This window comes from Melitaea cinxia, chromosome 21 (assembly GCF_905220565.1).
Source record: "Melitaea cinxia chromosome 21, ilMelCinx1.1, whole genome shotgun sequence".
NCBI classification, from domain to species: Eukaryota; Metazoa; Arthropoda; class Insecta; order Lepidoptera; family Nymphalidae; genus Melitaea; species Melitaea cinxia.
Genome location: NC_059414.1, coordinates 4,528,144 through 4,672,322, shown reverse-complemented (window position 1 = coordinate 4,672,322; position 144,179 = coordinate 4,528,144). Strand labels below are relative to the sequence as shown.

The 144,179-nt window shown below is 33.4% G+C and overlaps 4 protein-coding genes and 1 long non-coding RNA gene across 5 annotated transcripts in view; 2 read left to right on the top strand and 3 right to left on the bottom strand.

Moving 5' to 3' along the window:
* Positions 1-39,104: 39,104 nt before the first annotated feature.
* LOC123664243 (tight junction protein ZO-1-like) lies at positions 39,105-106,288 on the top strand. The gene is made up of 27 exons (XM_045598837.1): positions 39,105-39,764; positions 41,313-41,454; positions 84,758-84,933; positions 85,257-85,444; positions 85,538-85,807; positions 85,988-86,152; positions 86,675-86,741; positions 86,840-86,987; positions 87,291-87,423; positions 87,808-87,951; positions 88,188-88,360; positions 88,572-88,743; positions 89,008-89,224; positions 89,447-89,627; positions 92,075-92,362; positions 92,697-92,850; positions 94,020-94,126; positions 94,737-94,865; positions 95,046-95,167; positions 95,403-95,495; positions 96,715-97,113; positions 97,468-97,606; positions 98,361-98,450; positions 100,038-100,131; positions 100,762-100,837; positions 101,705-104,169; positions 105,269-106,288. Exons 1-27 carry the CDS (start codon positions 39,601-39,603, stop codon positions 105,490-105,492), a joined length of 6,720 nt encoding a protein of 2,239 aa, XP_045454793.1. The 5' UTR covers positions 39,105-39,600; the 3' UTR covers positions 105,493-106,288.
* LOC123663921 (thioredoxin domain-containing protein 12-like) lies at positions 43,658-44,861 on the bottom strand. The gene is made up of 2 exons (XM_045598564.1): positions 44,403-44,861; positions 43,658-43,879 (listed from the first exon to the last, which is right to left on the bottom strand). The coding sequence occupies exons 1-2, from the start codon at positions 44,732-44,734 to the stop codon at positions 43,723-43,725; spliced, it is 489 nt and encodes a 162-aa protein (XP_045454520.1). The 5' UTR covers positions 44,735-44,861; the 3' UTR covers positions 43,658-43,722.
* Positions 46,854-47,417, bottom strand: LOC123663922. Its single transcript, XR_006744722.1, has 2 exons — positions 47,239-47,417; positions 46,854-47,164 (listed from the first exon to the last, which is right to left on the bottom strand). It is a non-coding gene; the product is annotated as an uncharacterized LOC123663922 (long non-coding RNA).
* Positions 66,753-68,189, top strand: LOC123663920 (PIN2/TERF1-interacting telomerase inhibitor 1). The gene is made up of 2 exons (XM_045598563.1): positions 66,753-67,175; positions 67,417-68,189. Exons 1-2 carry the CDS (start codon positions 66,896-66,898, stop codon positions 68,175-68,177), a joined length of 1,041 nt encoding a protein of 346 aa, XP_045454519.1. The 5' UTR covers positions 66,753-66,895; the 3' UTR covers positions 68,178-68,189.
* Positions 106,289-143,739: 37,451 nt separating the features above from the next.
* LOC123664242 (leucine-rich repeat-containing protein 71-like) overlaps positions 143,740-144,179 on the bottom strand; it is a 1,319-nt gene continuing 879 nt past the window's right edge. The window contains exon 1 of the mRNA XM_045598835.1: positions 143,740-144,179. This exon is cut by the window's right edge and continues 879 nt beyond it. Coding sequence (XP_045454791.1) covers positions 143,793-144,179 — 387 coding nt within the window. The 3' untranslated portion in view covers positions 143,740-143,792.

The window sequence follows — 144,179 nt, the reverse complement described above, 5'->3', positions numbered from 1 at the left end:
TTCTAAATAGAAAGAAAGAAAGAAAGAAAGAAAGAAAAATATTTTATTGTTCACGATAAAAATATCCAAAAAAAAAAAATACAAATACAGTTTCATAGATATTACGAACAATACAGGCAGCCACTCAGCATTTGTCACACCATTGCAAACAATGGTGAGACGCTGATTTTCAGTGACTCCTTATTGTCACTCGCTTGGAGCGACATCACTGACAGCACTCAACCAATAACACACTCACACAATTATAGCTCACTTAAACCACCCACTTAACCGACACCAACATACACCACAAGTACACTGCACATATCAGAAACATATAAACATCCGCAACCGCCATACTCCACCTACACCCACAAAAAGAGAGCAGCACATCCACACTGACAATATATATACATAGCATACACATACACATATACACTTACATATACACACACACATACATATGCATATAGATACACTTAACGAATATTTTAACAGAATCTATTATATTATTACAGTATTTATCATATTATTATATTCCGCGGCGAGGATGAAGAAGAATAAACAAGACAAATTAACATTCAACTAAAACCAAAGATCTAAAGATCTAAGACTGGCTGCAAAACTCTGCTACTAACAGTAACTTATATTTCCTCTTAAAACTAGTGACCGTTAACGCTTCTAGTAATGGAGGAGGTAGGTTATTCCAGCACTTACTTGCGCTGTACTTGAAACTCCCCCTAAAAGCAGCGGTGTGAAATCTAGGCAGACAGAGCTTACGTAGGTGTGACCTGGTTCTATGTTGTGTGTTTCCCTCTCCCATCCACGATAGTTTGTTGAAGAGATATAACGGATACTTATACTTGATCACATCGAATAATAAGCAAGCAAGGTGCAGACGCCTACGATTTTCCATATTTAGTATGCGCTCCTTAACAAGATATGGTGTGATATGACTACGAGGTGGTACGTCCCAGCAATATCTAACACAGGCATTTTGTACTCGTTGAACAGCCAATTTGGAACGCTTTAACAACCTAGGGCCATAAACTACATCCACGTAATTTAATTTAGACAGGACCAATGATTCGCATAACCTAACACGCAACTGTGTACTAAGGTATGGACGGATACGATAGAGCAGCCTTAAACGGTAAAAGCAATTAGCGATAGTAGTGTTAACATGTTTTTCAAAACGAAGGCTTTCATCGAAAATGACCCCTAGATTACGTGCCTCTGTAACGCGTTCGATGGGTTTATCCTTTATACGTACTAAAGGAATATTATGTTCTATTCTTTTGACCTGACTAGTGGACCCAAGAATCATATACTTTGATTTGGAAGGATTCAAGACCAGTGTGTTCTTATCAGACCAAGAAGAAATGCATTCCAAGTCACTGTTAAGTTTCGCAATTGCTTGCTGTGTCTCAGAAGGACGAAAAGATATATAAACTTGAATATCATCAGCATATAGGTGATAATTGCTGTAATTAATGCAGTCAACGACATCGGCGCTATACAGGATAAAAAGTAAAGGTCCCAAAATAGAACCTTGAGGAACACCTCGGCCAACAGCTGAGCACTGAGAGAAACACTGAGAACCATCCTCTTTTGTAACTACTACTATTTGAGATCTATTTTTTAAGTAGCTGTCGAACCATGAAATTGTTGATCTACTAAAACCATAATAGGACAATTTTGAGAGCAATAGGGGGATATTGATGGAATCAAATGCACGTGAATAGTCGAGCAATGCAAGCACTGTACCCATCCCCCTATCCTGTGAAGTTATGATGTTGTCGACTACATCAATCAATCCACCAACAGTAGACCTGCGTCTTCTGAAACCCGATTGCATTTCAGGTAGAATCTTGTTAACCTCCAGATACTTTAATACTTGCATATGAACGATTTTTTCAAGGATTTTCGACATACTTGGAAGTATACTTATAGGCCGGAGATCCTTGACTTCTAGAGGATTCCCGTTTTTCGGGATAGGCTTTACCAAAGCCTGTTGCCAGATCACAGGATAAATAAATTATCATGTATCCCATTGAACCTGGAAATCATTTCAAAATAGGAAAACCTGTACATTCACAAATGAGGTAGTTAGTCTACAGCTGTAATTTCTTCATGCTTTTTACTGGGTGTACTATTTTGATTATTCTTTTTTTAATCGAAAATTGGTGCTTGTCATGTGGTTTCATTGCGATATAATTATTTTGAAGTTGATTTATAATATGTTTAGGTTTTAAAGTACTCATTTATGTGTAAAAATAACGCTGTTTTCGAGTAAATAATATAATAAGAGTACACAAACATTTCTGGAAACGGAAAGATTAATGAGACGCTCTGAACTGTGCGTTCAATTTAAAACCTAATTAAAACTTTAATCAGTTAAAGTTTCTTGTTATATGTCTCTATAATATAGTATATATAAGTCTCTGTAGACCTCACCTCATTTCCGCTTGTTGAGACATATTTGTATTATTATAATAAATACATATAATTATACCAGGTTTATATATTACTATGGGCAACACACATGAGTTTACGCCATTTTTGGCGCGAACTTGTAGAGGCCTATGTTCCACCAGTGGACTGCGGAAGGCCAAAGTGATGATGGTGATACAAGGATTCGTCTGATCGTTTGGTAATATCTGTCTCAAAATGTACGTTGTCAATTTTTAATCAAAAATTGTCTCTAATTAGATATACGTTTAAATTTTAAGGGCCTCATTTATCAGCAGCTAATAAAGTGTATCTCGAACATAATTTACTGATAGAAATTATCACCAGGTCAGGTTAGGAGGTTAAACAAACCTTAGGGCTATATGTCATAAGCTTTTACTACTTGGATACTGTTATACGTCAAATACTATTATTAGTAATCGGTAAAATAGACATTTATTAAACAGTTTTTCAAAGTAGTAGCTGACTTTGCCAAACAATACTTCATAATGCTGTTTGCATTACATATAATATTATAATATCAACTAAACAAAATAATACTCTGCTGAGAATAAAATAATAATAATAATAATAATACTCTTTATTGTACACCATTAAAAGAAACAACAGAGAAAAAAAAACATAAAACGAAAGATGTACAAAGGCGGTCTTATCGCTGAAAGAGCGATCTCTTCCAGACAACCTTTGGGTATAGGACACGAAATAGAAACTGCAGTTAGGAAGTAAACAAACGATTGGTGTGCAATTAGAATACTTGAACAAAGTACTAATAGACAATATATAATAATAATAAACATACATAACACTTACATATATAAAATATCAAATTAATATAGAATAATACCGACGCGAAAACCTTCATGACATTTATCAATCATTGTTATAGCCGAATAAAGCCCGTAAAAGCCATATTTAATGGTATTAAATTACGTAAGTATTTCACTCTACTACGATATGGAAGTGACCCTGCACTGCGGAGCAGCTGCTATCTATACAAATCCAGCGCTCTAACACCGCTTTTGATTGACTTATAATTTAGATGACTTTGATATTAAAAACTAAATTGTTTTGTAATTAATGTTTATTTTTTTTAATTTACAACAATATTTTTCAATCAGTAGTTTAATCGAAAAATGTACACATTGCTGGTTGCAAGGAAATATGCCATGAAATAAAAAAAATATTTGTGGAAAATATTTTTACTTTTGTTTCACTACTGTGCCTAGAGATAATATAATTGCTAGGCTATTATAGCTGGCAAACGAAAAAAACCGACTTCAATTACAACGACAAGTAATACAACGCAGATAGACGAAAAAATAGTCAAGTAAATACGCATTATAAAAGATTACTCCAAAACTAGTAATTAGATCTCGATGAAATTTAAATGTGATAAACATCGGCTTTCGATTAAATTAAAAAGCATCAAAATCGGTACACTCAGTAAAAAGTTATGCGGATTTTCGAGTTTCCCTCGATTAATCTGGGATCCCATCATCAGATCCTGGTTTCCTTATCATGGTACCACACTTAAGATATTTCCTTTCCAACAAAAAAAAAATAATTATCAAAATTGGTTCATAAAAATCGGAGTTATCCCCGAACATACATTAAAAAAATATATAAATACGGTCGAATTGAGTGACCTCCTACTTTTGTGAAGTCGGTTAAAAAGAGAGCTATTCTCACCAAGCACATTTTTTTAGGTTATAAAAGATAATACATAAGTGTAATATTTTCGAGCTCAATTATTTTTATATTATCTATCCTCCCTACATAATGATACCACTTTAAAACAAATTACTAAACCGGAACCTACCGGAACATGAATTCTTAACTTTGTCTAGTCGTTTGGTGTTTTAGTCAACTTTTTGGTAGTTCTTAATTACTTCTATTCCCATAACGTATCCTCCAGTTTTTAGATTTAAAACCGGCATTCGTTTGAAAACGTTGCAGTTTGAGGAGAAAAGGAATAATTTAACAAGCTATTATATATGTAATGAAACGCATTGTCTGTTCATAGTTATTAATAAGTAAACAGTGCTTAAAGCGCTAGAAAGGATTACTATCATCTCACTGCAGTCGCACGTGCCCTGATGTTGATAAAACAAATGCAATCAGATAACTTAAGAACTGATGAACAAGCGAAATTACCTCTTAAAGCATAATAATAATAAAGACGAAAATAGAATGTTATTATTTATCATTAAAGTTTACGGCACGAGTGCATGAAGCTTAGGTCATAATTATTTTTACTGTTATATTATGAGGTGATTTTCCATAACCTTTCTATTAAAAAAGTACATAAAAGATAACAGAAAACTCGTTTTAAGTCATAACAAAATAATGGAAAAAAAAAGGATATCAATACACCCCCGCTGGAGCGGTCAATTTTTGATATGATATTCAAAAATGTTTAGAATTCCTAATGTGGGTAACACAAAAAATAAAATCTTAGATATTAAAAATAGCACGGTGTCGTCTCCTGTCAAAGATTTTCATTGTAATATGAAACTTTGAATAGTTACGGGTTTCTGTAAAGAGCTCACTATAGACGGCGCCACGGTTCGCTTAAACCGAAATTAAAAATTATCATATCGAAAATTTCGCTCGAGCGGGTGCATCGTTCCATAGCTTAATTGGCTAGAGCGCCGACACGGTATGTCGGAGGCGCGGGTTCGAACCCCGCTGGAGCGGTCAATTTTTGATATGATATTCAAAAATGTTTAGATATCAATACACATTAATAATCGTAAACGAAAAAACGATGAAGAAAAGGAATTATTCAAAAAAGTCGTGTAGCAAATGCATAAACTGTTACTTTAACAAATCTGTTCAGTTTTAATTTACTGCAATTTTCTTTGATAATCTATCGAAGAAAAATACGATTTTATGGTGAAAAAAAATCTCATTTTTGCTGAAATCTTTACCGAAATTCCTAAAAATTAAAAATTAATACTTTATCAATATTGTATTATTAGGTTAGGTTAGGTTAGCGAATCTCAACTTAACGTTGCACTGGGGTTTGAAAATGATACACACATTTGGAGATATAGAGGAACTAATGTAACTACTTGACAATAGTTTAATAATATACATATAATAACACTTTCTTTAATATAAGTATAAAATAATAATACCTAAAACGGTACTATCAATTTTTTTTATTGTCCTATAAACGTCTCACCGCTCGGCGAAGTTCTCTCTATTTAATAATTGTGTTTGCTCGCAAACGAAAAAAAAACCGACTTCAATTACATCGACGAGTAATACAACGTAAATCGACGAAAAAAATAGTCAAGTAACTACGCGTTATCAAGGATTACTCAAAAAGTAGTTATCAGATCTCAATAAAATTTATATGTGACCAAATGACAAACATCAGCTTTCGATTAAATTAAAAATTATTAAAATCGGTACACCCAGTAAAAAGTTATTGCGGATTTTCAAGCGTTTCTCTCGATTTCTCTTGGATCCCATCATCAGATCCTGGTTTCCTTATCATGGTACTAAACTAGGGATATCTCCTTTCCAACAAAAAAAGAATTATCAAAATCGGTACACACAGTAGAAAGTTATGCGGTATAATACAACGTAGGTCGACGAAAAAAGCCTCAAGTAAAAACGCATTATTAGATATAGCTCGAAAAGTAGTTGTTAGATCACAAATAAATTTTAATGGGACCAATTGGCACACACCACCTTTCGATTAAAAGAAAATTTGTCGAAATCGCTCCACCCAGTTAAAAGTTCTGATGTAACATACATTAAAAAAAAATACAGTCGAATTGAGAACCTCCTCCTTTTTTGGAAGTCGGTTAAAAAAGGAGTGTGCTTTAGACTACACTATTTATCTTCACTAACTTATATCTCCGTCTCCACTTCCATTCGCCTCACCCGATCACACTTTTCGTAATGCTCTCGTCATGCATTCACCAGCTTACTCCCCAATCCAAGCGTGCATAAAGAAGTTTTACTTAAATAAAAGAAGAATTTAACTTTCAACTATCACGCCTTTGCACTTCGGACTGGCCAATAATTTCACGAACTTATTGTTAGTAACGATCGTTATCTAATAAGATCTTATCACGTGTATGATAACTAGTCAGTGGCTTCACGTGCTCGCCAATGTAATGAGAAAACATAAAGCGATTCTAAAACAGTCTTTATAAATTTAAATGCCTTCCGATCATATATAAACCAAACTTCAATTTTCATAGAACTTCGAACGCTTACTTTACGTTACTTATTATTGATTTCAATCACTAATATAATTCATTTAAGTAAATATGAAATCACTATTATTGATATTACGTGTCCTCATATCACACAGAAAAAGAGACAAATGTTGAAATTTAATACTTATGAAACACGAGGCACGTGTATCATAAGCTTACGAGTATTATAAATATACAACATTATATTGAAAGATCATCAACAAAATATTCTAAAGCAGGATATTAGATGAAGTGAACTTCCTTTATACCCGGAAAGCTAAACCCTTCAAGCTTTATAGGAGTGGAATAAAAGGGCGCTTTAGATTTCATCTCAATAACCCCTTAAGTAAATAATTGAGTTCAAGTACATTACATAAATACTAAATAAGTCAATTTAGTGTATCTTCACGTAATTTTGTATTATACTAGTTATTGCCACGGGCTTTAGGCGCGTAGAGATTTAATATTATATCCCAACCAATTAATTTAAAGTTAGAATTTTTGAAAAACGCTGGAAAACGAGTTAACTTAATTACAACGATAACCTTTTGTACTAAGTTTATTTTATTAAATAGAGAATCACACTTTTAGTTCAAACAATAGTAAATTACGTATACACAAACGTGTTTCAATAATTCGACTCCCTTAGGGACGAGGGATTTTATGGAGAGATCCAGAATGATAATACAGTAAGAGAAGTCACAACACGTAAGTCCAATGCTCGCAGAGATTGCCTTCCTATAATTATAAATCATACACTTGCCATGTTTACACACATGTGTGGCTTTCGATTTATTTATTTTCATTGTTGTATCTTTTGCGACGTAAAATTGCATTTATTTTAGGATAGGCCACAGCAGGAAATATCTTATTCAAAATCTGGAGACACAGAGTGAGCTGTGACTAAGATAATCACAACCATGGAGTACTGTTTAAAAGTGGTGATATGTTCTTGCATTATCTAAGGCAGCTAGAGCACTTGAGAAAGTGCTGTGTGGATAGTAGGGGGTAGAGTTGACAACGCGCTTGTGCCATCGAGAGGTTCAGACTATAACTGATCTTATCTGGAGTCTGGACCGAGCTTTAATGTCAGTGTTTAATATTTATCTCATGGTGAGCGCTGAAGGATAACATCTGATGTAATCTGCACGTATGACGCATACTTATGAGCCTATGAGAGAGCAAAGAGAAATAAGGTTCTCAACCTTCTACTTGATAAGAAAAGGGATCTATCTCGGGCATAGGAATGATTACAATGATTACATTTAGTATTTCATTATATAACAGGTTTTGTGATGCAGTTTTCAATATTATAATGCAACTTAATATTTCAGAAAGTTTTGGCACGCTATGTGATCATTAAATAAATTTCAAATTTTTTACTGTAGCTAAAGCTAAAATTAATTTACACGATGTTATAAATGAAATATTGTAACTTTTTTTGGGATTTTAACAAACAGTATTCTAGGTACGTATCTTTATACGGATCGAAGCGTTCATATGTAATATATACTATATAGGTACTCGTATATATCGACAGGTCAACCTAAATTACATTATTATACTTAATTAGGTTAACAGTTCAACTTGTGAAAAATAATTTCAAAGGTAACCTTCTAAAACATAGAGTACACTCATAACTAGGCAATAAATATAACTTTTCAGTCATGGATTCTTTGGCAGACGTCCGAAATGGCGCCCAGTCGACGCGAGCGTCGTGACGCGTCCATCCGCGCCGACTGACGCAGACGAGTTTAATAACATTTCGAAATGGATTATAATAGAATATTAAATTAATATTAAAATTAAAAATAAAATAGTTTAGTGAAGTGCTATTTAGTGGTGTGATTTATAAATTAACAAGTCATGTTTTAGTGAAAATTCTAAAGTAAACAGTTCTTTCGTTGTGTGTTATCGTGTTACTTTTTTTTTCATAAAATCATTAAAAAAATTATTTAACTGCTCAAAAACACGCTATGCGTGATTTTTAATACGCCTTAAAATAATTCTGAAATATGAAGTATTCCCAAAATGGTGCTTATGGCTATTTTTAGATAAATTCCATTGAACTCTGTGAAGGATGCAAAGTATTAAATTCGCAGACCTGTCTAATGAGAAATGCAAACTGTTTAATTGTTTGTTCCTGTTAATAAAGTTGCGAGAGTATCTAACTAGAGATAGCCGAATAGTCCTTTTTTCTAATAGAAACATCTAATAGTTTTTATATTATTTATACTTTTTTACCCGATTTCCAAAAAAGGAGGAGGTAGTCAGAACTCCTGAAAACATATTGTGTCAACAGCGGGGGAGGGCAGGCAATGTTTATGATGATGCTTCTAGCGTTACAGGCGTCTATTGACTATGGTCGCATAACGTTATACAGGAATATCGTATGCTTGTTTATAATAGTAGTTTAAAATAATAAATAAAATATTCATAATATATATTAATATTCCTTTAATTATAATTGTGATGAGTGTCATAATATCAGGTAACATAGTATTTACGTTCACAAGAATAATCTTTACAAAATTTCAAACATTGACAAGTTGTGAAGACTTCACATCTAGCTGCTTGATCATTGATTAGAGCGCCGATTCCATTAGAAGTAACTTTTTTGATTCTTTGAAACAGTGTAAAGTCAAATACTGTTCAACAACGTGTCAAGTATACTAGGTGTAGATGAAAGCTCAATAGGAGTTTCATTCATAAGACATGACATGAACTTTTTGTTACACGTTTCCTGAAAATGAATTCGAAAAATTAATGGTTAATTAAAGAACAAGGTTTTATGTGTAAGCAATTATTACAAGTGGGATTTACTAAGTACGAGTCCAAGTTACTACATCATAATAAAAATTATTATTTAAATTTTCTGAAATGGCACTACATTGAAGCTAAATATAATAATTACATAGATTGTGATTGATCTGACTGTTTGTTTCCCGTTTGTCGATTACTGCTAAAGTACTTAGTTATTTACTGATGCAAAATCATAGACTGGTCGGGTACAAACGATTGGCATTGCGGTAAACCACCACACAACCACACACAATACTTTATTCCAATTATAGTTATATATACAAAAAAGGAAAAAAAAAGGTAATATTTGAGACACAGAAAACTCTCTATTTGATTGATTTTCTTTATATAGCTTAAAATAATACGTGATTTAATTTGATACCGGTCGTTTTTATTCGTAATGAATATTAATTAATAAACTATTTTTCAAAAAGTAATTGTAATTTCAAGGGTTAGCACAAAAATACACTAGTAATGCCGCAGTATACAATATAAGTAGCTGGAACAAGTCAAAATAAACAAGATTCCCCTGCAACCCTATTCAATGCATACTGAAACACTGCAACATTTCTAAGAGTACATAAGCACTGCAAACTGTATGATAAACATTATACATTCATATCACTTGTATGCAGTGCTTGCAGTTTGAAAAAGAGCGCAGAACACTAAAATAGGTAATCTTTAAAATGAAAGAGTAAAAAAGTTACATTTAGTACATTTATGTTATGGTATGTACAGTCGCTCAAAACATTAATTTAAAATAAATTATATATTTCTTTAATTGTGCTAGTTCGAGGATATTGATTCTAGTAATCATTACATTGCAATTGTAATGCTTAATATTACTTAAAAATTTCGAAACACCGTCTTCTGAAAACTTTACAGTACTTATATGCACTCCAAGTGGGAATCGAATACGCGATCGTTAACATCAATGGAACTTTCGCACAAAAATACCAGCACTAGTCTATTTCACATACTCGAAAGAATTTAAATTAGGTTGAGTCTCGCTTTTCAAATGATCTATTACTAAATAATTAAGAATAGATGTGAATAACGATGATGATACCTTAACTTTCTCACTTTCTTGAATAAACGTGGAACCTTCAATATTGTATATTTATTTAAAAGTTCCTAATTGCGATAAGATTATTGCGTAGCTATGTAACATAATAAAACTTAATTACGTTTATGTTCAATTTGGAACAACAGAAGCTATAAAAACACAAACATTACAATTAAATTGCTTCAAATATCAATATGCAACAAAAATATTTTACATTCACATTTTCCATTCTTCGGTCTCATTACCGAAATCATTCAAAATCTAATTTGCCGAATGAATGTCACTGAACGAATGGCGCGAATATCATTCACTTTTTGGCTGGCTGCCAATCGCCTCATACACAATATTGTAGAAAATCCTTGAATACTAAATTGCGAAAAATATGGATCGTCTATATGTTATTTGGGACAAAGGAATGAAACGGAGTGAAAACTAAATTAGATCTAGTAAATAGATAATTTGGTTTTTTGTAAAAGAGCTTTCATAGCAATCTTATTTAGTAGCAAACAAAATTTCAATTACAATTCGTAGAGTAAACAATACAGAGAAAATAAAATATTTGAAATTGCAGTTTGTTGTTTTAATTTTCTCTATAAGCAAAAATTTAGACTTTAAAAGAAATCGCATCGCTGAAATATAGTATTAAGTAATAACGAAATATCCAGTTCTGGCTATAATAATTATCGAATACGAGTCTAGACTAGACTAAATAACACTTTTTAACGTGAGGATTAAGTGTAGTAACATTTTGTATCTAATATAAAAGCTCGCTCTTCCTAACATTTTTTTTAAATTTCTTTTTGTAACATAAAAAGTATTTTATATTCTGTGCCTGTCTTGACGTCAATGACACGTTGAAGACTTCAAACTACGGTCTTCAAACATGTAATGTTAGTGTTGTGCTCCTTATACACGTTACAAACTGTTTTCAAGTCAAGGCGTGTAAAAGTTTTTTTGTATTTTTTTATATCACTAGGGGTGGCAAAAAAACATATGGTCAACCTGATGGTAAGCGGTTACCATAGCCTAGTGAACGCTTGCAATACTAGGAGCATTATAAGCGCGTCGTTGACCCTATCCCCGCTTTTAACACAGTGGTTCTCCATTAACTCTCCTTAAAAATTTTAAGAAATAAGTTTTTATTCGCAATCGAAAAAATCCGACTTCAATTACGTCGACCAGTAATACAGCGTAGATAGACGAAAAAATAGTCAAGTAAATAAGCGTTGCTAGAGATAACTCAAAAAGTACTCGTCAAATCTCGACGAAATTTAAATAAGACCACATTGCAAGCATCAACTTTCGATTAAAAATAGAATCATCAAAATATGTACATGTAAAAAGTCATGAGGTATATACATTAAAAAATATAATTAAATTGCGAACCTCGTTTTTTGAAGTCGCTTCAGCCTGTAATATCCCACAACTGAGCATAGGCCTCTTTCCCCATGTAGGAGAAGGATCAGAGCTTAATCAACCACGCTGCTCCAATGCGGGTTAGCGGATATATTCCCTACTATGAGTAACGGTCGCTATCAGGTGTACACGATAACAACCGGGACCGACGGCTTAACGTGCTCTCCGAGGCACGGTGGGGAGACCCACAAGGACTGCACAAACACCCAGACCACGGCAAACACCTGTAACGGCCAATACAAATGTTTGTCATGTGTGGGGATCGAACCCGCAACCGCCAGCGCAACAGGTACAATCCAGGGCTGTAACCGTTGCGCCAACGCGGCGTCAAGTTTTTGAAGTCAATTAAAAACAATTTTGTCTGGAAAAAATTTATCGACTTTAGGCTTTGTCTTGTTGTAAATTTATCACATCACTATAAGATTGTATATTTATTTAATTCTTTACAAAATATAGGTACTTAGTAGTAGCAGTATGGACAATAGACTGAATTTGATTAATATTTGCATCATATACATATTTGTAAATCCTTCGGTTTACAAGCATTTAACGATATAAACATTTTAATATATATCCCCATTTTGTATTTGAAGTCCATATACAAATTACTGAAAGCGATGTAAATAAATAGGCAGTGGGAACAACAGTCGTAAATATTTCTGGAAGACACACTTGCTTAGGTATTACTCATTCAACTGTCACTAGTACATAGAAACTAATTAGGTACTGCCTACATGGAAGTAAGCATTAAAAATAGACTATAATAAAAATACAAAAAAGCCCTTGTTATGATTTTTGAAAGGTAATATTTATCCCTTACCTTACTAGCACACACCCGTTCCAATCATAATGTAAGCGACCATTAAAATAAAATAAAAAACACTAGTGGTTGTACTCCTCCGAAACGGCTCGACCGATTTTAATAATATTTTTTGAGTAAGTTTGAAATTTGGTAGGTATGAGAATAGGTCGTAAACTATATTTTATATAGTAATAGTAGCTAGGTTATTAGGATGTTCCTATTCAGAAAATGTTTTTATATTTAAACTATTCCGACAATTCACAAGACTGGGGGTCTGTCGGTTAAGCTACTAATAGTAGGTACAATAACAATATGAGTATTGAAGTAGTAGATTAAAATAGAAATCGTAAATTTAGTACAATTTTTTGTTACATTATTTTTGTCAAAAATGTTATTAATCACCATTAAAATATATTCCTTAACATCGTAACGCCTCTCAAAATAAATTAATCAGTGTTAACTGTCAAGAGGCGCTACTTTATCGCTTTCCCTTGGCGTCTCAAAACGGAGTTATTAATTTGTTAAAGTTGCAGCGTCTAGCGGAACAATAACAATAAATCTGTCAATAAAACAAAACTACTCGGCGAATCATGAATTAGAAGCCACTTGCTTTGTTGAATTCATAATGGAAAGTCGATTTATTTTCTTAAGTTCGTCCTATTTACGTTTGAATAATATTTATGTTATAAATAAATAATAAATAAATATGCTTAACATACACACTGGATCATCTGTTTTTGAGGTAGTCAATTTAATGTCTGTGTTTTAGGTAACAGGCGACTGATATACATTTTTAGTATAGTAAGTGTACAATGTACAAGTTAACAACACAATATGCAAATGAACAATCGCACCCACAACCCTTGAAGAAGGTATCAGAGTCACTATAAATCAATGGAGTCACTGTAATATTTTTTAAATTATTATTTTATCTTTAATAAAATAATAATAATTATAAGTGTTATATTATGTTACATTACATACATATGCTATATCAAATAGTTAACTATGTTGGCAGTAATTTATAAATAAAAAATATAAATAATAATATAACAGCCACAACTATAAACTTATTATTGTTTTCTCATTCATTACAGTTTGAAAGGCTCTCTAAACTGATTGATACTGATTCTCGTTATATGATTTCCTATTGTTTGACGGAAACTAGAAGACCTTTCAAATTTGAAATCCTTTGTCAACGTATTATTGTATTTATTATACCCAGATTCTATTATATTATTCTGTACAGAACAGTAACATGTTCTTGTTATTATATTATTTAACAAATACTTAGATCTGGATATACAACGAGGCATTTTATTAAGGTGAAGAATAGACACGTAATCAATTATGTAAAATTAAATTTATTTTCATAACCCGAGATTTAAAGACTTTTAAAAGAAAACATTTATTTCGCCATAAGTTAATTATAAATGTAACAAACTCCCAATTCTACATTTTTAAATAGCTAAAATAAGTCTGCCATGACTCAAAATCATCATACATTTTAAAAATTGCTACATTTTTACATTAGCTTGGGTAATGTACTTAAAATTTGGTAATGTACTCAAAATGATATCTATGTAAATGATAAGCATCCCGACCCCGCTTCGCAAGGGTATTTAACAAAATTTTCAAAATAATTTTTTTCCTTAGTTTTTTGAAAATATAATATAGACTATATCACCCGCGGATAGAGTAGCCTCCCAACAGTGAAAGAATTTTTCAAATCGGTTAGTAGTTCCGGAGCCTATTCAATGCAAACAAACGAAGAATCAAATCTTTCCTCTTTATAATACTTATATAAGTGATAGACATTAATCGTAATAGCATTATTAAATCTTATAATAAAAATCAAGTCCATTGGTCTGCCGAAACGAAAAGATACCGTTAATTTTTAGTTTTCACGACACGCACACAAACGTATAGAGGTCATTTATTCGATCAAATGACTGAAATACGCAACTGTAGCCGGCACACATGTAACCCGTCAACACGCTTATAGATCAGACTGTGTCTGCTTCAATAGACAGCGTATGATGAAACGTAGCAAAATGTATCAAGGTACAGACGTAAATATGGATCTGTACCACAAGGTACGACACTCAAACGAGAGATATTGTATTAGTTTTAAACTATATTCAATTCGATTATATGACCATTATTGCACAAAATATAGCATTATACAAAACTTTGTGTAGCTAAATATTTGTTTAAGTACACCTAGAGTAGGTACAGCATAGAAAGACAATTTCATGATGAGTCGTGAAATAACTATTTACATCGGTATCAATTGATTGATTGGTTTATTATCGGTATTAAGGAATTACCATAATATAATGCCAAAATGAATTATTTTTAATAAATAAATGAGACATTTATATAAAATTAACAAGTTTATTATATAATTTATTCACTTAAATAGACAGTGACTTTTTAGTGTAAATAAATCGATGAAACGTCTATTAAAAGTCCTTATTAAGCGTTTTTATTTTACGCACTTCTAATAACTGTCTAAGCGTAATTTGTAAGCAATTCTAAAGATTATTTACACAAATCATCTGATGTCATTCTTTACACACGGTTTTGCACGAATCAGCAATAACATATTTTACTAAACTACTCTGTTACCTACTACCTCTATTTTATCCTACAAGTAGTTACCTATTTAGTCTAAAACTCAGCGTACGCTCAACATTGTAGATCAGACTGTCTACTTCACTAATAGATTTGTTTGTGTTTCGCGGTGTCTCGAGTATTTATATTGGGTTTCATTTTATCTTAGATGAAAGCGTGGGAGTACTTTTAACCTTAAATATTTATATATTACGCAATATTTAGGGCACCATTCAAGACCTAGAAGCCCTATTATTATGCTCAAAATACTAACTATCGAACTATTGCTATATAAACTAGCTGAACTCTTTTGTCTCCAAATATGTTCGATTATTTTTCTTTTATACAAATCTTGTCCTAACATTAACGAACACAAATAAAAGAATTATTCAATTTGGTGAAGTCTATCAAAATTTATGCGTCGCACATACATTCTAGCGATTTTTATGCATTCAGGTGTAAAAACGTGACAGATACATAGAAAATAGATCGTTTAATATTAAATTGGTTTTGAAATAAATAAAAAAATATTTAAATAAAATATTACTAATAACACTGTGTACGCAACCCTGTTGCGTATCCAGATGGTGTAAACAAAATCCTGTTACCTTAAGATTATACTGTCCGTCCATTCCTACATCGGTCAAACATCTTTGTAGTAGACACGGTTTTTTATATCACTTATTCAGTTACGATAATTTAAAGCATTCAAAAATTAAATAAATTTTTACTTAAAATTAAAGTCCATAACAAAAAAATCTCATTTCTTAAATTACAAAGTTTCGTAAACTTTAAACATATGCTCAAAACATTAATATAAGTTTGTACCTATTTTGTTAAGATTAGTATCGCATGCCATAATGCTGTCACAAACTCCCCTACTACACATAAAGATGGTAGATCCTAGCGCCCCATTAGTGTCTGTCTGCAGGCGATTAACGCTGGTTGACGCTGAGATAAAGATAAAGATGTCACGGTAAATGTAAAGAGAAAACACAAGTTTTAACAATAACCAAAAAGTAAAATAATACAACAGTCTACGAGACGGGATTTCGGCGTCGTTGGTGATTAAAAAAACTTATAGACTTATAAAAGAATACAAATTTACTCGTATCTTCTTCATTTTGAATGCAAATCATTCTTTTTCAAATTTATCCCAGAAAAAGCAGAAGAGTCAATGTTTGTTTATTTGAGAACATTTGTTTAAGAGTCGGGAAAAATCGAACACATAAAGTTTCATTGCAATGTAGAAATTGTTGCGCAAAAAAGTACTTTCTTATTCACTGTTAAAACTCTCTGTGACAGAAGGGGTATAGGTACATGATTCAATGATTGAATACATTTTTTGTATTCTTAAGAAAGACAAAGTATGTGACATATATGTGATGACACCATAATATTCAATTGACAAACATTTATTATTTTAAGTTTAATAGATATTCAACTACAAAAGAACACTATTAACGAAACAATATACCTACATAAAAACATTCAATACTTTTGCTCCTCATTAGTCAAGTTATTTGAATAGTTTGAAATCTTTGTGCACTATACAGATACTATCATTAATCTGCATTAAAGTAAAGAAAAGGATTAAGATCTGAATGCTCTCTTTTAAGACTCACAGTTGGGTAATTTTAGTAAATCATTGGTATCTTATGAGTTGGATCAGCATACTGGACAGCGCCGTGATCTTAAACCAATGTCTTTAGTATTGTTTAATTGACTAACCAGTTATACAGGTGGAATGGATTAATTGTTAACTATTTTTTGTGTTGAACTGTTGCTATAGTAAACAATTTCACTCATTCATTACAATTAACCTTACCTACTAGTGCCAAAATAGTGCAGATGATTTTGCTAAAGTCACGTAGAAATAGAAAAGACAAATCGAATTTGCAACTAAATCGTTAATTGCTATCAATATACATATTATAGGTAAGTTTCAAAATTAAGAAAACAAACTTTACTAGTAGGTAGATTTACAAAAATAAATTTTACACTTGACAGCTAAGAAATGACGCAGTACGATATAGACACATTTTAACGACAGCTTGTCAGTTACGTCAGTCTACCCCTAGAATGCTCGCTCATATTACGCATTACCCCTAAATATTTTCCCTTATATGTACCTATGTCACTGCATTATAGCCGAAGTAATTAAAAAAGTGCATTAAGTAGATTACAGTTCGTTAATGCACACATTTTGTGTACCGTATCATGTGTACCCAGTAATCGTGAGAACATCACTGATGTTCCGAGGGCAAACACGGGGCGAATGTGCTAAGTGACTTCAAATATGCCGGGAATATATTCACGTTTATTATTCATAACTTAGCGACCAGCCCCGGTTTCAGAGGTACGATGTAACGATGTGGGATAATAACTAAATAAATAACGTTTTCGGAGATACAAAAATATTTTATAGCAAACTGACCTGGTATGTGTATGCTTTGAAAAAATAATGACGAGAATGTCAATAGGAATGTTTCAACATCACGTTTAAAAATATAAAGGACATTTTTGACAATTTCTAATATAATATTACACTTAGTATTTTCTACTTAATTTAAATTTCATTGAATATAATTTCAAGAATAGCAGATTGGGTCAATGACCACAAACACCCACTACAGCAATAGTATGTTAGCTAAGTTGCGTTACCAAAAACGAATAACTTTTTAACACGCTTTAAAAGGATACGCTACGCTGTAGAAGATCTATTGAGCTTAGCCGTTCCTACAGCGAGCCCAGCAAATCAAGGGAAAGATTACTTTCTTGATTTGTGGACGTTAAATGAGGCTTATAAAATCAAAGGCAGCTAAGCGCCATACATTCGTAAAATGAGTTAGCTATGGCGCCATCTGCTTTAGTTAGTTACGCACGTTTTGATATCTTCATTTTAATAATAAATGCAGCTAAACTCCCTATAAATTCAATTCGATAACTTATGTTGGCATCAAAAACAGCTACGTTTTAACCAAAAAGGATCAAATATAGCTAGGAGTCACGCCGGCCAATCAGAGCACAGGATTTATAAGATTCATCATTACCGCCGCCATACATTTCGTGTGCACGTTAAGTCCAGTTTTTGGCTAATATCTTGTGGATTTATTTAAATAGCGTGATTAATTCTGTATTAAAACACGAGTTTTGATACCCATGGAGGTCCTAGTAACACCAGCAAGTGCGGGCAAGGCTCGTAAAAGGACAAAAAACCCCGAGAAATGGAAGGCTAACATAGCTAAGAAAATGAGGTTAGTGATGTGACTGATTCGATACATACTATTCCGATATTATAATATTAAATTTACTAAAAGTTGCAAAGACAAAGTATTTTCTTGGATTCTTACAACCTATTAGAAAACATAAACACTATTTTATTATTAAACAGGATAAAGTCGTGTATGTAAAGGTAGACGTATACTTTTCCGCGCTTTTAAAATAGTGCATGATGCTCAAGCTCTCTAGTACTACTACAGCCATAGAATTTTTGTTTTACAGGTACATGCCAAAGGAAGCACTAGAACGAATAATTTGTACACATAAAAGTACAAAACTAAAATGTCCTACTTTGACAATGTCTGACATTATAAAGTTCCATCGCTCTTTTTATTTCACAAGTGAAAAGAGCGTACAAGATGCATTGATACTGAAGTGTTGTAAAGCCAAGAAGATAAAAAGAAGGCGTCCTACCAAAAATGAAAGATATGGTAGAGACTTTAATATCAAGTATCATATTATAAGAGAACGCCATTAGTTTGTTCCTGTTTGCCAGAAAGCATTTTTGAAAATACTTGGCATTACGAAATATCGTGTAGAGTATGTTTTGAAACATTTATTTTATACAGGAGAGATTGCCAAGGAACGACGGGGCGGTAACCACAAGATAAATAAATATAAAGATCAGAAGAAATCAGTTTGTGAATATATTATGAAACTAAAATGCATAGAGTCGCATTATTGTCGCTCGGCTACTCAAGAACGCAAATATTTATCTAGTGACTTGAATATTAACAAGCTGTACAACATGTTTAAAGATGAAAATCCTCAGTCTCCTGTAAAAAAATCATACTTTCGCCATATTTTTAATAGAGAGTTTAATTTGGGTTTCGGTAACCCTAAGACTGACGTCTGCTCAACTTGTATAGCATTAAACGAGAAAATTGAAGCAGAAAACGATCCAGCCAAGAAAAATGAACTCATGACGTCACTGAGAGTGCATAAACTACGAGCAAAGGCGTTCTTCAAAATGATGCAGGAAAAAAAAGACGACATGATAACATTTTCCTTTGACTGTCAGAAAAACAGTCCACTACCTCGAATTCCTGACCAGAGCGCTTATTATAGTCGACAATTTTACCTATATAATTTTACCATTGTACAAGGAACCTCTAAAGACAAACTTAACAAGGATACAACCTTCGCCTACATCTGGACTGAAAACGAATTTGGTAAAACAGCTAATCAGATATCATCAGCCGTTTATGATCGATTAAACAAAACTAATTTAGAAGGTATCACCGTCATACGCTTATTTGCCGACGGATGTGGTGGCCAAAACAAAAATAGCATAATGCTAGGTATGCTATCTAAATGGCTATTGGACCATACGACCGTCAAAAGTATTGAAATAATATTTCCCATAACCGGACATAGTTTTATGCCTCCAGACAGAGTCTTCGGTAACATAGAAAAGGTCATAAAGAAACAAGAAGTAATCATACAACCAGAAGAATATTGCAACGTTATTTCCAGTTATGCGACGGTCACGAATCTAAGAGATATTGAAATATTCGACTTCAAAAGCGCCACTCAAAAGGTTTTTAAACCGACAGCAAAATGGCCATTCAAAATAACGCAATGCAAGAGATTTGTTATAAAAAGATCAAAGACGCCGAGAAACACACTTATCCGCGGCGAGCTGTTTTATTTAAGTAATTTAAGTAAATCTTTAAATGTGTGTAAAACCGGTCAAAACACAAGCATGCTTCGACCTACCACAATTTCATTGGGAGCACCTGTGACGCGTGCGAAAATAACCGACGTTGACAAATTGTTACAAAAGCATTTTGGATTGGACTGGAAAGAAAGAGACGATTTAAAATTTTATTTAGGTATTATTAGAGGGCCAACTTCGGAAGGAAATAATGATTTAGAGGAAAGTTTTTGCGAAGCAATGGCAGAAGAGTCACCAGATTTGAGAGTATAGTAGTAACTTATTAGTAATCTGTGGTATAATGAAAATAATAGTTCCTAGATATGTAGGTAGTTATGTTGATTATTTTAAAAATTTATTAAAATGTGTCAAAATATTGTTGTGTTTACTTTATCGAATTGAAATGAACATCACTAATCGAAGCACACAAAAATGGCGGCTGTCGTTATCAAACTCAGCTATATCCAGTAACTCTTAATCAAATACAGCTAAGTCCATTAGTGAGGATCAAATACAGCTAAGTGCGATTTTATTTTCACTCTAGACTCAAATATAGAATGAGTTTTATTATTTTTAATTCATATTATGAATAATGTTCTATATCTTTATAAATCCGATTTTAAAATATTGAATTCGTCGTTAACTTGACAATATTAACGGTTTTTTTTTGGTTCCTGAGAATTTGACCGACTTGGACTTAGCTGCCTTTGATTTCATAAGCCTCAAATGACGTATCAACAGTAATTTTCAGCTTAGGGTCAAACTGCAACTGCTACTGGTCAATGTGCCATAGCTATCGAAGGTTATTGAAATTGTCATAGTTTAAAATGTACCTAACAAAGTTTTAATTGAGTTTGAGTTCTCGACCGCACCGAACAATCTCGACTGTGTCTTTTCTACCTTAAATAACTTGTCTAAGTAATTTGTGTCCAATTGACACAGCTAAAAGACATGTAACGGATAATTGAATTATATCGAAGGTATATTCTAACTAACGTAACCTAAAATATTCAATTTACTCACACTGCACGTCATATATTACACGCGAGTGAATGTTCCACGATAAGACAATGTAACTGATAATTATTTTACGTAATGTAAATATAAAAGGTTGCACTTTTTCGCTTTCGCTATAGGACTATGCAACTTTTGTGGGAGAAAAGAAGGGCTATGTCGTTTTCGGGGTCCTAGTTAACGTACCTGCCACTTAATGGAACAATATTATATTTCTTTAAATAAAGGTTAAGATCTTAATAAGATATTGTCATCCTTTTTATAGGGAACATTATGAGCCAAGAAAAGTTAGTTACAAAAACAAACAAAAAAAGTCATTAACAAAGCACCTATTATTACCCTTTTAAATCATAGACTTCCTTTTAAAGGTAACTTAGTGTATTGATTTAACCTAATACTGTCTTTCACTACCTAAATGGTAGATAGTAATTTCGAATGGGAGCAAGTTAAAACAACTTGATAGTATAAAGGCCAAACTAGTGCTTAGACATTAGATTGTATTGATCGTGTTTACGGAAGGGTGATTTAGCTCACGAACTAGTTTGAACGAAGTATTATAATACTATCTAGACATTGTGAGACTTTTCGTAACTCTATTTGTATTTAATATTTATTAATCTTTTTTCAAATACTTTAAAAGAATAACGACGATAATATTACAATAATCTGCAAAAATATTTTTTATACGTTTTAAACATATTTCGTTTTGTCTTATTTAGTGCAAATTATAGAAGACATCCATCAAAAAGAGTATCATCAAGTCATCGACGTTATTCTATATTAAACGTCCGAACAGATTTCATCTTAAATGAATTTATGATATATGATTGAGACATCGTGCGACCTATTTTCAGACTTCACTTATTACAAGCTGTCGGTCTCCTCAGAAGGTTAATATCTTCACGAAATCATTTCTAGCTAGTCATGATCCGTAATAATATTATGAAGCGTAAGATTTTATGTTTTGTTGACCGAATTTAAGACTGTTTTATTAGAGGCCTGTTTCTTGAGAAAAATAGGTAAACATATAATAAGGTAAAATGGCGGTAGTCGTCCAATGATTTAGTAATTCGTAAGTGCTGTTAAAAATGTGAATTATTAATTCATTTTTAAAATTATTTTAATATTTGAACTAAAAGATGTTCATTATTTTATAGTAATAATTTTACAATAGACAAATAAAATAACATCAGCAATTGATATCAATTGTTGAAATATTGAAATTTATAGACGTACAATTGGATGCGGGCGCACAAATACCAAATAACAATGAGTGAGTAACAAACACTATAAAAGAATATTTTATATATATTTATAGTTTAAATAATTAGGATTGATTTAAAAACATTTTGTAAAGTTGAGTCGAAGTGTTAGTTTTATTTTATAGTACAAGTAATAATTGCGCTATATATTTTTGAGGATAATAAGTTTATGAAATCTAAAACATAACAATACTTTTTTTGGATTTTCCGAGTAAATTGAGTAATAACTACACAAAGAGAATATTAAACGTCATGTTTAGCCACTTAACTAATCAAATTATGGCGTTTTGTTGATGGCATTATTTAATTAAAGAGCTAGCCGTCATATTGAACGGCTATATCCTACAATTGCCTTTACTATCAGCACCCTTTAAACCCTCTTCATGTTCATATTTTTGTGTTTCATATTACTTGCTTTAATTCAAATCTTGCTATAGAATCGTATCTGAAAGCAAATGACAGTTGCAGCAGCAGTGTAACCAGACAATACAAATTAAAGTAATTAGCAGAGTAACGTTATACTCGGAAAAAACTGCAAAATAGTATATGTCCATTTGTAAAGATGTGTCAAATACACGACAAATTGTATTTGTATATAAACAGGTACTGGTATTTTATATTTGTTATGTTATAGTTGTTAAAATTACCATAGTAATACTATGGCAATCACAAACAGCAACCCTGACTACACCAGTTTGGTAAAAATTCTGTAGTTTAAAATAAATTTAAAATATTCACCTGAAAAGACTGTTATGGACACTTGTCACATTCTACAGTAGGTAGAACACTCACATTCAGGCGCCAAAAATGGACATACGAAACTAAAATAAAAACAATTTAGCTATTAGCTAATTAGCTGCCAGAAAGCAGTGGAAAGAAGTACAAGAAAGACGTGAAAGATTCAAAAGATAAGAAGCGATAGAAAGAAAAGGAAAAAGAACAAATTCAATTACTCGGATATTGGCAAATCCTAGAGGAAGGTAGAACTTAAAAGAAGAAGAAAATGAAAAAGTTAATATATGTTCTTAAGTACCATTTAACATAGAAGTGGCGTTGGGCAGGCCGCTTAGAGAGATACACAAACAAAAGATGGACAGTAGAAGCAACAACATGGGGTGGACTAATGAGCAAAAGAAGAAGAGGCCGTCCAAGCAACAGATGGATCGACGTAATAATTACAACAGCAGGATAATAATGGAGAAGTAAAGCAAAGAATAGGGAAATATAGAGAAAGCTGGAAGAGGCCTATACCTAGTGCGGGGTCCTAATATAGGGATAAAATATATTTATATATTTTAAGATGAAAACATGTTTGCAAGATTGTTGGAAATAAAAGGTTATTATTGTTATTTATGTTATAATAGATACTCGTACCTTTTTACTCTATAGAAGTTAGGGGACATTTAATATAATTATGTACATTTAAGGAATCGTGTATAATCTCAACAAAAATAAAAGGAACGTCGCATTTAACCCCTAATGCAGGCCGGATATTTGTCAATTAGGTTAGCACCCTTGCTCTTGCGCTTTGCCCACGGGTACCATGTACTAAACATGTATGCGTGTTTGAAGCACACACCTACACAAAGTGACATTCTTGTACTAAAGAATGAGCGTATAGAAAAACTCTGTCTGCACATGAACTTAGGAGAAACACTTTTATATATTCGTTTATGTAACTATATAATAAAAATAAAGTTTATAATCTTTATTATACATAGATTTACATAACATTGAAATAAAAATATTAATAAAAATATACATCCATCAATATAAAAATACACAAAATTGAGGAACATTCGTTTTAAATAGTCGACGAATTATACCTATAAAATATACGTTATACGTTATTTGTAATATATGTTAAAATGTGTGACCTGTAATGATAGTTGTAAGTTGTGATTGAAATAAATAAATAAATACTTTTGGCTGCAAATTTTTTTGGCTTAATTTGTAAACGTAATGAAAAACGATCTAGAATTAATGAAAGGACAATCTTTCGAAGTGACACGAAGGTTATCTAAAAATACAAATGGTGATATCATTAGAGATTTCGGTGAAGTTGACGCCGTTGAGAAATAGTTTCCTGAAATATGTTAATGTGTATTCAAATTGCTTTTCTTGTTATTTTACGATTTATTGTACTGAATTATGAAGTTAAAATCTTTGTTTAAACGTCGTATTTCTTACGTTCTGGAAGACAAAACAATCGTTATGTAAAATTTATCTTCAGGTTTTATGTTTATAATTCTTATTTGCATTTTTTATGTTATACAAAAATATTGTGATTAAACCGACATTATTACAAAAATTCTGAACAATAATTTAGTAAAATGTTGAGGAATAAAGAAAAGACGAATTATAAGCAAGTATAATGCCTAAATAAAAATGGGACCAAACTCTCCTACCAAGGGGCTGAAACCAACTGCTCAAACCCGTATTTTATACAAACATTACTTATTATGTCTTAAATTACAATACGAACGAAATCATTGAAATAGTATTGCACTAAGTAACGCAAAGCAAAAGCGGTTTTTATTTTATTTTTTACTTAAAACAAAATTACTGAAAGAGAAACTTATTATTGGTCAAACTAACTGGATCAAAATTGTTTTTCGAATCATGTCAATTTATATAACTATAATATTAAGAAATTGCTCCGCAGTGAGTAGCGTTGTGGCTTAACAGTAGAATGTTAAAGGCTGGATTGTGAAGCATAAAAAATATTTTTATTCTGTGCTTCATACATTTTTTAAAAATAGCACACACAGTTTGACCGAGACATTTGAATAGATTTATGTGTCAATTGCCGTCTGCGCTTGCGACGCTCGAGTCAATGGACGATGACTCATCTTCAACACTTTGATTTGCACCTGACAGGCCATGTGGATTTACCTTTAGTCCAATTCAATTTAGACCGTATTTTCTACGTCATAAGTTCCAGGCAATTGCAAAATTTATCACTATTTATAAGATGACAAGGAGACTGGTAACAAAAATAGATTTTAAAAATGATTATTTATTGTTAGAGTTAAGAAAACTATATGTCTTAGTACATATGTGAATAGGATATACAGTGACTTGTACCTACTTTTGATTGATTGATTGATGCAGCTTTTAACATCCCACAGTTAGACATAAGGCTCTTTCACCATGTAGAAGAAGGATATATATATACCGATCATAATGTTTGTACAATTTGTAAATTATTTATGTGGCTTATCTTATGCGGCGTCAGCTTCGGTAGTGCGGACACGTGTCGCGTATGGCGGAGCAAAGAGTCGCTAAGCGCATCTTCTAATCGGAACTTGAGGAAGGCAGGCGTAAGCATGGCGGTCAACTTCTCAGGTACAAAGATGTGCTCAAGCGACACATGAAAAGTTGCAGTATCGACCCGCTGCAATGGGAGCAGCAGGCAGCCGGACGGCCAGAGTGGAGGGCGCTAGTTAAAGCTAGCGTCCAGAACTTTGAGGATAGGCGGCTCTATGAGCTGGACGCCAAGCGTGATGAACTAAAGGTTCGACCACCAGCGACCTTTAGCTATAATTATGTTAACGGTGTGCTATCGTGCCCGCAGTGTGCGAGGACTTTTACACAAAAAATTGGCTACATAAGCCACGCGCGAACACACCAAAGACAAAAACGGAGTTGAATGCGGTCGCCGTGGCCGTAATCGGCCGGGAGGAGGAGAGAGAGAGAGAGAGAGAGAGAGAGAGAGAGAGAGAGAGAAATTATTTATGTTATAAATGCGTTTATTGTAATGTTTTTTTTTTGTTTATTTGAGTTATAAATATAGTATTTTAAAAACTATATAAATGAAATTCTGAGTATGGAATATTAAACTCATATGTACTAAAATCGTCCATTATAACATCTACCTAAAATGTATGCAGACAGCCAAATCTTAATGTTGTCGACTTCAAGATTGAAAAGCTCAGGTATTTTAATAGTCTGCCTGCGTTTCATCCCCCTTTTTCAAAGCTCTATCCCGGTATTTGACCAGAGTCTGCTAGTCTAATCCATATTTAATGGGTTACTGGTTTTATATGGAACATTCGCTTTGCGATTGTGACACTAAAGTGCCGTGAAATATAAGCGTGTTCTATATGTGATATATGTATACAGAACCGTCGTATTTCGTGTTGTACACGCCTTTATTTTGATGAGTTTGTAACATGATGTAATATGGCGTATAGAAATCACAAATATTTATTTACTATCACTTGCATTTTATTGTACACCACAAATACAATTATAATAATAACAATAAAATAGTAAATATAAATACGTTTATATTAATTTATATATTTTATATTATATTATTTATAAACATAGCTTTAAGATGTTACAGATTGTGTAGCACAACGAGTAATCCTATGGCTATTACTGTACAAAAATGAAATAACCAAACTTTTCTATCTAACATAAAAGTTAATAAAAATCTTATATAGTAGAGCGTTCAATAAACAGTTCAGATTTATTTTATTTAGTTGTTATTACAAAATCAGTTAACGCTTCGCGGAATATAACAATTATAATCAACAATAATAGGCCTTATAAAAACTGCAGAGAAAGTACAAAACATTGTTTTATTTTTATTATAGTAGATTCAAATTTGCCTGAAAGTAAAATGAAATTTGTAATAGAATTATTTTCAATTGACAATTTCTTTATTGATTCGTCATATTGAGACGTGATTTTTTTTTTGTTTCTTTTATTTGCATTATTATTATTCTGAATCTAAAATAATAGATAATAGATATACCAGTCGGCTGTTACCTATAACACAAGCATTAAGTTGCTTACTTTAGAAACAGATGGCGTGTGTTTATTGTAAATACTTATTAAAAAAAAGATATTATATTTTAGATTCGGATATATTCTTTTTTCTGACTGTACTGTTTCCGAATCGTCGATAAAAGTACACGAAAAAGGACTTCGAAAATGGAAATAACTTTTTTTTAAAATCTATCATCAATTAGTTCTTGATATAATTTAAGCTAAAATAAATTATTTTTTTAAACTAAAATAAATTTTAAATGAATAGAGTAGGTCTCGAAATAATATATATAACTATAACTTTACCTTTATAACCTAAAAATATTGAATTTGAAAACGATTTGACCATTAATCCAATCGATATTCCTTAATATCTTTTGTTTCTACGTTACTATTGTTGCTATACCACATAATTATATCATTATTTGTAACATTACTAAGTATAATTGTAGTAACCTAAATTATGTTTGTATATAAAATAAACATTGAGAATACTATCTGGTCACGATTTCTTATAATGGACTATATCTATAGTAATTATCGATCATAGAATTAAGAAATATTCATAGATATTATCATTATATCATACTATATGTAAAGAACTATTATATTCTCTTTAATAACAAGCCTTTTCTTATTTAAAAAAGTTTCAATTCAACATCAAAAATATATTTTGTAAAATGTACACATAAATATTGTACATTCAACCTAGGTAAGGTTTGTGTATGTTGAAACCTCAAACTATACAACAATAAATGTAACAGATATACTGTATATGATATACAATGCAATATAATTAATCTTTATTGCAAACTTAGCTCTGATCCTTATTCTACATGGGAAAGTTCCCCAGCAGTGGTATTTCACAGGCGGAATCAAGTCAAGTGAATACCTATTCATATACAAATATTAATATTTTGTCTACTCGGAGGTACAATAGCATGGCGGCGCTAAAATAATGATATTTTTTGGGCAACTTTAAGCAGTAGCTAGGTGCTTTTAAAATAACGTCTCTTTTTCTTTATATTAAAACAAGAATTGCACAATGGGTCTTAAGGGTCGTCGTCTTGCTGTTTTTAACTTTTTTATTCTAATTTTAACCTTTGAACAAAGACAAGGGTTGTCCGTTGATGCATTTCTAAATGTTTGTATAGGACCTTTTTTCTGACCACACGTGACAAGACAAAAAACTTGCTTTTTTCTCTACATTTTGTTGACTTACTAAATTTATTTTTCTGGTAATATATATCGAATTGAAAATATTTTCTACCATCTTTATAATTGTTTCGACACGAGGACACATATACACATGGGATAAATTCATTGCAAAAGCAATCATTAACATACCTATCATAATTGTAATTTACTTTGTATAAACTGAATGAAATATAAATAAAGCACATTAGTAATTGAATAATAGTACTACTAGTATTAATTAAAACGCTAAATGTGTGCGTTGTACTAAATATTCTTGACGAACCGTACCACGGAACTATACCTTTTGAATACGAAGAGTAATATATAACAGATTTAAATAAACTCTGTTATATATTAGTCTGTAAGTCTGTTTACTTGTTTCTATTCAAAATAATAATTATAATAAATAAAGGTAATCCCAATACAACTCATTTTAAATGAGTTCCAGTAAATAATATTCCGTTCGGATGTCGCCTTTAATATGTTTTAGCCTGTAATATCCTACTGCTGGGTATAGGCCTCTTTCCCCATGTAGGAGAAGGATCAGAGCTTAATCCACTACTCTGCTACAATGCGGGTTGGCGGATATATTCCCTACTAGGAGTAACGATCGCTTTCAAGGAGGTGTACATGATAACAACTGAGACCGACAGCTTACTGTGCTCTCTGAGGCACGGTTGGGAGACCCACAAAGACTGCATAAACATCCAGAACACGGCAAACATCTGTATGGCCAATAGAAATGTCTGTCATGTGCAAGGATCGAAGCCGAAACCGCTAGTGCAACAGCCATAAACCAGTGATGTGACCATTGCGCCAACGCCTCTTTAATAGTTAGTCTACATATACTAAAATAAAAGAAGAACCATTTAGTTCTCAGGAAGTTCTGAATCTGTTTTGTTAGCACAAGTAATTATCTAGAAGTAACATGCGATTCAGTAGCAAGAAAATGTTTACAAATGTTATTATAAGTAAAACCGTATAAACAGCAACACACTACTTTACAGTAACAGTACAGTGACAACGTCCTTTATTATTCTCAAAATGTCTTAATCTTTACAGTATATCTTACTGTTTTCATAATCTATTCATCTTTATAATTTTAAAAGCATATCATCATTTACGCATCTGTAGGCTTTTTGAGTTCTGATAAAACAGATACGCACCCACAGGCCGAAGACAATCTCAAACAATTTTTTAAACGTAAAGAAGAAAAATAACTGACACCAAATAGTGTACGTACTTGAGTTTAACGTCTATTCTAAACAGGCCTCTTTTAATTATTTATTCAGTACGAGAACTTTATTTGAGTAATGTTTTACAAATTCTTGCGTACTTTAGTGTATTTATTTTCTATGTTAAAAGGTTTACTTCGGGTCTGGTTTTGGTGTGTTATCATTTAGAGTTCTGTAACCAAAAATTGTCAAGAGCGCCATATTTCTTACATGCATGCGTTAGTCTGTTGGCTCAGTAGATTCTCACATGTACTAATATGGAGACTAAATCACTTTTAGGTTATAAAGTGAATGCCTCCATACAAGGAGCTTTTTCATTGTTTCAGCCTTAAAAATATGTCTGTCTGTTCTTGGTACTTATTATTATTTTTATTGCTTAGCCTAAGGGACAACCGCTCTGGTGTAGTGGTGCGATTAGTCGCCTAAAACATTAACGATTTACGGGTTCGATTCCCGCTCAGGGTGGATATTTGTATCTGTACAAATATTCCTTTCCGGTTTGGTGTCTCGGAGAGCACGTTAAGGCGTCAGTCCCGGTTGTTATCACAAATCCCTGATAGCGATCATTGTTCATAATAAGAAACATATCCGCTAACCCGAAGTGGAGCAGCGTGATAAATTAAGCTCCAATCCTTCTCCTACATAGATAACGAGGCCTAACCTAACAGTGGGATGTTACAGGCTGAATGTATAGCCCAAGGATTTTTTTTTATAGAAAGGTGTAGTTTGGCACGTGATAGATAGTACTTAATTATCAATATGCTGGTAGTATTAAAATGAACTCCTAAAAATGATCTTCACGTAATCCATTTATAACACTAAAATGAAGACGATTTTTTCTTTCTTTTCGTTTCGTTCTTGGTATATAATCTTCTTGGACAGGCTATTTAAAATGAAAAATAAAACAAACAGTTTTTAAAATAACATCACAAACTATGTTGGCAATGTAAATAAAAAAGTAAAGTTGTATGTAAAAGTATAGGTTTATCTTTCTCTATAGATCTGTTTTTTTTTTAATAATATATTCTAAAAACTATTCAATGCATACCCAAATATTCAAATGTCTTAAATTACTCACACTGTATTATTTTAAAAGTCAAGAACCTATATGATAATTATTATTTAACGCGTTATTGTAATAACTAATAGCGGGATCTAAAATTATTCATTTTAAATTTACAATTATTATAATAAATATCTGCTTCGCCTCGCACCACGTCAGCCGGTTCGCTTTTAGTTCTGCTGCCACTGAAAGTCTCCAGTGTGCTTTGCACGGCCATGATTCATTTTCCCTTGTGGTGGCTATTCCGGAGCGGTGTCTTATTTGGAGACCGACCAACGTCTCGGAACAGAGATCCTACACTTCTTCATTGGAGATATTTTTGGGTCACTAGATACCAAAGATCGACTTAAGGACTCGGCCAACGAATATGATCATTATGGAATTTAATGCGTTTACCTAAACTTGTGTAAATGAACATATATTTAAAATTATCTCCAATTTTTTCATAAAGAAGCGAATAATAAAAAAGCGAAGATGGCGTATAGTTTTCAATAGAAAAAATGACATCCCTAATAATATTAAAGCGGCATTGTGAGTCACAGAGCGGATAAAAACGTTTCCTACACGTTGGAATGTGCGTTCCTTCACGTTCCCGTCACACGATAACTACGGCGATTTAGCCTTTTATTATAAAAATACTAGCTACGCTACACGGGTCCACCCATGTAATTACTGATTCCGTAGGAATTTCGGTATAAAAAGTAGTCTAAGTGTATGTTACACCTGACTTGCTGCTGCTGATTATGATTGATAAAAGATATAAAAATAAAAGTTAAAATATAAATATATTTGCTAATAATTAATTGCTATTATGAGCTCACGAACGCGCTGTACGATGATGATATGTGAACGTGAACTGATGTATTTAGCTAATGAATCGTGCAACTAACGTAAACTGCTGATCGGGCGATAAGTATGTACGGCTGAACCGTACATGCTCCCGGGCGAGAAGATGAGTGAGGTATGGATGATGTGAGCTAAACTAAAACAAGGATGAAACCGACATAAAATCTTAACGGCTAATTTACAAAATGGACCCGACAATTTTTAGTTAGCGAGTACGTCTAAAATTACATTTTAATAAAACAGGCGAAGTGTTTTTATGAACCGATCGATTAGTCTGATTTGAAATGTCTTGACCGAGAACACTGACACTGTAATCACTTTGCTCTGCTTTTTCACTCACACTTGTACACTTATAATTTTTCGAACACACACAATGTACTGTAGTGTCCTGTTGACCACTGCTCGGAGGCGGGCGCGCGGCTCGTGCGCGTCTGCAGGTCGCGCGCACCCACGCGCCGCCCGCAACCGCCAGCCCTGCAGCCGCCAGGCAGTAGATGGCGACGTAGTGATGGACGTCATGATAGCTCAGGCTATTAGATTCATTTTCTAGGCTGTCCGAAGCCGACTTTAGCCGCTTTATATTGTTTTCGATGTTATCAATATCTCGTCCGAAACCGTCCGATATATTCATTGTGTGGATAGGGATGGATATATTGATGATGCTATTGACGGGTGCGATCTCTGGTGCAAAGATTACCGGCTCGATATTTAACTCATTAGTCAATAATTTATGAGGCGTTATCACTAGCGTATTTCCCCGAATGATGCAGTCGGTACCGAGAATTATAATATTAGTTCCCGTCACCTGTTCGACGGTAACCCGATCTCGACATATGAAACGAAAGGTACATTGCCCGCAACAATTAATTAGATATGTGTCTAACTTAGTAAGCTTTTTCCATGTAGTTTGACACGCGCTAGTTATGATTTCACAGCTGTTCGTTTGTTTACTTTTTATACAAAGGTTCTCGTCCGTCTGTCTCTCGTAGACGGGCGTTTGAATTTGGCAAAGATAATTTGATAAAATATTATCGTTGTATTTTATACAGTTCTTAAAGTCATTCTCAGTTACCGGTATGAAGGTATCTTTCTTTAAATTTATTGCTATGTGATCAGATATTGGAAGAAGATTAACCATAGTACGTGATGAGTTAGCTATTTGGTGATAGAGAGGTATGGCATTGTAAATTTCGTAATCGTCTCTACTTGTAAGAGGTATTTGGATCTCAAAAATGAAATATTGTTTCGTCATTCTAGCTTTGACCTTTAAAATCCTGTATAGGTTGGATAAATTATTTCGGAGGTTATCTAACGGTAACGACAAATCCTTTGTTATCTGGCTGGATATGATACTTAGCTCGTTTTCCATCTGAATAGGTGACAAAAGATGCACATTAAAATGTTGAAGGTTAGTAATGGTATCCAGAAGAGTATCTTGAATATTACGCAAATTTGCCAGGACATTGTTAGCTATGATGCTGGACATGATGAAGTCATTAGTATTTTCTATGTCCGACATTTTAATCTTAATATCATATGACTCCTTTTCTAAGTTGTTAAGGTGTTGATTAAAAGTCTTGTACTGTCTTTCCACTGTGGATTCTATCCTTTTTAAAACGTTATTTTCCGCTTCTATAATCGATGTTTGATTTTTAAAGAGCTGTGCTAGATGGTTTTGATTGACTCGAATTAAATTAATGTCTTTTTCGTACTGAGCCGCAAAACGCTCGTCTAAGACGCCGAACAATGTATTCGCGATGTAACCGACACCATTGACAAGGCCTCGGCGCTTGCGCTTACGATTATCAAAATGCTGATTTAGTAATATGCGGTCGTTGTACTCGAGCTCGTTGATTTCGTGGATCAGCTGTTGTAATATTATGTTACAATGTATACTTTTAGTCGAGTTTTTACATAAACTTTGCAAGTGATTAATATAATTGTTAAGTATCCTTGTGCCGTACAAATAAGGTTCCATATCGTAGTATGCCACTAACTTCCATTGATCTTGTATTACGCGCATATTTCCGATTTTTTCAAAATAAATATATTTGCTATCGCTCAATCTCGTGATGTTGTAGTTGGCTTGCACTGTTGAAGACATAAATAACATAAAGATCATCAGAATCGATAAAAAATGGCTATAGAAGGATTTCTTTGATGTTTTTTGTTTGTTGTTACGTGATGATATTTCGTTTGTAGTTACGATTATTTCGCTGCTTTTATTTGACGGTTCGATGTTGACGGGTAGAGTCAGCTTAATGACGGGCCTTTTGATGACCGAGCCATTTCTTGTTTTGACGGAGACTACTCGCACCAAGTTGTCGGTACCAGGATGTAATTGGATCACTCGGCCTAGAGCCCACTTACCAGGCGGTAAATTAGCGTCATGTATCAATACTATGTCGTCGATTTTAATGTTTTCTCGCGACTCACGCCATTTGCTTCGAGCTGCTAGTTGAACTAAATATTCAGTACGCCACCTTTTCCAAATATCGCCGAATATTTTTTGCGTAAGTTGCCATCTTGTTCTGCCGTCTGTTTCAGTCTCTATAACTGAAAGAATGGGTCCACTGGACAAGAAGTGAGCTGGTGTTAAATAATCAATGTCATTTGGGTCTTCTGACATCGCACACAGCGGTCTAGAGTTGAGACAGGCTTCGAGCTGCGCTAACAACGTAGAGAATTCCTCATAAGTGAGCTTTTGGTCACCAACCACTCTACGAAGGTGATGCTTTAAGCTTTTCACTGCTGCTTCCCACAGTCCGCCGGCACTAGGCCACGAGGGGGCATTAAAATGCCAGTCGATTTTCATTTCGCTGATCTCTGTGAAAAACTCATTTGATAGGGTCGATTTCAAGTCGAAGTGTTTTTTGGCTAAGACCTTATTAGCTCCGATGAAATTGGTCCCATTATCGCTGTATAAATGACGCGGGGTACCTTTTCTTGCTGCTAATCGACGTAGAGCTGCTAAAAACGCCGATGATGATAAATCGGAGACCAATTCAAGGTGTACAGCTTTTGTGACCATACAGATGAACACGGCAACGTATCCTTTAGTGGTTTTAATACCTCTTCCCCTATTCGCCTTAATATCTACGAATCCCGTATAGTCAACCCCGGTATGAAAAAATGGACGCGTCGAATTTGTCCTTGCTTCAGGCAGGTCACCCATTAGCTGTTTGTTTTTATCTGGATTGTGACGCTTGCATATAACACAAAGACGTAAACGATTCCTCACTGCTTTGTTTCCGCTTATGATCCAATACTGCTGTCTAAGCCACGACTGAGTAAGGCGGGCACCTCCGTGAAAAGTAGATTTGTGAGCTAGATCGATCAGGAGATTAGTAAGATGACTTCTATGTGGAATGATGTAGGGATGCTTCATATCGTAAGGGATGTTGCTATTTTTGAGTCTGCCTCCAACGCGCAGTAATCCGTTTTGATCTAAATATGGATTTAGGCAGAGAAGCTTACTCTTAGAATTAATTTTTCGTTGTTTAGAAAGATCATTCATTTCTTGCTCAAATTCAGATTTTTGAACGTACATTATAATTTTCTGTTTTGCGTTGCTTAATTCGGTCGATGTTAAATATTGTAATTTAATGCTTTTGTTTGAAAACGCTCGCAATATCCATGCAAGTACGCGCGTCGCTCGCGTAAAACTGCTTTGCTTGTGAATTATTAAATTAATAATATCAATTTCGTTATTGTTACTGCTGTTTGTTTGTAAAGTATTAATTAATTTTACTTTAGTTTCTAAGTCGGTTTGATAAGTTATTTTATTTTCATGGGGATCAGAAAATGATGACAACCACGTAGGTCCGTTCCACCATAAATTGTGCTGCTGTAATTGCTCGACTTTCATGCCACGGCTAGCACAGTCAGCTGGGTTCTCTGTGCTTTTTACATATCGCCAGCATACGGGGGGCATGACGTCAGTGATTTTCTTAACTCTGTTGGCAACGAAAGGCTTCCACCGGTTGGACCATAATGTTGTGGCTGAGATGACGTCATAACTACCACATAAAGCGTCATCCATGTAAAAATGCTGTTCTAACGCTTTTGCTGCTGTAGGAAAACGATGACGCTCATCAATAGCTAGCTGCTTAAGCGTCATCATTGCTAAAAATGGGGCTGATTTAGTGCCATATGTCACTGTGTTAAGCTGATATCTGTTTAAAGGTTGATTTGAATTATCTCGCCAAACTATGCATTGATAACGTTGGTCATCGGGATGCAAAATAATTTGTCTGAACATTTTTTCTAGGTCAGCTGTAAAGGCGTATTTATATTGTCTCCATTTCAAAACCAAATTCAAAAGTTCTTGTTGTAAATTTGGGCCTCTGTATAAGACATCGTTCAGACTTACACCCGATGTCGTTTTACCCGATGCATTAAATACAACTCTAAGCGAAGTAGTAATAGAGTCGGGTCTTTCAATAGCGTGGTGCGGCATATAATATAATGGTGTCATATTCGCCTTTGTTATTAAGTGCATGTGACCTAAATTGATATACTCATTAATAAACTGCTTATAATTATAAGCTAAATTTTTATTTTTGTCGAATTTACGCTCAAGCTGATAAAATTGTGCGCAGGCGGTGGGTTCAGATAATCCTAACTTCTCACCAGCGTCAGAGTGAAGTGGAAGGCGTACCACGTACTTTCCATCGGATTGGCGAGAAGTAGTTTCCTTGTATTTTTGTAGACATTGATAATCTTCGAACGACATTTCCTCATTTTCGTTAATATCTTCAATGGACCAAAATTTGTGAATGCTATCTAAGTCCACCATGATGACATTACAGTTGTAGGATTTTACACTTCCGCACAAAATCCAGCCTAGCCGCGTCTGTTGCGCAATAGGCATGTTGTCATTTTCTTTGATGATTCCTCCCATAATTATAGAAGAATAAACATCAGCGCCCAGTAATAAATCTATTGTTCTGCTACGATAAAATTCAGGGTCTGCAAGTTGTATGTTTTTAATATATTCCCATGATGGTTTTGAGAATGATTTGTTAGGGAGATTGTTTACAGCGTGGCGCATGATAAATACATCTAGATTAAGCTGGTACGAGTCATGACAAGATGATAGGGTGATGTTCATAGTACCTTTGCAATTATTTTCTTTCGCTCCTACTCCTAAGATAACTCCCTTGCAGTGCTTACGAGGTAGTCCCAACCGTTGAGCGCCATTCTCGGTGATAATCGACGTTTGAGATCCCTGGTCGATAAGCGCTCGCATGGTATGAAGAGAGCCATCAACAGCTTGGACGTTGATCAGAGCGGTTGCTAATAAAATCTCCTGAGTGTCATCTAGTGACGCAATAGAGTTAGAAACGGTGCTGTTGGACTTTGTATTCGACGTTGCAGTGTTTGCTGATGCGGCAAAGGCTTCATGAACCAAAGTATGATGATTTAATTGGCACTTATGACATCTTTTTCTTGAAAAACATTCATTACCGTTATGATTATAAAGGCAATTTTGGCATAACGATAGCTTTTGAATTGTTTGTCGCTTGATATTTGGTTGATACGCTAAAAACGTTTCGCAATATGGAATGGCGTGATCTTTATTGCAAACGGGGCATTTTGTCTTCGCTGTTGACGTTAACCTACTTTTGCTATTAAAATTATTTGATTTAAATAATTGATTTTCATTGCTTACATATGATTTAAATGTATATGGTTTTTTAAAATTTGAGGGCTGAAAGATATGTTGCGGATGCGGGATAGATTTTGAGGGATCTTGTTTTCGTTTAGAGGACTCTAGAGCGGTAAATTTGGCTTCTAAAAATTGTAATAAATCTTTTAAAACTGGTAAATCTCTCGGATGCTTGAGTGACTCGATGTAGTCGTTGTGAGTGTCCGCATCTAATTTCTGCGTGAGTATGTATACAATGATAGGGTCCCAATTCTCTATGCTGACTCCCAAGTTTTTGATAGCATTAAGGCATTCGTTGGTGGTGTCGTGAATCCTTTTTATTGAAATTGCGGACTGTTGCTGCATAATAGGCTGGTTGAGTAGGACACTCATGTGAGAATTAAAAATTAGTTTTGTGTTGCTGTATCGGTTGTTTAACAAATCCCAACATACTTGATAGTTATCTGTGGTAATGTGTAGATGTTGCACTAGCTTTTCTGCTTCGCCCTTTAATTTACTTTTTAAAAACTGCATTTTTTGACTATTTGATAAGGCTCGATTCGTGTGGATGGTTTCGACAAACAAGTCTTTAAAGGATAACCACTGGTGGTAGCTCCCACTAAACACAGGGATATCCATTTTCGGGGTGGTTTTCTCCCGATACAGATCAGACCACATCTTGCTGTTGATACTTTTTTTAATTTCGTTAAATTTGGATTCATAGCTGCTAAACATCTCTTCATATTCTTGATCGTCTTCGTATAATTCGCTGTCTATCTCCCAGTGCAACGCGTCAATGATGGTCCAGCGTGATTGTACCGACTTCAAAATATCTTCGTATTCCCATTTTTCTGAGACAATGTCGAGATCGATGCTGCTAATTGTACGCTGAAATGCTTTAAAATTGCTTCTTTGCCGTCTCAACATTTCCTCTAATTTGCTGCTATTACCTTGGGTTCGCGAAGTTTCTTTATCGGATGATGTCACCGGACGTGACACGCTGCCAGACGACGGTATAGCTGTAAAGCCTGGCATTCGCAACGGGGTGGCTGGCTTTAGTACGCTTTTTTCCTTAGACTCACTGGGTAAAAAGGTGAGTAAATAGCTGCGCGTGTCATTGTAAAAATCGGATGTTTTCTTATAATAATTGTTAGTGAAATATTCGTTTGATTTGTCACCAGAATCGCAAAGCCTCAAATGATTATTTTGAAACTCCTGCCAATAACTTTCTAAAGTGCTGAGACGCTTTTTAATATGAGCCGGTGTCTTGCGTTCGGCACCGTCTTTCTTAAAATTAGTTAAAAATTGATTCATAGCCTCCATGATCTGGGTTTGGCTAGCTAGAAGATCTTCCATTTTTATAAAATGATATAAATACTGATACTGCTGATAAAAGAGAGCTGTAGACTCACCAAAGCTGCTGCTGGTTAACTTACGTGGCGGCCCTTACTGCGCTCGTAAAAAAGTCACTCGCGATATAAGTCCCGCTCACGATAAGCTCGAAGGACCAAAAAGATGTATGTTACACCTGACTTGCTGCTGCTGATTATGATTGATAAAAGATATAAAAATAAAAGTTAAAATATAAATATATTTGCTAATAATTAATTGCTATTATGAGCTCACGAACGCGCTGTACGATGATGATATGTGAACGTGAACTGATGTATTTAGCTAATGAATCGTGCAACTAACGTAAACTGCTGATCGGGTGATAAGTATGTACGGCTGAACCGTACACTAAGTATGTTGGTAGATATGATATTTAAAGCAAAATAATGATGTGATACAGACCATCCTTAAGTTTTGTTGATATACTTTTACATTGGAACTATGTGGAAGTACTACATATCTGTTCTGTAATGGAAACTACGAGTACATATTTAATTTCATAAAGCAAATTTTATTAATTTTTTTTGTGTCAACGAAAACTTATCTTATCTGTACGGACGTATCATTTGTATCTAATTGCCGGTATACGCACCCGAATCCTAAATACTATATTTATTATCTACGCTTTATTTACACTATCAAAATTTCAAATAGGTTAAATACCACAGAAACGGTAATATCACGCTCGCTTCAAGACGTTCCTACAAATAAAACAATATGCTGTTGTAGTAACAAATGAAAAAGAAAAAAAAGTACACAGCCAGTGTCAAAACAAATAAAAAAGTGGAAAGCCAGCCAGTATCTAGTCAAATATACCGGAAAATTAAAAAGTTAAAAATATTTTTAATCCGCGATGCCGTCAGCGCTTGACATCGATCCGTTCAGCCAGCCGGAATGGAGCGACTCCAGTGATTCCTCGGATCCCGCGCCGCTACCCCAGCTGGGATACTTTGTACCCGTCAGATCTAGGTGTAGATGCGACAGATCGACGCGCCATGTGTGTCGGAGAAGTAAAAGGTAATTTTTATTGGCAATTTATCATATATGCCTATCGTTTTGTATTAAACGTAGGAAATTAGAAAAAAAAAATATGTGGTGTCATGGGACACCAGGTAGGAACGAAGTTCCTTCGGATAGTATAGAAGCAACGCAATTTGAAAAAAAAATTGCATTTTATATATAATTATATTTTCTAGTTCTTGATTTTTTTTTTTTTAGTTTGTTGATTGTTAGTTGATTGATTTTTAATTAAGTACATAAAAATATTTAGAAAATTTAGTATTTTATAAAATAACAAATACTGTAAAATAATAATAATAATAATAATTCAAACTATTATGTGAAATAAAAAACATATGTCTATTTATTTTTGTCGACAGTATAAAATTACATAAATAATTTAAAAACAATTTACTAGTAATAGTTTAGTTTTACAAACGTCATATTATACAGTCGTGTGACAGATATTACGTCACTTCCGTTATATATTTTTCTTACGGTTTTAGTATCACATTTTTTTCAGTTCGGTCGCCCAGCCAAATGTCAAGCTTGCCGTAAGGAACTTCGTTCCAAAAAATTTAAACTAAAGGCAGGAAGAGTAAAAATGAATACTACTATGTATGAACACATGAATTTGTGAACTAGACTACATAATTATATACACATATGCTGCTTAATATTTTTAATTAGTTTGCATACATATTACTTAACAATTGTTCTGAGGCGCGATTCTGCTGTTTTAGCAATGTTATCTTGTGTTAGTTTAACTGGTATGCTATCGGAAAATCGTTGTTATTTTTGTGATGTATTCATGTAATACGCTTAACACTTTAAAACAACGAAATAATTAAAAAAATATATTTATATGCACACATCCACATACATGGATCTTCATTGCCCCAGAAATGCTTTAAAGTTATTGACCCCACTTGCTGTAACTAATCTTTAATAATTTTATCAAAGATTATTTTTTACTTTTTATACTTGATAATTCAACCCTTCGCTACTAGGTTTTTTGGTTTATATTGTTAGTCACTGTTCATAAATAATTATATGTTCGGTATATAATTAATCAATTCTACTTAATAATCAAACAAAATTTATCGCTAAGATCTTAATTTTTTTTATTAAAACAATTTTATGACAATAGTCCGCAAAAGTGCAGCGGTTTATAAGTTTAGTAATCACAACCACAAAAATAATAGGTAACTAAGGATAAAAGAGAATGCCTAGGGAGAATCGGTTTCCGACTTTACCCGTATTAACAGACTATGCAAATATTGTAGCTATGTCATACCGATTTTCTTTGACATTGCCCTCTTGGCTCATGCCCTCGATTTCCGAATTCTCTAATAAAGATCTCTAAGCCAGTTTTACCTCCTGCTGATAAAGATCACAACACACATAAAAGTATCCAATTTACCGCAGTGTTTTGAAGCTATGTGCGTATATACATATATGTATGTAGCTTCGATACTTTATTTTTATATATGTAGGTGTGTACCTACATATATCTATGTAGATATAGGTGTATTATATACCTATAGATATCATTCTTGTCTGCAGAGAATCTCCCCGCTCGCGTCGGTCGGTCTCGCAATGCTCCTGCAACAGCATCTCGCGGAGGTCCTCTGCCGCAGCGTCACCGATGCCGCTGCCCCCCCTCAACAACACCGTGGAGATGTACGTCGAACCCGTCGTTGAAGATGTAAGTACTCGTTGCTTTTCGTTAACATAACATGGTTACGCATGTATTCAGCTATTCAACGCTGAATAAAATCAAGATAAAAGTTTGTATAGGCCATACAAATGTTTACCGTGGTCTAGGCGTTTGTGCTTGTGTATTGTGTAAAGATTTAATTTTATATTATTATTTAGGTAATATAGGTACCTAAATACTTTAAAAAAAAACATTCCATCCGGGGTGGATTTTTGTTGTAATTCGAATTAAATATTTTAATACAAAGATTAAATAGGTTCTCTCCGACGCCACTCTTATAATAAAACTAGCGACCCGCCCGGGGTTCGCACGGTTGCAAAAACTACCAGTATTCCTCTACTATATTATGCATGTATTATACATATAAACCTTCCTCTTCAATCACTCTATCTATTAAAAAAAAACCGCATCAAAATCCGTTGCGTAGTTTTAAAGATTTAAAGATACATAGGGACAGAAAAAGCGACTTTGTTTTATACTATGTAGTGATTTGGTCAACGTCGATACGTTCTGACGGTTTTGAAAGTTTGTAATAGAAAATGTTAATAAATGGATTGTAGACTAAAATGCACGCGGTATTGATTATTCACATTAGAATTTTTGAAGAAGCCTAGAATGCCTATTTCGACACCAGCAATTTATACTAAGCTAACTCATAAAAGTGAACTTTACACTAAAGGCTTATAAAAGGGACAAACTAAATACCTTTTATATTAATTAACAAACTTATTTGAAATTTGGTATCTTTAATAGTTAATTTATTCATTGCAATTTCACAATTTTTTTATTACATATAAAAACACATTTTATCAAATTCGCATTAAAAAACAAATTCTTCGAAAATTCGAGTTAGCGTAGTATATATTGTTGATGTCGATTTATTATCTATTTTATGTAGGTATACACTTTTTTACTTAACACAAAATTTTTGAAGTTATACTTCTTTTGGGAAAAATGATGAGAGTAAATTTTTACGATGCGCGCGCGCACACCGTCACAAAAAAACCCACATCCAGTTAGCTAGTCAACAAAGAAGAAATTGGCAACGTGAAGTTAGCTAGCCAATGAAGTATAACTTCTTACGTGCGTACATACTTATGTACACACACACTTTAATAATGTATTACAAGTATCAGACTTAGAGTTTAAAGTGACAGATTACATTAAAAGTGACAGATTTACGTGATTGTGTTTTATAGTACTTATAATAGGTATAATGCTTTTTTAATGACGTGTATTTTAAATATAAGTAATTGTCTATATTTTACCTTAGCGAAGCATGTTAATACATTATTTTAATTCGCACTATATCATTTATTTAAAAATATCTAATTTAATTTGTTAGATACTTTCTTTAAAAAAATAATTATTAAAAACAACTTTAATTGCCACTTTACGAGAGTCAATGGGCTTTACCATATTAAAAAAAGATCTTTAGAGGTATATATATGTTTTAAATTTGAAAATGAAAGTATTTTTATTTTTTCATTTTTTTTATTAAAGTAACATAAATCAATAAAATGAATGTCCTATAGACTGTAACGATTACAAACGGTAGCTTGGGTTTAGTTGATAATAAAGCGGTACCATCGTAAATTCTTTTTTCACTTCTGTAAAAAAACAGATTTTACTAAAATGTACATAATTATACAAGAGGAATCTGCAAATGCTTAAATCCAACAATACATATAAGACCTTAGTTCCTATTCCGGAGGTGAAAAACATCGCAAAACGATGTCCAACCTCAAAATAATCATCAAAAAATATAGTAAACTAGCTGACACCGCAAACGTTGTTTTGCTATATATGTTATTAACCCCTTAATCCCACTCCCTTATAACTTAGTTGTATGAAAATAGATGTTGGCCGATTCTCAGACCAGCCGTTTCGGAGGAGTGTGGTAACTAACATTGTGACACGAAAATTTTATATATAAGAAGAAGATAACCCATTTCACGACTTATAAAATAATTGTAATTATTTGTAAGATTAGGTTTCATATCTACGCATCGTGCCGTATAACGTTAACATTTCTTTTTACCATAAGACAAATGGGGTATCTATTTATGTAAAATTAAGATTTAAAAAAATCGTGTTTTGAAATTAAATAATTATTTTTGAACTCAAAAAAAATAGAACTTCAATTTAAGTCGATAAGTAGACAATTAACCATTATTAGGTATCACTCAAAAAAGATAAACGCAAAATTTTATTAAAGTCTCGTTATAAAAACTTACTAATTTCTATAGGGAGATATCATACATCAAACTGTTCGTATTTATACTTCTCGAGCACTCGTCTCATCGACTTCGCTATTTGTTCCGGTCGGCTGTAAAAGTATTTGTGCTGGCTGCTCCCATCCTCATTGTATATGTCGTGGTCGACTGAACCCTTCGGTGATATGAAGAGTATCCTAAAACGGTAAAATTAGTTCCAAGCATTCATTACTAAGTACTACTTATGTAAATCGTTTGTATGGGTGTTTTTTGTTAAATAGTATTTTGGTAAATAGTATTTTGGTAAAACCATCCTCCACACCTAAGACGGCTGGCAGAGCCTGAAACTAATAAGCCTTTTGCTCTCGTTTTTTATTTATTACCCAATTATTCCCTTTACTTAAAGTAACCTTGACTTTTCTTGCTCCTGTGGGTGCGGCATATGCTCACCGATAAAATATTTAAAAAATAATCTAGACAGTAGCAATAGCCAACCAGTAACACAAGTAGAAGTAGACTTTTACTACTTTGATTAGTGGAGAGTAGAGTACTTAAAAGTAATAACTAACTTATGTGACTCGTGTGACTCAGTGAGCTTGCATAAGCTTAATTACCTCTATAGCATATCACCACATTTAGATATAATAAATATTACATAATAGGTTTCCTATACACCAACATTATCTCAACCTATACCTAAGTTTGACTGAACTTACGTACCGAGGTATATATGTTCCATCGGGTGAAAATTTATTATTCTTTGGTTCTTCGTCGTCCACAAGGTTCACCATCACGAAGTGTTTGCTCAGAGATTGGATCTCGGCCGAGTTTGCGAATTTCGGTTTCAAGTTCTTGCAAGCCGAACACCAAGATTTGTGAATTATTACCATCACTGGTTTCTTGTGGTGTGTCGCGATTTGTATACCGGACTCTAGAGATCCTGCCCACACGTAACCGTTTCCAAAACCATTGTCCCTCCCATCCTGAGCTAAACAATGAACCTTATTGAAAATTGCAGACAATAAAGTTTTTGTAAAAGTGCCAGCAACCATTTTTTTTAAGTAATCTGATTAAAAATAATTTATTGAATTAAGGTATAAAGACAGATATTGAGACGATTTACAAGCATTGTTGCTGTTTATTTTAAATATGTTTATCAATCAGCCATTTTTAATAAAAAAGAAACAATCTATAAATGAAGTCATAGTGACATAGATCGCGATTAAAAACTTTTACATGACGACCAACGACATCTATGGACAAACGCTAGCAAGCACTTCGGACTATCTGTCGCTGGTCATGACTTTGTAAATGGTTAAGGACTGTATTTATAGATGGCGTTATGATAGCCTTTGTTATTTTATTTTATTAATTCTTACTTTCATGTAACAGAACCACATTATTGAAAATTTTAACATTATATTTTATTTAAGATCGAGCGATCTAATTTGCTTGCAATTCTTGCGATTTAACTGATAATCAATTTGTTTTAGGCTTTGTGAAACCGCTACAGATACAGAAGAAGGGTTAACATAAGCTAACGGTGATGTTATGGTACCCGGTTGCGGGTTTGATTCCCGCACTTGACAATGTTTGTATAGCCTAGAAACCATAAAATACTAAATTTATCCCCTAAAGTTGATCTCTCTTGATTCTCATACTACTGGGTGTCGTTGAGTGCGAGAGGTTTATACAAATTGGTCCCGTGACTTTATTTCATCACATCACATCAGCCTTCGCAATCCACTACTGGACATAGGCCTCCACAAGTTCGAGCCAAAAATGGCGTGAACTCATGTGTTTTGCCCATAATCCACCAACATCGGTACACACAGTAAAATGTTATAAGGTACCACACAGTCGATTTGAAAAACTCATTTTTATAAATCGGCTAAAAATTAAAAAGTTACAACGTCGGCTTCATACATATTGCATTGCAGAAAAAAAAAATATATTTTCATATACAAAATTGTACTTGTTACAGTTTTAAATATAAATATTAAAATATATAATTATTGAAATCCTCACAATCTTCTATAAAATCTGGATGGGAAGCTAGTTGACAATCCTACTGATATTAATAACTTTAAAAATTTGTGAGGATTCATGAATATTTGTTGCTCTTTCACGCAAATCTGTTGAACTGATTGTAAGGAAACTTGATACGTAGATAGTTGGATATCCAGACATGACACGCATAAAATACTTTTGTCTCGGTTTTTGGGAACGTCCCTCAGGATCGTATATTACACAGTTGAAACGGCGAGCTGCAGCTTGTTGTGGTTATAATTATAGAACCACTTTTGTTATTATATCGATAGGATTTTAACAATGGCTACTGCGGTGCACACAAGATAATGTATAATGCAACGATGACAAATTTTTTGAACTTATTCATGTGTATCGGCGCATGTCAGTGCGTGTGTATGTTTTTCACTTACCTCACATCGCCATCCCTCCTTGCTTTGCATGAATTAAATTGATGATATAGGTATGATAGTTTATCTAGTTTTTTTTTAATATTAAGGTAAATGGTTTGTTTTTAATACATTTGACTAAATATAGTTTTATTAGCTAATAATGTATATCTATCAGGAAAATAGTAACTCTTAGCCACACCCCTTGACTGATTCAATTGCAGTAAATTAGAACGCATGTCTGAATACCTAGTAGGGCTTATTTTAACTGATCAATATCGAATAAATATGGAGAGCATGCGATTTTACGAGATCTTAGACGTTTTACACTTACAAATTTCTGATCAAGATTCGGTAGATGGTCCTGCAATTAGGTTCTACTACCTTTGTCTTTTACTTTTGTCATTATATTAAAATGTTAGGCTTGTTACAAAATTTGAGTATTCGACTATTTTTTTTGTATTTTTTTTTTTTTTGTTACATATTTAGCATCAATCTGACAGACAAGGGGAATGAATTTATCGGTACAGACGCGTCTCGCTTGACGTGCTTTATTGGAAAAGGCAGATAAAGTATGATAATTACATGCAATGTGTACAGAACCATCTGAATCCATGCCAGCGCATTTCAAACGGTGACCACTCAACGCTCGCACGCCTACTTTTTGTAAACAACGGGTTGCTAATGATTCAAAATATTTGACAAATATTTATCACTTAGAAACCAAGATTTATCTAAATAAATAAAAAAACAGTTTCCGGTAGCTTATTTTTTTATTTTTAAAAATAAGTTCTACTTACAATAATTCAATTAACTTCGCGCGTGACAGATAATCTGTGCAAATATTCGCAACTTTTTCAAGTGAAACTTTTTTTTGTGAATGTGCGTTTGACTGCTTGAGTGAAATGATAAATTTATATGGAAGCAGCCGTCATAACAGGAGTTTGTATGGGACCGTGCGATCTCTAGTACCTAGGGCGACACCTATAGTGGGTATTGAGGATATGATGTATACGCCTTATTTCTATCACGTGCCGCCCCCGCCACAACAGATAAATACGTTTCCTGGGAGAAAGAGACGTAAACGGGTAAGAAAAACTGATCGTATTGCAAAAAAATGCTAAAAAATATTTACGTACTGTAAACTGTACTAAATATATAAACATTTTTATTAAATTTCTTGCTGTAAAAAGGGATGCTATTCTCACAAAAGAAAATATAAAACTAGGTAGGAAAACGTGTCAAACATACATTGTTCTTCTAGTTCAGTGATGTACTGGAATACCAATTCTTGTTACTAAAAAAAAAGAAATTAATGTAGAAAAATGTGATATACTTTACTTTCTTAATAATTTATATTTATAATAATATTAAATTAATTATATCGTTTGTTATTAGATACTAAAAAAGAAAAAAAAATAAGCAGAACAAATCTGTACCTCATAGGTACCGGTCTACAAATTTTTAGTAATACATGTACCTACATACTTATTTCTAAAAAAAAAAAAGAAATTAGAAAAGTGTACGTGTATTAGGTACCAAGTTAGTCATTACATATTCAGCGAACATGCTATTTAGTAGAGCTTGTGTCGATGCGTTTCACTCGATATCTCTCAATAAATAACGACATCAGTTTGTAAGAAACGTAGAACGATGTCGAAAAAACGATCAGATCGAATAATAATTTCCTTCCGTTCATTACAATTTATTTTTAAATTCAGTTACTTATAAAATTAATTGTTATATCATTTTTCCGCCTCCTTGAACTGTGGTATTATTAAATGTCAAATAGTTGATGCATCGACGAAAGAGTTTTTGTATCGTGTAAGATAATAAAAATAAATTGACTCAACTAAAACCTCATGCAAAAACTCGTAATATGTATGGAAAATGTTATTTTTGTAGTTGAGTATGAATGGTTATTGGTATAAATTAATTACTTGAATCTACGTGCAACTAAAAAACTTTATATGAAGAATAATTTAATAAGTTTAATTTAGGATAACTTTTTAAACTGCTATGGTCACTAGTAGAGGCGACGTGTTGGCGCAACGGTTACAGCACTGGTTTGTGGCTGTTGCGCTGGCGGATTCGGGTTCGATCCCCGCACATGACAAACATTTGTATTGGCCATACAGGTGTTTGCCGTGGTCTGGGTGTTTGTGCAGTCCTAATGGGTCTCAGTTGTTATCATGTACACCTGATAGCGATCCTTACTCATAGTAGGGAATATATCTGCCAACCCGCATTGGTGCAGCGTGGTGGATTAAGCTCTGATTCTTCTCCTACATGGGGAAAGATGCCTATGCCCATCAGTGGGATATTACAGACTGAAGCGTAAGCATATGGTTACTAATTTTGTTCTATCGCCATTTTTTCGGTGATCATTTTGACACTAATGTGTGCATACACATGCGTGTGCACATTCATGCCATGGTATGAACTCAAAATGTCTAATGACAAACATGGTAAATATCTAATGTGTTATCTTCATAATAGTGTTAAGTGTAAATAATACTAAAATACCGGAATGCAAAATTTAATCAAAAGGCGCAAAATGAGAATCAATGTTTTAATATCATAAATATTAATCGCATATTTTTCATCATTCCACACTGTTTAGATATAAAGTGGTGTATAGTAAATAGTAGTATAGTATTTGTGATTTTAAAACTGGCAAACTAGAGATACTTCTTCTAGAAAGAAATCTGCTTCTGATAGTCTTCTAATCATTTCAGCGTAATGATTTAAACCCTGAAGCCTGTCTCAATAAAAACATCAAAGATAGATATTTCATTAAATAACATTACTTTATAGAAGTTGCTCGAAATAATCATCGGCAAACGATGAATCAGAATTGATACTATCCTGACTTATTACAACTCTTGCTGCTCATAAAAACAAAACTAACATTGGTATAAAACAAAATAGGTAGAGCGGATAAACATCTATATTCACAAAGTAGACAAACAAAAACAAAACTGGCCTGAATAAAAATGTTTAGTTTAGTTAGCTCTGTACAACAAAATAATAAATAAAAATATGTTATGTAGGAAATAATGCATAAATAAATTCAGTAGGAAATTATGAATGCAGCGAATTTTGACAGAAAAAGGCCTGCCTTAATAATATTTGGCGGAAAACTTCCAAAATGTAGGTGTACAAGGGTTCTCGATCTATAGGTACTATAGATTGATGAGATATTTATTAAAAAATATATAGGTATATAAGATCTCTGTAGTATTAAATATATTAAAAAGAGTATGTTGTATTTTTTTTTACTGTTTACCTATAAGTATCGCCTACTAAAATATTTTCCTATTAAACAAATGCAGATGATGTGTCAATTGTAAAATGTGTTAAGTATCGTCGCGTGATGGTCGCGTGTGTGGCCGCTATTGAGCGTCCCGTTCTCATTCATTGGCTTCATACATGACAGAAATCGAATAAATATTTTAAATATAAAACACTTTCTAAAAACAGTTTATTAACTTAAGTAAAATATATGTACTTATTTAGATTAAACATTTAAAATTTTATAAAAAAAGAGTATTTTGATTTTTCAATAGCCCGACTCACAGCTGTCACGTACCCAAAGGATAATAAATAATAAATAAAATAAAAATAAAAAAGCCTATTATTTCTTCCAGAAATTGCTAGTTTACAAGTTAAATTGGTTTGTTAGTATCAATAATTTTTTTGTTACTTTTTCTATTTTTTTTTTTTGTTATTTATTTATCTATTATTATTTTTTTTGTTCTTTATTTATCTTATTTGTATATTTAATGGTTAGTAATTACAGTTTAATATAAAAATATTTAGATACGTTATTATCATAGATATAGTATGTAACTATTTTAATAAAATTATTCTGTAAGAACCTTTCTGCAGGTAAAGGCCTCCTCCAAATTTAGCCAGTTTTCTCTGAATTGTACTGTTTGTGTCCAGTTTGAACCCGCTATAGGTTTGATTTTGTCCTCCCATCTGGTGTAAGGTCTACCTTTCTTGCTTTTGCCTACTGGCCCCCTCCGTTCTGTCACCTTTTTTGTCCACCTTTGATCTTGCAGGCGTGCTATGTAAAGGCGTGCAAAGGACGCTACGCTACAGCCTGTAATATCCCACTGATGGGCATAGGCATCTTTCCCCATGTAGGAGAAGGATCAGAGCTTAATCCACCACGCTGCTCCAATGCGGGTTGGCAGATATATTTCCTACTATGAGTAACGATCGCTATCAGGTGTACATGATAACAACCGGGACCGACGGCTTAACGCGCTCTCCGAGGCACGGTGGGGAGACCCACAAGGACTGCACAAACACCCAGACCACGGCAAACACCTGTATGGCCAATACAAATGTTTGTCATGTGCGGGGATCGAACTCGCGGCGTCCATTGTAAAGGTTACCAAGGTTTGCAAAGGATACCATTGTATTATTAAACAAGTTCTCATAGAGCATGTTTAGGCACCATATATTAACGACATGTTTTCCATGGATATTAAATAAAAATAAAATCTAATAATAATAACTCTCAAAGATCCACATACAAGGAAGTTTTATTTATTTACTTAGAACCCGTCTTTTGCTAGCGTGATCTTAGCACTTATTTTAGTTTTGTAACGTGAACGCAGGAATTTTTATTCAGCGCGTATACGTTGCTTTCAAATATCAAAATACTTATACGATATATTTATTATTTTTTCAACAAGTAGAAAAAAAAATTAAAAAGTTGTTAATCTACACCTTGACTTTATTTAGATCATAATAATTTTTCATGTTAAAAAATAACGTCATATATATGAAACTCGCTATACATAGCTAATTATATTGTTATATTATGTTGTATTATTATATGACAATGCTTCGAAACCTTAGAATCTCCTCTCTGATGTTTCTAAGTAATTTTTTTCATTAGGTTGATATTCTCTTGTTAAATCAGATACTGATATCATTCCAAAAGAATATTGGACGAGAGCCGTCATTGATAGCACCATGAGCGCAATTTTTAATTGATCCTTTTTGTTCATAACGACAGCTTTGAAGCAATTGCTATAAGTAATTAATTAGTAATTTTTTACTAACACAAGCATAAAAATACTAAATTTATAACAAAATAACTATGAACGAAAGCTTAAAATAACGATTTCTGTTATTCCTTGGGTTTTTCGTCAAAAAGAGTCAAATCTGTCATTTTCATTATTTAACAGATAATAACAAATTTTGTTAGACATTATAAAAACACAACGTACTTTGTATATTATTATGTAATTTATTTAAAAAAAAGTATATTTTCGTACGTGCTAGAAAATTGTATTAATCACTTTTCTGGTTTCTTAATATACCACTTAAATTAAATTGCTCTTTTTTAGTATTTAATTGTAATTTTACAGCACACAATATAAATATCTTTTTATACTCATTCCAGTGTAATCTTAACTGTTAATGCCTAAAATTTTTTGGTAATTAAAACTTTTTCATCTAGGTTGCTGCTATTTAGAACGGCAATATATTTAATTTATTTTGAAATAAAATACCTTAAAAATAATAATAAAATATAATAAAATAAAAACTTAAAAATTCAAAATTGTGTTTAAGGTTTCGTGCAAGGCTGATTGACACAATCTTTCGGACAGGGAGGCATTGATTCTTTCACAGATTTTCGATCGCAAGGATCTGATCTTATGATTGTAGTCAGGGTCTTCTCTGGGGTAAAATACCCAAAAGAATATAAAAGAGCCGTAACAGACCCCAGAAGTATAGCTGCAATTTGAAGCTGATCCTTCTTTTCTCTCTGATCAGAAAGTTTTCTTGCCCCCAAACGATCTTTAATAACAGCAAGAAAATCTTTTCGTGGCGTCAAATGCCACAAATGCGTTGGCTTGATTCCGTTTATTCTTTTTAACATACCGACTTTTAATTTTGAATAATTTGTTGAATTAATTATATGTTATAACCATGTTTAAGTAATCTAAAAATAAACAAAAAGTTAGTTATGATTAAGCAATGATGACTTGATAAATCAAATGAAACCATAAATTCCTTTATTCAAGTAGGCTTTAAAAGCTCACTTTAATCGAAATCGTATTTTAATGTACAATTTTATATTCGATCAATAGATATTAATTTGTAATAATTATATCTAATTATGAAGCTACCACCAATTTGGAACTTAAATTTAAGCTGAGAAGAATCGGCAAAAATGAAACAGTTACTTTTTCCAAAACGACCGTTTTTACGGTACCAGTTTTGAATTTAAAATTATTCGTCAATAAAAATATACAATAACAATGAAAAAGAATAAATAAAAAATAAGTTCACTGGACATCTTTTAAATTAACATTCTAGAGGAAGTAAGTCTTAAATAATTTTTGACTTCATCAACTGAGAACTTGATTCAGATCAAATCAACATACCTACCTCTATTGTCTGCGACCGCCACGTTTGCGATTTTTTTCTAAAACTGTTGCAATGCAAGAGAATACTGTTGATATTGTTACTATCATTATCAATTCTTGTCGGTTCATGTCATTTTATGTTTATGTTTACATGTCAGTTTTTTTTTCTTAAAAGTTGATAGTTACCGTCTTTTGAAGACGTTATCATAAATACAGGAAATTAATATTTGAAAAAGTTTCTATAACAAAGTTTTAATATAGACTTAAACTACATTATTTGAAATACATTTTTAGATTCTTGTAATTAATAATGTTTAGAAATTTAAAATATGCTTTATTTATCGTACTACATAATCTAGTAACTATAGCTGTGTTAGAATTAATCAACTTAAAAAAATAGCAACTAAAAAAATGTCATCGTAGCATTGACTTACAGCCGTGAGGGCAAGAGATAGGATTGTGTAAGAACTTTCACTTACATTTTCAAGTCATATACGAGTTTAAAGCTTATACCTCAAGTTCATTAAATTGCCTTTATAAGGAATTCTCTTTCCATACCAATAATTTAAACAAATGCTCAACTTTCTCGAAATATTGAATAATTACAAAAAATATTTTGAGAACATTAAGTTTTAAAAACAAAAAGTAATTGTTAAGTTTGTACGAAGTTTTTTTTTTAAATTTAGATCAGTTAGTAAAGTGATTCATCAATTTATGATAACGTTATAACATTAGGAACATCAATAAAATTCTGACAAGCGACTGTTCCGTGATAGAACCAATTTATTTGTTAATTTCAATCCCAAGAAATAGAACTAGACCGTTGTTACATGTTTGCCAATTACATCTATGCTGATTTATTTATTTATTTTTATATATAGAATATAAAAAATAGATTCCAGGTAAGAATTGCTAGCATATTTAGACCTTGGCAGTGAAGTTGTGAGCGTTTTACTAGTAGAACTGCTTTTAAAATTTGGGTAAGAATAGACCCTTGAAATCTCTGGAATATTTATTTCAAACCTTATTATGATGTTCTAAAGTCGGAAATTAAAGTAAAGTTTTTTTTTTTCTTTTAAGATGAGACATTAGTCTCTGCGAGGGACCGTGCCGTTCGGCCTTCACCAGAGATGCATTGAACCGGTTCGATTTATCGATAGGGTCAATCGTTTCTCTGATCAAATGTGTGGATAAACGGCCATCTACAATACTATAATCCAATAATTTAATTAAGTAACGAGCTCTCAATTTATAAATCGTTAAAACACTTTAATTATTGTACTGAATTGAAAGGATATTTTATAAACATTTGAAGGAGGTAAACGAGGCAGCTTTAGAGACGCTCGGTTGTAAAAAGTGGCTTTTCTAGTGACGAGTGCGCAGAGCTATTATGTTTTTCAACTACAACTTAACTTTCAAGCTTCGAGCCTCTCCGAGTCCGTGCCGTGCCTCGTAGTGGGAGCAAAACCTGTAGATACTGTTCGCTTACTTCGGGGCGGAGTACCTGCTCGTATGCCGTCCCTTTCACTCTCGTCGCCGACGCAGCTCCCTCGATAGCTCCCGTCTCATCGCACAACTCTGGTATGCAAAGATTGATAGCGTATATGACCATTTGGTTTTGAAACTCCCGAGAAATCACGCACGGTTAACTTTTCGCCGCCTGGCGTCCTTAGTTAGGATCGGACGGACGTGCTGCTGTAAAACGCAGCCTCTAAACTTTATTTATTTAATAACAATGAAACAAGTATCGAATACAGCATCGGTACGGGGAGCCGTCTGTTCGTGATTCGTAGAAGTATTTCTTTGTGTGGATCGGTTGTGTTGTGCGATTTCATTATTTTGTGCTAAGTTTTGTTTTTCTGGTAAAGTAGTATCGGTGATCGAGATATTCGTGGAGACTGAGATGTGCGGTGATATAGATTGGTCAGCGAGTGAATAATGATAATACAGCAATGGATCCAATGGCAGACAACGGATTAGTAGTGAACAATTTGAATCATGTCCGGACTGACTCTCAGGTAAGTTGTAGGTATCGATGAGGCAAAACACGTTTGCCGTTGCATACCTGCCTATGAATAAGTGCAATGACTCCCCAATTATTTCTTAGTTTTCACGAGTAAATAAATATATAATACATAGCGTGTGTTCGTATGTTTATCATGAATCTTGGCCGATTTCGAAGTAGGTATAGTGTTTTGACCGATCGAGTTGAATAAACTCTCTTTTTGGTGTTTCTGACGTTATTGTTATATTACTTTGTAATGTGTATAACTTTTATGTAAATTACATTTATGTTATAAAATATAGCATAATATTGTTATTGTACGAACACTTTGAGCTCACAATAACGAGTTATAGCTATGGGTATAAATCAAAATTTAAAAAAAAAAAACAAATTATATAAAAAAAAATAGTGATGTAATAACTAATGATCTACGCAGATTTAAAAACTAAAAACCTCTTTTCTAAGAAGATAATTATGTGAACTATAAAATTAATTGTCCATTGCGTATTCTCCGAATTACTTGTCTAAAACTTGTTGTCAAGTAAGGACATTAGACAAACATGAACATCGACATAAGTCAGTCTATGAAGTAGTTCTCACGTTACAAAAACAATTAGCGTAATTATAACGTGTACGACATAACAGGAGGCTTGTAACAACCTTTTATCTTTCGACTAGCTGTGCCCCGCGGCCTAACCCGCAATAATTTGGGGGGAAAAAATATCCTTTAGCATTCCTCGGTAAATGGGCTATCCAACTACGCTTCAGCTTGTAATATCCCACTACTGAGCATAAGCCTCTTTCCCCATGTAGGAGAAGGATCAGAGCTTAATCCACCACACTGCTCCAATGTGGTTTGGCGGATATATTCCCTACTATGAGTAACGATCGCGATCAGGTGTACATGATTACAACCGGGACCGATGGCTTAACGTGCTCTCCGAGGCACGGTGGGGAAACCCACAAGGACTGCACAAACACCCAGACCACGGCAAACACCTGTATGGCCAATACAAATGTTTGTCATGTGCGGGGATCGAACCCGAGGGTTACGCCATATTCGATAAACAGAAAAATAAACTAACAAAATTATTAAAAACGTTTTTTGAGTTGTTGTTGTGAAAAAATACCGTTATTTTGAAATCACAGACAAACACTTCAATTTTATTTATATGTATAAATGAGCCACACAACTAAAACGAGATGAAATAAAACTATAATGTTTTTTCAATAAATTCAAGAGTTGTTAACTAAACATCTACAAGAAATATTGCCTTGATAGCATTCGTTATGATACAAAATTATAACTCAGTTGGTACTTGGTCGTACCGAAGCTTTGATGACGTGGGATGATATGCCATGCTTTTAAGGCAAGTTACATACTATTCCAAAGTCTGTCTTTACCTTATACCATAGTTTCTCAGATACCTTGAATTTCATCTGCTTTAATATTTATAGCCATTGTTACACTACAGTCTAGACTAGATATTTTATAGCTTAATTAAGGATGGTTTTCTAATAATTTAAGGAACTGTTTTAGTAGTTATCCAAACAAATTTTCTTCTATATCTTAGAAGTTAAAGATAGAAATAAGGGCGGCTCAATATTCAAGACTTAGTATTCCGTAGTAACATATTTGTGAAAAGTTTACATAAATTTATGATATTTTATATTTTCTAAATACCTCTTCCCTCCTATTAACATATAACCTACTTCACTCATTTTCGGTGATAATATCATTCTCTTGATGAAGAATTTTTAATATCAATAAAAAAAATTGGTACTCAAATTTCCGCACGTAGGAACGTAGCAGTAGCAGTAGTTGGAGAAGTGGCCTTTTCGCCGAGGCCAGCCTGTCGCTGGAGGGATCCTGTTGTCTGCAGATCCGGGACCCTCCAATTAAAGCGGCTGAAAGCTCCCGTAGGGGTTTTGGTCGGTATTGCACCCCCAAGTACTGAAGCTGACATACGGTCTAGAAATGCCTACCCGGGCATCCTAGATATCAACCGTAAATGGGTTCCCCTGCGACACCAAAAAAAAAAACAGTAGCTAACGTAGTAATTAAAAAATATGTACATATAATTATTTATTATTATTTCAAATGTTCATTAGGTACGGCTCAATACGGTTTTATTTACTTTTTAGCCTCGGAATCCTAAAACGTAACAAAACTAACAATTGTTCTTGATTAAATGAAATATAATATGGATATTTTCTCTTTCACTTAATATTTTATGGGATAAAGGTGGCCGGCCTAAAACAAAGGTCAGCCCAAAAATATTTGAATATTTGATGTTAATTAGACTGTTAAGTTTTTTTTTTTCTATAAATAAACGAATTTGATTGAATATTGTATTATTTGTCATATTTTGGGTACAAATATGCATATGGGAGCAATAAGACATAGTATTCCTATACTATGGATCTTTACCTCCCGAAATTCGTCTTATGAATTCGTACGAGAAATCACATCTTTCCTACCTTATTAAATTATGAGGAAGTGCACCTAAAACTAGACTAAAGAATAGCAAATACTTTAGAATATAATTGTGTTTGCTCGCAAACGAAAAAAAAAACCGACTTCAATTACATCGACGAGTAATACAACGTAAATCGACGAAAAAAATAGTCAAGTAACTACGCGTTATCAAAGATTACTCAAAAAGTAGTTATCAGATCTCAATAAAATTTATATGTGACCACATGACAAACATCAGCTTTCGATTAAATTAAAAATTATTAAAATCGGTACACCCAGTAAAAAGTTATTGCGGATTTTCAAGTGTTTCCCTCGATTTCTCTGGGATTCCATCATCAGATCCTGGTTTCCTTATCATGGTACTAAACTAGGGATATCTCCTTTCCAACAAAAAAAGAATTATCAAAATCGGTACTTCCAGTAGAAAGTTATGCGGTATAATACAACGTAGGTCGACGACAAAAGCGTCAAGTAAAAACGCATTATTAGATATAACTCGAAAAGTAGTTGTTAGATGTCAAATAAATTTAAATGGAACCAATTGGCACACACCACCTTTCGATTAAAAAAAAAATGTCGAAATCGGTCCACACGGTCAAAAGTTCCGATGTAACAATACATAAAAAAAAACAGTCGAATTGAGAACCTCCTCCTTTTTGGAAGTCGGTTAAAAAACGTAAAAGTTCTCATCAACTACGATTTTATGACAAGCACTGATATAATCTATAAAGAAACAAAAATAATGAATATCTACAAATTATCTATATATTGCGATCACCAATCCGCCTGCCTAGCGTGGTGACTATGGGCAAAACACATAAGTTCACGCCATTTTTGCAGTGAACTTTTGGAGGCCTATGTCCAGCAGTGGACTGTGATACGCTGAAATGATGATGATGATGACGATGATCTATATATTAATATGTGAAGCAAAAGCTTTGTACCCCTTTTTACGAAAATAGTGCGGACGGAGGAGTATGAAATTTCGCACACTTATAGTTTATATAAAAAAGGAGTGCAGAATGCTAATATTTTAAAAAAATTATGCAAAAAAAAAATACATTAAATCAATAAAAAAAATATTACACACGCTACCATGTATTTTAGATACACGTGTCAATCAAATTGAGAATATATTATAGACTATATATTAATATTGTCTTTACTGAATTTAGATAAACTTAAATAAAATACATCCACGTTGGTTCACACGTTGACACTTATATGTATGTATGTGGCTTCTCGGATTGATACATAGCTAATGCTCGGTTACTATGTGTCGTACTGTCAAAGTGTGATGTATTGTCACTTCAGTTTAATTAAGCTTTCTAATGGTGAATGAATGATGTATGTGTATCGATTACAAACAAGTAGATCTTTTTCTCTTTATAATATTGATGTAGATTGGATGTATAAACTAACAACAGCCCTGGTTTAAGGGTGCGTGTAGACGCCTAAGCACCGACGGTTTGCTGGTTCGATTCCCGCTCGGGATGGATAGGTGTTTGTATTTGTACTAATATTTTATTCCGGTTTCGATGTCTGTCCTTGTGGGTTTCCTACCGTACCTTGGAGAGAACGTTAACATGTCGATCCCGGTTACAATCACAAATACCTGATGATGACCAGCGTGGTGGATTAAACTCCAATTCTGATTCTACATGTAAAGAGAGGTCTATTCTCAGCGGTGGGAAGTTATGGGCTGAATAGTGATCGTTTTTGTTGAGTATTAATAGGTACTATAGTATATTAGGTTAGTGGTAGAAAAATTAGGCAATTATTTTTAGTACATATTTAAAAATAAATAGACAAATATATCTTTATAACTAAAATTGAAATAGGTACTAAAGTTAATATGTTGTTTAAAAAAAATACAATAATGCATATAATAAAATCTTTCATCCGTAATATAAAAGGCGTAAAAAATCATATGAAATAATTAAACATCCTTTCACGTCCGTCACATCGAAAACTTATTAGTGCAGGTTGTGTATGTACCCCCAGTCACCTGTCCATAATGTTAATATAAAGACGTAACAAAATAAAGAGCCGTAAAATCAAATGGATGGCCGACTTGAAAAGGTAGCATTTTTTGCACGGAGAATATTCAAAATCGGAAAAGGCACATGTCAGATGACGTCAGCGCTCCGCCAGAACCAGTTTCGCGCCAATTCGCAGCTGTCGACGGCAAAGCGGTTGGACCGCCAATAATTTACCCTTTTTGCTTTATTTTTCTTTTCTTTCGGCCTCGGGCTTCAGCCTCCGAGATACACCGTTAACTTCTCTAATTATGGGCTATTCTTTCCCTTTTTATTATTTTTTTACAATGCTATATTTATAAAGGTGAAGAACAATAAAATTCCTTTTTTTTTTAAATTATGACTGAATGACTGTATGACTAAGAATTTTTTCGAGTAAATTAAACCAAACAAAAAAGATTATTGTTTAGTCTGTGGCGATCCAGGTAGGTTTGCAAATCCGCGGGTCTAGCAGAATGACTCATTCGTGTTCCCACATATCAAAGTTTCTGATTCATTAGTTTTAAAATTAAAAAAAAACTTCGTAAATATTGTAACACTGTATAAATTTCTTTCCTTTGTAAAAAATAACGAAGTTCACTAAAAACAAAATATTTAATATTGCCAGTTCTATAAAATTTCAATAATAGTAATCTTATCCAAGATGTTACTAGTAAGAAACGACATGCTTAAAATAGGGTTCTCTATAAATTGCTAATATAGGTCACATCGGTTACCTAGGCTTCCTGCGGCTGCAAATGGCGAAAATAACTACGATTGCACACTTGCCACTTCAATCAATGCTATTTAAGTTGACTTTATTTTAAACTATTAACTAATTTTGACGTATGTGCCTGTGATGACAAATCAAATCAAAAATGTCTTTTTTAAAGTTAAAAAAGTAGCCTTCAAAAGCACTACAGAATTGTCTTTATATTATGTGTAATATTATTGCTTAGTAAATTTATAATGCTTAATCTGAAGACACCACCAATTCGGAATTTATGATTCAGTTTGAGATTCTACTTCTTTAGAGAATCTGAATAAATGTGTTTGCTTCCAAGCGAAAAAAAAACCGACTTCAATTACATGGCCCAGTACCATAACGTACCTACGTTGTTTTTTCGAATTTGACGAAACAATATTCAAGTGAATACGCATTATCAAAGATTACTCCAAAAATTGTTATCACACCTTAATCAAAATTTAATAGAACTATATGACATGCATCAGCTTTAAATCAAAACAAAAATCATCAAAATCGGTACACCACTAAAAAGTTATGAGGTAAAACGTAGGTCGATGAAAAAGTAGTTAAGTAAATGTGCATTTTTAGCGATAGCTCAAAACGTCCTTGTCAGATTTTAATTAGAACCACGTAACACCCACCACCCTTCGACAAAAAAAAAATCATCGAAATCGGTCCACCCTGTCAAAAGTTCTGAAGTATCATACCTACATAAAAAATACATTCGAATTGAGAAGCCCTCTTTTTTTGTAGTCGGTAAAAAAAACTGCGCAGCTAAACTGGCAAACTTCGTACCGCAAGATTTTTTTTCGTGAATACAACGTTTTTTCTTTTATACACAAAAAATGCACATAGGTCCTGATAATAATAAAAATTGAATTGAATAATACGTTTTTATCAATTTTAATAATGTAAAGACGAGAAGGGTTTTAAAATATATAATTATTATTATATATGCCAAAAAAAATATGTCGGTAATGAGACTACTAAGCTCTCCGAATCAGCTAGTTTCTTAACAATTATTTACTTTCAAATACGTCTAAATACGAAAGTGGTCAACTTTTTATAATAATTGTTATAACTTTCATAAGAACCTACTTACTGGAGACGCGAAAATGTCTCAACAATTTGCTCATGACTATTAAAAGCATCGGATGTGAAAAACAGCAACTTTACAGGAGAGCGATTCAAAGTGTAAATTGCGTGTATCTTTTTATTTATTTTAAGCAGGATCATGAAATTTTAAAGTAATGCTGTACAGGCTATTTATGTTTAATATTATTACTAGCTGGCATTTAATGTGTAAATATTAGAAAAGTCACTTGTTAAATTTTTAACAGATTAAGACTAATAGGTACTGATTTGTCAGTAATACCACAACTGAATAATATATGCATGAAATAAAAAAATTCTCTTCAGCTGATGATAGACTTGGTTAGTTGGGAACGTTTTATGAAATAAACAAAAAAATGTAATTATGCAGTTCCGACGATGTTAATAGTCACTAGCGAATTACTCCCTTGTATAAAACAAAAAACTGTCTCTAGTTTGAAAGAAATGCCTTATTAAAACTTTTAAAATGTACAAATAATTTACTATTAAATGTAAAAGCGGGAAAGATAAGGAGCTCAAAATATAAAAGACAAAAAAAAATTATAATGTACAAATTAAAGTAAGAGGCAACACGCATAGTTTCTCCTCGACATTAGCCAAATAATATACTAATCTGAACAAATTAACCATACACCGCTCACACACAACTAAAAACTAAATCGATTTAATACTCGTACTATAAATCCATGCGAAAATTCTGTATCCCATACACATTTAAGCGAAACTAATAGTAATATGGATGTTTATATTGCGTAATAAAAAGTGGAGTGAACTCGAAAAGGCGAGAATATGTTAATTATAATCAAGTTCTAACAGCTTTCGTTCGTTGAAAGTTTTAGAAGATTGACGTATAGCATATATCACGTGTGCTAGCTCTTATATATATTTACCTTTCAAATATACTTAGGGCCAGTTTCACCGATAGTGGACAAAGGAATATCCTGCAAATAAGTAATGAATAAACTTTGACAGCAGGAGGTAGAATAGGACATTAGGAACTGTTTCTTTTTAATTAATAAACAACTTTTAGCCACACTTAGGAATAGAAATATTTTATAAATATAGTGGAATTCGATGGTCAAAAAGAATAATATATCAAAGACTTTTATCGGTTGGATATCATCATGCTTCAAATAGCTTTATCCATAACAGGTGAAACGTTTTAAAAAATACTCATGCTTAACTACATATAATGTGTTTATATGACAAAATAATGTATAAAGTAGGTATACATCTTTAACCTATAATTTTTTCTGTTTATGTTAAAAATTAAAATATTTTAAATTAAAAAAAGACACCTTTTTAATTAAAAAAAAAACCTTATAAACATTTAATTTTAATTCAAGGCAATTATAATACATTTTAAAATTTGATCTTTATTAACTTTTCATTAAATTAGTAAATTTTTAGCTATACATAAAATGGTAGTGTTTAAAAATTAATTGTTTTTTATTTTTTAATTTTTATTAAATTTAATTAATTCCATCCATAGATTTATGAAATAATAATTTATTAATAATAAAATATTAATTAAAATTGAGAAAAACTAATTCTACTGCAGTTTAGTATCTCTAGTATCTAGGAGTCCCTTTACGTAGCAGAATCAGTGGTTTTCTCAGAAAGGGCAACTTTCTTGTCGACCCGTTTTACGAGTTATCAATGGAAATCTAACGCATACATAGTCAAGTTATTCATTTACTAGTCTTAATTAGTTGTGTAATTTCTTATGAGAATTAATATATTTGACCTTAAAATGTTAATAAAAAATATCTAGAAACTTATAATAATTTCATTAGTTACTTACTGTGTTTCCCGGTTTCACCCGCGTTTATATCTGATCCGGTGGGAATGACGCGATGAAAAGTAGTCTACCTTTTTTTTTGGATCTCAGAATAACACATTGGCTATTCTTTATACCGTCATTTCCACGGAATCATCATAATTACATAATTCTCTTCCTAGGGTAAGTAACTTAATGCCTGGGTAAGAGGCGACTGGTGTAGCTTTTTTTTAAATAAATATACATATGGAGAATACATTACACCTATACATCACTCATTATCACATCACTTCAGCCTATTGCAGTCCACTGCTGGACATAGGTCTCCAAAAGTTCGCGCCAAAAAAGGCGTGAACTCATGTGTTTTGTCATTTGTCATTATTTTACGTGTTTGGCCCATAGTCACCACGCTGGGCAGGCGGGTTGGTGACCGCAGGGCTGGCATTGTCGCACCGAAGACGCTGCTGCCCGTCTTCGGCCTGTGTATTTGGAAGCCAGCAGTTGGATGGTTATGCCGCCATTGGTCGGCTTTAACTGTTCCAAGATGGTAGTGGAACTGTGTTATTCCTTAGTCGCCTCTTACGACGCCCTCGGGAAGAGAGGGGATCGCTACATTCTTTACTGCCGTAGCCACACAACAGATTCCATACTTTCACTACTATTTATATAGATACATATAATGCCGTAGCCACACAGCTTCTCGTACAATTATTTGACAAAAGTATGATTCGTGTTGGCGTTGGCTATATTCTTTATTATCGTAACCACACAGCAACCATTACAACTATACTTGAGGCGGAAATCGAACTCACAGCCCCCAGAGCAGAAATCTCGTACATTTCAAATTTACGAATCTCATGAAAATAATATTACCTAACTAACAAAAAATGATAAGTTACTATAATTGCATAACATGCCCTTTTACGTTATCTAATCACATGGCACCACGTCTAACACCTAACGAGTGGAAAGCTATGCGTATTAAAATATTATCGATATTTGCATAATACTGTTGCACCGAAATGTACAACTTTTACTTTCCACGGACCGGTCGGATGAAACGAGAATAATTATCATCTCGATGTTACTATAAAGTTTACGTAAACGCAGATATCTTAATGACGAATACGTTTCCATGAAATTGAAAATTATTTCGCAGCCAACAAAATAGACACTAAGAACCTGTTTCGTTCGTTGTCGGTAAATTTATCGAATATATAAGTTTGTGGTAGGCTTTATCAGTAGGTAAAACAGAGCCTTAAGGCTGATTCCACCTGAAATATTAAACGACAAGATTTAGTCTAATAGGTCCTGTTTCGCCGGCTATGGACAACGTTATTTGATAGATAACGGCCTCCTACATATAACAGTTCATGATAAATTATTCTTTTTTTACTATCAAATTCTATTATTATTGTAAAAGTTGTATTTTTTTAATTGAGTCGAAGCTGATCCTAATGGCCAATTTTATCCCTTTCTGTTTAAGTCTATTCGTAACTAATGTGTAGGATAAACTTTGTCTACAACTGGTGAAGCCCACAGAGTCCTAAAAAATATCTGACAGATAAAGTAGGGATTGCTAGTGAAAAGTTAGAATATATAATTTTACAACTGTCAAATAGTTATGCCTCGGATAGTTTTATCTCTATCCGGTCTTCATCTGTTATAAAAGTTGTCATCTGTTAATAAGATGTTAATTTAAAAAACGAGTACCTATGCTTTAGACCACACGACTGAACTAAAGCTTCTTTAGCTCCATCTTACTTATATCTCCCTCTCAACTTCCATTCGCCTCAACCGATCACACTTTTTGTAACGCTCTCGTCATGCATTTACCAGATTATTCCCCAAGTCAAGCGTGCATACAGAAGTTTCATTTCAAAAAGAATTATCTACTTTGATGCATTAGTTCGGTATGCGCGTACACACATTTCTGCGTTTTATTTATTTATATATATACATATTGGCCTTATACGATTATAGGTTATAATTTATTCATGAAATCATTGTTATTAAATTAATACTTTAGGTGGGCGTAACCAGTCTCGCTTTGAAATTTCTCATCGACCAGACATTACAATATCATATAACAATTAATTACTATATCAAAATTATTAACACACGCATTCGAATTTATTTACAACTGTACTTGCGGTTATGATATTTTATTTAAAAAAAAAAAAAAAACACCCTATCATTCCTGAGTGGCTAGAAAAATATTATTGTTAGGGATATCAATCAATAGCTTATACTAAGTGGTAGTGTAAAATCTACTCAGTATATAAAAATGGATCAAAACATGCGCGCCAGCATTACTTTAAAAAAATAATTGTGTTTGCTCGCAAACGAAAAAAAACCGACTTCAATTACATCGACAAGTAATACAACGTAGATCGACGAAAAAATAGTCAAGCAACTACGCGTTATGAAAGATTACTCAAAAAGTAGTCATCAGATCTCGATAAAATTTATATGTGACCACATGATAAACATCAGCTTTCGATTAAATTAAAAATTATCAAAATCGGTACACCCAGTAAAAAGTTATTACGGATTTTCGAGAGTTTCCCTCGATTTCTCTGGGATCCCATCATCAGATCCTAGTTTTCTTATCATGGTACTAAACTAAGGATATCCCCTTTCCAACAAAAAAATAATTATCAAAATCGGTACATCCAGTAGAAAGTTATGCGGTATAATACAACGTAGGTCGACGAAAAAAGCGTCAAGTAAAAACGCATTATTAGATATAACTCGAAAAGTAGTTGTTAGATCTCAAATAAATTTAAATGGGACCAATTGGCACACACCACCTTTCGATTAAAATAAAATTTGTCGAAATCGGTCTACCCGGTCAAAAGTTCTGATGTAACATACATAAAAAAAAAAAAAAATACAGTCGAATTGAGAACCTCCTCCTTTTTTGGAAGTCGGTTAAAAAAAGACAATAAAGAGGTGACACAGAAAAATACGGTGACGGCCGCTCTGGTGTAATGGGGACGAAATTTCCATAAACGCGACGTCCGCGAATTCTATTAATCCTCTGAGCGGATATTAATTGGTAAACACAACTGTGATATTTGTCCAAATATTTGTTTCTGCGTCTTGTTAGGTTGTAAAGACGACCCAGGTTTTAATCATTAACACCTTATTACAATAATTACTACACTTGGTTAGGTAATTGAAACATTATAGAAACAGAAAAAATGCAAATAGGTATCATTTTGATGATACCTTTTTGCTGTGTATAAGTATATATATATATATATATTAGTTTGATCAAAATTAAGTATAAGTAATGGGTAAAGTACCCATTAGTAGGGGTGTCGTTAAGAAATATTTTTTTGTTTTATCTGATTGAGAAATAATTCACATTCTGCATGTGCAGTTGATTAAAATTAACTGATAAATATATTGTTTTGACTATAGACATAATTGTAAATGACAATAAATTATTGTTCATTGTACATTAAAAAATCACTGAAATACCTATATGTATTCCAGGAAAGATTTAAACTATGAGAAACATAAATAATAATTATATTATTGAAATTTCCAATACAAAATGTTCCTTTTAGAATTCCTTAGAAATAAAAAACTGTCACTTGCATATTCATAGATAGGTAGAATTTAGAATTAATGGCTTTCCTAGTGCCAAGATAGAACAGATGATTTCGCCAATGTCACGTAGGTTGGAGAAACACGAAGGAGATTGTATTCACGGTAAATTAGAGTTTACAACCTCAATAGAATCTTGACGACAGACAAAATAGTAGAAGGTGCGTTAAAAGTCTTTTATCTTTAGAAATAAAAAAATGTCAGTATAAAAAAAAGTTATTTTAAATAAATTACAAATATACGAACGATACGAAGCTCGAGCTCGAATTGCAAATATACGAAAGTGATACGAAGCTCACCGGGTCTTCTACTAGTTTATAAAGTAAAATGGATTAAATCTAATCCACCTAAACACTTCACCTTCAATAAATATATTTTACATTGTAAGACTATTTAGACCACAATAATACATAAAGAACGTGGAACGGAATGTTATAATTTGTGGTGCGAAACGTACCAATCGAATGGCTCATTGCTGCTAACTCGCGCTAACTTCACACTCGATACGCCTCAAAATGGCGGGTCAGTGAAAAACTTCTTGACGTTTTCGTTATATCTGTGGAGTGTGGACTATGGTGTGTGTGTGTCGTCCATTTTGACATGTCTAACACGTGAACTTTAGTAATTTTTTTCAATAAATATGTCTATGTTAGCGGGTCCTCGTCGAAAACAAAAAGTGATAAATCTCCGTGCTAAAAACAATGCTTGGAGCAATGACACAAATAAGTTCGGTCAGAAAATGTTGGAGAAAATGGGCTGGAGTGCGGGAAAGGGGTTAGGTGCGAAAGAAAATGGAATTGTTGAACATGTTGTTGCTAAATATAAAAACGATGAGAAGGGACTCGGTTTCGAAGACAAGAATGATCAATGGACGAAACATGAGGACGATTTTAATGCTTTACTTGCGAATCTTTCGAACTGTAAGTTTTGTTTTGTAATAGGAATATCTTTCGATTTATGTTCCAAAATATTTTTTTAATGCATTTTTAAAACTAATGAGAATATTTTGTAAAAAAAATTAAATTTTTTTGTCTTCATTGTTGAATCCAAATAAGTAACTTGATGCAGATGACTGTCACTTAGTTTGTTCATGAAACAATACATATTTTGAATTTGGGTATAATGAGTGAGTACATTATTACATACAATATTTAATTACAGCAGAGAGCAATGCCGAGGTCTTGCACAGTGGTATTTCATTAGAAGATAAATCAAAGAAAAGCAAAGCCCGTATTCACTATCACAAGTTCACACGGGGTAAAGATCTATCAAAGTACAGTGAGAAAGACCTAGCCAACATATTTGGTAAGAAAAGCTTCAAAGAAACTGAGGAAGAAGAAATTCTCCGAGACGATGTTACAACCTCCGAACAAGTTTTTACCGAGAAAGGAAGTATGGATGATTACTTTAAGAATAAATTAGCAAGTTTAAAGTCAAAGTCTAAATTACTGAACTCTTTTAATGGTGAAAAGAAGGCAGAGGATGTATCAGATTACAGTTTCAAAGGTTTTTCAAATGATACTGAATCCACGCATGAAATTACTACTAATGGATTTGGACACCAACCTTTTTCATTTTATCACAACAAAACAGAAACATCTAATAATAATTTAGATGATGTTGATAAAACTAAAACCAAGAAAAAGAAAAAGTCCAAAAATAGGGAGGAAAACTGTGATAATATATTAAGTTTTGAATCAGTAACAAACAATGAGTCAGAAACAGTTGAACAGCAAGAAATTAAATCAAAGAAATCCAAAAAGAAGAAATATCAAGAAATGTATGAAGAAACAGATCAGTGTGAACTAGCAAAGAAGAAAAGTAAAAATAGAAACAGGGATTGCGAAAATGAACAGGAGCAATGTACAGAAAGTGATGTACCTAAAAAGAAAAAGAAAAGAAAAAATAAAGAATATGAATAAATTTTTTTTAAATACTTTTTTTCATTTATCTCTAAAGATTAGGGAAGGTATTTAAAATAAATTAATAAAACTAAAAAGGTCTATTGTAGTCATACACACACAGTCGTTTGTTCCTATGATAAGCAACTTAATGCTTATGATACAAGTAACAGCCGACTGTTATAACTATATTTTTATTTAAATATATTAATACAAATATTACACCCAGACTGACTGAAATTGAATCCGCAACTTGCGGAACAGAAAGCAGGGTCACTACAAACTGTGCCAACGTGCTCCTCAATAATTGTGTTTGCTCGCAAATGAAAAAAAACTGACTTCAATTACATCGTAGTAAAATGTAGATCGACGAAAAAATAGTCAAGTAACGGCACGTTATCAAAGATTACTCAAAAAGTAGTTATCAGGTCTCAATAAAATTTATATGTGACTACATGATAAACATCAGCTTTCGATTAAATTAAAAGTTATTAAAATCGGTACACCCAGTAAAAAGTTATTGCGGATTTTCAAGAAATTCCCTCGATTTCTCTGGGATCCCATCATCAGATCCTGGTTTCCTTATCATGGTACCAAACTAGGGATATCCCCTTTCCAACAAAAAAAGAATTATCAAAATCGGTTTACCAGTAAAAAGTTATTGCGGATTTTCAAGAATTTCCATCAATTTCTCTGGGATCCCATCTTTAGATCCTGGTTTCCTTTTCATGGTACTAAACTTGGGATATCTCTTTTCCAACAAAAAAGGAATAATCAAAATCGGTACATCTAGTAGAAAGTTATGTGGTAATACAAAGTAGGTCGACGAAAAAAGCGTCAAGTAAAAACGCATTATTAGATATAGCTCGAAAAGTAGTTGTTAGATCTCAAATAAATTTAAATAGGACCAAATGACACACACCACCTTTCAATCAAAAGAAAATTTGTCGAAATCGCTCCACCCAGTCAAAAGTTCTGATGTAACATACATAAAAAAAAAAATACAATCGAATTGAGAACCTCCTCCTTTTTTTGGAAGTCGGTTAAAAAGTTCAGTAATTTAGTTACAAATGATGTATTCAAAAATACTGTGTATGAAATTTGTAATTTCGGCTAATACTTTTATTCCACAATATAATCAAATTATATTATACAATAGAATCAAGTTGAAATTTAACTTACGAAGTTGCAAGTGGCACTAATTATTTTATTATAGGCAGTTGTTGTCCTTTTACCCGTGTATTTGTCAATACTATTGAATGTTTTGGTTTGCAGTATAAGTAATTAATTACATATATTTATGTTACAAAAATATATACATACTGGATATAAAACTATATCCAGTATGTGTATAACATGGTAAATTTCATTGATGTATATTCTGTAGTTTTCGCGCGCGAAAGTATCAACTTTTTTTTTATAAATTTTGTAGAGGAGGAATAATATGGTAATAAACCACGCTTTTTGTAGAACCTTTCATTTTCATGGTTAATAGTATTAATCATTAAAATTCAAATAAAAGGTTCTACATATAGTTAAAACTATTAAAAAATTGACACTCCTATAAAAAAACGTTTATTTTTAAATAACATAATAGATTTATCGTAAATTATTAAAAAATATAAGAAAGCTATTTTTGATAGTTGAAGATTTTATGCCGCTCATGTTACTAATACGGCAAGCGAGTATCCGAACGCTCGGTAGTGTCGGCCATTTTGTATAACTGTTACGCAGTTGGTACTACGCGTACAACCTGTGTGGTGGAGGAAATTATACAAACAAAATAGTTGCGACTTGCGAGCAAGTTGCGATGTGTATAAACAAATTATACATTTTCAATTTTATTTATTTGTGAACAAATTGCAAAGAAAAGCCACGACTTACATAATAGAGCCAAACGTGATAACCTAGTACTTAAACGCATGTTTTTACCAGTGCAAAAACTCAAGAATAGTTCACAAATTTAAAATATTAACTCTAACCTAAAACTCTAACCCGTTTGTTTTGATTGTTGTCACAGTGAAATTATATAAATCACACGTGTTTTTATTACAAACCACGGTTTCGACAAAGAAATATAACTCGTTTTTCTTTATAAATTGAACATGTATGTCATGAAAACCGAGTAAATACAGTACTCTAAAGTGAAAAGGGAGCGAATGAATCGTAAATACAGAAAACTAAATTTACGAAATACTAGTTTATAAGTTAAACAAGCCCTTAAGTTATTTATTATAAAAGAAAATGGAATCAAAAAAATACATCGTTGTTAAAAACCACGTGCGAGAAATAAAAGAGGAATGCAGCATTGAAAACAGTAATAAACACATTGCGGGTTCCAAAGAATCTCAAAAGAAAAAAACGAGTAAAAAAGAAATCTCTTCATCTTCTGAAGATAGTGGCATTAATAACGAAAAAAATTCAAATGGCTCAGAAGAATTAAAGACAGGTAACGAAGATGAAAGCAGTGAAAATAGCTATAAAATCGCAACAAGTTCCAAAAAAACGAGAAATAAACGAAGGATTAAAAAACAAACTTCACTATCTTCTGAAGAGACCACTAGTGATAATGAAATATGTTCTAGCGATTTAGAAGAATTAAAAGCAGTTTACAAAAAGTGTAAAGATGTGATGGCAAAGATAGAGTCGAAATATGGACATTTGATGAATAAAGAAATGAACCAAAATGGTTTAGATAAAATAAGTAAAAGAAAAAAAATAAAACATGATACTGAATATGACGAAAAAAGCCGATGCGATTGTACCTCAAACAAAAAGATATATTTCAGCGATAACGGTCAAGAAATCTTGGAAGATGGATATAATACGCAAAATCATATTTGTCTAAAAAGATTAGACAGTTATGATAGACTTTATAGTGAAAACAATCAACATATTGAAGTAGAATATGAAAATGAAAACTTTATTATACCAGAAACCATACAAGAACTGACGGATCAATTAAAAAATCCTTTCATAAGTAACTTGTATAGAAATAGTGTAATAGGAAAAATTAAATCTATTCGAAATGAAAACGCTAACATACTCAGGTTTCATAAAGCTGAAATAATACAGAATTTGAAAACAAATCCTGATGAAAGTTTGTGCTTTCCAGGTGCAAATCTTTCGTCTTTACCTGGATATCCTAAATAAACTAACAATGAAATATTACACATTTGTTATTTGGTTTAGTATTAGACATTTTATGTTGATATTGATGATTTGTTTATTGTACAATACAAGAATATATCGGTAATTTTTTTTTTATCTTTTTCTCTAACTTCCACTAATCTTGATAAATAGCAAAGTCAGTCTTGTCAATATCTTACTGAACAACAGACACTTACCGAACATTGAAGCATCTACTCTGATACTGGCAAATCTGCAAGGGAGCCAAAGAAGAAGAAGAATATGAATTTTATATGTTAGTTGTGTACAAGTATGTACTTTGATTGACGATACAAAACGGAAGCTCATCTTTTGCTCTTACTTCACTACTATTTTCTACATTTCATATTATACTACACAAACATATTATCTGTTTTTAAGGGGAAATAGCTAGTGAAAGTCATTTTAACATGTTTGTGAAATTTCATTTAAAATATTATGAAAAATAAAAAGTTTTATATTCACATAACACCATATACTTTTGAAAATAGTCCAAAATTTATACCACCAATTATGTTTACTTTTCAATATGGATTTTTTCTGAAGGAATATTATATTTCTATATATGTATATACACTAGCTAATCCCGCAAACGTTGTTTTGCCATATATGTTATTAACCCCCTTTATAACTTAGCTGTATTAAAAATAGAGGTTGGCCGATTCTCAAACCTACCCAATATAAACACAAAATTTCATAAAAATCGGTCCAGCCATTTCGAACGAGTATTGTAACTAACATTGTGACACGAGAATTTTATATATAAGATATATATTTTTATTTTATTTAAAATAGAAAGTAATCTTAACTAAAAACGTTATCATTTAATGGTATGACAAAAAAACAATATAATTTATAACTATTTTTTAAGCCTAAAATTTGTAGCCCACTTAAGACTATTTTTATATTGTTGTTTGTATGTACAAAAAAATCTAATGCCTAATTTTCATTGCAAATACTTAATGTTTAAAAAATAATTTTTAAGGAAATAAAAAAAGATTTAAGACAATTACAATGTTTTTTATTACATTTTCTGCCTGCTGCAATTAACTCATTATAGATAATGTATAAATAATATATTTTTATTTAAACCTTGTGGTCAACATGATGTTAAATCAAATTATTGTTATTACATTTATATTTTACTCTATAGAATTAAAATCTTGTCAAAAATTCTTCACACCTATAAAAACCACTTCCATTTTTTACACAAAAAGTATCATCATTACAGCTTATACAGTCCACTGCTGGACATAGGCCTCCACAAGTTTACGCCAAAAATAACGTGAACTGATGTGTTTTGCCCATAGTCACCACGCTGGGCAGGCGGGTTGGTGACCGCAGCGCTGGCTTTGTCGCACCGAAGACGCTGCTGTCCGTCTTCGGCCTGTGTATTTCAAAGCCAGCAGTTGGATGGTTATCCCGCCACCGGTCGGCTTTTTAAGTTCCAAGGTGGTAGCGGAACTGTGTTATCCCTTAGTCGCCTCTTACGACACCCACGGGAAGAGAGGGGTAGGCTATATTATTTAGTACCGTAGCCACACAAAAAGTATATACATAGTAAATATATAAGTATATACGTAGTGTAATAATTAAAAAAATTGGATAAGAATGATGTTTATTAGTAATAGTAGTTATAAGTATACACGTATAAATAAGTATTTAAGTAATGGGATCCTAACATTTTCTTAATAGCGACGATAGCGCTTTGGTCCAGTGCTCATTGCGAGCGACCCGTCTACTGTATGTGTACAGATCGTAAGTTCAACCTCCATTTAGGTATAACAATAAATTAAACCGATGGAAGATTTTACTAATCATTGTTTTGATTAAGTAGGTAATTATGGCAATAACATTTGAAAGAGTCTCGAAAAGAGTATATTAGTGCGAGCCGATGACATCTGTCTATTATATAGATATTTAAACGTAATTTCAACTTTGAAGTGAATAAATTAATTTTATCTAATATTTTAAAGGACAAATTTTAATTATTTTAAATATATTATTTTAATGACCACATTTTAGGGTCTGTTTCACAGGCTTTGGATAACGCTATTTGATGGATGACGGTTTCATACAGATATAAGTTTTTCATATATTATTCTTTTTTTATAATGGAATCCCACTACATTTATGAAATAATTCTAATCTCAATTGTGAATCTGTATGCTGTAGTTTATTGAGGTGAAATAGGTCCCTATCGCTTATTCGATCCACTGCTGTTAAAGTCTATTCGTAACTTATGTGCAGGATAAACTTTATCCACAGTTGGTGAAACAGGACCTTAAGAAATGACAGCAGTTTTAAAAATATGTACTACACAACCGGTACCTCCGTCGAGGCTATAACTTCTCGACTCCGATCCGCGGTCACCGCCCTCAGCGAGTGATTTAGGAAAGGAGAATCGAAGTAAATCCTGAAAAGAGTGCAGCAGTGCCCTTTGTTAAACATATTAAGCGCGTCTTCTGGACGAAAGGCCGACCCGGGACCATAACCCTATTCGGCACTCCGATTCCTTGGCTAAAGGAAGCAAAGTACCTAGGCGTCATACTCGACAGTAAACTTACGTTCAAAGCCCACATAAACCGGGTCCGAAACAGGGCAGCGTTCATACTAGGTCGATTGCACACGCTGCTATGCGGGAGGAGTAAAATGTCTCTTAGAAATAAGACGACACTATACAAGGCCTGCGTACGACCTATTTACGACCTACGCGTGCCCTGTCTTCGCTCATGTGAAGCCGACGCTCATCCGTAGGCTTCAAATCATTCAGAACAAGTTTTACGCACTGCCACATACTCGCCGTGGTACGTGCGTAATGTCGACTTACATCGCGACCTTAAAATCGATTCGATTTTAAGGTCGCGAAGCACCTCAAAATACTAACTACGGCGTATTTTGAGAAGGCGCGCTGTCACCCAAACCCTCTAGTAGCAGAGGCTTGGGTAGAGGTAACTTACAGACAGTACAAAAACGTCCCATGCACGTCTTAACCGACCCTGACGATAAGATCACGGCGCTTAACGCCATATACACCACCACACCCAGGACACACACACACCGCCCCCGCCGGCGAGGATGAGGTTCCCCGCGTTCTGACGGCTCGCACGCGCCTAGGGGCGTTGCGGACCGTCCTTAAGCCGCCTCAGCGCTCCGTATAGCGCCTCCTCCACTCCGACGACGCTCTAAGCCGAGGTGCGATCTCGCTAGGAGACACCCTTAGGGCATGCGTTTTTCCCCGAGCCCTCCCAGAGGGCTCCCCTTCTTTCTTCGCGGCCGGTGTCTATAGTACCCGGTCACTCTCACCGGTGACGCTGTAAAGGCCGATAGGGCCAACAGCACACAACAATTCGAAAAAAAAAAATGTACTAGTGTAAAAGTGTACAATTTCGCTTATGAAGTGTTCCACGTTTTACACCGTGTCTGAACCATTAATACTTAAAAGCCATTATGTAATTATGCGTGCATTTTAGTAATATATATAAGTATGTTGCTAATGTCTTTATAACATAGATTGCTATAGAGATCACCATGACGATATTTTAAAGCAAAAACCTATTTATTCAATATTCAAGTCGGTGACATGCTGTGTCGCATCATAATTTTGACTATCGACATTTTGTATCAAAGAAATAATTTCCATATACTACAGGGTATTAAGTCTATAGAGACGTGTTTTGTCTGCCACCAAACATCGCGAGCTATAGAATGTCCATTGTCTGTAAAGTAGCCCACCAAACTTTTGCGGGTGTGGTATGTGTTTACAGTGTAATTAACACCTTATTTGCTTGGAATAGAAGCTTGTATTAATCATGTATGCGAACTAGTCCCTAACACAGGATTGCAGGTTGAATAATGATGCCGTACAATGTTTACTGCGTACGCGACAGCTTTGTAAAATAGTTGGAATTCGCTTTAAGGTTTTCTAGGTATTTGAGGACAGGTGCTGATTTTGGTATATAGCGGTAAATAATGCGCAAAACGTTAATATATTTATTACCCGACTGCAGAAGGAGGATAATGTATTTTATTTACAATATATTTTAACTAAGTGCATCATTTGTTGGAAACAAGTATTCATAAAATTTGATATTAAAAAGAAATGCAATGCTCTCAATGAGAGCTTCTCATTATTGTTGGTATGGAATTTTGAGTCTGCTAATTTGGAGGCAAATAAAACGTTGTTTAACAACCATGGTACTTTGTATAGTGGCACATGTTTTAAGCGGCCGTGTTAAGTAAATGTGTTTTAGTCGAGTAAATTAATATGATTCATGGTAGTTTGGATTTAGTCATATTATAATGTGACTGCCTTCGAACTTTAAACAAGCACAAGGTAGTAGGTAATGTAATCTCATATGGCGCGCGGCAGCGTCATCGCTGGACGCCTACGACAGAACCTTCGGCATACAATTAGAATATTAAAAAAAAGTTGATATTAAATATTAAAACTCTTTTGTGTTAAAGCTGTGTGATTATTTAATAATATGAATTAATTAAATCGTGTTATCAATTAAATTAGTGATTTTTGCGCCTGCTAGACGAAAATAAAAATATACCAAGAGTTTGTGATGTGAATCGTGTAACTGGCTGTTTATCGATGAATAAACTTTATTTTAAAATGAAGTTGGATAATGTTGGATTAGAAAAATTGCAGGTTCGAATGATTTTCTTTTTTTCTATTTTATGGCTCTCTTTTTACCTGTTATGTGATAAAAGCACAACTGCATATTTTCATTTATAAATAATTAGTAATATGATAAAATATATTAGCAGTTTTAAAATTGATTTTATTTTGTGCGCCTATTTACAGATGATTGAATTTGAAAATGGAATAGCTACATATTTTCTTTATTATGTAATAATTTCGTACCTACTCTAACAACTTTTTTATATAAATAAAATCAAATTAGAATATTACAATTATTTATTCATACCTAATATTGTAAGAACCCACTGTCTAATGACATTAGTTATTTACAATTAAGTAAAAACTAAACTACTTATTTCAAGAAATCTTATGCTTCCTACTAATCAGCTCGGCTTAACGTGGAAAATGAAAAAATAATAACATATTAACTTGTCATTAATACATTAGTCATTGTTGACGTTAATTTTTGAAGTAAAACATATTTACGCACGCTTGAGGAGTAAGCTGGTGAATGCGTGACGAGGCGAGTGTGATCGGGCTAGGCAAACGGAAGTTGAGAGGGAGATATAAGTTAGTGAACAACATAGAAAGTTTTACTTCAGTCGTGCGGTCTAAAGCATAGGTACTCGTTTTTTTTAATTATTTATTTTTGACACATTAATTAGTTGTGTCTCACGGTTTCAACCATTATTTTTCGATTTGGTGGGAATGTCGGGATAAAAACTAGTAAATGGTAACTATAATAAGTTTTCTCATTTTCTAAACTTTCCCGTTTATAATATTAGTAGAATTGTTATCACTCTGACTTACATAAATCTCTGTAGTAGGTAAATTTAGTACTTTGTCCGTTAGGAGGCTTTATATTTGGCGATTTCTTTATTTAATAAAACATTTTATTCCTTTTGTAATTAATGGTTACAATAAGAAGGTACATTTTGTTATCATAAATTACATGTACCTAATAATTGCAAAGGCTTTTGAGCAGGGACGGCCGGGAGGCTTTTGAGTGGGCCTCCACAAAATAGGGGCAGACAACGGGGCTACAACAGACTTTGGAAAAAAAAATCAAATTCAGCCTAGTAAACACTAGTAAACAACTTTTTTTGTTTCATACTTTTTTCGCGTTTTACCTTCTAAAATAAAGTCCATTTTATTTAGAAAATAATTTGGGGCCAAGAGGCCTCCAGACCTCTAAATCCAGCCCTGTCCCAAGTCTGTATTAACTAACCAAGCTTTTGTAGGTATAGGTATTTAATAAGTACATTGGTATTTTGTGAATCGTTTTAAACAAGATTTTCTTACAGATCTTTTAAATATGTGCGTAGGAGCATTTATGATCTTTTATAATGTTGTCGTCCTACTTATGCTACTTATTAGCTGGATGTCTCATATTTAAACACGTATTTTATATAAGTACCTACGAAGTTTTCGAATGGCAAATCTACTCAAATCGTTTATGTAAAATAATAAACCAGTTATGAGTTTATTAATAATAATTGTGTTTGCACGCAAACGAAAAAAAACCGACTTCAATTACATCGACAAGTAATGCAACGTAGATCGACGAAAAAATAGTCAAGCAACTACGCGTTATCAAAGATTACTCAAAAAGTAGTGATCAGATCTCGATAAAATTTATATGTGACCACATGATAAACATCAGCTTTCGATTAAATTAAAAATTATCAAAATCGGTACACCCAGTAAAAAGTTATTGCGGATTTTCGAGAGTTTCCCTCGATTTCTCTGGGATCCCATCATCAGATCCTGGTTTCCTTATCATGGTACCAAACTAGGGATATCCCCTTTCCAACAAAAAAAGAATTATCAAAATCGGTACATCCAGTAGAAAGTTATGCGGTATAATACAACGTAGGTCGACGAAAAAAGCGTCAAGTAAAAACACATTATTAGATATAACTCGAAAAGTAGTTGTTAGATCTTAAATAAATTTAAATGGGACCAATTGGCACACACCACCTTTCGATTAAAACAAAATTTGTCGAAATCGGTCTACCCGGTCAAAAGTTCTGATGTAACATACATAAAAAAAAGAAAATACAGTCGAATTGAGAACCTCCTCCTTTTTTGGAAGTCGGTTAAAAACAATGCTTATTATTTATTAGTGGTTAGATGGTAGTTAGTCTTTAAATGACTATTAACCTAGCAACCTAGATTATGTAAGGATGGAGTCGATATCAGTCGCACATGAATATTGACGCATTATAAGCAATTATATAAAAAAATATTCCTGTAATATTAACTAGAGAAACAAAGTATAACGATATAAACAAACGTAACGTAGGTCACTAATCGAATTCCCTCTCCAAGCGACTGATCCCGCGTCCTTACTTGTTATAACTTAATCTTTTCATGCTGCTATGGCTTCTGCATAACTTTAACGTAAAAAAATGTACATTTATTTCACCGAGGTACATATTGTGACGTAAAAAAAGAAACCGAAAGTCAGGAAATCTATACTAATAATAAAACGCGAGGTTGTTAAAACACGCGGTGATCTTAGGAGTTATCAATACATTTCGAATAAGTCTTATTAACTCTCCAACACAAAATTATTGATCAAATACGGGTATAGGATACAAAACAGCACACTATGAATACTTAAGAAATAGGTAGTAATAATGATAAATATTTATCAAGTCGAGTATGTAGCATTTTCACTACAAATCGAATGTCGTGGACAAAATCACGATGATCTAGTTTCTAGTGTATTTATAACATTATAAATATGCATCCATAATCAGTTTTCATATATTTCTTGGAAATTATATATTTTTTAAACATTAAAAAGTACCTCACAATAATAAACCTTATAATAATAAACGCTTCACACTCAACGACCCGTGCTATTATTTACTTCAGTGTCCGGGCTCAGGAATACACAATACACAAACACAAACGACCATCGGCCAACAATTATATGGTCAATAAAAATGTATGCCATGTGCGAGGATCGAACAGCCGCAATCCAGTGTTGTGACATTGCGCAGAATTGTGTTCTACGATTTTTAACAGTTTATTTTTTACGCTTCAATTTAAAAAATTTAAAAATGTGTCTAGAATACACACAGTTATTCACGCATGCATGCACGTACATCATTTTTACGCAAATGTCATTCACGGCTTTGTTTAGATACCTTTGCATATTCGCGCAGATTTTACGTTTACTTATTAAATGTGTATGTAGCATAATATTACAATAAATTCAATATAAACTTATTACTATGTATAAATATTAATTACTTTAGCATCCGTGGGATCATTAATTCAGAAACTAAAGTTCACGTGAATTTGATAAGCAAAAATATAATATATATAAAATAAAGTCTATAAAATATGTTCATGCTTCAAATAAAAATGATTGAAGGCATCTTTGTTTTTAATCTCTCTGACTCACGGAGTTTCTGTTTTGTAAAGGATATTGTATCATAGTACAGAGGAAGTAGGTATAGTTTATTTATAAAATTATTTACAAGACAACAGATCTGATTAAATCGAATTATATGCCATTTGAATACTTAAATCTTCTTCCGGTACACACCCTAAAAATGCGATATGATGTATCGGTAGATAAATTATCTAATGTTGAACACGTCCCATCTTCGACTACCATTCTATTTTCTTTTCATAGATATTTACGATAACCCATCTTCGACTACAATTCTATTTTTTTTTCATATTTATGATAACATTAATGTCCCTCAATCGTTTTTTTTTGTCCCTTTTTTCCATCCTACGTTACTTTGGCACAATCACTCGTGCTTGTCTGACAAGTCTCAATCAATTGCTCAATTTATTGCGCACCTCCGGATGTGCTTTACTCTCACAAAATGAGAAATACGGGAAGCGCTTACTCTTAAACCTCTAAATATTTTTTTATTTTGTATAGGCCGTGCGACTCCTACGTTCCTTTAAATGGGGGGTTGGTTAAAAAAATCTTAGGCCTTTTTTGAATTTTACTTTGTTTTAACTGTTAATATACGAGCTACTCTGGCAAGATACTTCTGCATAACCGTCCAATGAGCGTGTAAGCACCGCTATAATTTACAATAAATAACATTCAACGAGGAAAAGAATTCTTTCCAATACGCAGTTCTTTCTGTTGTATTCGTCAGTAATAATTTTCCTTTTAAAGGTCAATTTTCGTGGTCACGAAAGGTATCATGCGCAACCAGTCTATCAAAGTAGCTCGTATATTTAAACAAACTCAAATTTAAAAGAGGGCTAAGATTTTTTTCCACGTGTAACGTGATCCATTACTCCGAACTCCCCATTTGAAGGAACGTAGTTAGGAGTCGAAAACTCTGTATATCTTAAATTAAGTCAATTTATAATACCTATGAATATTTGTACGATTTATTCAATAATATTTCTATCCACTAAATACATCTGACCATGAGAATAAGTTTAGGTTATCAGCTCTGCTGGGTGACTGGTTTTGGAATGCTTAGCAAAAGGATGTATGATTGTGAGCAATTATTAGATACTTAATTAAAGGAAATTGTAAAATAACGTGTGGATATATAATATGGATAATTTCGCAAAGATCTAAAATGTTTTATTGTTAAACCTATACTAGTAGCACAATATTAATACTATAAAAGTATCCAGAACATTATAGTTCATATAACACTGGGTGCGTAACAAATATTTTATCGCTAAATATCAAGACTGCTATTACTAACGAGTACAAAACTATTAACTACATAGTACAAAGACCCATTAGGCTTGAGGATTATTAGTGTTGTGTAATACGGGGCAGGGAAATAAAAATATTTTAACTAGGAAGTAAATTGATAAATTAAATTTGTTTTTATATATTTGACATCGTTAATGCGTAAATAATTAAATCGATGAGGCGAAGACCGATTGGAGGTGACCGTCGTGAAAGCTGCATGTGGAAAGACGTTCTACGTGTTTGGCTAAATAGAAGATCGAAGATGAATATATCTAGTTTGGATTAGACTTATGGGAATGACTGAATGATTTTAATTTTCCAATATATTTGAGTGGAAGCTATATAGAATTATTATTCACAATGTGAGTTTAATATTCATTATTATCGCACAGGAAACCTTCGAAATATTCAATAGTAATGACGTTCTTGTCTATTTAAAACAATTACTGTAAAAAGGAATACCACCAGTAAGCAGAATCGTACATGTGTCGACTTACTTTTGTAAACACAATATTTATTATAATTATATAAGTTTAATTTAACAATAGAGAGAAAATAAAGTTGTCGTTGTTTTTTGCTTGATAATTTCATGGCATTCCAAATTAAAAGGCATTGAAGAAAAGATAGAAACGCGATGTGGCTAGTTCTTTCCAGCGCTTATCTATTCGAAGTAAATGTTGATTAAAGTTTCGTAGTATTTGTCATGTAATACATTCACTATGCATGACAATGGGTTGCTGATGTTAAGAATTTTGATGGATTTCTTATCAGAGTAACTGGAACTATGACTATTGTCCCTAAGCTATTCGATGAGACATTCTTTTGATTTATCTTGTTCCTATAAATAGAAATATTTTTCAAACCGACACTTATAAATTACACTAAGTTTGATAATAAGACGAGCCTATAGTTAATTTTAATAGAAATAAATATAATTGAAATTAACAAGAGTAAATTTAGTTGTAAATTGCAATAGATAGTTATGATTTTTTTTTTATGTCACTAGGTCGGCAAACAAGCGTACGGCTCACCTGATGGTAAGCGATTACCGTAGCTTATAGACGCCTGCAATACCAGAAGCATCGCAAGCGCGTTACCGACCCAATTCCCAATCCCCCCAGGAGCTCTGGTCACCTTACTCACCAACAGGAACACAATACTGCTTGAAAACAGTATTATTTTGCTGTGATCTTCTGTAAGGTCGAGGTACTACCCCAGTCGGGCTGCTCCCTATTTTGAGCAGGAAATTCCTGCTGTGCCCTACCTCAGTTAAATGATGGTATATTGTCTGAAGTGCTTAAACTATAAAGCCAGAAAAGATCAAAATTTAAAATACAACTTTCATTGATCATCTGTAACAATACACCTGCAAATAGTCAAGTAGCCTATCAGGGGTAATAGACATTGCCAATGCCAGCGGTAAGATACATATATGCTGCAATATCTCTGTTCTAAAGTCACGCTAAAACAGTGTAACACTTGTATATTGCAAGATAATCTAGTCAACGAATACCTACCTAGGTCAACTTGCGGGTGACCTACAACTGGTAAGTGTTTTAAATTGGTAATAAGGTTTGGTACCTTAATATTCAGACAAAGAACACTGATCTGTCGATTTGTGGTCTTTTACCAAATAAATCGCTGGTAGAATAAGTGTAATGAATGATGTTGGAAAGAAGACTCGGGCAATTTAGAGCCTGTGTAATTCTTGTTAATTTAAATTAAAGCTTAAAATAAAAAATTTGGTCTAAATGTGCAACGCTGTAAGAACTATATTAACACTTATGTAATGGGATTTCTAACCAGATTATCAATAGGTTACGTAATCGATGGCCAGACGGTTATGATACTAACAAAGGGTTTTTTTATGCAATACATTATCTTTTGCGAAGCTATCGAGGTCGGCCATTGAAGAACTTTAATGTTCATAAGATCAGATAACAAGTTTAATCTCAGTTACTGTATTAAGTAATTACATATAATAATAAGGTAAATTTGATCACTTATATTAATAAACTATATTCTTTACACGAGCTTCCATACTCCCCCGAAACGGCTGAACCGATTTTTATGAAATTTTGTGTGCATATCGGGTAGGTCTGAGAATCGGCTAACATCTATTTTTCATATTTCTAAGTTACAGAGGGAGAGGAATGGGATTAAGGGGGCTAATAATATATATGGCAAAACAACGTTTTCTGGGTCAGTTCGTATATAAAAAAAATTATAAATGCTATATAAAGCTCATATATATATATAATATACTAGCCGACCCGTGCCCACTTCGTTGGGCGTTAATTAATATAATATTAACCAAATAACATACTTTAAAGAACAAATTTTATAGCACTTAAATAAATAATATGTTGCTCCCATGTATTTATTATTTTAAATTACAGAACCAAATAACATATTTTAAAGAACAAATTTTATAGCACTTAAATAAATAATATGTTGCTCCAACGCCATCTATCAAAAATCGAGAAAACGTCGTCGATAGACTAAAATAAGACTAAATTAATAACATCGAAAGACTAATAAATTGTTTTCTAATAGCGATAGATTGCTCTAGTTTATTAACAATTTTGATATTATATTTTAATCTTTTTCTTACTGACTGATTATTTACTGATTTTCTTTGTTCAATTACAATAAAATATAGCCTATGTCACTCCTGACTAGTGTAGTTTTCTGTTAGTGAAAGAATTTTCATGATCGGATCAGTAATTGCGAAGATTACTCCCTACATACAAACAAAATTATAAACTTTACCTCTGTAATATTAGTATAGATAAAATGCAAAAAAAAATCAAAATATTTCTATACATAATTATAAGTTGTTTGTTGTTTGCCACATATTTGTTGATTTAGAGCCTCTGTTTCATTTTATATATAGGTAGGTACATATAAACTACATATTACGTCATTAAACTCACTTTCTTACTTAACGAGCACTAAAACAATGTACGCCTTAAAAGAATGTAGGTACTTAACAAAAAAGTAAATGAATGCATTATAACTAAAATTGATTAGGTACTATTTATCTACCGCTAATAAAGTAAAAGATATAATAGAATTTATTAATTAAAATTTACGATCCCCGTTCATGTAAATATCCGCATGTTTCCGTCATAGCTTAAGGTTTTATAGCCAATGAAGTTACAGGATAAGCAGCTTTTTAATGAAAAGAACCACGAACAAAGACGTTAAAAGCAGCAGTAGACCTCGATAGATCTCACAAGTTAAATATATATTTTGTTCTTTAACATTAACTAATAAAAGTGTAGATAGATAATATTACTTACACTTCTGTTAGTTGTACGATGTAGTTTCAATGTAAGACGAGAATGTTGAATATTAAAAATGCATAGGTTGAGTGTCCTTTGTAATGATAACTCGTTTCTTTGTTACTGCAGTCCTCTTTGAAAATTATCTAGTTGTAATTACACCGTTCTGTTACGTCCTAGAAAACCTTTGACACGCATGCGTCGACTTTATAGCTGTGCCAACAGCTTTGCTACTAAAATAATATATCCTTAAACAGTAGGTCTATACTTTTAAAGAAATAAAATAGAATGTATCTGAATTCCTACTAAAAACAAATTGTTGATATATTATTATTTTGTACAATAGGATACTATGTTCTTTATAGCGTTGGTAATATTAATCTATACTAATATTATAAAGCTGAAGAGTTTGTTTGTTTGCTTCGACGCACTAACAGCAGGAACTACTGGTCCGATTTGAAAAATTCTTTCAGTGTTAGATAGCCCATTTAACGAGGAAGGCTATAAGTTATATATCATCACGCTAAGGCCGAGGGTTTTTTCCTTTTGAGAGCTTTTGTTAGCCCAAAGTAACTATTCCACGCGGACGAAGTCGCGGGCAGAAGCTAGTATAGAATATTACTGAGACAATTATAATTACTAGTTTCTTATAATATTGTCATACATAAAGAACAAAATAATTAGAGTAGCAACAATTATCTTATTTAGCTTAAAGAGATACGTTTTATTGTATGAAGAACTTATAACCTAAAGCCTCTGTATATGGTACATATCTCAATTTTTTTCTTGTTTTCAGACGGCGGAACGCAACTCCGGTTGGGAAACACACAGAGTTCGACTAAACAGAGTCTCTGGTTATGGATTCGGTATCGCCGTATCTGGAGGCAGGGATAACCCACACTTTGCCAGCGGTGATCCTTCCATTGCTGTCTCTGATGTCCTGAGAGGAGGTCCTGCTGAAGACAAGTTACAGTAAGTAGATAAAACAAATTTTCTTGCATGCTCATTTTAATTGTTTTTCTTATTTAGAGAAAATTATATTCAGCCAAAATTTTCAAATAAAGTTACACGATGTTTGAAGAAAAAAATAAAATGAAATTTGTGATTAACTAGGCTCATTCACTTATTGCAAAAATATTACAAATTGTCCGGTATAATTCGGATGAGTTTATGTGACATTTTACCGATCTTTGAATTTATATTCTGCCTATTATGTATTTTAATAAAACAAATAAATAAATAAAAAAAAAAACATATAATTACTTTAACTTTATTTGTCATAATTTGTCTTTTAGAGTAAATGATAGAATAGTATCAGTTAACGGAGTACCATTAGAAAACGTCGAATACGCACGGGCAGTTCAAGTACTACGAGAGTCTGGTGCGACGGTATCGCTTGTAGTGAGGAGACGAGCGCCCGCCCCACCACCCACAGCTCCCACTACTATCAAACTCGCTCTTACGAGGAATGGAAAAAAGGAAGGTTTGTTATATTATCTTGACCTTTTAGCTTTGAATTAGGTTTTCCAAAATCCATTCCACAAGATATGAGATAATATTCGGAATTTTTTCTCAGATTTTGGTATAGTCCTGGGATGCAAGATCTACGTCAAAGAGCTGACGATGCGAGCGAGGGAACAATTGAACCAAGCTGGGCAGGGTCTTTGCGAAGGAGACATCATAACTCGAATCAATAACACCGCAGTGACAGATGCGATGACCTTAAAAGAAGCCAAGAAACTCGTGGAGTCTTGCAAAGATAGGTTGAACTTGGTCATAACTAGAGAACTGATCAGGGAGGAGACTGTTACGAACGGAAATTACCAGAATAATTACAGCAGCTTAGGTAAGTTGTGGAACATGTTTTGAGTTTATTGGTAAATAATAGCTCTGCTATAGAAGTTTTGTTATCAAATTTCCTTCACTTTATTATATTTTTTTGAACATATCTATTTGGAATTAAAGCAAACCATGAAATAAGAAAACACAAGCCTGTTTCAAGACAATATTACTTTCATATTTCCAGAAGCGACACCCCTCACGACTTACCCAAACAGTGGAGATACGATGTCATCCCCTTACTCCAGCAGTGGACAAAACTTGTATGTCGCGGCACCGGTCCGAGGAGCTGATAACAGACGAGGAGTACATGATGAGCAACCTCCAAGACCACCACCACCTAGGAATGATGGTATGCATTTGTTACTAGGGCCCTAACTATAATTCATTCCATAACATTTCACTGCTGGACATAGGGTTCTTTCTCTATGTAGAAGAAGGATCGCGGCTTAATAATAAATCCACCATGCTGCTCCATTGTGGGCTGAGTGACATATTCCCCTACTATAAGTAACGATTACTGTTAGGTGTTTATGATAGCAATCGGGACCGACAGCTTAACGTACTCTCCGAGGCACGGTGAGAAGACCCACAATGATAGACAGATAAACCGGAATACCGAATATATTTATCTCTGGTTGAGCTCCTTAACCAAATGTAGGTTTAAGTTTTGATTCGTTTTAATTTACATATTGCTAGACAAGATTTGGATGAAAAAGGAATAATTTATGAGCAATGTACTAAAATAATAATCTATTCTTTCATTGTGATTCAAAGAGATTATCATGTTGAAACGAATAATTTAATATTGGAGATAGTTTTAGTCAGATATTTATATAATAGCTTGTACACATACTATTATACTATTTTCTAGATTATTACAGCAGTCGAAGACAACTATACGAAGAAGATGGAATGACCAATCAAAGGAACAAACCACCGTGAGTACAGCTTTTCTTACGTGTATTTTAATTCACTTTAGCATGCTATTTGATATTGAACTTTATATATATTAATATTAAATTTCTTTTCACAGAAGCGAACCAAGATTAATAAGTTTCCAAAAAGAGGGATCAGTAGGATTAAGGTTGTGCGGTGGGAATCGATCGGGCGTTTTCGTTTCTGGAGTTCAACCAACCAGCCCCGCTGCACTACAAGGGCTTCAACCGGCTGACAAGATTCTTAAGGTACCAATGAATTTTGGAGATATTTAAATTAATAATATTGTAATATTTTTTGATAAACTTTGGAAATTGTTAATCAAATTAAATTTTTCTTTTACTATCACTAAGTTACGTTAGCCAGAAGTATGTAGAGGCTATGAAACGGATAATTGACATATTATATAACATTGTGAGTAAAACTGTGACGGTTTATTTTATTTTAAATTTAAATTAAATTTGTCAACGGACTATATTATTTGCACAAAAAATTTCTACCTGATATTTTTTTTAAATAATAATGCCCACCTTTTAATTATTAAATTTCAGGTGAATGACATGGAAATGAAAGGCGTAACTCGAGAGGAAGCGGTACTTTTTTTATTGAGCTTACAAGATAGAATAGACCTTATAGTACAGCATTCGCCGGACGAATACAACGCTGTGGCTAGCGGACAAATGCGTAAGTATTTTTTGTGATAAGGATATTTTAGAACATTTTAGGATTATTTTTTTAGAACACATAATTGTTTTTAGTTAATCTTCTACAAAATAAATAATGAGATTGATATTATGATATTCATATACCAATAAGAGATTACTGGTGGCATAGCTCATATAAAACTACTGGTTTTAATGTTCACGCAGAAGATTAAATAGCCTAGCCTATTGAAAGTGAAAAACATATTACGACACGCCTACAAAAAACATTTTTGAAGACCAAATTAAGCATTTATATAAATATATAAATATATATATATATATATATATATATATATATATATATATATACTATTCGATTTGTATCTGTCTGCACTGGATTGTTATAGTCAGTACAAATTTTCAGCTGGTGACTCCTTCCACATCAAAACCCATTTCCACTACACGGAACCCACTGAGGGCGAAATGTCGTTCCGCTGTGGCGACGTGTTCCACGTGCTCGATACTTTGCATAACGGGACCGTTGGAGCTTGGCATGTTTATCGGATAGGTGAGTAAACCAAATATATCTTGGTCAGCCTATTTCTATTAGACCTGTAAGCCCTGACAAGTTCTTATATATTGGTGTGGCTCATTTTTATGTAAAGTATTTGAATGCCTTCCTCTTCCAATTTTTGCGTTGTCATGGCAGTCATTGGCTTAGTCATTAAATTAATACTTTTTGATAAAGAAATATAATGTAACAAAAACCTTACAAATTATAAAAACACATATATTTTTTTCCAGGTCGAAATAACCAAGAAGTCCAGAAGGGAACGATACCAAACAAAGCTCGTGCTGAAGAACTAGCGACCGCTCAATTCAATGCTACCAAGAAAGAGATGTCTGGAAATGATGTCAAGCACAATTTCTTCAGACGAAGACGTTCAACGCATAGACGAAGCAAAAGCTTGGGAAAGGTATGATTTCATTTTCATTTGTAATGTTATTGACACTGTTAAAATGTAAATTTGGTGTTCTTGCCCAAAGTACGCACTTTTATGCCTACTTTTAACACTTTAAACAATTTATTTTTAAATACTAGGAAAGCAATTTTTATTCTATTTAAAAAGTTATTTCGGTGCTTACTGATTATGGTGTTCTAAATAATATAGTAATATTCACTTTCAGGAACATTGGGATGAAGTGGTCCTTTCGGACAGTATAAGCAAGTTCCCTGCGTACGAACGCGTTGTACTAAAACAGCCAGGATTTGTTAGACCAGTTATAGTTCTGGGGGCCGTAGCAGATATCGCCAGGGAACGACTACTGTCCGAGAACCCTGATAAATTCTCTTCACCCAGTAAGTACTTAAACCATTTGTTAAGCGTGAATTTACATTCTTTTGAACCTTACCAATGAACAAAAATGGAGTTTTTCATCTACTGAATAGCATAGTTTTTCGTTCTCATTTAGTTTAAATTAAATTTTTTATTTATTAATATATTGAATTATTATGAAAACAACATGTTTTTATGTATCGTAAAACAAAAAATATATAATAGAGGCATATATAGTTGTTTAAAAAAACAATTTTGTCTGACGGTGCTAAAAATAATTATTCCAGAAATGGATAGTACACTCGAAGATAGCAAAACGAAATCAGCCGGTATCATTCGTTTATCCAGCATCAGAAGTATTATGGAAAGAGGGAAACACGCTTTACTGGATATTACTCCGAACGCTGTGGACAGGCTCAACTATGCGCAATTTTACCCCATCGTCATATTCATGAAGGCAGATAGCAAACACATAATTAAACAACTCAGAAGCGGTTTGCCCAAGTGAGTAAATTTTAGACATTTTCTAACGTGTTCAAAATATTGCAAAAAAGTATTCTAAAGTAAAGAAAAAACATGGATGTTTCGGAAGAAATTCTGGAACGTTTATTTACCAAATCGAAACGTGATAAAATATATTCTGGCCTGTCTCGTTCATTAGAACCTTTGCCCATTTATCGAACTTTGTCGGATTGATTCACATACTGGACTATTATGACTCCGAAGGTCGGCTCACAAATCATCCAAGAAGCTACTAGAGCAGTGTCAACATATGGAGCGTGTATGGGGCCATGTGTTCACTCATACCATCACACTGAGTGAAGCCAATCAGGCCACGTGGTTCAATAAGCTCTGCGATCTCATACAGCGTACACAGCAACAGCAGTTATGGGTGTCTGAGACCAAGGTGAGTGGGGCTACCCTTCTTACTGGGACACGGGTACTTGTTGTGACTAGTTGTGAACCAGGTTAGGTTAAGGTCTATTTGGGAAACGGTAGCATGTGAAAGCGATCCCGTAACGCCGACAAAGAGTGATGAAGAGGGCGCCACTGGGTTTTAGTGGAGAGTTTTTGGGGACTTATATGGAAAATAATGTGAACCAAGTTAGGTTAGAGCTCTTAGGATTTGCTTAGGAAAGCTAAACTCATCAAGGAGTGAGACATGGGATATGGAACAACAAGTATGTTGTAACTTGTTGTTCACCAGGTTAGATACGGGTATATTTGAGAAGGTACTTTGACCAAAGATGATTTGCGGATTTTTGGGGACTTATTAGAATAATAATGTGAACCAAGATAGGTTACGGTTTATATGGGAAATGGGAACGCTAAACTCATTACGGGAGAGCTGAGCTTTAATAAGGATTAAGGACATATGATATGTGGAAAGCTAATTTAACTATGATGAATTGGGATTTCTTGGGGAACTTGTGTTTATAAAATTGTTGATGCCGTTAGGTATTTGAGAATATCTTTTCAACTAGTTTAGCATAATACGAATTACTATAGGTATTACCATATTATATTCTTTTCAATCGGGTATAAATAAACGTTTTAGAAAATTAATTTAAAGTGATGAAATTTGGTTGCGACGATATTCTTGCCCATAAATATGTACTTTTGGAGCCCTCTATGTCCTATTTATTTTGTATGTCAGTTCATTATTTTAAAGGATTTGTCATTCAGTGAATAAAAAAATTTTTTTCGCTCGAGGTATGCTTGGTGAAGGTATCGGGTGCATTGGGTATACTTTATATTATGCTCTTAATCAAATACCATATAGAAATATGGAAATGACAAAGAAACGATAATTTATTTATTTTTTTATCAAATTGTTGATATATTGAATACAACCATATTTCTCTATGCGTATATTTATGTACATGGCATATTAACCAATTTCTTTCTGTTCTGTCTTGCGGCGGTGTAGCACGTTGAAATGGTGTCGGACATATACTTCCCTCAACCTCCATCCCCGTATCCCGCCTTCTATCCCATTTCTTATCCCATCAACTACTACCCCCCATCTCCGCAGAGACCATCCCGCATGAACATGTCTCCATCAAACTCTAACACTAAAGGCACGATTCGCCCCGACGTTTATGACGCTAACAGAAATCGTGTTGTCCCATACTACTATTCTGAAACAATTCCAAGCATGCCTAATAACGTTCATAGTATGCCTAAGCAATATTCTAACAGAAATAGGCCTATGAGTAACCAGTATGATGAAAGGCAACAATTATATCAGAGATCCAAACTAACTAGATTGCAATCTTCTAGAATCAGTCCGGAACTATCACAAATATTTAACAAGAGCAATACTCCCCAATCTTTTAGACCTTATAGTGTTCTTGAAACATCAAGTAAATCTCCTGTACCAAGCGTACAGAGACCAACTTCTGTAGTTCCCGTATCCGAACAATTTATACCAGCATCTATGTTCTTCAAAGACGAAGTTAAAAAGTCTAGTGATGTACCAGAATGGAAGGCACGCCTACAAGAAGAAATGCCTAGGCCCATATTAGATAAATCTTTGAAAAAGGTTTGCCTCATCCCTAATTGTAAGTGCAATGAGAAACCAGTTAACAATTTCATGAGGTACAGTGAATCTCGAACTCTTCCTTCAGTGTCTGAAAGATCTCTTGATAAAGTTAAAAATCTCTCTCTACCCACTTTAAAGTTAGATGAATTAGATAAATTTGGAAAGGAAGAGGAAAATGAAGTTGAAAGAGATTCTGTTTCTGTAAACAAACCTGTGTCAGAACATCATTTAGGATATGTTTAGTTTGTTTGAGCTCTTTGTCTTTAACATAAAAAGCTATCATTAGACTAACTAGACTATCATAATTTCTTGCATGTGTGTACATATTTTCGATGCCTACATATCCTTTTATTTTAACTAATAACATTGGCGCTAAAAATATATGGTGTGCTTTTTTGTGCTTCATAATAATTAATAAAGTATTTGTTTTGTATTTTGTTATTTTATTGCCTTAAATAAATCGACAAAATGTTTTATTTTGTGTGAATATTTTTTGTAAATATAAACCGATATCAGTGTAATATACCACGTTTGACAATAATTATAAATAAACATTCAAATAACGACATTCAAAGTCGAACATGTTTTTTTATGGTTAGTAAAAAATAGATGTTATTTGAGTGTCGATTTCGAGTGAACCTTGCATAAATCATTCACAGACGCTAAACACGATTTTAGTTTCTGTAAAAATTTTGAGCGATCATTCATTTGTCTTGTCTTATCACCCCATTCCATACCCACCCTCGACGCCGCTGCTCAAAATGGACCATGAAAAATCTACACAAATAAAAAAAAAACGGCGGACACAGAGGCCAGAGCCGTTGTCAGACGACTTTTTGTTCTCGATGTCTTCGAGTTCGGAGAACAGATTGTCATACGCGTCTAGTCCTGAGAGCGACTTGGAAGTGAGTCCGCCGGCGCCGAGATTAGTGAAGTCCTCCTCTGACCCATCCATAGCGACCACTCAAGATAACATGGACCGAGACGACGATATCAATCAAATGGTAGATGCGGTGCCTCCGCCATACTCGGTAATTAACTCATTACATAAAATCGTTTGGTGCAATAAGCTATATGCAAATGTAATCAAGAAAATATAACTCAAATTACAGCAATTTCTACTAAAGATATAAATGGCGTATGATATAATTTTATTCATATTATAAATCTAACACTAGAAACTACGTTTGTTTTCATAATTTGTAATCATAACAAATGTCTCGATTTCTGAAATTTTTGTTAAAAAATTAATAATTATAACTTATTGTATCAAAAATAATCATCTCTACATTTAAAAGCTTGAATAGTAAAAAAAAAACCTTAAACATACATAAGACTAATAAAAATCAAATATAATAATTAATAAATCATTTTGTGTTTAATACAATATTTCATTTAACCCTTATACTAAAGTATATTTCGCTAAAACAGCAAGGTGGCTACGATAGCAAGTACGGGTTTGCAAATGGTAGTGGTCCACAAAGCAATGGCAACCACAGCCAGAACATACCTTCGGGTGAAGCCCCGCCCTACCAGTGCAACCCCATGACTCATTCACCGCCGCACTCGCCTTTGTATGGAACTGGTGAGTGTTATCAAAACCTCTATTTCAAAAACTGTAATTGTCAGTTGTATTATATAATTTTGAAGGGTATGAAGCTTGATATAAAAGTATATTAACTGCTACTTTAAGACTTAAACTTTAAACTTTTTGAGCTTTATGTGTATTTTGCATGCAATAAATTGATCTGATCTATTTTAGTATATTTGTATAGCTTTACTGTACCTACTATTTTGAAAAGAAATGTCTTGTATGTAATGATGATTTTACTTAATCAATTTTATTATTGTACTGAATAAAAGTAAAAATAGTTTTAAATAAATGGGTATGTTACAGCGTTATGGCAGTAGGTAAATTTTTTCTAGATTAATTTTTGAAAAATTATTAAAAAATGGTCAGCCGAAATATATTTTCCCTTAATTCAAGTGTTTTATGGAATTATAGAACGGGCGTCCTAAAAAAAAAGTCAGCCGAAATATAGTCGATTACCACTTGGCCGCACACTAGGCCTTTGGCACTTTAGCTAGATCTGTACTCCTACTGGCAAAAATTGAATAGCTTACTAGCGGCAAATTTGTAAATCCGCCACTACTCTCACTAATTTTTAAAAGACTAAGTTGCTTTGAATTTATTTCAATTTCAGCGGTGAAAGTTAATATTGTGAAAATTATCATGAGAAAGCACCGTGATGAATCTTAATGGAGCAGATTTTAAAACAAAAGTACAAGTTACTGTCTATAGTCGTAGGGTAATAGGTTTAGTGGTCTACCGTGGGACAGTCTATCAAAAATATAACTCCTTAAAATATTATATTTTTATATAAAATTTTGTGAAAAAAAAAACATTTTTGAAAATTAGACATTTTTTTTCTTCAGTTAAATATAGCAAAGTAATAAACTCTGGGATTGGCGGGCGTAATTGTAACATCAATTGGATTTTTTTTTTGAGAAAAGAAAAAAATAACGAACTTCGAAAAATGACGATTTTATTTAAAAAAAAGCGATACTTTACTTTTTATTACATAGAGTTCATGTATTTTTTTAGAGTTGATCAATTTTTTGTCTACTTTTTCGAAAAATTCATTTAAAAACAAAAATTTTAAAAAAGAGAAGAGATCAGATCGAAAGCGGTTGGGTACAAAAGTGGTCGATTTGGCTTGGAACACCCATATACAGTACAGCCCGTGTCCGCAGTGCCGGAGCTGCCGCCGCGAAGCGCGCCGCCTACGCGGCCGGCCGGCGGCGTGCTGCTGCCCGCGCCGCCGCCCGGCAGGCCGCACGGCCTCCGACACCTCCCCACGGTGAACTAGCCCTCCTTATACCCAACATTACATAACACAACATAACAATACACTTTATTGTACATCATTACATCATTACAGCCTATACAGTCCACTGCTGGACATAGGCCTCCACAAGTTTACGTCAAAAATAACGTGAACTCATGTGTTTTGCCCATAGTCACCACGCTGGGCAGGCGGGTTGGTGACCGCAGTACTGGCTTTGTCGCACCAAAGACGCTGCTGCCCGTCTTTGGCCTGTGTATTTCAAAGCCAGCAGTTGGATGGTTATCCCGCCACCGGTCGGCTTTTTAAGTTCCAAGGTGGTAGCGGAACTGTGTTATCCCTTAGTCGCCTCTTACGACACCCACGGGAAGAGAGGGGGTGGCTAAATTCTTTAGTGCCGTAGCCACACAGCACCCGTAGCCACACAGCACACTTTATTGTACACTAAAACAATAATAGTACATAGCAGATTGATTTTTACAAAGTATCATAAGTACAAATTAAATCTATCGATAATTAAATCGAATAACCTAAAAAAAAACGCACAACATTACCTAAAACATAATATTGTTTCTAATACTCTTCGTTTAGAATATAAAAATAAAAAATTTATTTTATCATCCAGGGTCGTCCAAGTGCCCAAGAAAGATTGTTCGGTCCTCCAAAAGAGAACAGCGATGACACAGCTACGTACAGCGCGAGACCGGCCCACGGTCAGGGCTCCTTGGATAGACATCGGCATCCCAACAATCCGGTATTAAATAATAACTAAGAATCATTTAGTACCCATCCATACATGTATTCATACAAATTTAGATACATATAATTATGAACTTATACAAATTAATAAATTATATTTTATAATTTTAGTTATTTTATTATTTGAAAATGTATTTTAAATATTACTAACTTGACATTTAAACTTTTTTAACAGAATTCCTACGACGGCACACCACCCTATGAATACAGTGGTAACTCATCCAACAACAACTCTATGGGCTCATGCCGTTTACCCCCCAACGCACCCGATGACCTCAAAGTCGCTCCTCCTACTACGTAAGTGTGACTATATTATGAAATTTTTTATTTTTATTTTTGTGTAGTTGTCTACAACAAAAATTGTTAATAAGTTCAGAAAATCAGAATCACAATGGAAATATTTATTTTATGTGTTAAGTTAGTATATAGTTTTACATTATAAATATTTACAATTCACAACTTAAGAATTAAAACATTATAAAATATAATTGAAATGCTTTAAAAATCAATTAAAAACAATAATCCGCTCCAGCAAGCTAGACGCGCCGCCCAACCCCGCTCACAGCCCGCAGCGCGCGCACGAACACAACTCACTGGACTACGCACGTCCGCCCGATTCCTACAGGTCAGTGCGTCATCGTAATTATGTATATTCGACATTTGAATACTAACACACATACATAAACAGATTAAATTTTTAAATATCATTCGATATTTGTAAATAAGTTATATTCGATATTAAAATACTAACAAATAATTCACTTTTATATGTATATAATTAAAAAAAAATGCTTGCACACATTTATTTTTTTGTTCACTATAGAAACTAATTAAATGAACAGTTGCCCACAGATTAACTATTAATGTTGTATAAGTTCTAACTATTTACTTTTTTTTTTTCATAATTAATGCTTAAAAATCTTGTCCCTCAAAACCAATAACATGTTTAAATAAGTATAAAAAAGTGGAGATTCAAAAATAGCTAACAAAAAAATGTAATCATTAATTAAAAAAGAAACTTTTTAATAACAAATAAATATCCTTAAAAATAAGGTTTTAATTTTACTAACACCATTTTCTAATACAAAATTTGACTATAGTAATTTTGAAATATAACAAAATATTTCTTTTCCTCACATTGTCGTACCATTTTAGAGCCACAATTACCTGGTTTCATAAAAACTACTGTTGAGTAAAACTAACAATGGGCCAAGTGACGCTTAATCCTCTGGTTAAGATTTTATTATAAGTATAAAAGGGACAAGATTTTTTTTAGCGTTTCGTAGAATTAAAATATCTTATTGGTCCAACTTCTAGCTACAACAGTTTACCCGAATACGTCAACCTTTTTAACGTATTTGTAACGTTAACTCTAAGCTACATTAATAACCAGATGTGACTCGCAGTCTTAACTATCAAGTGTTGATTTCGTGAAACAAAATTGTTTGTTAGTCGTTTCTAAATGTTCAACTATCGTCTATGTTTCATTGCGATCGGTGTAGTACTACTGAAACCTATTCTAAAGAAAACTTTTGAAATTTTAATAAAAGTAGGGTGCGGTTATTTATATTATGCGATGACGATCTTATCTGCTGTTGTGTGTTTTATAAGTTTTGTGCTTTTTAAATTACTTTAAAAATGTTAATTTATAAATTATAGCAAACTTCATCTTAATTATGTTTAATATCATTACTATATCTGTACAAACTGTACACAAGTAAGTGTACACTTTTAATGTAACATACTTATGTTTATATTCGTATATAAAATAGTAGTAGATTACTATAAAATAACAGTATAATGATATTTAGTATATTGAAGATTACTATAAATATATAACACAGGCCTCAAGACACGTACCGCAGCCCGCAGAGCCGGCCTCCGCCCATGAACGGCAACAGTCCTCACGCACAGAGCGCTCACAACGGCCAAAACCAACACAGCGCTCAGAATTCCCACAGCGCGCAGAATTCGCACATTGCGCAGAATTCCCATATCGCTCAGAATTCTCACATCGCTCAGAATTCTCACATCGCTCAGAATTCTCACATCGCTCAAAATTCTCACACCGCCCAGAATTCTCACAACCCGCAAAATATTCACAATCCTCAGAATTCTCATAATCCCCAGAATTCCTATAGCGGTCATAATTCTCATAACCCTCACAACGCGCCTACGACTCCGATGCACGCTAGAGGACCGTCCCTACCAAACGTACCGACTAATGATCATGCTAAATATAGGTAAGTTTATTAAGCTTATAAAATAAAATAGAAAACATAAATATTTCATAAATCTTAATATTATGTTATTAATGTGGGTTATTATAATACAACCTAAGTACCTAACTTATACTACATACATTACTTACATTTATATTTAATTATATAGTAACATTTAACAAAACTTGTTTGGGAGGTGATCTGTGATTTCGTTTTTAACGTCATGTGCTTAACGATAATAGATATTTTTCTTAAAAAATCCTACAAATTTTTGTACATTTACCATTTATTTTTACAAAATTTATAATTTTTACATTTATTACATGTAAAAGTACATTTTTTTTAAATGAATTCCATAAATGTATCTGTGTACAGCGCGCGGACGAACTCCGCGTCCCAGGCGGACTACGGCGGGCGCGCGCCGCCCTACAAGCCGGTGCCGCCGCCCAAGCCCAAACACTACCGCCCGCCCGACCAGCCGCCGCACCCGCACCTGCCACATCCCAGGAACGGGGTCAGTAACAAATAACCAGTGCGCTTTCCATTTCCAGTTCCAGTAGTTTTTACTAACGCCTACCTTGAAACAGAGAAAAAATAAAAATAAAAATTTGCATGTATTAGAGTAAAAAAGGACATGGGTTCATAAGCCCGTGGATGTATAAGACTTGTTAAAAAAAAAAAAAAAAACCAGTGCGCTTTAGACGACACGACTGAAGTAAAACTTCTTTAGCTCCATTTACTCATATCTCCCTCTCAACTTCCGTTTGCTTCACCCGATCACACTTTTCATAACGCTCTCAAGTCAAGCGTGCGTGAAGAAGTTTGACTTCAATCATCTGGAAAACGTGTTTGGAACTTTAGAAATAACTTACATGTTACCCCTTACCGTGTAACTTATGCCTTATGACACCGTTGGCGCAACGGTTACAGCCATGGATTATACCTGCTGCGCTGGCGGTTGCGGGTTCGATCCCCGCACGTGACAAACATTTGTATTGGTCATACAGGTGTTTGCCGTGGTCTGGGTGTTTGTGCAGTCCTTGTCTCCCCACCGTGCCTCGGAGAGCACGTTAAGCCGTCGGTCCCGATTGTTATCATGTACCTGATAGCGATCGTTACTCATAGTAATATATCCGTCAACCCGCATTTGAGCAGCATGGTGGATTAAGCTCTGATCCTTCTCCTACATGGGGAAAGAGGCCTATGCCCAGTAGTGGGCTATTACAGGCTGAAGCGTGTAACTTATACCACACTTATTACATGCCCAGAGCGCGGAGGCGGGCCCGGGCGCGCACTACGCGCACGCGCACTCGCTGTCGCAGCCGCACCGCCCGCCACACGCCCACGTCTACCACCAGGTGAGGCGCCACCTACTTATAAGATTTAAAACTGTAATTATGAAACAACTTTTTCGGATTTTATCGCGGTTTAACCACGGTTATGGGAGGACTCTGACTCTCACTCAGCCCTCCCGTGACCATTGTTGCTATAAAGTATCCGAAACGTCCGAGAGACAAACTTCTTACCATTCCATGGATTTACCGTGCGAGGAGAAACTCGGAGCAGTTCCCAGTACTTGCGACCTAGGTGTAGGTTTAAGTTATGTGGTCAGTAATTAGTTACTAGTTAATTGAGTGTTTTATAAAAAAAATGGTTGATGTTTTCTTTTCTAAATTAGCTAACACAAACTTCCTTTTGTTCATTTTTTTTTAAATTATATTAACATTCACGGACTCTTCGTTGCCTATGCCATTTGTACTACATAAAATACTATACGACGTGCGTTTTTTAACAATAGTTTAACTTCAGACCAGCAGTTTCCTTTCCAGCTTCAGACCAGCTTTTTCTAGAATTGCTAAGATTGATACTGATAATTAAATATGTAATAAATATATCAAACATTCATATGTTTAAATAATAAAATGTTTAAGGAGGCCCCCTTTGAGATGCGCATTGATGCTCAATAAACCGTGATAAAATCCGATAAAGTTGTTTCATTATAATGAGTGCAATTTACATAAACATTAGAGAATAGTAAAAATTAATTATAAAATTGGAACATTTTAGAATGAAACAAGTTTAAGTAGCATTTATGTAATTTTATCCTTAAAAAACGATGTCGTACGCAGTTTGAAAAATATGGAAAGTGAAATCATGTGAAACAACTAATGCTGTATATGTTGATGATTCTGAGATTGACTTTCACAAATTTCTTAGCTGTGTATGTAAGATATAGGTATAATGGTATACCAGCATTGACCGAACCGATACGAGAAGCAAGCGCCAATTTATGTAATGATTTTGTATTTTTTGTTAATTACAAGTTTCATTTAATGGAATATTTTAAATTTTTAAATGTCACGGTAACGCTACCTAAGTAGTAAACTCCAGGTTGAAGCGATACACGCTCTTTTATCTTCTAAAATTACGTTAATCTATATCTATATTAATAATAAAATAATAAAATGGTAGGAAAGTCAAAACTGTACATTGAATTTTTTTTTAAAGAATACTTGGGGTGATCTACAATCGGCACCGAAGCCAAAAATATAGTTTATAGAATTTTTGTCTGTTTTTCTGTATGTATGTCCGGGATAATCTCAAAAAGTACTGCACGGATTTACTTCAAATTTGGCACAAATATTATTAAGAAGTCGGGTCAACATATAGGCTACATATTATCACGCTATCACCTACGGGGAACGAGCAGTGAACCTTTATTTTTTCAACGCATTCTGTAACAACGTGTAATCTAACGACAAATATTTGAATGTTATTGTTATTATGTTAACAACCATGCTATAAGCTAGCTTCACACTATAAATAAAGACATTCTGTAGTATATTTAGTATCAGCATTGCACCAGTGCGAAGCCGGGGCGGGTCGCTAGTTAATAATAAATAATTTGATACGAAATTGTGACGTCATTGTACACGCACTCGTAGCAAAACATGTACGCGTCGGGCGCGGGCGCGCCGCCGTACTCCGGGCCGCCGCCGCACCGCGCCATCAACCTGCCGCACAACCCGCACCTCATCGGTAACTGGCGCACACACAGCATATACACGCCCACGCACAGACACACATACACGCACACACATACACGCACAGACATACACTCACACGCACACACATAGTGAATCAGATATGTGTGTGTAGTGCAAACTGACATAATAAATAAAAACAAATAATAATTTATACGTAAAGATACATGTTTACGTAACTTACTACAGTGTTTGTATTCGAGGCACACTCAGTTGATTTTAATTAGGCACACATGTTTGCCGTGGTCTGGGTGTTTGTGCAGTTCTTGTCTATACCGTGCCTCGGAGAGCACGTTAAGCTGTCGCGCGCCGGTCCCAGTTGTTATCGTGTACACCTGATAGCGATCGTTATTCATAATAGGGAATATATCCTCCATCCCGCATTAGAGCAGCGTGGTGGATAAAGCTCTGATCCTTCTGCTATATGGTAAAAGAGGCCTATGCCCAGCAGTGGGATATTACAGGCTGAAGCGAATCATATTATCTAGACAAAGTTGCTCTTACGCATAAAACACGTTTAAGAATAGTTAAGTGCTATTTCACAGATGACTACACAAATAACAACAAATACTGAAATGTGATAAAGTAAGGAACCAGTTTACCTTTAACCAAATAATATTTTTAGATTTAGCAGGTAGTCGCGAACAACGAGGATCGGCATTCGAGTTGTATAGAAAACCGCAGCATATGCACAATTTGAGGTAAGCTAAAACGTTCAATTTATCTCATTTATCAGTGCACTTTTAAATTTAAATTATTTCTTTACATAAAAGAGTAATCAACTCGTTATTATTTTTCCAAAATATAAAAAAAAATTTTTCGTCGATTCAAACCTGCATGTTTTCAAGTCATAGTTAAGGAATATCTTATTGTCTCTTATCCAAGCCCCTGTACAATTTGCTCTAACATGCAAACACCAATCGCTTCACAACGACTAACAATGTCTTGTCGGGCCACAGTATTAGTTATGGTATCGTATGTGGTAATTAAATTATAATTATTATGTATTTGTAACATATTATATCCTTTATCGGGGCGTTGTCGAATATTCCAGTAACGTATCTTATTCAAGTAGTTACGTTTCGAACAAATCTATTGGCAGTGCGTGTCTGCATTTTAGTGCAATTGTTGATTTCTTTGAAGCATATTGAACTAATTTGTCTAATTCTTCACCTTGTATATCGTAGATATCTTTTATATAAAATCTGTACATTATATCTGCTAGAATCTATGTAATTTTTTTCTATGTAGTATAGTTATGCAATTACATTTTGGATATGATATATTTCAAGTATTTTGATATATTATTATTTTGTATTCGTTTGTGTCTAACATTTATTTTTCTTTTTGACATTTATTTCAATATGCTTTTAGCAGAAACACGAAATTCATTCTTTACAAATTATCATTGTCAGTCGGGACATTTCAGACTCTTCAATATTACCCGTAATATAATAAATATTGTTGTATATATTTTTTATATATTTAGTTAGTATTGAAATATCTGAGGTGTCCACATATCAATATCATTGAGTAACTAAGATGGTTTTGGTTGTGGGTTTCCGCAGCTCATCCGATGCCATGAACTCCAGTGTGGAGCCAGACGAAACGTTCTCACCAAAAACTAAAAAGAAATTATCTAAAAAGCCATCGTTCATTAAAAACGCCGTACTCGATTTATTCCGTTCGAAAACGAAAAACTCACAGAAAGTTTCTCGACAGAAGTCATTATGTGAAAATGACTTACAACAGAGATACCCACAGCAACAGGTGCCCCTTCTAAGACGAGAGAAATCTGATCTCGGTGACATCCACATGAGGAACACTCAGATCAGGAATCAAATGTTACAACGTAGCAATTCATCTACTTGTGAAAAGCCTGTATTAAAACCAATATTAAAAAGACAAAGTTCGTTTTGTGACGATAGAAACGGTTCCATTTGCACAGTAAGAGATTACGATACCAAATCTGTCGTTAAAACTTTAAGAAGACAGAATTCAATGTGTGAAATGGAAACCGAACCCAAAGTTACCCCGTTGCTTCGTAGACAGAACTCTCTTATAGAATATAATAGAAGAGGTGTCTACGGACAATCCTCCAGCTTTAATATGATTACCAAAATAGATCCTATTTACCAAAGACAGCAACAAATAAAACATGAACCATTTTATCCTACTCAACCACTACCTCCAGAACCAATTTACCAAAGCCAAGAGCGTATTGTGTATGACCCGATACCTAAGCCGAGAAGGACGTATGCTTCTCTTTACGATACCTCTAGCGAAAATCCATACGCTAGCAGATCAGAGATTTCTAATCAAAGTTTAGAAAATCCGTACGGAAATCATGAAACATTAGCCATGCCTTTGTTAGAGTCGCCTTACGCAACAAGAACTGAATGCGTCAGAGAAGATCCGTATGTGACTAAAAGTGAAATAGCGGAATCATCATATATGATGAAACAAGATATTCCAAGAAAGTCGGACCCTCTATATACTGAGTCACCGTATAGTAGTAAAGAACAGATGCTAAGAAATCGAATGGTATCTGAAAACCCTTATGGGACGAAAGAAGATATGCTTCGTCAAAGATTTTCTGAATCTCCGTATAATACAAAAGAAGAGATGCTTAAGCAAAGAATGGAGGGTTCGTTTAATAAAGAGCCAATTTATGGTAAAAGAACATACGAACCACCTCCGAGTACATCTTGGTCTGATAGCTCTTATGCTATACGACCAGATCGTAGGCTTCACACACCAATTAGTTATCCTGGAAGAATATCCCCTTTGAGCAAATGTATGAGTGAACCTCCTTATGCCAGTAGAACTGAAATGATTTCAAGAATTAATCAAACAGAATCTCCCTATGCTACTCGGTCTGAAGTAAAATCCAGTTGTTCCGATAATAATTACAATACTAGAAGTGATAGTTTCGACTTTTCCCAAAATGTAAGGCCAGCATCTGCTGAATGTACTTATGTGTCTAGACAGGAAATATTGTCACAAAAAGCAGCGTTATTAGCTAATAAAGATTCAACTTATGGAAGCAAATTAGAGGAAAAGTTAGAAATCATTAAACAAAGAAATCAAGCTAAGAAAGAAAAGATTTATCAGACCAGGCTTGAAGCTAACGAGTGTGATTCTATAAAAAGTAGAGAACCATTATATGTATCAAAAAGAGAACTTAAAGATAGTGTAATATACGAATCACATCAGGAAACTAAAGAGATACTATTACCATTAAGCCAAGAAGGCAGTGCTCGGAGTAGTCCTTATGAACTTAGTGATGCTAACCATTTGTCACGGCGTGAGCCACTTTATCAAACAACAACAGAGGCTCTTAATGGCGAAACCGAAACGTTCCAGGAAATAGATTTTTCAAAACTAAGGCTAACGGAGTCTAAGACTGACTCAGAAAAAGAAAAATCAAAAAGCTTAGAAAGCAAGATCTTAAAAGGCGAACCTTTATATGCTCCTAGATTGCATGGCAAGGCCGATCATATTTCTAATGCATTAAAAGTGACATCGTCACCAGTGCCTTATGAATCTACAACCTCAATGGAAACCCATTATGCTTCAGAATGTAGTATGAATTTTGAAAACAAACCACAAAGTACTCCATATACGTCACAAGATCTAAACGAACGTTCGCTGAAATCTAACCGAACTGTCACGTTTTGCGAAAAAATAATCGAAAAAAGCCCGGAGAGCAGTCAAGACAATTCACAAAACGCATCTTCAAGTAGAAATGACACAACTATTATTAATAATGACACCACAGTTGTTAAAGCCGATGTCTCAGAAACAAATGAATCTGAAAACAAAACAAACGAAGTGGCACCAGATGGGCCTCATACGACTTGGGGTGTTTTTGATAGTGAAGGAGGAGTACTAGAGGATAGACACTGGGGTGTGTCACTGATTATTCCACCCAAAGCTATCGCCCCAGGAATTAAACAAAAAATCTATTTTACCGTGTCTGACCCGCGACTGAGCCAACGCGTAGGCGGACCTCCCATCGATATGGATAACGGTAATGCTTTTGTAACGGAGCACGCGATGAATGTAGTAACGTAGACAGCACTTACTAATTGGCAATTAACGTTGAATGAAATGAAACTTTTAAATATTCGGTAGCAACATTGGGTGTCGTTGGAAATGTGTTAGAATGTTTTTTGAACAAAAATACCTTTTATATCTGTATTTGATATGATATTTTTATTACAATATCTAATGCATGTACGTGGCATGGGGATATAAATTAGTCGTAGCAAGACGCCTTACCTTCTCCTACAATATATATTATGAACAAATCTCTTTTAACAATAATAGCACGTCTCATATTTTTTAAATTGCAATTGCTATCATATAACATATCATTACAGAATTACAACCATTCTTATCATTTTCATATATTCACGTTCAGTCGACTCAAGTAACATTAACTAAAACATTTGGTATTTTTACGCAGTTACTACCAATCAATACACTCGTACATAACGATTGACGAGAGGAGGCGCAGAAAATGCTACGTACATCCGACGATGTGATCGTATGTTTGAACAAATATTAGCAAATATTTGTGCACTGTATATTTGGAGGCACACTTTATAAATCGTTTTTTGTATTGACTTGTGTCAATTTGTCGATTTCTTGTTTCTATGTCGGTCCTGAGTTTTGCAGATTTTGTTAAGAGGTATTTGGTGTTCTCCGGTGCTTGGTGTGTTCATGAGTGTACTGTCATATTTTTCGCTTTGCTTGTTTAACACTATGCACTAATGTGTTGCGATTTGTGTTTGTGTGTTCCGTTTTATCATTCCCTTTTTAGAGTAATATCATAAATTGTCCAACTCTAAACTCGTTTGACACATATATTTTATGATCCATGTTACCATTAAAATGATAATGCAATCTGACTTTACGTTTCGTGAATTAATTTTTTTAAATGCCACTTTTTTATTTCATAAAAATGCACGTTTTCTTTTTGATCAAATACTTAATCCACATTAGTATTTCTTAAATTCTTTATCACGTAGATAGTTCTCAACTTCATGACTGCACACCATTTGAATTCTTAGATTGCACGGGTCAAATAAATAAGCGAATGAATCTAACGTAAGTTTAAATATCAGGTGAAGCGATGCTGTCCCCACTAGTGATGTGCGGGCCGCAGGGTCTCGTGTTTCTGAAACCGGTGACGTTGCGGCTGCCGCACTGCGCGAACGCGGTCCCATCACTAGGGCTCACGATCAAAGCTACGGATACGGAGGCACATCTCAGTACAGACTGGGATCAAATCCATCTGCCAGCCACTACCACACTCAACACGGTTGCCGTCAAAGTTGACCACTTCTAAAAACTAATTATGAATTTTTGCCAAATGATCAGTGTTGCCGCCTGTATAATTGCGTTGCAGTAAGTAAACATTGTCCCTACCTTATGAATATATAAGTTCTGATCAATTGTAATGAATTTTTAATTTATGTTAATTCTTTGAATGAAATGTATTGCATTTTTGCCGATGAAATATCTAAGTCTATAAGCCAAAATAGTGTCAAGTTTTCTATTTCTCGTTTGAAATTATTCACCCCACCTAATTTTATAAGCTTAATTTTTTTTTTCATTATTGTAATTAAGTGGTGCTAGACAGTGACAATTAAGAAAAATGTATCTAAGAATATGCATATCGGTATGAATCTCGGTAAAGGATTTGTAACAATAAATTACTAATAAATTAATTGATTGATTATTCGAGAAATATTTAACTAAAATGCCTTACATAATTTAGGATATTATTAATTTAAGATTTATTATGTTCATATTGTTATGTTTAAAAGTAGCGTTAAATGTAAGTGTCATTAAGCGATTTTTGAACGAAAAGTCTCAACAGACTGCTGTTCGAATTTATCATTGGCTTCCGCAGAATATGATATTAAGTTACATTATTGTTTTTTAATTTAAAAAAAATAAATAATGTGGAATGTTACTCTTAATTTTGTAACTTTGGCCTTCGCGGCATAGTCATATATACCTATGTTATGTATACGTAGATATTAAGTATACGTAAGCGAACGACTGTATGTATATTTTATTGTTACTAGTAATTCGCTGATTTACCTTGACTTGGTTATTAAATTTATATGTAATAAAAATATTTTGTCTTTTATTTAAAAAAAAGAAACCTGGAGAGAAATTACATTCAAAGATAAATGTGATATTTTATCTTGATAAAAATGCTCTGATTTGAGTCAATAATGTTTCTTTTCATAGTTTAGGAATTTATGTCCAAATAATTTAATAAGTTATCAATTCTATAAATAAAGTAAAAATAAAAAAGCCTTTTATGCCTTGTGTCATTTCATTACAGATTTTTTGACTAAAATTATTGCATTAAAATTGTTGAAAAAATGTAATAACATTATCAGACTGAAAATAAATAATCTATGAGATACTGACAAATTATTAAAAAACTATTGTTATAAAAATAATAATTAATAATTGATTTTTTTAATATCACATTTATGTATAATATTTGTCTGATTGACTGTATAATATTTGTCAACGTATTTACATTACACTCATAATTGTCAATAAAGCTAATAATTAATAACTCAAATTCAAAAAAATAAAAAATATTTGTCAAAGTATTTATATTACATTCATAATTGTCAATATAGCTTATAATTAATAACTCAAATTCAAAAATATTTGTCAAGGTTTACATTACATTCATAATTGTCAACAAAGCTAACTCAATACTCTATATAAAATAACAACTCAATAACTCAATTTATAATAAATATCAATTAGTGCAAATAAAAATCAGCATAAATAACTTTGGAAATATATAGTTGATATGCAAGAACCCCTCAGGTAAAGGCCTCCTCCAGAGAATACCACGTGTGACTCACGTGGCCTGCGGTGTGTGTTAAGTCGTCAGCCCATCTCGTAAGTGGTCTTCCTACTCTTCTGTAGCCTTGCAGACCTGTTCACTCTGTAACTCGTTTCGTCCATCTTTCGTCAGTTAATCTAGATACATGGCCAGCCCATTTCCATTTTAATTTCATAGCGAAGTTTAATGCGTCGATCACTTCTGACTTCTCTCTAATAATTGTGTGCCTTATTTTCTGCATTTTTCTGATCCTTATCATGCTTCTTTCCATGGCTCTCTGAGTTGTTTTAATTTTATGTTTGGCTTTAGATGTAAATTTCCATGTTTGACATGCGTAGGTTAAAGAAGGCAGAGGCCATGTATTTCATTATTTTCCTTTTCAAATTCACAGAGAAATATCCTTTTAGAACTTCTTTATAGCTCCAAAACTTGCTCCAGGTTTTTGGAATATCAATTCTATATTATATATATATCTATTTCTGAACATAGCCGTAAAAGCCTTCTGAATCTAGAAATCAAAAATAACTATCATAAAAAACAACCCTCATTCCCTGTTTTACCACATTGAGAATTTTCATTTCATTTTATTTATATAGTAAAAGGTACACTGCAAAAGAGTTATGAGTGATCTGCTGAATATGTCAAAAGTATAAAAAAAATTATCTCTGAAGTATATAATTTATTTTGTTTCGCAACAAGTCAGTCACTCAGTCAACACATATCATTGTAAAATAATTTGTGTATTACATTTGTTTTTTGAATTTGTGGCAAAAGTATTAAAAAAAATGAATTACTCAAAAAGATTACGCAATTTAGTTTGATTATCTTATACTATTAAACGAGCAATTCTTGTATATATATAATCTGAATCTCGGAAACGGGTCCAACGATTTTCATGAAATTTAGTATGCAGGGAATTTCGAGGGAGATAAATAAATCTAGCTAGATTTATTTTTAGGAAATGTCGTTTTATCCCAGTTTTTAGCAAATGAAAAAATATCGTTAGAATACGAAGGTAAATTTCGCAGTTGTCAGTAAAGTTTGTAATAGCTCAGGTGGGAAATCGACCGGTCACGATCAAAAAGACCATGGTCCAAATCCACGGTCGATTATTATTTTTTCTTTTTTTCTGATTGCACTCGTTATTTTTTATTTAATAATGTATGTAAAGTTGAAAAATATTATTCATATTTTATCATTATTATTTTTTAATATATTTTTTTTATTTTTGATCTTTTTATCATTGTCGGTAACAAAAATATTATTCATATTTTATAAATGATGATTTCCAAGAAACACGATTTACTAAAAATACCGAGCTAAGCTCGGTCACCCAGGTACTTATAGGATAATATGAAATAATATTCTTCGAGTTGCCCGTAGTTGGCAAATACAGGTATTACGATAAAGGTAACATTAACACACATGAAGATACAATTGCATTTGATCGTTTGAAGACAGACAATCTTCTATCAATCACAAGATTTCAATATTCAAAGCAATACTTGTAGACTAAGAGCTTTCAACATTTTGTAGGTACTTAAACAAAATTTACTGCCATTATCATTTTGAGACTCGATATTTCGACGCAGACGCCATGGGCACGGGACGACATTCAAATGATAGTGATAATAATGAAAATTAAAGTTTAAAAGATGTACAAAATAATACACGTAATTTTGACAAATATCATATTTTCTGTCTTACTTATTATTTAGTGTGTACCTAAACCGAAGTCATAAATAAAAATAATAATATGTTTCCGTAAAAGGTTTTTAACTGAGTCAAGCACAGCAGGAAATATTCTCAAAATCTGGAGTATCTCGACTGGGGAAATACCTCGACCTTACAGAAGATCACAGCTAAATAATTTTCTTTCAAACAGTGTTGTGTTTCTGTGGTGAGTAAGGTGACCAAAGTTCTTAAGGGGGAACTACTCCCAACGAGGTCGGCAACGCGCTTGCGATGGCTACGATAGTATAATTGCTTACCATCAGGTGAGCCATACGCTTGTTTGAGGACCTAGTTGAATAAAAAAAAAGTTTCACATTATTTATAGTAGGTGATAGTAGGTATGCTTGAATGTGTATACCAAACTACTAAATAAATTGAAATAGAAGAAGTAAAGTCGAGTGTGAATCGTTTATTTATTAATTTTAATATCCACAAAAAATTTGAAGTATGAAATATAAGCAAAAATTTGAGTACTTTTTCAAAAGCAAATCAATATATTGTAATGACCTACGCAAATTACTCTTAAATATATGCATAGTCTAAGAGTTGTTGCAACACAATCTATTCACTCTGAAATGTGTTTGAAGTATTTTCACACCCAACCATCCAGTAATTAAATAACATTAAGTTACTTTAAATTTACTTACATTCGAACATCACCCTATAATATAATTAGAATGTTTTAATTCACAGAACAAGCCAATTGATTACAAAAAAAAAAAACTAATTATACAAAGTATTTCTCGTTCTATTTTATTTACGTATATTTTAATAGCATTCTAGTGGATGAGTGCAACATTAACGCATTTACGATTACAAATTGCGATTTGGTAATCACGATCATCGTGAGATAGCGGCCAATCATTATTTCTGACAACCTACAGATGTCACTGTGATGATTACTCAGGGAAACCACTTTATTTGATCAGCCTTTGGTTGTTGCTGCAAACAACGTAATGAAATTTACTTAACTTTTTGTACCATCGAATCCCAATACACAATAAAATAATTGCCCTTGCGCTTTAAGGCGTCATTTTAATTAGTCCAACAACCAAAAACTTAATATATCTGCTTAATTCATTTTAAAATATAAAGTAATTAATTTGATAACAAATCAAAGTTGCTATCATTTTGTTTTAATTTTCTTTTTGAACTCCTTTATAAAAGCCTGTATAACTTCCTCCACTCCAAACAAGAAAAGCTCATTTTTACATGGTCTTAAAATTGTCAAGAATTCGTAATACGAATGTCTGCTTCTACTCGTACGATTTTCTTTTATTTTTAACCGACTTCAAAAAAGGAGGAGGTTACTCAAATCGACGGTGTATATATATATTTATATTTATGTATATTCGGGGATATCTCCGTCGTTTATGAACCGATTTTGATAATTCTTGTTTCGTTGGAAAGAAGATATCCCTAGTTTGGTACCATGATTAGGAAACCAGGATCTGATGATAAGATCCCAGAGAAATCGAGGGAAACTCTCGAAAATCCGCATAACTTTTTACTGGATGTACCGATTTTGATGATTTTTAATTTAATCGAAAGGCGATGTTTAATCATGTAGTCACGTTTAAATTTCATCGAGATCTGATCACAACTTTTGGAGTAATCTTTGATAATGCGTATTTACTCGACAATTTTTTTTGTCTACCTACGTTGTATTACTTGTCGATATAATTGAAGGCGGTTTTTCTTCGTTTGCCTACAAACACAATTATTGAACTACAATTATGGCTATTTCATTGAAGTCGTCTTGTTAAATATTATATATAAAATAGGTTAATTATCATACAGGATATGTATGTGACAATTGAAATTTAAAGTTTTATATTTACTTACAAACTTCATACAAGTCATAAATAAATAACATATATATTCTACGTTGATAACACATACAAATTAAAAGTATATACATAAATAATAAGCAGAAGCTAATTATATATTCTTTCATTATTTTTAAAACTGCCAGAGTAATATTACTCTGGAGTCCGGAGGCTATATATAATTACTGAGATAAACGTGCCATCTTTCGTTCATCATCATACACAACATTTACTTCGTATTTTTGTTAAAAACGCATTCGTTTTGGATCATTATCCGACGCGTTCATTACTGAGCGCCACTTCGCAATAAAACAAATTACTTACTTATTATATAAATGCACCTGCGAACGCTCAAATGATACTGTAATACCATATTTCCTACCTATTTTACCATGTCATAGGTGAATTTCGCTACGTACATTGACGTGACTGTAATTTTGAAACCGTCTAACGGTTTATTGGTATGTTTTTGAATATCCAAGTGACCGGTGTCCCTTATTCAACATTATAACGTAAGCTATCACGATTGCGTTTGCGAAAAACTTTAAGATATAGGTAATCCTTTGGGTTGGTTCTTTTCTAGGAATTTATACACATACAACAGTAGCTATTATGTATGTTCAAAATAAACTACAATTCGTATTTACATATATGTAGGTACTTACATACTATGAAATAGTCACCTCATAACCTATCTACATGTTTACTCTACCTTTCAGGATTAACTGAAAGAAATACCTTTATTTCATTTTCGTTTAACATAAATCGAAACTGTCATATTTTATACTTTGTGTTTGATAATCAATCAATAAATTAAATAAATATATATTTTAAAAAATTAAACTTATGACAAATTTACAGAATTAAAATCTGCGCTCCCTTGCACGCAACAGTGTTTGCACTGGAGGAATTGATGCATTAATTTAGTAATTCAAGTCTCGTCCATAACCTTATAGATATGAATCGCATATTTTTGGTTGCGTTGTTTTGTTATCAACGGTCACTCGATTACAAAAGAGGTCTTCAGGTCAATTGTTACATCCTCAGTTGAAAAAAAACGACATATTTACGTATCTTATTATGTGCACAGCTTAATTTTTTGGAGTGAATCTTGATAGTCTGGTTTGAAAAGTGACTGTGACATAGTAATGATGAACCTTATAACAATGCACAAGGTTTCCTTGTAAGAAACTTAATTTTTCGAGTAACTCCAATGTTTTATTACCATTTTTACCAATTCTTCAGAATTGCTTTTACTTTTATTAGATTCAGATGTTCTAAATACTTTAGTTATATTATTATTTTCAAAATTGTTTTATATTTTATTTAGACTTCGACACACCCAATAATTCGAGGACACATAGATATTTAGTTAACAAAAATAATAAAAATATCGTCTCTTCTTCTTTTCTTTCATATATGCCGTGTGGTTATGGCAGTAAAGAATATAGTCACCCCTTCTCTTCGCGTGGGTGTCGTAAGAGGCGACTAAGGGATAACACAGTTCTACTACCACCTTGGAACTTAAAAAGCCGACCGATGGCGCGAAAACCATCTAACCCGAGACGAAGACGGGCAGCAGCGTCTTTGGTGCGACAAGGCCAGCTCTGCGGTCACCAACCCACTTGCCCAGTGTGGTGACTATAGGTAAAATACATGAATTCGCTCCATTTTTGGCGCGAACTTAGGGAGGTCTATGTCCAACAGTGGACTGATAGGCTGAAGTGATGACGATATCATTAATTTTTATAACATTCTTGATAATTATATTACAAATTATACTATGAGAGAAGAATTAACCTTTACACGAATTTTACAACAATCGAACATTATACAACAATAATATCGATTTTCCCACGTATCTTAACATATTATTAAATGTTCAAAGTTAGGTTTAGGCAACATGGCGGCATTGATTTTCAATCAATTGTAAGCGTGCGAGCGGAAATCGATATAAAAAAATCGATACGAAGGCAGATAGTGTTATTGTTCAATTGTCTAGAAATATGAGTACTTAATCTTGGCCGAATGACATGTTGAAATACTTCGAAACTTAGCGAAACGTAATTAGATAACATTGAAAACGGAAAAATAATAGTTTGCGAGAATATTATGTTGCTACCGTGTTACATGTGTGTAAACGATTTATGCAGATTGAATTACGTGTAATGTAGATTAAATTAAGTTATTCATAGTTAGTTACTGGATGAATATGCAATGTTGATATATTCGAACTGAGCTAAAGATACGGATTTATCAATGACACCAATGATTTTTCTTTAAAGTCCCACTTAGGTGCCGCCGGAAAACAGATGGGGTTTTGGTGAATGATTTGACAGTCGGCTGGGAGCTCCACACTTCCGTCGCCCTCAGGCGGCAAGGGTAGTGCGTAATTAGTATTTCCCTATCTATAAAAAAAGGTTCTCACACTATACTAATACTTTTTTCGAGTTACTTTCATGATCTTATGCGCCTTATATATCTTGTATTTGGTTTGTATTTGTTTTTTTCCTTCGAATTTCTTATAATTGATACACTTTAATTTTTTTTATCGTTATATTATTATCATTCACTATTATTAAGTTAATGTTAAATCTCTATAACTATATTTAGTTGTTCCTATTTTCGGACAAAAAATGATACTTTCGCCGCTCTGTCAAGTGAGTCACTGAGTTACTTCATAGGTCGATATTAAATCATTCACTCTGAAACTGGTGCACTAATTTGGGGTTTGATTGCCCTTTTCAATATAATTTAGTAAATTTGCATATATTCATTTATTTTGAAAACTCGACTGCTTAATCTTTGCCTACCAATATCTACTCTTTATAAATAATAAAATGCATATAGAAAATTTATGATAATTATAACGCGTTGTATGTATTTAGACGTTAATTCTTATAATGTCACTATAATATGTAGGGGATTTACAGAGTAAAATTAATTTTTGTTGTCTTTTAGGAAACGACATCAACGAGAGAAAAGCTGTTGACGTAACAAAAGTAAAAAGGCATACGTAATTGTAAAAAACATTCTCGTATCAAACATACAGATTGATCTATAAATTGGACTTAATTTCTTTTATTATCTATTCCATTTTATATTTGATGTATAGTACTAATCAGGCCGTCATATTAATAAAATAATGTCACAATTATTTCAAGTATAAATTTTGCATAAGAATTTAAATATTGATTGATTGTTTAGTAAATCGTAAATATAAATAAAACAATAGAAAATAATAATATGTAAAAGGCTTCATTACTCCACATACCTCAACACGATAGCATGGAACAGCATTACACGACTTCGTGACCTCTAGCCGCCTCGTGACGTAACGGCCTAACGATATGTGTTAGTTGTGTTATGTACTTATGTTAAGGCTCTATTACATGCATCAATGTTTTTCTTTAATTATTTTTGTTATAAGCTTGGTACCAATCACCAGTCATATTTCAATACTACTTTTTTTTACCTGCAAGCGAGTTTCCGAGTTTACAAGTTGAGTAAAAATTTATCCAGCAGTTAGAATAGTATCAGATGTTTTTCAAAATGATGTAAGTGATTTCAGCATAAGATTATTTTTAATTTTAGTGTGAATGTTGCGTTTGGTTTTTTTTTAATTTAAAGCTAAGAGCTTACGACTTATTTGTGAATAACAACAAAATTAGTTACAACAGGAAGATCAATCAAAAAGTGCATTTTAGTCATTACAGTCAATTAAGGTTTATGAGATAGGAACTATTATGTTGTTTATTACTTGTTTATTATCTATACAGATATTCCAATATTTTATTAGTAAATAAATTACCAAGTAGAAAGAAAATTTCGAACTGACTTTCACAGAGGTAGGGAACAGCAGAAAACGTCTAGCTCAAAGTTTGGATCAGCTCGTATGGGGTAGTACTTCAACCTTACAGAAGATCACGGCTAGATAATACTTCTTTTAAGTAGTATGGTATACCTATTGTGAATGAGGTGGCTAGCTCCTGGCGTGGGTCGATGATAAGGTTCGCAACGCGCTTTTTAATAAAATACAATAAAACAAATATAGAAACAGGCTAACAATATGCTTCTATCGTCGACTTTATTTTGAACAATTTGATATATTGATTACTAATGAATTTAATATTAAGTCAAAGTATCTTATAATTTTAGTTTGTAGCAAACCTAAGAGAGTGTGTCTAATTAGAGCTTCTCAGAAGATCGTATCGCAGGTGTTACATTTATCTACAAGCATTTGCACTTACAAGTGTTTTGTGAATAAAACGTTCATGTCTAGTTACTAAATCACATAATACAAATCTAAAAGTAACCCATAAAATCACATATTTAATTTACGAAAAGTTTTGAGGTATTATTTTGCAAGGTAAACTTCGTCCTGAAGGCAAAGTAAGTTCAACAAAAAATATTAAACTGCATGCATATGAAGGCATATTTGCCACATAACTATTTTAATATTGAAAATAAGATAAATTAAGATTAAGATTGTCAACTATTTTTCGATACTTTGATCAAGTATTTTTAACCAACTTCAAAGGAGGAGGTTACTCAATTCGACCGTATATATTCGACCTCTGTCGTTCATGAACCGATTTTGATAATTCTTATTTCGTTGAAAAGGAGATATCCCTAGTTTGGAACCATGATAAGGAAACCAGGATCTGATGATAGGATCCCAGAGAAATCGAGGGAAACTCATAAATCTGCATAACTTTTTACTGAGTGTACCGACTTTTAAGATTTTTAATTTAATCGAAAGCCAATGTTTATCATGTGATCACATTTAAATTTCATCGAGATCTGATTACTACTTTTGGAGTAATCTTTGATAATGCGTATTTACTCGACTATTTTTTTTGTCTACCTACGTTGTATTACTTGTCGATATAATTGAAGGCGGTTTTTCTTCGTTTGCCTGCAAACACAATTATGTTATCATAAATACCTGATAGCGATCGTTACTCATAGTAAGGAATATATCCGTAAACCCGTAGTGGAGCAGCGTGGTGGATTAAGCTCCAATCCTTCTCTTACTCAGCTGTGGAATTTTACAGGATGAATGTATTATACTAGATCCAAAAAATAAATCTTAAATCAATTATCTAATATTTAACGAAGTTTTCCATAAATATTACCCCCAATATTATCCAAAATTTTCAGTTGATTTTACATAATTTTCCTTTGATCCAAACCTTATTCCGGTGTTAGTAATTTAATATATTTTTTAAAATTATTATCGATTTATAAAATCGAGAAAGATATCTTTTGACTATCGTACATATTATACAATAGATACATACATATGTTCCCCATACACAAATGAGGTACACATAACACATGTATATAAATATGTGACTACATACATACGTTCGTACACAGATAGTAGTTATGTTATTTTTTATTATTGATAAATTTATCGGTAAGAAGCCCGCAGCTAACCTTTTAAAATTTCAATTATAGTTAATATTATTACTTCGATTCCCATGACAATTTGTTCTTGTGTAATCAATATTTATTTTTCGTGCAGACTTATCTCATTGTGATACTATATATGATTTAGTATTAGAATTTCGTCTTTTAGACGAGACATAATGATTTCTTAATAAAGGTAATTTAAGCTAATTTTAGTAGAAAAATATCGACATTAAGAACAATCCAGATAAATTGCATTTTTATTGGCTAGGTATAATTTTAGTAAAGTTAGAAAATACGACGTCTATGCACCCTATTTATCAATAATAAAGTAGATTTAATCTATTATCTGATAGGTAGATTCAAAATAACCTTTCTATGATAGTACTTACTATACTATCTATTTTATATTTCCCATAGTAAAAGCATACGTCTAGAAGGTAGTTCTCGGACAGAATACTGTATTTTCCTCTCCAAAATATAAGTATACGTATACAATTTAAAGTCTTATGGAATAAATAAAAAACACCCGTACTCACACTTCAGCCTATCGCAGTCCACTGCTGGACATAGGCTTTCACAAGTTTGCGCCAAAAATGGCGCGAATTCATGTTTTTTGCCCATAGTCACTACGCTGGGCAGGCGGGTTGGTGACCGGAGGGTTGGCTTTGTCGCACCGAAGACGCTGCTGCCCGTTTTCGCCTGTGTATTTTATAGCAGTACCCGTACTCTGCTGAAGACAAAAGTCTTCGAGCAATGCGTCCTGCCTGTGTTAACATATGGAGCCGAGACGTGAACACTGATGAAGGGACTGGTCCACAATTTTAAAGTCGCTCAACGTGCTATGGAACGGGCTATGCTTGGGGTTTCTCTCAAAGACAGGGTTAGAAATGAGACTATCCGTGAGAGAACGAAAGTAACCGACATAGCCCACAGAATTAGCAGGTTAAAGTGGCAGTATGCTGGCCATCTATGCCACAGGACTGATGTTCGTTGGAGCAGATGGGTCCTGGAGTGAAGACCGCGTCTTGGCAAACGCAGTGTGGGACGTCCGATGGACCGACGATCTACGTAAGATTGCCGGTGTAGGCTGGATGAGGATTATGGAAAACCGGGACGTTTGGCGCGAACTTGGGGAGACCTATGTCCAGCAGTGGACTGCAATAGACTGAGCTGACTGACTGACTGACTGACTGACTGACTGACTGACCGACCCGTACTCATCTCTTCAGTCTAACTGAAATTTCGGCTTTATTTCGGAAACTGCTTCTAGACGTGAACGGATGACCGAGAATTCACTGAAGATAACCAAAATCTTTCACTTTACTTAGCCCGACATTTTTATTGTACGATTACAAATATCAGAGACCCGATATATCTGAGAGGGAATTGAACTCGAGGCCACCGGTATTTAGGCGCCAACACGCACCACTGCACCAGAGTGGTTGTCGTATGTGTGGTAGTTAAAGAAATATAATTTATATAATGAAAAATTATTGTAGCGTAAACAACAGACAGAGGTTATGACACCAATATGTAGTTTCATCAGCATCAGATGTAACGTTAAGAAAGTAGTAAAAAGTTGTGATTTACACTTTAGTATAACACATAACAAATACATTTCATATTAATTATATATGTCAATCATTATATAATTACGTAATTATTTATCGACATACATACATACCTGTGATTACTTTATTTCTCGAAAAACTCGCTAAGTTTGCTAATATATTTGACATTAATTAGTTACTACAATACCAAAGTTTTAGGCAAACCTATATCTTGTAGAAAGAACGTGTAACTTGACAAAACAACTTTAATGAGGTGGTAAGTATTGTAAAATTCACCTAAAGCAAAACGACGTTTCTTTGAAAAATTGTAACAAGCGAGTCTGTAAATCCTCAGTCAAGCATGATAGTGGACTGATCTTTAAATCTTTTCATCAGTAAAAGAAGTTATGTCACCTACATTAGATACCTACCTTAAAGTCGCAATAATACAATATAGTATATACGAGACAAAATTTCTTTTTAGTCTATCTATTACCATTGAAGTGGTACTAAACTTACATCATCTTTTCTTCACAAGAACTTTACCTACAGCCTAATCTAATCAATTTTCGATTACTATTATGACAGGCTTACGATTAAGATTTTCGGATTAAAATGAATGTTAGGACAATATACAAAATATGAAAAAAAAAAACGATAATCAAAAAGCTAAACCGAGTCCGAAATTTCGAAGTTAGTTCTTACCGTTACAAAACACAAAACAATCAAGTTGTTAATTTAATAATGAAACTATATCATTTGCACAACTAATGTCAAAGTTGAAACGGTATTGCGAAGTAAATGTCTCGATTTCAGCGTCCGTAGTCGCAGTAAATAAGTTATTTGAACCTCGTTACCTCAGCGCGACGTGATGCGCGAATCTAGACAGATTTGTAGGTTCATTATAAATGTTCTGGTTATAGGAACACCATGCGAGTTGTATGATGCGGATATATGCGTTTTGTTTTATTTTTCGTTTATAAAAAAAAAATTATAAAATTATTATTTTTCATATATTTAAAGCTAAATGTTGAGAACAAAATAAGTAATTTAAAAATTAATATTTGAAAAATTATCAATTACTAAAACTACACAATTTATGAACATATTATAAAATTCGTTAAATTTCTTTATTTATTTTTATTATTTATAGCAAAAGTTGAATAATCTGACTAAAATAAATAATATTTAATTGATCTCATGTAGAATAAATTGAATCAACCTACCTATAACGCATGGATATGAAAAATCTGAAGAGGTACAAACACTTCGCCGAGTAGACATTTTATAAAAAAAAATTAAAGTTGAAATTATGAAGTGGCTATTTACAATTTAATTATTATTTACCGGTTATCCTTAGCTTTTTTGTTAAATAAAGAATGTATGGAGATTTAGTGCAGTTAGTATAAGATAATAAATGAATAGATTGCATCAATGCAATCAAACCCTATTTTGAAAGCGTAAAATTCTATTCTTAATTATAATTTTATGGTCACCATAACTGAAAACAAAACCAAATAAATACATATATTTATGTGATCATTAAACATCCGTCATGACTCATGTTATAGATAAATGCAAACACGAAATATTGAAATTCACGATGGAGATGTTACAAGTATTTGTATTATGTTAAGGCTTGTTTACATTCATTAATAAAATATATAAATCATTACTAGGTACCATTATTTACTATTATTTGTCAAAAATATCAATATATCAAAGAGGAAGGTATCACTATAATTCATCAAAGGTTCAAACGAGTTATTCTAATGTTTCTAGTGATGACTAACGTTAATTGCATTGTTAAAATTATAGTATTAACCAATTGTTTGTGACGGTTTCTTCCCTCTCAATAATCAACCAAAGAAAATTATTATTAAATTATAAAGCCTTAATTTAACTTGTTGTATTTTTCTTGTGATGTCGTAAATTCTTGCACATTACAAAAATACAGCTGAAAATTCATGAAAATGTTATTTAAAATAAGAAAATGTCCTGTATCATATCATACTACATACCATCGACCAACTTTGAAATCTTATTAAAATCATTTCAGTTGGCATTGCTTAATATGCCATTCGCAACAGATCACGTATTGTTTTCAAATTTAGTATGAACTAATTGTATTTTAAATGTCTATTATCTCATAATATTGATCTCGTATAAAACATATACCAAATCCAATAAAAAAGGGTGAAAAAACTATGTAATAACAAGGAACAGAGATCTTATAATATTGAGATTATATACTACGAGGCAGATTAATCCTTACTTTATTGTTTAGATCGCTAAGATGACTACTAGGAAGAACATGCGTACAGTTCGCTTTAAGGTTTGCGATTAGGTACTTACACTATGTCTTCAACAACAGGAGCAGCACAAGCGCATTTCCAACCCTATCATAGACCATCCGCACAAGCTCTGGCTACCGCACTCGGCACAGGAACACAACACCTAGAAGCGGTATCTGTTGTACGGTTCTGGTGTTCGGTAAGATTGATGTCCTACCCCCGTCAGGCAGTGACTTAGCGAGCTTAACTCACGCCCGGGGCACAATACCTTTGTGAGTAGCGGCCGGGGCATGATGTCCCCGCTACGCCTCTGACGATGCCGTCGAGCTGCTCGAGGTTTTGAGCAAGATTTCGTTCTATGTGTTTTAATGCAGATAGGCCTTAAAGTCTCTTTAAAAAAGAAAAACCTGTTCCAAATTTAAAAAAAAGATATACCTGATTTTGTACCATCACCATTAATCGGTAGTGATGATGATATCCTAAATATAAAGAACATATACATATTTATAATGGTTATAATTATACTCGTATAATAGGCGTTAACATGAATTACGTTCTCGATGCATCAGGTATATGATGTCGTGCAACACTTCACGTTGTCATACAGCTTTAATCATCACTCATTTACCTAAGATTTACGATTAGCCCATTTAGTTACCACGATTAAACTTACAAATGTTCAAAACTCTGTAATAAACTTTATCCAAAAACTATAGAGTTTATTTTCATTAAACTCTTAAAGTTTTAAAGTAAGTCCAATTTCAATTCACGATGAGATCATAAATATGACCCGCGTCCTAATCTACAGTCGACTAATGGTGATCTTTGACTTTGACTGAAAAATTGCTTTTTTGCTTAAGATTAATTTTCTTATGTAAATTTTATCGATATAAATCAATAGAAACGTTATACGTGTCAAACTGTCAACTACAAGGATTAGCTAAGGTCGATGATTCAATCTTAATTATTGCTATTTTTAACCGACTTCCAAAAAAGGAGGAGGTTCTCAATTCGACTGTATTTTTTTTTTTTTTTTATGTATGTTACATCAGAACTTTTGACCGGGTAGACCAATTTCGACAAATTTTGTTTTAATCGAAAGGTGGTGTGTGCCAATTGGTCCCATTTCAATTTATTTGAGATCTAACAACTACTTTTCGAGTTATATCTAATAATGCGTTTTTACTTGACGCTTTTTTCGTCGACCTACGTTGTATTATACCGCATAACTTTCTACTGGATGTACCGATTTTGATAATTCTTTTTTTGTTGGAAAGGGGATATCCCTAGTTTGGTACCATGATAAGGAAACCAGGATCTGATGATGGAATCCTGGAGAAATCGAGGGAAACTCTCGAAAATTCGCAATAACTTTTTACTGGGTGTACCGATTTTGATTATTTTTAATTTAATCAAAAGCTGATGTTTGTCATGTGGTCACATATAAATTTTATCGAGATCTGATAACTACTTTCTGAGTAATCTTTGATAACGCGTAGTTGCTTGACTATTTTTTCGTCGATCTACGTTGTATTACTTGTCGATGTAATTGAAGTCGGTTTTTTTTTCGTTTGCAAGCAAACACAATTATATTTTATGGTCTCATTATACAACTGGGAATACTTTGTAATAACACAATACCTAATGGTTTATTATTTATTTTTCTTAAAAAGGGGCGACAAAGTTTTTGCTTCACGTATTAATATATAGAAGATAATAGTATGAGTATAAATATATATACATGTATCCTGAAAGTAGATTAAGAAACTGATGCTGAAGGTACTAAAAAACTAACAACACCTTAGTCTTGATTTATGTTAATATTTATTCATAACGCCACACATACAACGTTCTCTGTATATAACAATTTTAAAGGATGTACATCGGATGTAGAACGAATGTATCGTGATTTTGTTATGTTGATTATTGTTATTTTGAAATCGTCCCGATTCGACAATCATTGCGCCGCACGAAAAACAAATAGCATTTCGAAATAATTTTAAATATCAACGAATTAAATGACGTACAGTAATGCCGAGTAACAGATAAACTTATGAATAACCTTAAATTTAACTTATAATACTAAATTTTACGGTCACCAACCCGCCTGCCCAGCGTGGTGACTATGGGCAACACACATGAGTTCACGCTATTTTTGGTGCAAACTTGTGGAGGCCGATGTCCAGCAGTGGACTGCAATAGGCTGCAGTGATGATGAGTGATGACTAAATTTTAAATAAAAGATATATATTGTGTAAATTCCTTTTTAAATGACTTTAAAAAAGGAGATTCTGAATTCGACTGTATGTTTATTATGTGTGTTACCTCATCCCTTTTTTTATACTGGTACTGATTTTAATGGTTCTATTTTTAAACCTAAAACTGGTGCTTGTCACGTGACCCTATTTAAATTTGAAATATGAACGTAATCTGACGAGTACTTTTTGAGTTATTTCTAATAATATGCATTTAATAGATTATTTTTTCAAATACCTGCGTTCTATCCTTTTTCGTCGATGTACATTGAATTCGTACCGCTAGACCGACGATCTAAGTAAGATCGCCAGTGGAGGCTGGGTGAGAGTCGGTACGTTTGGCGCGTACTTGGGTTGGCCTATGTCTAGTAGTGGACTGCGATACGCTGATGTGATGATGATATTTACGAGCAAATATAATTATGTATTACTTAAAAAGAAAAAAATATTTCACGATAATTATGCTTCACTATCCTTTAATATGAAAACTTACGCTTAATTAATCATATGATTTTTACTTACTTTAAGATAAACTTTAATTTGAATAATAGATTTAAAATCTTGTGTAATTAAATTTTTAAATTTCGTAAATTAATAAAAACGACTACAATCGGAAAAATCAGAAAATACCAACTTTTATATACGAAATAAATCTTAATACTGTTTTGTAAAATATTATATTTTAAATTAAACTTTGATATTTTTTTTATTTCTAGCAAAATTTAACAGACGTGTCATCAGAAGTAAGATTATAACATTTTTAAATTGAAAAAGAGAAACCTCATGCTTCAAGTCATCGTAGTATTCGATAAGAAATACCATCGATGCTATCGCATTCGTTATTGTACTAGGCACTGACCAACAATCCTAATCTGTGTATCGAAAGACGCAGACGCAACTCTTAGCTGTACCTATTCAGTTACTAAACTAGCTGGTACCCGCCACGTTGTCTACATTTCATAATTAGTTAGCAGCCTCCTTTTAAACCCTTTTTTAGCGATAAAAGGTGTTAAGGTGTGTCCTATGTTCCTGCTCCTGGTCTACTCTATCTTCGTATCTTTTATGAAATCAAAATCTCTTCAGCGGCTTAAACGTGAACACGTAACAGATAGACAGAGCTACTTTTGTATTAATAATATTCGTCTGGTCGTTGTTTGAGTTTATACTCCGAGCATAAATACTGAATACTTTTTACCCAAAGTAGCCAAGTTTTATTTGCAATAACGGATGAAATTTAAAAGCCCAGTTAGTTGTAACTGCATTCAGCCTTTAACATCCCATTGCAGGGCATAAGCCCATGTAGGAGAAGGATTGGAACTTAATTCACCTCGCTGCTCTACTGGGGATTGGTTGTTATACCTATTCCCTACTATGAGTATCGATCGCTATAAGGTATTTATGATAACAACTGGGACCGACATCTTAACGATGTAAATCAAGGACAGACATCTAAACCAGAAAGAAATTAATTAAATGAAAGAAATGACAAGCAAGAGTCGAACTACTCTCACAACTACACCAGAGCGGTAGTTGTATTTTTAGCACATTAGTGTATTCATGTTTTTTTATATCGTTAGTTCGAAATCAACAAGAGTTATTCCTTGGTTGATTCGCTATAAACAATTAATGAATTATTTTGTACTATAAAGGTCCTAAAAATATGTCAGTTACATACGAAGGGGCTGGTATAGCTAAAATATAACAAATTACGGAAATTAATTTACTTAATTTTATTAAAAATATATTATAAAAGTATGTTTGCTTAAATTTTTAACTTTAAATAAATATAAATATTTTAATATACTCGAGCTTTGCTTTAAAAATACGCATAAAATATAAAGTGCTAACAATATTATCACATTTCTTTTTAAAATAATATAGACAGACAATAGTCCACAGCGATTATTATTTAACGAAATATGACAGACACATCAAGATTAAAGACAGGAAGTGATAGTAATTTGATAAACGTGACGACGTTTATGTAATCTTTAGTTTTCTTTCATGATTGAACTATTAATAATGATTGACATTTTTTACAGATTCTCATTAAGGTTTTATATAGTTTAATTATAAAACAATATGTTTATTACAATAAGCCATTTGTTGAAACTTTCATGAATGATGTAAATTCGTCTCCAACTGCTGGATTTGTAATACACAGACCGAAGACGGGCAGCAGCGTCTTCGGTGCGACAAAGTTAGCCCTACGTTCACCAACCCGCCTGCCCAGCGTGGTGACTATGGGCAACACAAACGAGTTCACGACATTTTTGGCGCGAATTTGTGGAGGCCTATGTCTAGCAGTGGATTCTGATCTCTACTTAATATATATAATATATATATATTAAATAGACATCAGAATCCACTATAATTTCCTACTTGACTCTAATTATCAATAATTTTATCAACAAACATTAAAGTATCACATATTTTAAATCGGAAGCCATTTTATTTTTTTAATAATAAATATGAAACAAAGCGAGTGTGCTTTAGATCACATGAATGAAGTAAAACTTCTTTAGCAACAGGCCTGCATAATAGGCCTGCACTGTGTCTTAGATATACGAAACGTAACTGGCTATGAGAGAAAGAGAGAAAGAAAATGTGTGCTCGCACTTCTCTCTTGCTTCGTTCGCCTCGCTCGATCACAATTTTCGTAACGTTCTCGTCACGCATTCACCAGCTTACTCCCCAAGTCAAGCGTCCATAAAAATATATTAATTAAAAAACTTGGAAAATGTATACGATACGATATAATATGATTCAGCCTGTAGCATCCCAGAAATCTATAGACCCCTTTTTCCACGTAGGAGAAGAATTGCAGCTTAATCTTAAGAATGTATTTGTACCTTTAATTGTTTTCATTTATAATTAAACCTTTACATGCGAAGTACATGCAAATACAAATGTTTCAGAGAACTAAAGTATTTATTTAGTATTTAAGCTCAAAAGTTAATCTTAGGTCAATTTATCATCTCAAACGTCGTCATTATAATACCTACAATACCTACACAGATGCCTTAGTTCATCTGTTAATAATTATATGCTTAAGCCACGTACAAAGCATAAGGTACCTGACCCAGTTATTTTGCAAAATCGCTTGCATTTATTTCGAGTGTCATCCATCCCTTCACGGTGGTGGTTGCTATAACAACGACATATAAGCCCGTGTAGTGGTACAGTGGTACAGTTTGCGTAGACTCGCTCACGCTACGTACGTACGGTGAGTTAGAAATGTGTTACAAATACTAAAAAGTTCATTTGTGTCGTTTACAAATATAAAAAAAGAAAGGTCGTTAGTGTTATGTGAATTTTGTGTGATTTATTTTGGATTATTTTTTGTTTCTATAAATATACTTTTATTTGATTTTTTGGGGTATAAGAACTTGTGTTTTCTTCGAAAAATTAAAAATATGTTTTAAAAGGTGCAAGGAAACCTTCTTTTTGGCTGTCTTGTTTTGTGTTGTTAGAAATAAAATCTTTTCTAAATTAAATTTTATAATGTAGTTTAACGTTTTTAGTTGCTACAAATTATTAATGTCATTTTCATTTTTCATTTTCAAGTAGCAGAAAAAAATTAAAAAGAAAAACAAATTAAAAAGAGAAGTATTTTATTTTCTACGAAACAGTTTTTTTTTTTTATATAAATTCAAAGTAGATTTAATTTCTCAATCATTCATTCAGTACCTGTAATTGAACGGATTTATCCGACAATTCCGCGTACAATTTCCTGCTATACAAACTATTTGTTAAGAATGTGATTCAATTATACCAATAATCGTAATTGGCAATTTTTTACGAATTTTCTCTAGCTTTGCATTATCTCGGCAAACAATTGAATGACATAAAAAAGTTTCTTAACTTTTTTAATGCTTTAGATAATTATCTAAGCTAATTATAATTAGCTATTTATTACCAACTGATTATCCTTGTTGTCCCAATTACTAAAATAACAGAAACGTCGAAAATAAGAAATAAGCTCTGGTAAATTTGTATTTAGTCTATCTTTTATAATGTACATTTATTTATTTATCCTAAATAAAATAAACAAATTAATTTTAGAAATTTTATAAATAAAACCATTATATTACTAATAACAAATAGATTTTACTTGTTTTTTTTTTTAACGACATACATTTTTAAACGATAGGTGCCTATTTTAATTTTAGTAATTATTTGTAAGCTTTAATAGACAAAATAGTAGAAATAGAAAAAACTAAATATTTATTTTGCCCCACGTAGTATAGTTTTAAGTTAATTATTATTATTTTTTCTGTATTTCAGATTTAGCGTAGGATTTAGGAGTTACACCATCATGATGCTACGTTTATCAACGTTTTGCAGTAAGTATTATATTTTAGATATCAATCCAAAAATAACAATAATATACAAAGTTGCCAATATGTATATCTATATACATAAAATTGTTAGGCCATTGACTTATCACGAAAATTCAGGGCGGTAGTACGAGTATATAGATATAGTTAGTAGACGTCCGCTAAGAACGAATTTTTCGATAGGGCTATATTAAAGAGGTCTAAGGGCTCTTACGGATTTTTATGAAAGTTCTTCATTTTTTATGCTACAAGCTTGAAATTTGGCAGGAATATAGTTCATAGTTCTATTTTTAATTATACTCATCTGTATTTCAATTTATAGATGTAATATTTTTGACAATACTATCGTTACATCTCTTTTTGTGCATGTTGTGACAACTTAAAATGTTGCGCATTTAAGCTTAATTATAGTACCTATAGTTTTTATGTGAAAATTGTAATGTAACAACTACTGTTTTTCCAGATGAAATAAATAATAAAATAATTTTTAACAAAAAAAAAACCGACTTCAAAAAGGAAACTAAAAAGTGAAAAATAAATTTACTTAGTACAAAGTAATTCGTATTTTGATTTAGTTAATCAGAAATGATTAAATAAATATTTTATAATTTTGAAGTCGGTGCCAAGTAAAACAATAACTACTCTAGTATCTACTCGTAAGTTGTATTCGGTTTTCTTTCATAATTTGTTTCATTGACTATTAGGTTGAATACTGTTATTATTCTGTTATTGTTTTGACATATCTAATAATATTTTTTGTACTTGTTTGTTGTGTGTGTGTTGTTTGTATTTGTTTTTGTAGCCAGGTTGTTGTAGTATTTACTTGGCACCAACTTCAAAATTATAAAATATTTATTTAATCATTTCTGATTAACTAAATCAAAATACGAATTACTTTGTACTAAGTAAATTTATTTTTCACTTTTTAGTTTCCTTTTTGAAGTCGGTTTTTTTTTTGTTAAAAATTATTTTATTTTACAATTTTTAGTGATGGGTAGACCTAACAAGGATGCTTTTTCTCTTATGTCGGGGGTTCGGAAACATACACAATACACAAGCACAAACACCCAGATCATGACAAACATCTACATGGCCAATACAAATGTCTGTCGTGGGCGGGGATTGAACCAACAAACGCCAGCGCAACAGCCGGTGCTGTGACCGCTGCGCTAACGAGAACCACAAGGATTAACAACTAGACCGAAAATAAATATTTGTATAATATAATTATCCACTCCGAGCTGGAATAGAACCCGCGACCGTCGGTGTTTAGGCGCCGCCGATACGGCACATGCACCATTATATCAAAGCGGTCGTCAAACAGCAAAAGGTATTATTTCGAAATTCCCTCGAGTGTTTATGGGCTCCATCATCAAACCTGGTCCTGCGACACAGATGATCACACAGCAGGTAATTGCTATAAATCGTTGAAAAGTTCCCTCGACTATCTTTCGTCTCCATCATCAGATTTTAATGGCACTTTATAACTCATATATATGCAAAGTCTCATCAATAGAAACGAATTAAGTTCAAACAGCAGGTAATTGCTATAAGTCGTTGAAGAGTACCCTCGACTATCTTTCGTCTCCATCATCAGACTGAAATGGCACTTATAACTCATATATATGCAAAGTTCTCATCAATAGAAACGAATTAAGTTCAAACAGCAGGTAATTGCTATAAATCGTTAAAGAGTTCCCTCGACTAATTTTTGTCTCCATCATCAGACTGTAATGGCACTTATAACTCATACAGGTGCAAAGTTCTCATCAATAGAAACGAATTAAGTTCAAAAAGCAGGTAATTGCTATAAATTGTTGAAGAGTTCCCTCGACTATCTTTCTTCTCCATCATCAGATCGACTCCAGACCTTTATTAAATAGTAGTGCTTTATAGTACTTGATGAAAACATGATTAAATTTACTAGTCACCCTTACGATTTTTGAAAGTTTCCCTCGATTTCTCTGGGATCCCATCATCAGATCCTGGTTTTCTTATCATGGTACCAAACTATGAATATCTCCTTTCCAACAAAAAAAGAATTATCAAAATCGGTTCATAAACGAAGAAGTTATCCCCGAACATACATAAAAAAAAATATATATATACGGTCGAATTGAGTAACCTCCTTCTTTTTTTGAAGTCGGTTAAAAAAAATCTATAATATATATAAAAGCGAAAGGTCACTCACTCATCACGAAATCTCCGAAACTATAACACCTACAAACTTGAAATTTGGTAGGTAGGCTCCTTATAGGACGTAGACATCCGCTAAGAACGGATTTCACGAAACTCGACCCCTAAGGGGGTAAAACGGGGGGTGCAAGTTTGTATGAAAGTCCTATGTTTTTGAAGTAAGAGACTTGAAATTTAAAATGTATGCTCTATAGATGATGAAAAGGTGTCCAAATAATGTATCTTTAGAAATAAACTCCCTTTTGGGGTTAAAACTAGGGATGGTAGGTTGAATCACTCATCACAAAATCTCCGAAACTATAACACCTACAAACTTGAAATTTGACAGGAAGGCTCCTTATAGGGTGTAGACATCCGCTAAGAACGGATTTTATGAAATTCGACCCCTAAGGGGGTAAAACGGGGCATGGAAGTTTGTATGAAAGTCCTATATTTTTGAAGTAAGAGACTTGAAATTTAAAATGTTAGCTCTTTAGATGGTGAGAAAGTGTCCAAATAATGTATCTTTAGAAAGCAACTCCCTTTTGTGGTTAAAACGGGGGATGGTAGATTGATTCACTCATCGCGAAATCTCCGGAACTATAACAGCTACAAACTTGAAATTTAGTAGATAGGTTCCTTATAGGGCGTAGACATCCGCTAAGAACTGATTTTACGAAAATCGACCCCTAAGGGGATAAAACGGGGATCGGAAGTTTGTATGTAAGTCTTTTGTTTTTGATGTAAGAGACTTGAAATTGTAAAATATATGCTTCATAGATGGTGAGGAGGTGTCCAAATAATGCATTGTAATCTATAATATATATAAAAGCGAAAGGTCACTCACTCATCACGAAATCTCCGAAACTATAACACCTACAAACTTGAAATTTCGCAAGTAAGCTCCTTCCTTATAAGTCATAGACATCCGCTAAGAACGGATTTTACGAAACTCGACCCCTAAGGGGGTAAAACGGGGGTTGGAAGTTTGTATGAAAATCCTATGTTTTTGAAGTAAGAGACTTGAAATTTAAAACGTATGCTCCATAGACGGTGAAAAGGTGTCCAAATAATATATCTTTCTAATATCTTTAGAAATCAACTCACTTTTGGGGCTAAAACGGGGGATGGTAGGTTGACTCACTAATCACGAAACCTCCGAAACTATAACAGCTACAAACTTGAAATTTTGCAGATAGGTTCCTTATGAGACGTAAACATCCGCTGAGAACGGATTTTACGAAATTCGACCCCTAAGGGGATAAAACGGGGGCTGGAAGTTTGTGTGAAAGTCCTATGTTTTTGAAGTAAGAGACTTGAATGAGACTTAAAATGTATGCTCTATAGATGGTGAGGAGGTGTCCAAATAATATATCTTTAGAAATCAACTCCCTTTTGAGGTTAAAACGGGGGATGGTAGGTTGACCCACTCATCACGAAATCTCCGAAACTATAACAGCTACAAACTTAAAATTTGACTGGTAGATTCCTTATATGGTGTCGACATCCGCTAAGAACGGATTTTACGAAACTCGACCCCTAAGGGGATAAAACGGGTGTTGGAAGTTTGTATGAAAGTCCTATGTTTTTGAAGTAAGAGACTTGAAATTTTAAATGTATGTTCTATAGATAGTGAGGAGGTGTCCAAATAATGCATCGTAATTTATATATATAAAAGAGACAGGTCACTGACTCACTTATCACGAGAACTCAAAAACCGCTGGATGGTCCATCCATCCAGGATGGACAAAGATGAAATTTGGCAGGAAGGTAGATTATAGTAGGTAGGCATCCGCTCAGAACGGATTTTGCGATATTCCATCGCTAAGAGGGTTTAATTGGGGATGATAGTTTGTACGAAACATAAACAGCAGCTTTAAGTTCGCCTGATAGGTTATTTATACTGCAGCCTGAAAATAAAGCTAAAAATGTGGTGTATAGAGAGGTTTTATAAAAATAACTATTAAATTATACTAAATTGTGCCTTTGAAAAAGTTACTCAGAGTGATAAGCATTTCAAGTGACTGAAATAAAAAAATAATTTGCGTTAAGCATCTTAATAGTAATGCATATCTTCATAACCACGCTGACGTAGTCGCGGGCAACAGTTAGTGTATTATAAAACAAAGTTCCCAAAAGCGTATGTGACCGATTCCCTCAAAATCTACTTAACGGATTTTCATGCGGTTTCACAAATGGAGAGAGGGCTTCAAGAGGAAGGTTTACGGAACGGCAAAGCCGATTTTGATGAGAGTTTCACTGGAAGTTTGCCGGGAAAACTTTGTGACAAACTGATTTCAACGCGGGCGAAGCCGCGGGCACAGCTAGTAGTTAATAAATGTCTACTAAGAGTAATTTTGCGACAGGGCCGTATTTAGAAGGTCTAAGAGCTCTCAAAATATTTTATAAAAGTTTCTAATTTTTCTATTGTTTAAAAAATATATTATTTTACACTTTTTGACCCTTTATTTTTAGACCCCGTTAATTATTTCTTTAAAATAAATAATTAATTGTAATCACTTTAGTCCTCGTGTAATTTTTATCTTAATATATCTTAAACGTTTTTTTTTTTTTTTTTACATAGGAAAACAAAATTTTATGTTTAGGGTTTTGATTGGATATAAAATAAATAAGTCCTAGCGTTTACGGAAATTCTGTATGGTAAAAAAGAAGATTAGTCCGTATTACTGTAATTACCTAAAAATTGCTTGGGAATCCTAAGGGAAGACTGTTCTTCGCACGACTGTTCAATGAAGCGTAATTGAGAGCGACCTGTGCGAGCAGTGTGGTAGTTCTAATGCACGAAAGGAATGATAAATTTTCTACAAAAAGATAATTAATGTTAGAATTTAATGATTATACTTTAGCCCATCTATATAAATATTATCAATTTCTACGCGAGCAAAGCTGTGGGCAACTGTTAGTTATCCATATTAATTTAATAATGATACACTTAATATGCGTCGCTTCAGCCTGTAATATCCCACTGTTGGGCATAGGCTTCTTTCCCCATGTAGGAGAAGGACCAGAGCTTAATCCACCACGTTACTCCAATGCGAGTTGGCGGATATATTCCCTACTATGATTAACGATCGCTATCTGGTGTACATGATAACAACCGGGACCGATAGCTTAACGTGCTCTCTGAGGCACGGTGGGGAGATCCACAAGGACTGCACAAACACCCAGACCATGGCAAACACCTGTATGGCCAATACAAATGTGTGTCATGTGTGTGACGGATAATGAAACCTCTGAAGGATTCTTCTAGACGTAGCACTTAATATCATCGGTCTTCTTGACATCTAGACTATCATATGTGCCAGTCAGACATTGAGCCCGCGACCTTAGGTAGATTTACGCTACCTGTACCTTATACTATTAACTATAACTCAACTATCACGGCTCAAGCCTTTACGATGAGCACTTTTACGATAAACCCACAAATTACGTACATATAAAATTACTTAACTTGACACAGTAACCGTGAAGCACTTTCTTACTAATTTGTTCTGATTTTATCTTCTTAGGAAAATTGCGAACTAAGCATTTATCTGAAGTCATCTTTCTACTTCATCTTGTTTCTACTTAAATGAAGTTAGTTTGTTGTTGTGATCTTTCAATTACATTTTTAATTTGCTTTTTTGGTGTATGACTAATACACGAACATAAAGACAAACACTTAGACTTTAGTTGATCTATTTACTTAACTCGTAAACTCTGCGTAACTCTTATACAATTTAGCTACTTGATAATATTTTTTGCGTGATATTGTTCCTATAAAAATTTTTCTCGAGTTGTGTCCGTCTCATTTTTCCCTTTCACTAAATTTACACCATCAGAAGATTAATTTAGTAGATTCAAAAAAAAAAAACTGCAAGTATCTACTCTCCCGATTTAATAGTTATTACTTATAGAGCATAAAATTATATAAATTTCATATTGTTTTCATTTAATATCACGCTACGCATTTTAGCGTTATGGTTAGGTGCATGTCAAAAAGGGATAAAAGAAATAGGTGTTTCTTAAAAAATAAAATATTATGAAATACACTAGTAGGTTCGTATTTTAACATACAAACGAAGTGTCCATGAAATGGAAACAACAAGTCGTACGCGCATTAGGTAGGTACATGCCAACTAAATGGATTGTAATAGTTTCCGTTGCATTATCCTGCTTAAAAAAATTTCTTATTTTTATTGAACTAATTCAAAAATCCCCAAACCGAGTGTTAAAAATCCGATTTCTTCCTGTAATATCTTCCCGTACCATAACGTAAACGAAACATTTGGAAATCCGAAATAAAAATGTATGAGTAAATGTAATCGGTTCCGATTAAAAAGTTTCGAATCTAAATAAAAAAATTATGCCCCTTTTTTATGTTTATCGAAAATAAAAGCTGTTTGTTCGCTTCCATTGTACTGTTTTGAAATTTCATCCCAATTATAGGTAAATTACTATCTGAGTAAATAGTAACTATTATAATTGTTTACATAGCTCGTAGTCGTATTAAATGTTAAAAATGGAGTCAAGTTCTTCAAACCTCTAATATCCGTATCAAAGCTGTCCGAAACTGACAGATAACCCGATTTTTTTTAATATCCGTAACTGTATCCGAAACTAATATAACGTCATTCATATCGGTATCCGTATCCATATCTAAAACTTCATATACATAACATTTTGCTAATTACATCATATACGAGTATATGCCAGAGATATTATATGACATATATTTATGCTCGTAATATAGACATACAGTTAGTACACGTTATAGTGTAGTATGAAAACTATAAATTCTTTACATCGCTATTCGTTAACTATTTAACAAATATTAAAGACGGAAAAGACAAACAACAACACATTAACACATTTAATAATTATTTACACCTCGTATAAGTCACATTAAATTTTAAGACCTAGACCTAAATATAGTATATATTAGTAGGTCGTAAATTTTATGTATCATTTGACTTTAATACATTTTTATATAAAAATTTTGACCTACTGTATTTTTATACATACATACAATATTAAAATCATTTAGTAAATAATTTAAAAAAATTATTTAGTAACGTTTAGTACCTTTAGAAGTTAACACAAAAAAAATATTATACATTTAATTTATTTTATGCTAAAAGACGAAATTCTTCGAGCCGAGACGTGGACACTGACGAAGGGACTGGTCCACAAGTTTAAAGTCGCTCAACGTGAAATGGAACGGGCTATGCTTGGGGTTTCTCTCAAAAATACGATTAGAAATGAGACTATCCACGAGAGGACGAAAGTAACCGACATAGCCCACAGAATTAGTAAGTTGAAGTAGCAGTGGGCTGGTCATCTGTGTCGCGGGACCTTGGCAAACGCAGTGTAAGACGTCCTCCGGCCGGCTGGACCGACGATCAACGTAAGATTGCCGGTGGAGGCTGGATGAGGATTGCGGAAAACCGGGACGTCCGGCGCGAACTTGGGGAGGCCTATGTCCATCAGTGGACTATATTTGACTATTTTTCGTCTACCTACGTTGTATTATTTGTCGATTTAATTGAAGTCGGTTTTACTTAGTTGGTTAGTTATTTCATTTGCGAGTAAATACAATAATTCAGCATTAATCTTAGCAAGCTAAATATTAATAATCCATTCACAATAAAAAGATCAAGATAGAACATTGTACGAAAATTTGTTAAGTCATTTAGCCAATTCTGAAAACCACAAGTTTAACCTTTTAATGTAACGTCTTAGTCAATTTACAAACGTAAGTAGTTGCCATAATTGCGAGCAGAATACACACTTTGACCTCTATCGAGCCTTCCAGCTTAAAATGCTTTTTGTATGTCTGTATCATTATAATTTTGCTATATATGATATATTAACTTGGCCCTGCTTTCAGCTCCACGGGTTTTGGGTTCGATTCCCGACTGAGTCTGGGTGTAATACTTATATTTCTGTCGGCTGTTACCTATAACACAAACATTATGTTGCCTACCGTAGGAACAGACGACCGTGTATGTATGTTATAAGATATTTATTTATTTCATTTATTATTTATAATATTTTTATTTCATATATTAGACATATAGAAGTGCAGCGTGTATATAAACATACTTATAGACTATACCGAGGGTATTAATACTTGTGTTATAGGTATATATATTACTAGCGACCCGCCCCGGCTTCGCATGGGTGCAATGCTGATACTAAATATACTACAGAACGTCTTTATTTATAGTGTGAAGCTAGCTTATGACATGGTTATTAACATAATAACAACAACATTCAAATAGGCGTCGTTAGATTACACGTTGTTACAGAATGCGTTGAGGAAATAAAGGTTCACTGCTCGTTCCCCGTAGGTGATAGCGTGATAATATGTAGCCTATATGTTGACCCGACTTCTTAATAATATTCGTGCAAAATTTGAAGTAAATCCATGCAGTACTTTTTGAGTTTATCCCGGACATACATACAGACAAACAAACAAACAGACAAAAATTCTAAAAACTATATTTTTGGCTTCGGTATCGATTGTAGATCACACCCCTATTCTTTTAAAAAAATATTCAATGTACAGTTTTGACTTTCTACCATTTTATTATATGTATAGATAATTATATTATCAGATTTCATTTTTATTTACATAATAATTTCTGTTTACTCCCTAATCCTATTTTCTACGTCGTATTCTATATCAAAGTTAGTCTGGAAGAAAGCTCTTTTAAAGCTGTAAAACCGCTATTATGCGTTCTTCTTTGATTTTTGCTAGTTTTGTTTTTGTTTCTTGTAATGGTGCAGAGTGAATTTACTATCATCATTTGTCTGGTAAATAACACAGCACTCGTATTCTAGTAATACTAAACTCACATAACGCAAACAATTCATTGAATGTGTACAACATTAGCTTAGAAAATGTCGTCTTTGTTTTATACAAACGGTGGCCGCTTTGAGAAACATCGGCATTTACGCTTTTTGAAAATGTACGAACAACAGGATAAGCATTCAGAGTTGAATGAAGCGGCTAACATATTTGCACATACTCATACATCTTGTATTAAAACAGACGTGCCTGGATGGCATCTGCGTAAATTACTTCACGTATGGCTTTTGCGTCAAGAACTCTTGATGATGATCTTTAACGTGTAAGAGGTATTGGAGTACCCAAAATACGTGTTTCATGCAGCTTGGCGTAATAAGCAAATGCTATTTATGAGATATTTTTTGTTAATTTCCTTGAAAATTATGTTATAGTACCTAAGGCCCATTTTTGTTCTATATACCTACAAACATACACACATTTGTCTTCTTTTTTAACCGACTTCAAAAAAGGAGGAGGTTACTCAATTCGACCATATATATATATATATATATTTTTTTTACCGATTTCGATAATTCTTTTTTTGTTGGAAAGAAAATATCCCTGGTGTGGTACCATGATAAGGAAACCAGGATCTGATAGTCGAATTCTGGAGAAATCGAGGAAAACTCATAAATTCGCATAACTTTTTACTGGGTGTACCGATTTTGATGGTTTTTAATTTAATCGAAAGCCGATGTTTATCATGTAGTCAAATTTAAATTTCATCGAGATCTGATTACAACTTTTGGAGTAATCTTTGATAATGCGTATTTACTTGCCTAATTTTTCGTCTACCTACGTTGTATTACTTGTCGATATAATTGAAGTCGTTTCTTTTTTTTTCGTTTGCCTGCAAACACAATTATATTTCGTTCACAGACCATGTAGGACTTCTCTGTTTAATATTTAAAACATTAAAATACAAAAACTATTTGTAATGTCCATACAATTATAATTTAATACATAAGGTTATATTTGTAAACTACTTTTGAAATAATTTATTTAAGACATGCTATACAAGGTGGTCGTGACAATACGACAATAATTAATACTGAGTATAGCTAGTAACATTCTCAATTAGCCTGCAAAAATTAAATTAACTAATATCTCATAGTTTAGTCACAAAACACTTTTCTTTTTTTATAACTAAAACATCACCCCATATCTGTTATTAAGCTGTCATCATGGCCGACACAAGTTACGTATTTAAAACAATTTAAATAAAAGTTGTAAATAATGTAATTTCACTAATCGTGCTACAATTTAACGCAAAATAAACCTTATACCGTTGTTCATAAGACACTAGAATTAATATGTGGAGAGGTAATAATTGATTTGCGCTTTCTTTCTGAAATATTTCGACCGATTTCTTTCGTATTTCGCACATCGTAATTCGTAATCGTAAGTAGGTCAGTGTGTCGCCGACTGCCGTTAGCCTGTGACGTGTTAAGCTATTTGATACCTCAGCGCTCGCGCAACATTCGATCTAGTGACGCCATTGTTTAAAAGTACTCAAGTATATTTTTTTGTTACTGTGAGATATTAGACGCTTGAATTAAGTGAGATTAAGTGAAGACACATTATTTAGGATATTTATTAGGTAAACTGTGCGAAATTAGACGCTTATTTTGTGTGCAAATAGTAATATTTTTAATAAAAATGCCTCGCTATAATTATACGGCTTCAGAGTACACCGATATGATATTAATTTATGGAGAATGTGACACAAACGCTGCTTTAGCGATTCGTACATATCAAGAGAGGTATAGGCATACCCGTGTTTGTCCAACAAATGGTCGAACTATTGTCAAAGCTATCCAGAGGCTTCGGGAGAATCAACCCTTAATCCCACACTCAGATTGTGCTCCTCCGCAAGTCAGAGTGAACTTGGATGAACGGATTCTAAATCATTTTACTTTAAATCCAACTACGAGCTTACGTAGAGTAGCTCGCCATTTTCGTGTGCCCCACTCAAGTGTGCACAAAATTTTGAAACTCGACAAACGTAAGCCTTTTAAATACAAAAAAGTACAGGCATTGTTAACAAGAGATATGTCTACCAGAGAAGAATTCTGTAACTCAATGTTACGAAAAAATGAAGAAATCCCCGACTTCCTCTTCAACGTAATGTGGACGGATGAAAGTACTTTTACCAAGAACGGTTTATGGAACCGTCACAACTTAAGGCACTGGAGCACTGAAAATCCGCAACTGACAAGAGACAGCTCGCATCAGTACAGATTTGCCATCAATGTGTGGGCTGGTATACACAGAAATACAATAATTGGGCCCATTTTTATTGATGGTAATTTAAATGCGGAGAAATTTTTATTATTACTCAATGAAACAGTTTCAGAGTACATGGAAGAGCTTTCTCTCGATGTATATCGACAGACGTGGTACCAATTGGATGGTGCACCTGCACACTCGGTGACTTCTGCGAGAGCACGTTTAACCGAGATGTTTGGAGAGCGATGGATCGGCCGTTATGGCCCCACGAGGTGGCCACCGAGGTCACCAGACCTCACACCACTCGATTTTTTTTTATGGGGTTACGTTAAAAATGATGTTTACGCCACGGATGTAACTGATGTGGACGACTTAAAAAATCGTATAATACGATCTTTTGATAAATTAAAAAGTATGGCAGTTAATGGTGACCTGTTATCAAAAGTGAGAAATAATATTTTACGTAGATACATTTCGTGTGTTCGAGTTCATGGTGGACATATTGAGAATTTTAAAATTTAATATCTTTTAATGTATTTTGTATGTGTTAATTATTCTGACAATCAAAAACAAATAATTGAATAATAATAGTGTCAAAGTATTGCGATGTATTGTGTTACAGCGGCGAGAGGCTACCTGCCCGCCCGCCTTTAGTCAGAGGTCAGTGAATCTAAATTACAAATGGCGTACTATGTATTTTATTAATTTGCGATATTAAGTTTGTTCGAAAATTTCATTTTTTCAAAAACGGTTCAAAATATTTTCTGATAGTTTTATGATATTTCTATATACCAATACGACCTGTGTTTTCATTTATTGTCGTATGGTCGTGTACACCTTGTATATCAAAGAATTGTCAATCAGTAAAAAAATAAAACCTACATAAAGTTATATTTGTAAACTACTCTTGAAATAATTTAAAGACATGCTTTATATCAAAGAATTGTCAATCAGTAAAAAAATAAAACCTTATTATATTACTGATAAAAATTTCACGAACTAGGTTTTGTAAACAAAATACGCTACTCTGTTTCCCGGGAATACCATTAAATAACTTTCTAGCTAATGATAAATATGGACCAGATTTATTTAATTCCTGTCCTTCCTTATGCATTGTTCTATTTCGTGCGCTCACAGCACGAGTACCCTCTACGTGAGAAACCGTTTAGACTTCCCTATTCAAATGTTGTGTTACAATTTATTAACAAATATACGGATACATAGTAATACGTCAAGTCTTTGTAAACTACTGCGAGTCATTGAAGTTGCATAGATTAATCCTGGCTTCGGATATAAATAAAATTTGCTCAGAAAATAAAATAAATACTCCCCGCCGCCCAGAAGAAATATTAGCCAACCCAAGATTTTTTAAACCAGTATTCAAGTTTATAAGTTCGACAGTAGAGAAGATATAATAAGGAAAAAAAAACTGAAGTGTAGAAGTTTTTGTTTATAATTATATACATAATAAAATAGTAAAAATTTGTACAGATTAGAGCGAAGGACTCGAATCCAGCTCTCAATAAAAAATAAAAAAATTGTAAACTATTACGATGTTGCTAATACGAGTATCTATAACACTTCTTAAACGCTCTAAGTTCTCTCTCTTATCTACAAGAAGCCTAATCTCTAAGATCTTAGGTATATATACAAAATTCTCGTGTCACAATATTAATTACCACACTCCTTCGAAACCGTTGGACCGATTTTTATAAAATTTTGTTTGCATATGGGCATATCATTAGAATCGGCCTACATTTATTTTTCATACCCCAAGTTATAATGGGGGGAGGGATTAAGGGGTTAATAACATATATAGCAAAACAATGTTTGCGGGATCATCCAGTTTTAACATACAATGATAAATTTTTAGGAATGAGTTTTAACGGTTTTAAAATTTAAAACAAAATAAACGTAGATTTTCTTATTTTTACGCGAATATCACTCATTACAATGAAACTGATAACATTTCGGATACTTTACAGCAACCATGTTCACGGGAGGACTAAACGTCGGACATCTAAATGTGTTTGCTCGCAAACGAAAAAAAAACGACTTCAATTACATCGACAAGTAATACAACGTAGATCGACGAAAAAATAGTCAAGCAACTACGCGTTATCAAAGATTACTCAGAAAGTAGTTATCAGATCTCGATAATCGATCTCGATATATGTGACCACATGATAAATATCAGCTTTCGATTAAATTAAAAATTATCAAAATCGGTACACCCAGTAAAAAGTTATTGCGAATTTTCGAGAGTTTCCCTCGATTTCTCTGGGATCCCATCCTCAGATCCTGGTTTCCTTATCATGGTAGCAAACTAGGGATATCCCCTTTTCAACAAAAAAAGAGTTATCAAAATCGGTACATCCAGTAGAAAGTTATGCGGTATAATACAACGTAGGTCGACGAAAAAAGCGTCAAGTAAAAACGCATTATTAGATATAACTCGAAAAGTAGTTGTTAGATCGCAAATAAATTTAAATGGGACCAATTGACACACACCACCTTTCGATTAAAACAAAATTTGTCGAAATCGGTCCACCCGGTCAAAAGTTCTGATGTAACATACATAAAAAAAAAAAAAAAAAAAAAAATACAGTCGAATTGAGAACCTCCTCCTTTTTTGGAAGTCGGTTAAAAACTTAAAGAACCGCGATAAAATCCGAAAAAAAAAATCATTGTAATAAACGTAGATTATTTTTTTACCCAACAGGCGGGGACAAAATTTTATATAAAATACATTTATGTAACTACGCATAAATGAAATGATATATTCGATATAGCATTAGAGAATGAGATGTCAGGCTTTTCCGCGTGTTTCTCATATAGCCTGTATCATCCCACAGCTGAGCAAAGATTTTTGTGCCTCTGAAATCGAAGTGGATACCTGGATATCTCGATGTTTATATTAAAGTACTATATAACTTTTTAAAAAGAAATTTAATTAGTTTGACTTGATTTACGGGCTAGGCACTAAATTGTAGCTTATATTAGCATAATTTATTTATTTGGTTAACCAACGGTTGTTTTCATTAATTCATACTAAGTTCATTAATAAATTATAATGATATACAAGGAACATAATAATGTACATTTGTTGCATTATAATATTGAAACTTGGGACCTAATGCTCAAAAATATCTATCCCATTTAGTATTTACTGTTTGTAAAGCGACCGCTTATAACTATAAATAAATATTATTTAAGAGAAGCCTTCGTTTCAACATTTAATAACTGTCAAACTATTCGTACTTTGTAGTCGTAACAACGAAGATAAACAATAAAACGATCAATCTTTAATTATTTTACTCAACAGATAGGTATAACAAAATAATAATGTCAATTGAAATGAACTAAACTTGAATCATTCATTCCTTAAATTGACATAACAATTGCTTGTGTGAGCAAATCCTAGAGAATCGGTTATTATATTACATTAGAATATTTATAAATGGAAATATAACTAAAAAACCTATAGTTTGATATGATGACCAAATGTACCCATTGGGTTTCAGAAAGACGCTCATTACGATTACGACAATTTCTCCATTATGCGTAGATTGCGCAAGCGCCGAAGCCGGCCGGTCCCACGCGATGTCATCTGCGGTCCATTGTGCCAAGGGGAGGAAATTAGATAAAAACGTTAATAAATACTTAGGCCATTTGACTTGTGTCGAAATAGGCCTAAGCATTTCTAAACAACTTTGTAAAGACCTTGACATACACAATAGGTTTAGTTGTTATTTTAGCCACTGTAATAACTAGGAGGAACATATTTTACTGTATCAAAAGTTATCTCCATTTTTTTGCTAACGATAAAAGTCTAAAAAGATAATTGAATGAATAAGTTAAACATACTTATCTAATTCTATGTCACTTGTTTTATTTTCAGTGCTACTGGCAATAGCAGTTGCTCAAAGTGGATATGAATATAACAAGCCTGGGAGACCATTCGGACCGTCGACGCCATCTAGCGGAACTAGTTATCAACCAGGGTCTACAAGTACATATCCTGGTTCACAAGCCTCTCAAAATTATCCAAATACACCACGAGGTGAATATCCAAGCACTGGTCAAGGTTCTACACCAAGCTATCCATCTGGCCCTTCCAACTACCCTTCAAATAATCAAAACTATAATCGACCTTCATCAAAATATCCAGGACAGTCTTATCCAGAACAAATTCCAGGTGGACCAACAAGCTCATCTGGTTATCCAGGTCAAGGCACAACTTATCCAGGCCAAAACTATCCTGGACAAGGACAGAGTACAGGACGCCCAGTATTTGGACCGGGCGCTCCTGGTTTCAGGCCTGGTGGACCCGGTACACCCGGTTTTGTCCCAGACGATGGTACTTATGAAGGTGGCGATTATTCTGCCATACCCGGTGAACCCGATAGAGATTATCCTGTACTCTCGTATGTTCCTGAAACATCATTTAGATGTGATGCTCAACCTTATCCAGGTTACTACGCTGACGTCGAAACCAGATGCCAAGTTTTCCATGTATGTGCTAACAATATAACGTACGACTTTTTATGTCCTAATGGAACGATTTTCTCTCAGGAGTATTTTGTTTGTGTGTGGTGGAATCAATTTGACTGCAACTCTGCCTCTAACTTTTATGAACTGAATGCCAATCTTTATGATTACTCTATAATTGGTTCTCAATACCCAGAACATGGTGGAATACCCCAAGGTCCACAAGGTTCATATCCAGGTATTACAGGCCCCCAAGGACCATCCACTAGTTATCCTGGCGCTCCAGGTATACAAAAACCTAGTTATCCAGTTTCTACATCGCAAAAACCAGCTTATCCAGGTGTACCTGGTGCGCAACCGTCAGGTGGATATCCTGGAGCACAGCAATCGGGCTATAGACCTACCAGCTCCGGTCTACAGACTGGATATTATCCTAGTAGCCCTGGAACCCAAAATCCAGGTTACCCTGGTGGCTTGGGAGCACAACAACCAGATTACCCCAGTGGTCCCGGAGGACAACAAACTGGATATCCCAGTCGCCCTGGACAACAACAACCTGGTTACCCCAATGGTCCAGGAGCACAACAACAAGGCTACCCTAGTCGACCTGGTACAGAACAACAGGGTTACCCTAGCGGACCTGGTGCACAACAATCTGGCTACCCTAGTAGCCCTGGTACACAACAACCGGGCTACCCAAGTAGACCTGGATCGCAACAACAGTCTTATCCTAGCAGCCCCAATACTCAACAACCAGGCTACCCCAGCGGTCCTAGCACACAAAGACCCGGATCATATCCTACTGGGCCTGGAACGCAGCAACCGTCTGGTGAACCAGGATCACAACAACAAGGATATTATCCCAGTGGCCCCGAATCGTACCCTAGTGGTCCTTCAGGGGGTTCATATCCAGGAAATTATCCGTCACAGGGTACAGAAAGCTCTAGCTCACCAGCATATCCAGGTTCACAAAGTACCACAAGCTATCCTGGATCAGGTCAAGGATATCCATCGGGAAGACCTTCAGGACCTAGTTTCCCATCAGGTCCCGGGGGACCAAGCAACAACAATTATCCAAGCTCTCAACCTAACAGAGAATACCTCCCACCTAGAAACTAAAAACGAACTTCGATCTTAATATATAATGAACTAAGATTTTTTTCGTTACTTTTAAGTTTACTAAATCGAGTAAAACGCCACAAACCGTACAGAATAGATTCATGTTCATAAACTTTAGTCAAAACGTTGATAAATGTGAATTTCGGTGTAAAAATTATGTATCACTTAGTTTGTATACTTAATACTTACACATAAGTACCTATACTTTATTTAGTTATTCATCAAAAATGAATTGCAATATCCTTATTAATATAAAATAAATATGTATTATACATAAACAACTAAATATGTTACAGCGAAAGTTACTAAAAAGCGTTCAAAGAACAAAACATTATAATTTGAAAACTGTATCATTGTAGCATAATTAATATTTAGTTTATAAAGTATTAGGAAAGTATTTTATTTTGTAAATAAAACAAAAATATGAATAAAATAATATATTATGAGCAATTGTTCGTGTATTTTTTAATTTGATTTTCACGCCTTGTCAACTTTCAAAGAACGACTTTTCCGACGAGTGACTTCAGAAATCTTACTACTTAGTTGCCACGCTTTTCTAATCATTAAATCACTAATAGCTGTCATTTCTGTACAATTTACAGGCACATTATTACCGTCGAGTAAAACTTTTATAAGGCCCATCTGGTTTGAATTTCTCATCACATCTTGATAAACTAATACTCGATATAATTTCTTTATTGTCAAATAAGATAAATTATTATAAGCTAAATTCAACGAAGCCAGAGACATATTTCCAAAACTATAAATGTAACCGTCAACATTTTTAACAAAATCTGAATCAAATGGATCGATGAAGGGACCTAGTATCTCAGCAGTCATCATATCTGCCTTTGTTTTAACAAA

What these genes read in the sequence shown, in the direction of transcription:
- LOC123663920 (XM_045598563.1), top strand. Translation starts at nt 66,896, where the DNA reads ATGTCTATGTTAGCGGGTCCTCGTCGAAAACAAAAAGTGATAAATCTC. An exon ending in ACTTGCGAATCTTTCGAACT is followed by an intron (nt 67,176 to 67,416) that starts GTAAGTTTTGTT and finishes ATTTAATTACAG; the next exon opens with CAGAGAGCAATGCCGAGGTC.
- LOC123663921 (XM_045598564.1), bottom strand. Translation starts at nt 44,734, where the DNA reads ATGGTTGCTGGCACTTTTACAAAAACTTTATTGTCTGCAATTTTCAAT. An exon ending in GATGGAACATATATACCTCG is followed by an intron (nt 43,880 to 44,402) that starts GTACGTAAGTTC and finishes TTACCGTTTTAG; the next exon opens with GATACTCTTCATATCACCGA.
- LOC123664243 (XM_045598837.1), top strand. Translation starts at nt 39,601, where the DNA reads ATGCCGTCAGCGCTTGACATCGATCCGTTCAGCCAGCCGGAATGGAGC. An exon ending in TGTGGCTAGCGGACAAATGC is followed by an intron (nt 87,424 to 87,807) that starts GTAAGTATTTTT and finishes ACAAATTTTCAG; the next exon opens with CTGGTGACTCCTTCCACATC. An exon ending in AAAGTCGCTCCTCCTACTAC is followed by an intron (nt 95,168 to 95,402) that starts GTAAGTGTGACT and finishes AATCCGCTCCAG; the next exon opens with CAAGCTAGACGCGCCGCCCA.